We start from the raw sequence: 144,179 nt of genomic DNA on the forward strand, positions 1-144,179 counted from the left end.
GATCATATTAAAATTATGCACTTTGCAAGTTCAAGCCTGCCGTGTTGAAGAGACTGAAGGTTAACGGTCAGAGCCGACGGCATTACTCTTTAATTTAATTAATACATTTTAATCAACCACTTTAACATGACCTTTAGCTGTCAATGCACTGAGCATTGAAGGCATCCAAGCGTTGCAATTCAAGAATATAATCTCATAGTCTAGTCTCATAGAATGTGTACTTTTACTTGCATTAGTAATGGTCAATAACAAATACGTCTATACTTTTAAGTAGACATTTCTATTCAAATTGTACTTTTACATATTCTATCAGGCAGTTTAAGTTATACATTCAAAGTCAGAATCAGTATTGCGTGGCTGCAATGTGAGGTGAAGACATTAAACCTACAATATCTGATCTATGAAATTACTATTATGTTCATTTATGAAGTAATTTCACAATGGAGCCAACTGGCAAGTTCTATGAACAATAACAAAGAGGTTTATGGCTGTTTAATTATAATTTATTGATTCTCCCTCTAGCATGGGTGTTTAATTAACTTGATTCAGTGTTTATACAACCAACAAAAAGACTGCAGCACTTCCATTTGTGTTGCATAAATTACACTAAGATGGATACACTAATGGATCCCTTACAACACCGTTATAGGTGTACAGGTGACATCATCATAATGGATCACACCGTTATAGGTGTACAGGTGACATCATCATAATGGATCCCTTACACCGTTATAGGTGTACAGGTGACATCATCATAATGGATCCCTTACACCGTTATAGGTGTACAGGTGACATCATCATAATGGATCCCTTACACCGTTATAGGTGTACAGGTGACATCATCATAATGGATCCCTTACACCGTTATAGGTGTACAGGTGACATCATCATAATGGATCCCTTACACCGTTATAGGTGTACAGGTGACATCATCATAATGGATCCCTTACACCGTTATAGGTGTACAGGTGACATCATCATAATGGATCCCTTACACCGTTATAGGTGTACATGTGACATCATCATTAAAGCATTCAGTTCTCAGAATGCTAATGTCATGTGTGAGCTGAGCCCTTCATACCCCTCAAGGGCTATTGAGCAGGATCTCAGAGTCAGAACCACAGCTATTTGCAAGAATAAAACATATTTTAATGTCACCATCATTAAGTAGAGCTACAAAACAAACCGCCTCGGCCAGTCCTTCATGCCAGTAGCCATCAGGCTCCACAGCCGTGGGCACGGACTGCTCCCAATTGCTGGAGTTCTAACTAACGGCTGGTGAACTTGAGAACTGCTAGAACTATCTCTTTTAAAGATTTTTATTTTTTGGCGTTTTATCGCTTTATTGCTACTGGGCAGTCCAGTAGAGAGAGACAGAGGAGGAATGGGAGACAGAGTGGGGGGAAGACATTCGGCAAATAACGACAGGTTCGGGAGTCGAACCCGGGTCGCGTGTTGTTTTTTAACAGCGCAGCAGTGCAAGAATGTGACAATTTGACCATGTGACCGCGGCAACGCGGGAGAGCGGCAGTGCGGAAATAGGCTGTCTCTAAGACAAACTCTAACCTTAACCAGCTCCTTAACAGCGCCTAAACTTAACCGTTCTAACCTTAACCAACTCCGAAACAATGCCTAACCTTAACCTTAACCTTAACCATGCCTAACCTTAACCATAGAAAGAATACACGTAAAAAAAAAAATCACGTTAAAAAAAAAAATAAAATTGATGGGATTCGAACTCGTCAACAACGGACCGCAGGACCGCTGCTCTGCCAGGTGAGCTGAAGCGCCGAATGAAAATCATGGCGGACATGACATAATTCCACTCGCGCTCTGCCGCTCCGCTCGCTCTGCCGCTCCGCTCTGTGGGGCATGGCGCAGCCAATCAGGGAAAACGCGGAAGCAAAAGCAGCACTGCTGCGCTGTTATTAAACAATAGGCACCCGGGTCGGCCGTGTCGCGGCTGAGCACGCTATGTGGTTCGCCACTGGGGCGCCCCTAGGACTATCTCTTAATAATAAACACTGCACGGACTCTGGTGCAGTGTGTTACTACGGTTTGGACCATGTGTATACCATCATCACCATCATTACTACTGTCTGATTGAATCCTGCCACCCGCTACTGTTCATTACTACTACTGTTATCAAGTTTTAGTTTTTTTATTTGTCATGTTTTTTTTAAATAAACGTTTTTTATTTATCACTACTATCATTACTACTTGCACTTTGTTCTATGTTCTATTATTATTACTACCTATCCTACCTGTACCCCCCCCCCCCCATGCTGCTATGACACTTGGATTTCCCAAAGGGGATTAATAAAGGAACACTTGACTTGACTTGATTTTCCACAATCAAGTACAACAGCACCACATGTAATCCACATTTGTCTTTAACACCAAGTCCACAGACTACTACATCTATCTTCAGGTAGCTACTGCGCTATGTTTCGATCACAGAGCAACACGAGACACAACAAGAATGCCTGGAAGTAATGCTGCCACTGGAGCGACCGATTCAAGTCTCCTCACGGTGGTCAGCAGCTCAACAATGCTCTTCATCTGACACACACTGGAGCCAAGGGGCAGCTGGAGGACATGGCGGTGCCACATTGGGTAATTGTTCTATCCGCTGCTACGTGATTCCTGTTTACCGACTTGGAGGTGACATCAACGCTTTCCTCCCCGCACTGTCCAGTCTACCGCATCCTATTACCGTAAGTGATCGGCTACAATCAATACCGAATCAACAACCTGACGACGCAGGGATTTTCAGTGAAAATTACGGTCTGCTTTGGATGCTGCTCGGCCAATAAAATGTCATTTGTACCGGAGTCAAGGGGGGCGTCAAGACGAGGCTGCATACTCAAATGCTCCAGTGTTATTGTGGAACAGTTGTGTGTGTGTGTGTGTGTGTGTGTGTGTGTGTGTGTGTGTGTGTGTGTGTGTGTGCGTGCGTGCATGTGTGTGTGTGTGTGTGTGTGTGTGTGTGTGCGTGCGTGCGTGCGTGCGCACGTGTATGTGTCCTACTCACTTCATGGAAAGCGGTGGAACGTTTGCATGTGCAGAGGAGTTATGTAGTGCCCAGATCCCAAGTCCAAAGTACCAACAGAGCTCACAGCAGAGGGTGAAACTCCATCAATCACAGGATGGCAGCCGAAACACTGTGGTTTTATAACCAAGTAATAATACGTTTGACTCAGTTTCTCTGAGATACATACAAGTGGGATACTTAACACACAACAGAGGCTGTATCCATTATAAGAATGATCATAAAACTGTTTAACAAGGACAGTGACTTCACTACATCAGCAAATCCAGCCACGGATGACGTCAATTATTTCAGATTCTGAATATGAATCATTCATCCTATTACCTACGGTATGTATAATCTGAAGAAAAAAACTGTCTAATGTTGTCTAATCTAAAAAAAAGAAAAACATTAAAATGTCACAAAGCAGACAATTGGAAGGTGTTCTCAAATCAGCTAGGTTGCCTTCTGTTACAATGTTTCTTTGTTCCAGTATTATCCTCTCGAAGCATTGACAAAGCAGAGACAATGAAACATAGTCAGGATAACCTTAACCAAGGAACTTAAATTGAACCAAAGGACAACATTCAGTACTTACAGCACTACAACATGACAAAATACATGGTAATGAATGACAAAGATAGCCATGTTGACTCGAACACACACCATCTCGTTATAAATATCTCTCTGTGTGACTGAGGTCCATACGGAGACACAACCATGCGCTGAATCACATAGGTAAACATTAGCTGTACTTTATAACCACACAGACTACCCTCACAGGTACCACCACCACCCCGAACACTTCCTGCCCAAATACCAGCATATTTCATATCTACAGTACTACCTACCAAGACCATTTGCACTTAATTATTTACCTAAGCAGCAGACGTTGCCTGTGAGTCTTCCTGGTGATGTTCAAGGTGTTGTGTCTGAGATGGTGAGTGAGAGTGTGAGTGACTAACTGCATGGGAAGCCCTTGCTGTCTGTCTTGCCTTACATGGCTGGGGGTGAGGCTCCACCCGGCAGCCCCACCCCGCTGACGCCAGACGGCACCACCCCAAGCTCCTTCCCATGGAAGCATGACTAAATGACTAGCCTCCCCTGCAGAGGGAGACATGTCACTGCAGAGCCACTTACACAACACAGCAGAGGACCTCACAGAGGTTCCACTTTGTTACGCAGAGTCATGTGCAAACAGCTGTTAAAGGGGCACTATAGCTCGTTCATCTTTGCACGTGATCTCACACACATCCAAAAAGAAAACTCTAAACAGTTTTGCACACGTTAATTTTGTTTTGACAGTTCTTGAGAGTAAATTAGCTTGAATATGGTCACCAGTGATCGGGGACGTTGGATCCTTGTCTTGTGTTAATTACGGCTCAATGAAACGATAAGGTAGCAGTCCCTGTAAGACAAGGTGTTGCTAATTGTCCTTCATTTCATGCAGCATTTCATGGTGCTGTAATTAACACAATAATTCAATGTCCCTGACATCCCTGGTGGCCATATTCAAATCCATTTACTCTCAATAACTGTCGGACTAAATTAATGTGTGCAAAATGGTTTGGGGTTTTTGGATATGTGTGAGATTATGTGCAAAATAAATCTGCATTGTTTTTTGGTGAAGTGCCCCTTTAATGTTGAATCCAAATGGCAAGATATTTTTAAACATAGACCCGGTGTAGCCTGTGTGTTGTTGTCTCTGTTGCTCATAGTACGTAGCTGAGATTGTTAAAACCCTGTTATCTTCCAGCACTATAGATAATATGAGGCAATCAGATGATAGATTGGAATTTGTTCCTAATTATTTTCTCAACACTTACTCAATCTTGCGACTCAGTGCATGTGTGTGTGTGTGTTCCTGTGGGTAGCTCATCGCATGTGTGTGTGTGTGTTAATCTGATGACAAATAAAGACTTATACTTGTACTTATACGTATACCGCATACTGTATAGTGCGAAATAAATCGTTCCAGCAAAGTCGGCTTTGTCAATACGGAACGACTTGACGACGCTTGTCAAGAACGAAATCTGTTCTTATATCGCTTCATGAATGAGGCCCAATGTTCCTCTTAAAATACTTGCTGTAACTCCAAATTGCATACTGACTGTAGTCCATCTTAACCCTTTGAAATCGACCAGACTTACATTACTATCTTTCCGATGTTGTAGCGGGCTCGGTTTTAAAGCTAGAGTGAATGAATGTAAACAAGGCCAGAGGACCGGACAACACCAATCCCAGGGTGCTCAAGGTATGTGCAGAGCAGCTGGCAGCACCGCTCCAGCATCTTTTCAACCTCTCCCTGAGGCTGGAGAGGGTGCCCCAGCTCTGGAAGACCTCCTGCATTGTCCCGGTGCCCAAGAAGGGACGTCCCAGCACCCCCAACGACTACAGGCCAGTCGCTCTGACGTCACACGTCATGAAGACGTTTGAGAGACTGGTCCTGCAACACCTCAAGCCCCTGGTGTGTGACTCCCTCGACCCCCTGCAGTTTGCATACCAGGCAAACATCGGGGTGGAGGATGCCATCATCTACATGCTCCACAGAGCGTACACGCACCTGGAGAAGCCGCGCAGCTCAGTGAGGATTATGTTCTTTGATTTCTCCAGCGCCTTCAACACCATCCAGCCGTCACTGCTAGCGGAGAAGCTCTCTGCGATGCAGCTGGAGCACGGCTTGGTGGCCTGGATCAAGGACTACCTCACTGAGAGGCCACAGTACGTCAGACTAAAGGACAGTCAGTCTGACGTACTGGTGAGCAACACCGGCGCCCCCCAGGGAACTGTGCTGTCACCCTTCCTCTTGACCCTCTACACCTCAGACTTCTGCCGCAACTCCAGCGGGTGCCACCTGCAGAAGTTCTCAGACGACTCCTCCATCGTAAGCTACATCACCGACGATGATGAGGAGGAGTACAGAGCCCTGGTGGAGAGCTTCGTGGGGTGGAGCGACAGCAACCACCTCCAACTCAACACCAGTAAGACCAAGGAGCTGGTGGTGGACTTCCGGAGGGGCAAGAAGAGGCCCCCCCCGATTCCCATCTCCATCCGAGGGGTGGATGTGGAGATGGTGGACTCATACAAGTTCCTTGGGGTACACCTGAACAATAAACTGGACTGGTCGGACAACACAGAGGCCCTCTACAGGAAGGGACAGAGCAGGCTGTTCTTCCTGAGGAGACTCAGGTCCTTCAATGTGTGCAACAAACTGCTGCAGTCTTTTTACCAGTCTGTTGTGGCCAGCATCCTCTTCTATGCTGTGGCATGCTGGGGAGGCTACATCAACTCAAGGGACACCAACAAGCTCAACAAGCTGGTGAGGAAGGCTAGCTCCGTGGTGGGAGTCGAGCTACCTAGACTTGAGGTGATGGTAGAGAGGGGGATGATAAGGAAGCTGGATGCCATCATGGAGAACCCCTACCACCCCCTCTACGACGAGCTAGTCAAGATGAGAAGCTCGTTCAGCCACAGACTCATTCCCCCCCGACACTCAACTAACCGCCTCGGACAGTCCTTCATACCAGCGGCCATCAGGCTCCACAACAGTGGGCAGCGACTAGCAGCCTCCAGGCCCCACAACAGGGGGCAGCGACAGCGACTGCTACCAGACATTGACCTGGGACTTATAGGAACCCAAGGGGGACAACGTAGACTACCCTGGTACTTTGATTAATGTATACTCAGTAGATAGTAAATTATAACACTACCTCATGCATACTGCACCTTATGTGACACTGTGAATAATGTGAATATTCCTCAGCTAGTCAGATAGTAAATTATATTGACCATATTGATCAATTTGTTTACACTGCCTGTGTTGTCTTTTACTACCTGTATACTGTGTTGTTTTACTACCTGTACCCCTCCCCCCCTCCCCCCATGCTGCTATGATGCCTGAATTTCCCCAAGGGGATCAATAAAGGAATATCTTATCTTATCTTATCTTAATATATTGGAACATGTGAAAGAGACCTTGCAGAATTTTGAAGTCACTTGACCTTTCAGGTATCCAAATGACAGTGGCCTCAATTGAACCACAATAATTATTTGCATGCAGTACATTTCTGCATACTGTGGTCTCTGAACTATCTTGGAATTACATAAATTGAGAGTCTTGTGGATCCAAAGAGCCCAACTTCAATCATGTGTGATGATGTGAGTACTCACAGTAGCTCTTTCAATGTGAGTACTCACAGTAGCTCTTTCAATGTGAGTACTCACACTTAGGCTTGGGTGGTATGACTTTTTTCATACCGTTATACCCTGATTACCTAATACCCCGGTATACGGTATATGACGGTATGACTTTCATTATCATCAGCGGGGGGGGGGGGGGGGTGGCAACCCGTGTTACCAAGTAAACAAATCACGGAGATGGCCAGTTCGCCCGCAGCATCTAGTGCTAACGTTAAGCTCTCAGAATGGTAGCAGTTCGCCCGCAGCATCTAGTGCTAACGTTAAGCTCTCAGAATGGTAGCAGTCCTCCCGCAGCATCTAGTGCTAACGTTAAGCTCTCAGAATGGTAGCAGTCCTCCCGCAGCATCTAGTGCTAACGTTAAGCTCTCAGAATGGTAGCAGTTAGCCCGCAGCATCTAGTGCTAACGTTAAGCTCTCAGAATGGTAGCAGTTAGCCCGCAGCATCTAGTGCTAACATTAAGCTCTCAGAATGGTAGCAGTTAGCCCGCAGCATCTAGTGCTAACGTTAAGCTCTCAGAATGGTAGCAGTTAGCCCGCAGCATCTAGTGCTAACGTTAAGCTCTCAGAATGGTAGCAGTTAGCCCACAGCATCTAGTGCTAACGTTAAGCTCTCAGAATGGTAGCAGTTAGCCCGCAGCATCTAGTGCTAACGTTAAGCTCTCAGAATGGTAGCAGTTAGCCCGCAGCACCAGCAACGGTAAGCGTGTCTCATTTAATTTCACTCACTGAAGCGGGGTTCCCCTCCTCCTCCTGTGTGTAGACAACCAGCTCTGCATGGCTCGCCCCACTAGTGAGGACTAGTCTCGCCCTCTGCTGGTGCGTGTGTGCACTACAACAAAACTCCGTTTAGACGGTATTGGTTTTCAATACCGTCGGTATTTCGAAATACCCCGGTATACCGTAATACCGTCATACCGCCCAAGCCTACTCACACTCACACAGTAGCTCTTTCAATGTGAGTGTTATTTTTTTTTATCTCACTGCATAAAATGACCTATTGTGCCCTCTAGGTTAATCACAGCACCATAGAACTTTACAAACATAAACTAGAGACCTGGGTCAATAAGAGTATATGGTTTGTCTAGATGCATTGTCGATAACGGTGGTTTTCTGAGGCATTTTCAAGAGTTATTGATACCAAATCACAGTATCAACATTTCACAAGCGTTATTCAAGGTCTTGAGGTCTTTATGTGGTCTTTTGGAGGGACAATCTATTACACATTAATGAGCTTAGGAATGGCCACCATATGTTTCCTTAAGCCTTTATAAGCCCTTAATCACACATTCAGAATTTGTATTGGTGCAAATCAAAACAGAATGTTTATTATATTATTTATGAATAGAAAACATTTATCTCTTCAGGGTCCCAGAATTCAGACGATGTGTAGACGGTGTATAATGTGGCATCTACTGTTGACCTTGGCTTGTACCCCCCCTCAACCCGCCACCACACACACAGTCCCTCCAATTTATTTTTTTATATGTAGGTCTCAGAGGGTTAAATATGTGGCAATGTCTATTAGGTATATGCAAATATAATACCAACAATATGCTACCAATAAATATAACCATGAATAATAAATATAACCAATATAAAGATTTGTTTTCACCTGCATGGTGACAGCAGCTGTCTGCTCGCACCGTGGTGCGGAATGTGCATGAAAGTTACATAACAGTGATTAATGAAGCGTCTTCATGTCAGAGCCTCTGGCGTGAGAGGTGTGCAATGTAAACACGACTGTGTGAAAACACTCAACCCAAATGTCACTCGCTCCAAATATGTGTGTGTGTGTTTTGTGAGCGTGGGAGGTTCTCTGTTGGACTGAATGATTTTATTTTATTTTATTTTATTTATGGAAAATTGCCAGACAAAAGAATCCAAAGGATGACATGAAAGGTGCGAACACTTAACTTAATTCCATCAGGTCCCAAAGATGTTTAAAAACAAACAGACAAACATATAACATGTAATCACTAAATAATCACTTACATTCGCTATGTGCCAATGACCTACACCTGGGTACCACCATTGGTCACCTATACCTCCCATGGCTAAGCGCTAATATTGTCTGTGAGCCATGAATGTTCAAACATGAACTGTCTCTGTCACTGAAACTGTCTCGAGTCTTAGTATTTATTCTATTGGCATTATTTCGACTGCAGGTATATGATATTTTCAAAGAACGGGCAAAGCGATTTCTGGTAGGACCTATAGGACCTCAAGTACCTTTGGCAATGGAAAAATGGCACAAGTCATACATGGAGCTGTGACAGTTTAGCTGACACTCCATCGTCCCCCCTGTTACAGACCTCCCCAGTACAGTCACTCTCTGTACACTGATGTTGTGCCTCTACTGTACTGCTGCCGGACCTGTGAGGAGGGTTGTCACCTACCTCTGGCGCTGCTCTGTAGTACTGGATGCAACAACCCAAAGGGACTCTCTGAAAACTACAGTATGATCCCTATGGGGGATTTTCTTGCAGGGCAGCCTGCTGTTCAATTGTACTGCTGCTATGCTAAGCTTAACCCTTTCACTGCCGCACCACCAAAACGGTTAACCCTTTCACTGCGACAATTCACAGAAGGTTAACCCTTTCACTGCCACACAACAGCCGGTTAAACCCCTCGCAGCAGGGAACACTCCGAAGAGTAAAGCCATATTGCCATTTATTCTGCTATTACAATAAATGGTTAAAATGATGTAAAATAATGGTGAGTGATTCCTGACAGAACTGATGCTATAAATAAACATTGTGTTTAGAAGAGAAGGTGCTCACTGTAGGAACCAATTTTTTTTCTCACAAAGAACTTCTCTATATCTCTATAAACACAGATCTTGATTAAATGTGTATTTTGATTCAAATTGACATGAATTTTTCTATGTAATAATCTATGTATTTTCTACAATTATAATCTTTAAAATTGTAAACTGAGCTCTATAAATTGTAAGATATAGAGTCAATGTAATGATTAGCATGCTGTGCAGGTACCGGTATGTACATAATGACCTGCGTTCTCTCCAGGTATGTTTTGTATGTTAAGTGCAGAGTGTGTGAGAAACACCTGGCTGTAATTACCCAACTGAGCTACTAACACCCTGGCCGGCGCCATTCTTCTAATTATTGTTTCTACATCATGTGATCTCACGCTGAGTGTGAGAATATATTTGTCAAACATAAATAAATATGGCCTTGCCAAGATCAAACAAAGCTTTGTAATCCATAGAAGCCGGTTTGAGAGAAGAGTAATTCACGTTGTAGCCCTGAGGATGTGTCAAGGAACAGGGTTTGCAGAACCGCACGCCACCCACAGGAGTCACATTTAATGTTTACTGTCAAATCCCAAGAGTTGCTGTCAACAAAGAATCACTGACTGCACTGTCCATGACCTCTGTAAGAAGAAAGTTCTGGTAAACACTTTCACAGTACTAACAGGGCTGTGGTCTTTAAGTCCCTGAATGTGGTGTTAACATGTGTCTATAGTTACTGACTCAAATGTACCCAAAAGTATAGGCTTTACCTATGCTATGTGTTATAATACCATGAGCCATCCTACCCAGAGGGTATGACATGTAAACCTTCCTCGAGAGGGTGTCTGAGATCACAAACAACAACAAGAACTGACCTCAGAGTAGCATTTAACCACTTAACACTTTCTGTGCCAAAAACGTAAAAAGACGTGTTTGGCGGACAACGGTTGAGTTGCATCGTTTGATCTTTTTACTTTGATCCCCGCTCTACAGACTTGCCCAGAGCGATCTGCATCATTTTCGACCATCCCCACACATTATAACTGCAATGCCGATCGACTATCACCAGGTGGCGGTATCGTCCGTGTCTGAACTGCGATGGCTTGGGTTGAATCACACTCTAACTTTCATTTCTGCTTGGCCAGTGGCCACTCGTCCTGCTGGGACATAGATTCACATTGATCGCCTAGAAAATTCCGTCACCTAAGCGTATTTGACCATCGAAACTATAGACATATACACTGGTAATCGCGATGGCGATGTGATCACTTGGAATAATTCTTCTTGGAATATTTTCGGGCTAAGGTAAGGTACATTCTATGTCTATTTTTACTGAATCTGAAACGTGTTTTTCTAACGATCACAGTTCTGTGTTTCACCGGATGAAAAACATGATCATAGTTTTGAGTTAAAACGACCCCCCCTTGATGATTTTGTGATGATACATATATACATGTCATATACCTTTGATTTGGGAGTATTCAGGGTTTCAGGGGATCAGCCAGAACGGTTTGGGCTTATTGCACATAACGCATTTTATCTCGCGATCTATGAAAAAAGACTGTATTATCTTGGAAATGCGCGATGTTTAGCGTGTAATAAACTACAAACTACAGCATGTGGAAACAAACTATTATTCCCATGCTGGACTACAAGTAATGTCTGTCAAAATGAGCCACACCGTGTGTCTACAGCTATAATACAGAACACACACACAGCTTCGCAAACATAGTGCAACGACCACGGAAACGACTAGAAGGCTGGCATTCTAAGGGTAATGATAACCGAATAGCGTGGCAGTCAAAGTGTTAAGCATTGGGCAAAAATGGGGCTATTTATTTATTTATTTTTGACGATTGCATACCCAAAGTAATTAGCTATTTATTTATTTTTTGATGCACTTTTTCTCCTTATTTTCTATTTTTCTTCCATCCCAATTTCGTGTTTCCAATTCTCCCCTCCCCTGTCTTGAACGTTGCTCGCATATGCGTCCCACTGATTGGTTGTAGGGAGGATAGAAGCCTTGCATCACATGTCCCCTCCGGTACACGAGGAGGCAGCCTGTCACATCTTTTCACCTGCCAGCGCGGACTCTCATTGGCGAGGTGTAACGTGTGGGAGGCTCACACTACCCCCGCCATTTCCTGTCTCTGCTGTGCAGGCGTCTCCCAACCGACCTGTAGGAGTCGCTGTCCACAACGTCCAGATTACCACCCATCGACTTCCACCCACTAACTCTGCCAATGAGTTAGTATGACGGCCGGTGTTCTGCAAAATTCTACTCTTCCTCGAATTCTGCTGCCAGCGCTCCTGCGCTTGCGCACGCATGCGCATGACCCACAATCGTTCACTCACAATATTCTGCCACCTTGCTGACTAACGTCTTGTTGAGTCTTGTAAACATATGTTTTTCATTGTACCTTTTGAACTGTATAAGCATGTAAATATTTGCATGTAATTGGCTTTGCAGCTGAATGTATTTGTAGATGATTGATAACATGTCGGTACACCTGTTGGAGTTCGGAGTGAACTATAGGGTGACGTCACCCAGCTGTCAAAAGATATAGGCGATTCGTGCTACGGCAGCAGTTTTCGAGGAGGTAGTAGAATTCGGCAGAACACCGGCCCAAGCCGGAGGCAATGCTGACACCCGGATTCGAGACCGGAGTCTCTTGCATTGGTGACGAGCGCAATCTCCGCTGCGCCACCCAGCCGCCAAGTAATTTGCTATTTATTATACTTTATACTCATAGCTCATGCATGAGTCTGGTCTCTTTTGAAAGGTAACATTCTGAAGTGTCTTACACAATAAACATCACTTTGAGTGCTAATGAAATAGAGTAACAGAGGTTTGAACACACAGAAGTAAACGTTTTGTGTATACTCACATTTCTTTTTTTACTGGTTGCCAGATGCCTGTTTTTAAAGCAGAGTTTTATCTAAATCGTTATTATATGCCACTTGACAGGCATAGCCACCTGCCACCAAAGCTAGTAGAGGGTGCCAGGAAAACACACACAACAGGTCTGTGTAAGCTTGGGCCTGGCGAGGGTTCCTCGAGGCCTCGCCAGGAACTCTCTATGAACAATTTATTTGTTCATTCATGCCATGATGCTGATCATCGTGGCGTCTTGTAACGCAGCACTAAATTACTGTTGTCTTTTTTATTCAAGGACTCAAACCCTTATGTTTTGACAACGAGTTACCTCACAAGCACCTAACCATTTAATGTCACTTCACAGCCTCAATACAGTACAGTCACCACCAGGCACAAGTACATGTAAAACAGTGGGTGGTTTGTACACATTTAATAAAGGGGTAGCAGAGGGGTACATTCTCTCTTCTCATTTCCCCTCTAAATGATATCAACAAAGGGAATGCATTTGTTTGTGCTGACAAGGGGGGGGGCGCTGTATTGCCTGATCCATTTCACTTCACTATTCAGTCTCAAGGTGCTTCCACAGTGTGGCCAAAAGCAGGTGTTATTATTCTGGTCAACAGAGCTGCTAGGTATAAGTAGACTCTGTCTAGTAATGGACCAACCAGAAGGTCCAAACAGAGACAGCAGCAGTGTTGTAGTGTTCTTTTTTGGAAGCGCACCTGCTATCTGACTGTGATTATAGTGTAGACAGTGGGCAATGAATGGTCATTTGTGATTATAGAGTGTAGACAGCGAACGTTGAATGACATTTTGCACAAATTGGGGAGGCACCCCCCCCCCCCCCCCCATTATATCGCTGGAAAGCATCAATCAGGGCAGCAATATCAGATCCTGAATCACCTTATTTTTTTCCATCCACAAAATAAGTCGGGACAAGCAGTTGATTCGGGGGCTGAATCCAGACATGTTGCTGTCCTCTTTCATGCAATAACTCCCTGGAAATATGACTGGACACACTGGGAGAGGCCTTGTTTATAAAAAAAAACTGTACCAGCATACTACTCTATATGATTAGTGTGGAATTCTACATGGTTGTTTATCAGATATATGATATGGGTCACATTAAGGAAAACAACCTTGGCTAATACTGAACAAATTATATCAGTATTTGTATAGATATATGCACACTTTTCTTTTTCTTCATTAAGGACATATTGTCCTTGAACCAGCTAACATAACTGGTTGTTTCACATTATTCTTCAGTCTTCGGCAATGAAACATGTTGTAAATTCAGAGAGGACAGTTTCATGATCTCCAGAGGCACTGGTTCTGCTCTTGAGAAATGCAACCTTTTAATAGGCACTAAACTATTCCTGAAATGTCCAGTTTGCCAGACCTTAGCTTAGACTCAGAGGATCTGCATTTCTGTAGTGATCGGCATGCATCGTGATCTATAAGCAATAAGCATGCATGATAAGTCAACATCATCTGATATTAGTTACCGTTAGTTGTTGGATTACATAACTGTATCTGAGGCTGTGAGAGGGAGAGCTCCAGTGAAAGTGGCCAGTTATACATTGACATAAGATAGTCATCCCCCTGTTTGACAGCAAGTTAGTGATAAACAAGCCGGTAAGCAACATTCTTTCTTATGTAATGTAAGAAGCGAAGACCATATAAGGTTTCATCCAATGCTATACTACATAGCCTCGTCATTATTGAACTGGCCCTTGAACTCAGCTTGATGAATCAGATTGTATCGTGTAATCCTACCTATAATAGTCAAGTCAAGTCAAGAGTTTTAATTGTCACGGCATACAAGTATACAATGAAATGCGGGTGGTCTTGCCCGCAACGATGTGCAATACAGTGGTACAACATATAATAGAATCCAATAAAAAACAACATTGTGCAATAAACAGGTAACAGGTAACATGGTGTGACATCTCGGTATCTGTACATAGTTATTTAGTTATTTTAGTTATTAATAATGTAATATTCAGATAATGCACAAATAGCCAGTATTCATTAGGCACCATTTGCTCACCATGCACATAGCTGTTAATACCTGTAAATAGAGATGAAAAATGTAAATGTATTGTGTTACAAATTACAAATACTCCTACAAATGTATCAAAATTAACTATACAATAGCCTACTGGTGGGGATCGAGGAGTGTACTATTACATTTTAATACTGACAATACTTATTTGTATACAACCAGAAAGTTGTGTTAACTATTGAACGTCTCATACTTTACCCCTTTCAATCATTTATATGGGATATGCTGTTTCACTTCATTTTGATTCCAGGTTTTAACTATACTGTAAATATTGCACTGGTCTTACCTGACCAGTGAATAACTACATATTCCACTGAGTTGAGAGCAACCTTGTGATATAGGCTACACTCCTAAGAGTGTGATCAGTTTGTTTTCTACCAGTATTCATTGTCATTAGCCTATACAGTAATATGACAACATCCAGCTGCCCCAGTGGCTTGAACATTTAGTTTTTTTATTTAGTTTTCTTACCTGTCTTTGAGAAGAGGTATTTTGGACATTTCTAAATACAAAAATAGTGTCCTCAGAACCCTGTTACAAATGACATGATGATTTTGTGATGACTGCAAAATACAAATACAGAATACATAAAAGTTATTAAATACGTACTGTAATACGTGTAATGGAAATACTGCCGTCTATCTCTATACGTATTATTTATTAGGGGGATTAACTGTTCTGTTTATTCTGTATGCTATGACTGTTGAGCTGACGCGCGTAGCGTACTGTACCCATTCTGCAATCTGTTAATAAAGTTTTCAATCAATCAATCACTCAATCAATCAAAGCCATTCGTGTCTGTTCTGGCAACGACACAATTGTGACAATTACCCTCCGGGTATGAATAAAGTTCCTAACTTATCTTACTCCAGATGCAACAGTATAGTTTTGTCCCTCCCATAAATGCAAGCCTCCGAAATGAATTAATTAAATGCATCACTCACATTGCTCCTGGCGTCCTGGTCCATGTTCTCGTTTTCGAATGCGCGCACGGTCTGCGTTATTATCACCACCACTTATCTTCTGGAGTGTGACGCAGAGAAGAGGAAGAAAGCAGATATCCAAACGATGGAGCAGCTCGCTTTCTATTATCTATCTACATCTAGGCTGGCAACATCTAAACGTACATATGTCCAAGTTTCCTCAAACTGAAACTTAACTCGCGCTAGCCAGCCAGCCAACTTCACTTCCCGTCCTGCTCTCTCACCCCCTCGAGTCAGCAAATGCCCACGACCTTTAGCTCTTTTACCTGTGCACCTGACTCATAACTTACATGGAATTTGAAAACCATAAACTATGGTGCACTTAAGGAACAGATGCAACCGAGGGACATTGATTTACACCTCTGGTCTGTGTAAAATACTATCCAGTTACCAGTAAACATTTTGAATAGTAGATGGGTTTATAATAATAAGACTAAGAATAGGAATAGGAATAAGAATAAGAATAATATTTACATCCATTAAAGTTGCACTTATGAATCTAAGAATACAACAGCCATATACCCCAATAGCGTCTGTAAACCCATTAGATAAATTCCCAATTCTCAACTTCACAGGAAGATTGAGATTCTTACAGAATCTGTTGGGATCCATGATTTATTTACTAAAAAAAAAACGAATTTGGCTGAAATTAAAGGTCTGACCTCATAGAAGTTGACGGCCCCATCTGGCAGACGTTTCATGTGAGGATTTATCCAGGCCAGTTTCTTGTTGCTCATCTGATCTTCTTCCACACTGGTTCCATATTGATTGATTGATTGATTGATTGATTGATTGATTGATTGATTGATTGATTGATTGATTGATTGATTGATTGATTGATTGATTGACAATTGTATTAACTGATTGCAGTATGGGTACAATACAGTACCCCCATTTTCAATTCATCATGTATATACCCCTCCTCTCTGTCTTTCTTCAAATAGCTGTTTATCTCTGAATTAATGAATGAATGAATGAATGAATGAATGAATGAATGAATGAATGAAAACTTTATTTAACAGATTGCAGAATGGGTACAATACAGTACGGCTCAATACACACATCAGGGTCCCCCATTTTCAATTCATAGTGACATTTATGACATACACAACATACATGACATCATGATATTTATGACATAGGGACATACATGACATACAGGTATATATACTGTTACATTTGTGACATATACGATATGCAAATATACAGTACTGTTACCCAGAGATCCTAACAGAAAATAATATACATATGATGGGGAGGAGACTGTACATTAGGAGGGGGTGGGTGGGTGGGAGAAAATATATACATACGGTGGGGAGGAGACTGTCTATTAGGAGGGGGTGGGGTGGGGGGGGGGGGTTTGGACATTTACAGTGGCCAGTTTCGAATTGCAGCCTCCCGTAGGTGCTCTTTTAGAGCGGTTTTGAATGTGGGTAGGGATTCACGTTTTTTTACGGCTGTGGGTATAGGGCGTTCCACATTGTTGTGGCATAATTGCGAAATGTGTTTAGTCCCTTGTTTGTGTCGAATCTGGGTTGCACATGATTTGTGGAACTCCCTCTGGTGTTGTGGGCGTGGTATTCACTGACCTTTGGGAAGTATTTCGACATGTACATGGGTACCTGAGTGGTGCAGTGTATCTTGAAGACCAGGCCCATTGCAAGTTGCTGTACTCTGTCGCCTACTCTAAGCCATCCTAGGTAGTCAAAGTGGGCAGGGGTGAGGTGGGTTCTGGGGGTAAGGTCAAGTACTAGTCTCTCACCCATTTCCCACCCAAACATGATAAGAAATAGGCTTAGAAACAGCATCAGCAACTCTGCCTTCATCCACACTATACGCTGTATCTAATTCTCAGCCAGAGCAGAAAATGCTCATTTGACAACAGTTTAGCAGGAAGACCCTGCTGCAAATGACAAGTAGCCTGCTGGTCTGGTTGAACTTGTTACATGTTGGTGGCATCATATAGGACAATATTTCTTCCCTCAGGCACTGAAGTCCAGATACTAATTTGACTGTATATATATAGAGATTGACACAATCAAGGATTTTGACAGGTGTGACACATTTTAAAAGTTGAAATTTCATAAAACAAGCATATCATAAGAATAACGACTTTGGAAAGAGCACATTTGTAAACGTTAAAGTTAAATCTCAAAGCACAAGTGACGTGTAGTAATATGACAACAACATAATTTCCCTTAAATGTGCTCCAATATAAACACAATATGTTTATCCAGGGAGGTGTAACGTTAGGTTATAACTATAACCAAGTTCTGTTAGTAATGGTGACACTCGGCGTCACTCACGCACTGTACCTCGCTTGTGCACGCGCACTGAATAAAATTCCACAATGTACCTTTATCCCAATATTCGTCTGACCACACCCCTCATCAGCTTACCTTCATAAGCAGGTGTGTGGCCACCTACTCGCCTCCTTCCCAAGCTTTCACCACAAGGTGAGATCAAGGGCTGCAGCGGCGTCGGACGCCGAGCGTCACCATTACTAACAGAACTTGGTTATAGTTATAACCTAACGTTCTGTATCGTAACGGCTCTCGCTCGGCGTCACTCACGCACAAGGGAGGCCGAGCGAGAGCCATCGACCAACAAATACACCCCGCTGAGGCCCCCCACAACCATCAGATCAGGGAGGACCGAGCCCCCCCGGCCCCCCCTAATGGAGGGCACCCCCCCTATTGGGGGATCACGGGAGGGCGACGGACCCGACCGTGCGAAGAGGCACTCAAGCAACTCAACGCACAGGGTGAGCAGACCGTGGCCTGACCCCACGACTACCCACACGCACAACCCGCATGCCACCCGGGAACGAACGGAAGGAACGACCTCGTTACTGCCCCCAGAAATCACGGGGTCAAGAGCAAACCCAACCCTGTGGCAAGGCCGTAGCAGCGGAGCGCGAAGGAAGACCCAGACCCACCAAAGGGACTGGACCCCCTGGAAAACGGGGGCCCGGAGAAGTCCATGATGCCAGCATCAAGACCCCACCAGGTGGTCACCAAGTGACCCCGCCCCCCACATCGCCAGCGTATTCGGACAAAGGCCCCTCACAAGAGCGGGCCCTGTCCCCCCAATAGCACACCGCCTGGCACACTGACCCTGCAGGACAGGCAGCCAGCATGGCCGTAAGAACCAAAGGCTCTCACCGGGGAAAACCAGGCAACAGGCTGTAACCCGAGCCTGGAGTACTGCGGACGAGACAGGCGCCAGAGGGGTCAGCTGAAACAGCCGCCCCGGCGGAAGGGGCGTATACTGGCGTTGTTGACCACCATGACAAAGCCTCCCTCAATGAGGCAGCGAAGGCTGATACGATCGGCAGACGTCATGAACGTGCAGGGGCACACTCAACCGGGCAACCCGGGAGTTGACACTGCACCAACACACCAGAGAACCAACCACCCAGACGTTACCCTATGCGGTGGTTGGTCCCATAACCCCTCAAGAAAAAACTCCAAAACGTACCTGCGGGCACTACCGCAGTACAAGTGTTTTAGTTTCCAACAGGGTTATCCCAGGCCTACGGGTCGACGAAACATTACTTCGGACCGGGCCCGGCGATACGGGGAGCACAGGGTCCCCCGAGGAGGTCAAAGACCATCCCAACAGGCCCCTCTTCGCCATGCTTAAGAGAAGAGCGAAAAGAATGGAGAACCAGCCCCAAGCACCCCATACTTGGTATTCCCAGGAGGTCTCCCAACCAAGTACTAACCAAGACCAACCTGCGTAGCGGCCGAGATCTGACGAGATCGGGCGTGTACAGGTTGGCACGGCCGTAAGCCATTACGACAGTGCAGAGTACTATGTACCCACAAGGGTCTCCATAGCGCCTAACCCTGTGACACCCGGACCGACCTGGCATTTCTCCCCCTGGAAAAAGCCCAAGTCCCTCAGGGTACCAGAACAGCAGATCTGCATCCCCGGCGGACAACGGGTTTAACTGATCCGGACCAGCGTGACCAGAACCAGTCCCGTGCCCTAACCACGCCGACATGCCAACTCCAGGAGAAGGGGCAGATATGCGTGTTGATCTCAAACATGAAAAGAAGGCGCCACCCAGACGTTCGGTGCGAACCGCGCCTGGTGGCCCACCCCCAGGGCATGAGACCCTTCTACGTATGTTCAGATCCATTCCGGCATCATCCCCCGATATGAACGAGAATCCGTCGACAACCAACATAGGTCGTCGGAAGAGGAAAACCCCCCATCCCAGTTGCTTTATAAAAACGCTGTTTTAACCCCAAGCAACCAAGGCGCGCCAGTCAGTTGCTTGATGTTCAACAGAACACCCCGAGCTAGCACTATGTGTGCGTCGGGCATATCCACATCAATAAACAGGCTATTTAGACCTTTCATTGAATCCCCAAGGCGCCCAGGGGAACGACAAGAGGGGTGTGATGCTTCCTAACCCCAAGTCTTTTTAATAACAAAGAAAGAAGCATCAACAACATAAAACCCAAGCTGCACAGCCGGGAGTAAAAACTGTTTACATTTTTACATCCAGTCACCCCTTACTTAGAGGGTTTAGACCGAAATTCCCCAGAAAGCCTTCCCACACGAGTCGTAGTATGAAAAAGACATGTCAACGTGACCAACTGACTCAAGTTTACACATAAAATCGAGCGTAGCAGACCCGTAAGCCCTACGCTCTAACCCGACACTTTAACACCACAGACCTTACGTAAAGATCTAACTCACGGAAGCCGTCGTCATAGCAACGTATATGCTATGATGGGGGGAAACCCCGCACACGACTCCTGTTTGTAATAGGAGCCGTGTCAGGACAACCCTCCCCCCCCCCCCCCCCCCTCCCCCGCCAAGTCGTTGGAACGGCTCGGCCCTGACTGGCTCAACAGGAAATGAGAAAAAATCCCCTTGACCAATCAAGTGGGAAGGAGGGGTTTATTCGGCACCCCCTCACAAAAAAACCTTTTTCCCTACACACAATAACAACTGTAGCATTTTGAGACCTTTGGTAGAACGCTAATGTATAGTGTAAGCTAATACAATGCCCGCTACCCACAGACTGTGAACAGGATTTATAACAAAACCAAGTCGTGTGTGTGTGAATCCTACACCCGCTTTCTATGTTGTACATAGAAAAAACACTGACAGAGAGTATAACGGCTAGGCCGTGGAACGTGTGTATATGAGTATTACTGCAACTAACACAACAGTGTTGTGGATCAACATTACTTTGCTTAAGCAACAGATCATACAACCAGCTTCTACCTGCATGTGGAGCGTCAGGCTAAGATAGAACCTTTCTATGACTGAGTGTATGCTTGCAGACCTTGCTTAATCTCATAACACGAACGTGCCTCATCCCTCAATGTAACAATGCAGATTCACATTTCGCAACCTCATCATAATGTATTGTTGAAGAAACACACAGTTTGTTTGGCCAAATAATATAGTCCCCCTTTAAGGGGACTTTTTATTTATTTAGGCACAAAATTATCATGAGGGCCGGGGAGGGTATAGAGGGGACCACAGGGGGGAAAAGTCACTCAGCGGCGTCTGCTGCCTCGAGCCGCTCGGGTTTTGCCATCCCGAGAAGCCCCGGAGGGACGGTAGTTAATCGGCTGCTGGTCTCGTCGTTCCCTACCGTCTCCTCCGGTCGTGGATGGGCCGGCGGCAGCAGAATCACCGTCTCTCCTCCTGGCCTTCTTGGACGGGCCAGCAGTGGCGGCGGAGGCAGTGGTAGGCACGGCGGAGGGAGCTCGACGTTGTGGAAGCCTTCTGACTCCACCGGCAAGGACGGGAGGCGGAAAATGGGGTTGGAGAACGGATCTCTCCTTTGCCATCTCTCTGCACGTTGAGGTCATCAGCTGCAGGGCCTTCCCGAATAGTCCAGCATCGGAGAGGTTGGCCGTCAGAAGAGGGGCTCTCTTCTTCTCTGGCACTCGAGCCTGCTCCAGCCAAAGGTGGCGCTGGTTCAGGGTAGCCAGGGCGCGCACTTTCCCAGAGGCTATGGCCTGCACCTGGGTAAGATGCAGTACAGCTCCTGCCGCCTGGGTGATATGATCGCGTTGCACCTCGGTCAGATCTGTGCCGCCCATCATTATCCCCGATACAAATCTAACCAGCTGCGCGATGTTAGAAGCAGCAGCCAGCGACTGTGTACCAGCGATAAATGACTGGTCACCCCAATATGCCAATCGCCTAGCCGATTTTCCTTGGAGAACCGGCTTGCATAACGGCTCCCACACCACATCCGGACAGAGGAGAGCGGCCATCGGCCTATCAAGCCGTGGCACGCCCTCTCTCATACCTTTGACCAACCCCGCCACCCGCGTAACTGGTACGTAGGCGGGGGTAAGTCCCATGATGTGAGACACCACCTGGCCCCGACGAACATAGGCCCCCATTGAGGGGAAAAAATGGGTAGACAACGTCCACCCCTCTCACCGGGCGACGCTGCCAGAGATGACCTATGAGATCATCGGGGGCAGGAGCAGGCAATGGCTGCGGCAGCGGCACGCCGTTTGCAGCGGCAGCTACCGCCATGAGCTCGGGGAACAAAGCCCGCAGTTCCCCCTGCTGACCTTCCTCCACCGAACCCGCATCCCTCACATGCAGCAGGCTTCGACCGGTTGAGGAGCCACAGTCTGATGTGGCTGATAGCAGGGCATCCTGCCGATGAGGCCGAGGTGGTTCCCCGACATCCTCGAACAAGGCGCCCCAAGGAGACATTTCTCCCCCCTCCAGTGTTACCTGGACAGGAGGGATACTCGTCTCCACAGGGCCTTCAAACAAGAATCCGTCCGACTCTTCCATGTAATCCTCAGTTTCCATCGGGCATGCAGAGACCGACGCATCCTCGCTGGTCTCCAGCAATTCCCCAAACCCAGGCCGTTCGCGCCTGCAGGACACCATCTTGCGACGTGAACGGGCAGACGCGAAAAGTTTGCGTCGCAAATCCTCCGGAACCAAAGGAACCGGCCGCTCACGAATGGACGATTCCCCGGAACCAGAGGAACCAGAGTCGGGATCAGGCCACCGCCGGGGCGGCGGCACCGATGCACCGGCTCCTCGGAGAGGCAAACTACCCATCGGCTGTCTCCGGGGCTGGGCTGGCAACCACGAAAGTGGCAGCAGCCCCGCACCAGCGCGCACGACAGAGGCGGGAATGGAGAACCGCTGGTGAAGAGTGGGTCTACTCTCCGAGGTAGACATTATGACTTAGATTTTCCTTTTTGAATAGTTATGAGAGAAGAAAAAAAATTAAAAATAAGCACAATGTAAACACGTCTCAACTTTCTTCAACTAGCAACACGTCAAGTGGGGATCTCCGAAGGCACTTCCTTGTGGTGAAAGCGAAGAAGGAGGCGAGTAGGTGGCCACACACCTGCTTATGAAGGTAAGCTGATGAGGGGTGTATCCCAGACGAATATTGGGATAAAGGTACATTGTGGAATTTTATTCAGTGCGCGTGCACAAGCGAGGTACAGTGCGTGAGTGACGCAGAGCGAGAGCCGTTACGATACAGAACTGCTTTATGTGAACTATAGATTATAATCTGAGGAAGAGCATGATTTAATTCCAAAATTAGGTTAACCCCTGAGTTAACTAGGTTAACTACAGTAGGTTAACCCCTGGGACTGATTTTATCTGGCATGTAAACCAACCTCCATACTTAAATAAAATATTCTGAGGTTGTTGATGTCATTTGATTTGTACCTTGGCTATTAGCCATAATTGTATTCAATATATTGAGCTAATTTCAGCTAATTATTATATATTATTATAGTTACAAATGCTTGCATTTAGCTTCTAATAAAACATTTAAAAACAATTTAAACAAAGTAAACTAAGATTGAGTTTAGAAGATGTTTCTTTATATGATAAAGATGGTGGAAGGTATAGGAACACCACAGGCAAGCAGATAATTTCTCGTTTCAAAAAGCGCTCGGGATCCAGGTTTTCTCTTGTGACATACAATACTAAAGATATATTCTACTTTATTTTGACTTTTTAGAGGTACATTTTCTTTTCTTTTTCCTTTTTGTTACTTGTCCTTTTGGCTCAATGAAATTATACGGTAGCAGTCCATAAGACAAGGTATTGCTATTTTTTACAACTACATCATTTTATAGAGCTGTAATAAATTAACACAACACAGATTCAATGTCCCCAATGACATCACTGGTGACCATATTCAAACTAAGTTACTCTCAATAACTGTCAAACTAAATTAATGTGTGCACATCTGTTTAGAGCTTTTAGATGTGTGTGAGATTATGGGCAAAATAAATAAGCATGTTTTTTTTGGTGAAGTGCCCCTTTAAGTACAGTACCTACTGTGTGTGTGTGTGTGTGTGTGTGTGTGTGTGTGTGTGTGTGTGTGTGTGTGTGTGTGTGTGTGTGTGTCACTGTGTGTGTCACCTCATTAATTACTTCGGTGGTAAAGAATAGCCAATTCAAACGGCAATTCACTGTTAAAAAGCCCAACCTAAGATAAACCATTGGATTTGTCCTGTACATATATCCTGTTCCTGTCTGTTGGAACAACGGTAACCCACTGTCAACCTGTGGGTCACAACTTCGCAGCCACCTGCGGATATAGACTGTTACTGATTTATTTCAAGCATGAACTCTCCAGTATGAGGGGTTGAAAGGCATGAACAGCCTCAGGTTTACAGTATAGGTTTCACTTATAGCTAACAGGCATCACTGTCAACCACTAATCCCATTTATTTGTCTGTTGTATCGGCTGTATCCTGATGCATTATGTAGAAGCTAATCCTAGTTTTCATGCTGGCTATAAATGATGCTCTTGACTTCCTCATGTTGTAACTAGGGATACTGTGTGTGAACATGAGCTACTCTTAGAAAACATTACATCATTGCCATATAAACATAATAACACACCCGGTTCTTTGGAAAACCACTAATGGTGAGGATCGTCAAAGTTGGACTGTCAACAGATGTCACTGACTTTCTCACACGTCTTACATTTGTTGTGACACCAAAAGTTATTTGAGTGCACAACAACAGGTTGTGGGACCACCACAGTCAAGTAGCTACTACAGTAGTATGCATATACCTGTATATAGAGTTAGTTAATTAGCTAGCTTTAAGTTAGTTACTGCCCTTATGAAAAAGCATCATGATAGCTTGAAGGTAATTTCAGCTTTACCTGCATGGTTGGTACCACGCCATTCGTATAAAGTAATCTACCACGGTGCTATGGTAAATGTCATGGATCGCTATGGTACCACTTCTGTATTTAAATAACACCATAGTATAATCCAAAAACAGTCATACAGTCCGTTTTGAGCCGTGCCTTTCGGACTCCTAACAGCATCTACAGTAGCACTGAAAATCTCAGAGCATGTCAACCTCATTCCTTCCTTGGCCATTTGCAGTTGAGACACAACACAATGTTGGTACAAACAACACCCAGTGGTAGAAGAATCATAACAATGGTGGGTATTCATCTTTCATCTTTCAATTTTCATCCTTCTGTACAAAAAGGCGTGTCTGGAACATTAGATCACTTTGACGTACAGTACTAGGATATAAAGATGTGGTCCTCTAACATACAATACACTGGGTATAAACACATAAGATGAGAAAAAACACTAAACAAATGTACAGAAGATTTACAATTATTTGAAGATCAATGTTTTTTTAAAAGGAGCAGGGAGACTATTCCAGGTAATAGTATCCATATCAGAGCACCTTTCTCCACAGAGGTCCTGAAAATGTAGAGATGAACATGGGAAGGTATATCGTCTTTTGAGGTAAACTGTCAGATCCAATAAAATGCAATTACCAGTATGTTTTTTAATCCAACATATATCAAAATTGGACATTGCAGTAATAAAATAAAGAATGATCTATATAAATATGAAAGAACAAATGGTAAATGGCTACAGTAGGATGCATTACATAGTCTGCAATAGAGCATTGTGAATGAAAGCCACACCATGATAATTGTTACGCACCCCAGTAAGGGGACGCAACACAAGGCCACAGACAGGGTAGGTGTGGGTGCAGCAAAATAATAGTATTTATTTCACAAAATCCAAAACACAGCAACACCGAGAGCAAGGAGGACTTCCTAGTGGCACCAAACAAAAGGAAATGAAAACCCACCCTCCCCTTTACAGGCGCTGAACGCCCAAAAGTACAGGTGGTGGTGCTCACTCTAAAGCTGGTGTCTTTAACATCAGGTCACCTACGTGATGCAAAATGTAGACCCAGGGTATCTTCCTGTCCTCAATGTCCCTGTGTGCGAAACAAAAGATTAATACACAAGAAAAGTAGTCACCATAGGCTGGGTGAACAAGGGAACCAATATACAGGGTTAATACAGAAATGTACACAAACTATAATGACCAGAGCTTTTACCAGCTTTACCAAATGTACCATGAACCGCTAAAGATATTTCCTATACTAACAAGAACCAGAGCTTTTACCAGCTCTACCAAATGTACCTCAAGAACCAGAGCTTTTACCTCTGAAGAGCCACTGCTCTATATCCCCAAGAACCAGAGCTTTTACCTCTGAAGAGCCACTGCTCTATATCCCCAAGAACCAGAGCTTTTACCTCTGAAGAGCCACTGCTCTATATCCATCTAAAGAGCCACGGCTCTATACCAAACGACACAAAGATAATTATCACCAAAGACACAGAGAGACACCCACTACCACAATGAGCCAAAAGAGCTAACTAACACTGCCCACAATGGGATATATAAAGGGACAGTGGATGTTGATTGCAGATCAGCTTCAGCTGCCGTTGCACTGGGGTGAGTTGCTGATTGACCAGCTGGCTGCTGGAAGCTGGAACTGAGAGACACCGGAGAAATAGATATGTAGGCACAAGAGGGAGACAAAAGACAACAACAACCCAAAACATGCCTATATACACAACAGATAACATACATAACTCCCTATATATATATACATAAGGACACCGTCCGTAACAATAATTCTGTTACAAAAACAGTGTTACAGAGTAATTTGTACCAGAAAAAAAGATACCATCTAAATGAGACAAATACCGCGATATGATATTTTCTACATATCGTCCACCCCTATATACCAGTACTTTCTTGGTGTCAGTTGTGGATGTCATAGAAAACAAAATGGGTAACATGTCAAGATGCATCGTTTTATTTCAGAAAGATTTGAGATCGAAAAGGGAAGGAGAGAGGTTGAGGTAAGAGCAGAACAAAATATTATCTATGGGCGTAAACAAGGAGAGGAGAAGAGAGGAGAAGGAGGAGGAGATAGAGACATGATAATGTCTCCAGTAATTACAGCCAGTGGGGGATTAAGGAGAGCAGAACTCAGACAGAGCTAAAATAGCACACAGCACACATACTCTCTTCCACTGGCCCTCACAGACAAACTACAACTCGTACACCTTACTGTAAATTGTACCTAAATTGTACCTCATCCCATTTCTGCTTTGCACTATATAGTATTGTATATTAGTACATTGCATAGTATATTGTATGGTAACTCAGTTACTTCTATTCTGCATCGAACATTGTACATATGTCTATACTGAACACTGTGACCTCTATTTTTACTTCTATTTTACATGCTATACTATTTTATTTCATACTTATCTTGTCTAGCACAGTCTCTGGAGCGTAACAGTAAGAAGCATTTTGTATAAAAGTATTCTGTACTTCTGTATGACAACTATTAAAGAAACTTGAACTTGAAACAAACAGCAAGGATAGAAAATGGGGGTTTTATATAATCTGATCAACATACCTCTCAGTCTTAACGTCAAGTCCTTTTTGGAGTTGTGGCAGAAATCAGGTTCATTAGATAGTTTCTTTCCATTTATAGTCACTGGACATGCAATAGCTTAAACCGTAACCCCAAAGCAGGGACGTGCACAGGACGTTAGAGGGGCAGGTGCTCAAAGGCTGAAAAGGGGCCCTTTTTGGGCGGGGGGCCCCCTTTTTATGCTTTTTGGGGGGTTTTGGTGATCAAATATTGAATATTGAACTATAATAATCAGTGCAGGAGCTCACTTATCCTTGAAAGACACTTTTATCACTGACTTAAAAGGCCCATACATCTCCATAAATGTTCAAGGGGGAGGGAATAAGTGCTTACCCTACAGACCCCAAGAAGTGCTGTATATTCTGTATTGTTTAATATAAATGCCTTTTTTTATTCCAATCCCGATTTGTATTTGAGATTCCCAAATCCCATCGGACTTGACTTCTTCGTGTCCCTCAGTGAGTGTAATACCAGCAGTATGGGCCACATCGTCTTTATTGCAGGAAAGAACATATTGAATATTTACAGTTATAGGTATTGTACATTTTCCATATTTTTTCTTTTTTTCCCCCACATTTCCCCTTCCTCATTCCCACCCCATCCCCCCCACACAGAGGTTATTGACAAACACATTTTGCAGCCCTAGATGCGATCGAAGGGGTATTCGGGATACCGAAAAAGGCAGTGAGTGGATCAGGGTCTAACGTCACACCCAGGACCCTACCCCTAGTGTATCAAATATTGCAGTCCAAAACTCTGTGAGTTTGGGGCACGTCCAAAACATGTGCATATAATCGGCTGGAGATTGTTTACATCTATTACACGCATCCGTTCTATCCGGGTATATCTTTGCTAACCTCGCATTGGTGTAATGAACCCTATAGGATCCTACACTGCAGCAAACTGTGTCTTGCACATATAGAGGAGGTGTGTACAAGGTCTAATATATGATCCCATTGTTCATCTGTAATGATAATTCCCAGATCTTCGTCCCATTTGGCTTTTAGGGAGTCTAAGCAAGTTGGGTTCATCCAAAATATTTTATCATATATAATTGAGACGAGTTCTGAACAAAATGTCTGATCTGAAAAATACGGAAAAGGTGAGAATTTGGGAGACCACCCAGCCTCTGCTGATACAGTGGGACTCTGCACAACAGTGCAACGCCTCAATACCGCCGCCTGGTGGATGATCGGGCGAGTTACAACCGGAAGTGCATCTGGTGATCTCGGTGCATCTGGGAAATCCGTCCGGCAGTCACATATCGTTGCGGGACTATAGACACACACTGGCGTGCAATGGATCGCTGCCATAACGCTAATCGATATGATTTGGTCGTTTATTGCGCCATACAAACCGGAAATGGATCTAGTCGATCGACGTCAAATAAGTGGGATCTTTTTCCTCCAGTCTCATCGGCGAACGGTAAGAGGACAGTAACGTTACTTTCAGCTTGATTGTTTATTCTTTTCAATGCAAACCGCTCTGATCAATATATCACCCATACTACATAAAGCATTTACTGACGATCACGGAATTATAAACGACCCCCCCCCCTTTCATCCGCGCATGATGAATCATAACGTATACGATCATGTACTGTTGAATTTTTTAATATAGCGTGTATCGGCAATAAACGGCAGTTGATAATCTATATATGCGTTTATGCCTATAACTCACGTTCTATGAATTACTGCAGAAAACGATAAAAACATACTTATATTCTAGAAGCTATTTTTGGAAGAATCTATGAATGAAAAAGTATAACGTTCCTACATCCTGAACGATAGATAATCGATGTTGAATGGGCCATAGTAATGTCAATTTAGCAATACAATTTAAAAAAAGTTATAGCCCTGCAAAGAAGGTGAACATCTCCATAGGCTTAGACTGGTGGCAGTGATCATACATTGATGGATAGAAGCGTGGCAGTCAATGTGTTAAGGGCACTTTTTTATGAGGCTCAAAAGGGCAGGTGCTCGAGCACCCCTTGGGCTCTATGTGTGCACGTGCCTGCCCCAAAGGCCCAAGTGACACAAGCCAAAACAGGGGATGATCAGAACTCCATCTTTCCATGTCTTGACTTAATATATATCCTTGGCTCCGATGTACATTCCAACTGGTTTTATAAGGACTGTTTCCACACAGGTAGGCAGCACAGGTCCAAACAGAGATGATGCATTTTAATGGGTGTCGGGGCAAGTAATGTACTAAGGGTTTGGGCTTGCTACAGTAGCTGGCACTCCTCTCAAGGAGAGGCAGGCATGATGAGATACCACGCTGAATGGCCTAGGCCCTAGGGCATGAGGTGCTGCATAAGGGGAGTGGAAAGGAATCCCAACCTGAGCATGAGATGAGAGCAAAATGGCCACCGTGTGAATATGGTCAATACCATATTCTGCACCATATACTGCACTTTTCTTTCTTTCTTTTATTCTTATTTAGTTTTTATTTCTATCTGAACCCCTGCACTTATTTGTATTTGCACTTTTATATTTAGTATGTTTTGTGTATGTATTTTCTTCTTTGCTCTATGTTTTATCTGTGAAGCACTTTGGTACTGATACAGTCACAACTGTTGTAAATGTGCTTGTTGGTAACATAGGTTGTTACGGTTACACCATTCACAAAGGAGTCACGTGGTGTCATAGTAGGAGTAAAAGTCAGCTGTTCACCGGCGGGTTTCAGGTATGAAAATGATGAGGGACCACTCCTATACGCCATCTTCACAAACGACTTACCATCAGTTATATTTCGTATGGCTATCGCGTCCCGCTCAAGCCTATTGAGATACCCCTTATCTCCTTGTACCTAGTGTACACCACCACGAAACAACTTATGCACCCACACCTGACCGGGTCCCGCCTCTATGGAGGCGTACATTTACATTTACATTTAGTCATTTAGCTGACGCTTTTATCCAAAGCGACTTACAAGTTCTGTACGACAAGCCATCAGGAAGAGCACAACTCTATCAGCTGAGTAACAATGTTCATCAAAGTGTTGAGTGCTACAGTGTAGGTTAGTTTATTAGGACAAGTGCATGACAGTATGGTTAGTTAGGGTTAGATTTTTTTTTTTTTTTTTTTTATTCAGATAATGGTTGAAGAAGTGAGTCTTTAGTCGACGGCGAAAGATTGGACGTGTTTCGGCTGTCCTAACTGGGGTGGGTAGTTCATTCCACCATTGTGGGGCAAGGACTGAGAATAGGCGACTTCTCTTTGATGACCCTCCCGGAGCTTGGATAGGAGTAGGTCTGAGGCGGCCAGAAGATGCAGAGCGTAGGGGTCTTGAGGGTGTGTAGTTAGAGACCATTGACCGGAGGTAGGCGGGAGCAGTTCCCTTTGCCGCACGGTATGCTAGGTCAAGGGCCTTGAAGCGGATTCGTGCAGCAATGGGGAGCCAGTGCAGGTCCCTAAGAAGTGGGGTGACATGGGCCGACTTCGGTAGGTTTGAGATCAGGCGGGCCGCTGCGTTCTGAATGAGTTGAAGAGGCTTAGTGGCAGTGGCCGGGAGGCCAGCGAGCAGTGCGTTGCAGTAGTCGAGGCGGGGGATGACTGTTGATTGGACGAGGAGTTGGGTGGCTTCTTTTGTCAGGAAGGGGCGTATCCTTCTGACGTTGCTCAGGAGGAATCGGCAGGTTCTGGTTGTCGCTGCGATGTGAGCAGAGAAGTTCAACTGGTCGTCGAGGACAACACCAAGGTTCTTGGCGGTCGGGGACGCGGTCACAGCTGCATTCTCGACTGTGATGGAAAGGTCGGTCAGGGGGGAGGATTTGGCCGGCAGGTGGAGCAATTCTGTTTTGCTTAGGTTCAGTTTGAGGTGGTTGGTCGTCATCCAGGCGGAGATGTCGGACAGACAGGCCGAGATCCGCTCAGAGACGTGGATATCTGAGGGAGGGAAGGAGAGGAAGAGTTGAGTATCGTCGGCATAACAGTGGTAGGAGAAGCCATGAGACGTGATAATGTTACCCAGTGATTTAGTGTAGAGGGAGAAGAGAAGGGGTCCTAAAACCGAGCCCTGGGGGACACCCGTCCGCAGGGGGCGGGTGGCCGACAGGGTCCCTCTCCATGACACTTGGTAGGAGCGGTCATTGAGGTATGATGACAACCATGTCAGCGCAGAGCCAGCCACTCCCATTCCTGCGAGGGCCGCGAGGAGGATCTGGTGGTTGACTGTGTCGAAGGCTGCAGATAGATCTAGGAGAATCAGGACAGAGGAGAGGCCTTTCGCTTTTGCTAAGTGAAGTGCCTCTGTGACCGCAATGAGGGCTGTCTCTGTGGAGTGACCAGTCCTGAAGCCTGACTGATTAGGGTCTAGGAGGTCATTCTGTAAGAGATAAGCAGTAAGTTGGTTGGATACAGCACGTTCAAGTGTTTTAGAAAGGAAGGAGAGAAGAGAGACAGGACGGTAGTTGCCTATGACGGTAGGGTTCAGGGATGGTTTTTTTATGAGGGGCGTGACTCTGGCTTGTTTTAGGGAGGTGGGGACCACCCCCGAGTTGAGTGAGGAGTTGATGGTTGCAGTTAGGAATGGGAGGATGTCTGGTGCTATGGACTGGAGGAGTGGGGAAGGTAGCCGGTCCAGCTGGCATGTAGTCGGACGGTTCGACGTTACCAGTGTCAGGGTCTCGGCTTCTGTAATGGGAGAGAAAGATGACAGAGTGAAGGATGAGGTTCTCGATTCAGCATTTGGAATGGGTGGGGGTTGGGAGAAGGAGCTGCGGATGTTCTCCACTTTTTCCTCAAAGAAGATCGCAAAGTCTTCGGCAGAGAAAGATGAGGGAGGGGGGGGTGGGGGGGGAGTGAGGAGGGAGGACATGGTAGCATGCAGTTTGCGAAGATTCTTGGCAGAGGCCTCGATCCTATGGTGAAAGAAAGAAGCTTTGGCATTAGTAATGGTTTTGGAGAATGTTAACAAGAGGTTGTGATATGTGTCGATGTCAGCAGTGAGGCGTGACTTTCTATACTTCCTTTCAGCTGCTCTCAGGACCTGTCTTTGTTCTCTCACTGGATCTGTCAGCCATGGACTGGGTGGGGAACGGCGGGCAGGTTTCTCAACGAGGGGACAGAGCTTGTCGAAGGAGGTTGCAAGGGCTGAGAGGAGGGTGGAGGTAGCCTATAAGACCATGGTACTGGTCACCAAACACCCTTCCTCTATTTTCGTTCGATCATATTGGATGCTGTGCACCGTATGTAACTAGTAGTATGAAAAGATTAGAGAAGGTTCGTAATGTTGAAAGCTTACCGGAGGTTTGCTTTTCCCTGGCATCTTCGGAGCATGTTTCAGCGACACATTGGGCCGGTGCTGATGTTTCCTCGGCTGACGACGGCAGACCCGAGGGGCAGCGTACAAGGTTTGACTATCAAGCCGGCTTGTACAAAGGTAAGGCCTGTGTCATTAGGCATCAATGTCAGTATTGGTAATGCTGTGGAGTATGTTTCGGCGCCAGTGGACGGTTTCCTGGCAATCCTGGAGCACGCTGCTAACGTTAATGCTACTACTGCTACTTCTGCTAATGCTAACGTTGACGCTGAAATGGGTCGTTGTTCTAATAATCCCTGCCGCGGGATACCGCTTTTCAGGGTTCGAATTATCATCTGAGAGCTATGGGGGCCCCCTGAATTATTTTTTTTTACTATTATTTTCCTGAAATTGTGGCTGTTTTCGAAGTCATATTTAGAGGAATATCTCATTAGAATTTGTCTAATACTAAGTAATAATGACATCACACAACAGTCTAATCATTAGACTATTGTGTGATGTCATTATTCAGTCTCATTCTTAACCATCAATATTTGTTCATTTTCTTACTCATCTCGGATATATAATGCCATATTTACTTATTTGCATTTTGCATCTGATAAAATACAACAATTTAATTTGAAAAATGAGACAAAATGTATGTATGTAACTTGAATTAACATTTATTTGTCTCTGCACTTATAAATCAAAAATTAACAAAATAATCGAATGGAAAAAAACAGCAGCATTCATCAGGATACAGTAAGTAACATTATCATCTGATAATAAAATGAACATAAAAGCTGCCCTCTAGTGGCCGGCGATAAACTCTTCATACTTGTATAAATCAAAATAAATAATGTTATAAACAAATGTGCACAGGTAATCAAGCAACTCTGCATCTGTGCCCTGATCAAGTTCAACAAGGTCAAGAAAAACATTGTCCACATCTCCATCCCCAGTGACATCACATCTGACATAAATTATCATGTAAGCTTTTCCATGAATTGTGCTTTCATCCAGTGTTATACTGATACGTGAATCCTGCGATTTGACATGAGAAACAATTTTTTTTTTCATCTCTGTGGCAATGTGCTCTATGATCTGTGCACAAGAATGATCAGATCGGTGAGCTGGCCCGACTGTCGCACTGTTCAACTCATTAAGTGTCATAAGGGGGTTCAATTTGGTATAAGGCAACCTTTCTTTAGCGACAGTATATGCTGCCCTGAATGAACTTGGCTGTCTCCTTGAGCAAAGCAGATGTGATTTCGCTCACTTTTCTTGGAAGCACTTCCTTCTGGTTTTGACTTTCTATTTCTATAGCTTGCTTATGAGCAACGCTATCGCAGTGCAAGTATATTTTCTTCCTCAACTTCTTGCTTTGAGAGCTAGTCACAGTCCCATTCATCCACTGCTCTGCCAAATGGGCTCCAAATGATTTATTTAACAATATCTTGGCGTTTTTACATGGAAGGCAGCCAATGCATCCCTCCTTGGCAAATAACCAGCTATATTTATTTTTCCAAAAGTTCCACTGACTCGGACCCCAGCATTGTGGTGGTTGAGTAGCAGCGCAGTCCAGGTCTAGTGGTGGAGACTCGGGTCTGGCAGTGGCAAACGGCGCGGTAACAATAACAGGTGCACTGCGCACAGGAGCAGCAGAGCTAACACTAATACTAGCACTAGCAGTGTCAACTTCAGTGACAGTAGTTCTGCTAGCTGCTGCACTAACAGCGTCAGTCTTTGGCCTTTTTATAAAACCAAAGCTGTCCAGCTTTGTACAGCCTTGCGGCGGGTTGAGCCTTTTTTTTGGCGGCATGTGGCGTACTGTTTAGTGTTTATGTTTTCAGTTGCAGCCTGCAGGACACAGACGGACCGGCAGCCTTCTGTTTACATCAGCTGCTTCTTCTTCACTAGGTTGGAGTAGCGTTAAACTTATGGGGCGACGCTCATGGGCGACACATAGCGGCTTGGAGGTGAAATGCAGCCTATTCCACAACATTAATTACTCTGTTCTTTTAAAAACTGAAAAGAAACATATGATCTATTAACAATTTATTTAGGTAGCATAAATAATACTAATTCGTACATAAAAAAAAATAAAAAATTATATAATTTTTTGAGAGACCCGGGGTCTTGACTATGGGGGCTCAGACTATAGCTATGGGGGCTGAGCCCCCATTGGTCCCCTCATAATTCGAACACTGCCGCTTTTCCCTCCTCTTACCAGCTTCATTGATGAAGGTCAGTCGGTGGTTGATGTGGGGGGTTTCGCTGAGTCCTATTTACCTTTTTTACAGGTGAACGGGCTAACAACAGGGTGCAGGCCGGGTGTACCGTGGCTAAGCAGCCAGGTAGCTTTGTTCCTGTGCCCCGGCGGGGATGAACGACCTCCCGCCCGGCCGATGCTTGATAGCGAATCGGCTCGGAGGGTGGCAGTATGGACGGATGAGTTGTATACTGCTACAGGATGGTATTTGGCGGCGGCCAGTGTTATGGCTCAGCTGGCTAGTTTCCTATCCATATTGGCGTCGGGTAGTAGGACTTTGGGTCCAGCCGACATTGTAAACATGTTGCATGTTTGTGGTGTTATAGAGATCTTGACTCAGTCGCAAGCTATAACTACGGGGAGGATTAGGATGCTATCAACGTTTGTTGTTAGGCATGTTTGGTTGGAGCAATCTCCTCTTGGGGAAGAGGATAGGCTTTCTCTCCTCACGACTCCTTTTTCCACAGATAGTCTTTTTGGGCATTCTGTGGAGGCGCAGGCGGTTGTTGATCTGGGTCCTACACCGCCTCACGCTGTGCAGCCAGAGGTGGGAGCACAGTCTTGTCAACGACTGTGGCGAGATCCTCGACAGGCGGCCATGTTTCCCCCGCCAGTGGTGCCCTGGGTGGAGAGTCAACAGGGTACCACAAGGCCGACAGCCTTGGCGGCCGAGGGATCGGCCATTTTGGGTGAATTCGAGTTTGGTAAAACAAGCCGTCGTCACTTTGCCGCGAGCAGCCCGCTCCCCGTTCAATCCTCTCTCTGTTACCCACGGAAGCGGGGCTCTGATCGTTCTCCTTTGGCTGCGGGCCGCGAACCTTCATTGAAGCGTATGCGGCCCCATTCTTCACTTCTCATGGGGACAGGGGCTGACACCCAGTTGATGGCTGAGCCTGGGTCTGTCCGTGAGAATGTTCCGTCACGTGGTTCCTGCACCACACGTTGTGTGTTGGATGAGCCTGGTGTTATAGCTGCCACTAGCTACAGTGGTCAGCTGGGGGACTCGAGGCCTCTTCTGTTGAATGCACAGCAGGGGTTACCCCGGCTTCGCCTTCGCCAGGCGGGGTATCGCGCTGGTGCCTCCCACTCCCGTCACAGCGGCAGTGGTCTGCAAAGGAGAGGTGAGCGTGATTTGGGTGGTAGCAATATCACTGCAGGGCTTCGGCGTGTAGGAGCCCATGGGGTCCTCATGCCTTGCGTGTCTAGCTGCGGAACAACTCCTCAGCATGCGCTAGAGGGGTATTCAGGGGGGGGTGTGTGTCAACCAGTTTGATGACAGCTTCTCCCGTATCAAACCGGCCCTTTCTGTCGGGGTCCCCCCTTGGGTGCGTCGCACAGCGGGAGGGACCGGGCCAACTATCTACTGTTCCTTGCGGCCCAGCGTCAGTTGACGGCGGGTGCGCTGTGGGATTATTTTCACATATAGCGACAAGAATGCCGTTTGGAGGGGTGGATAGAGAGAACGTTGAGGGGGGGGGCTTGTTTTGCAGTTCGCACAACCCCACCCTCCGTTCTCAGGTTTGGTGCCGACCCTATTGTCAGGGTCAGAAGCAGTGACAGCCCTGGCCGACGAGATCCAATCTCTGTTGGCGAAGCAGGCCGTCGTCGTGGTTCCGAGAGAGGACGCAATGTCAGGCGTCTACTCCCGTTATTTTCTGGTACCCAAGAAAACAGGGGGGGTCAGACCTATACTGGATCTGTCCGCGTTCAATCGGTTGATTGTAGCGAGACCGTTCAGAATGTTGACCGTCAAACTCCTTCTGCTTGCTGTCAGGAGGGGAGACTGGTTCACCTCCATAGACCTGAAGGATGCGTATTTTCACATCCCCATTTACCCTCCTCACAGGAAATTCCTACGGTTCCTGTTTCAGGGCGTAGCGTACGAGTACCAGAGGATGCCGTTCGGTTATTCTCTGGCTCCCCGCACATTCACCAGGTGTGTGGCGACTGCACTGGAGCCCTTACGTCGTCGGGGGTTACGAGTTCTATTCTATCTCGACGACATTCTACTCCTCAGTCGTTCGGAGGAGGTTGCCAGGTCTCATACCAGGCTGGTGGTGGAATTCCTCACCAACCTGGGTTTTGCTGTGAATTGGAAGAAGAGTACCCCTCTTCCCAGTCAACAGGTGGAGTACTTGGGCTTGACGTTGAGGTCAAGGCCCATGATTGCAACCCTCTCGGAGCAGCGTCGGGTGGTTCTCCGTCACGCGCTCGGGGTTTCCGTCTGGGAGGGATGGTCACGGCGCTGCAAGTGATGCGTCTGCTAGGCATTATGGCATCTGCTCACACGGTGGTTCCTCTTGGCCTCCTCTTCATGAGGAGGATACAGAGGTGGTTTCTCTCTATGAGAATAGATCCGGTGAGGGACAAAAGGAAACGGTTGACGGTTCCTTTGTCGATATGGGGAGATCTCGCCCACTGGAGGAGGCTGGGTATCCTCACCATTGGGGTCCCCATAGGCAGCAGGAGCTCACACGTCACGGTCTTCACCGACGCCTCTCTCACGGGTTGGGGAGGGACGTGTCGGACCCACGCAGTGGGGGGCAGCTGGACGGGTCATGCTGGCCCAGCTGCCCCGCATATCAATGTGTTGGAGTTGGAGGCGGTCCTCCTGGTCCTCAAACGGTTCGACCACCTGGTGGTAGGCGAACACGTTTTGGTCAGGACGGACAGTATGCCGGCAGCGGCGTATATCAACAGGCAGGGTGGGACTCGTTCCATCCGCCTGCTCCGCGCGGCGGTCGAACTTTGGCTATGGGCATCTCGCAGGCTGCGCAGTCTGAGGGCGCTCCACATTCCTGGTACAGAGAATATGGGGGCGGATATGATGTCTCGGGGCGGTCCTCATTACGACAAGTGGGAACTCCGCCCCGACAGTCAGACAGATCTGGGATCGGTTCGGGGAGGCCTCGGTAGATCTGTTTGCGTGCCGACGCTCTCACAAGTGCCCCTTGTGGTTCTCGCTCAGTCGAGCAGATCATCCCCCCTTGGGGGTGGATGCCTTCTCGACATTTCCATGGCCGCCCGGTCTTCTGTACGCCTTTCCTCCTGTACAGCTGTTGAGTCAGCTGTTGGAGCGGATACGGAGGGAGCGCAGGACGGTGATCCTGGTCGCGCCGGACCGGGGCAAGTCAGTATGGTTCCCGGTCTTGATCCAGCTTCTGGTCGCTCCTCCTTGGGTCATTCCTTGGTCGGCGACGGCCCTCTCACAGCACGACGGGTCACTGTTCCAGTTTCCGATGTTGGGCCAACGGCTGTTGGTGTGGCTGGTGGGAGGGTGAGTCTGGAGAGAATGGACCCTTTGGTGGTTGATACCATCCGGTGTGCGCATAGTTTCAAGTTTCAAGTTTCTTTAATAGTTGTCATACAGAAGTACAGAATACTTTTATACAAAATGCTTCTTACTGTTACGCTCCAGAGACTGTGCAAGACAAGATAAGTATGAAATAAAATAACATAGTATAGCATGTAAATTAGAAGTAAAAAAAAATGAGGTCACAGTGTTCAGTATAGACATATGTACAATGTTCGATGCAGAATAGACGTAACTGAGTTACCATATAATATACAATACTGTGCAGTGTACTAATACAATACTATATAGTGCAAGGCAGAAATGGGATGAGGTGCAATTTAGGTACAATTTACAGTGGGTGTACAAGTTGTAGTGCAAATCCTTTATCAATAAATATAAAGTGTGTTTGTGTGGTTTAAGTGAGTGTGTGCGTGTGGGTGTGTGTGCTGTGTGCATTTGATGGTTGTTGCATAGTGTTTATTGTTCGTTTAGCAGCCTGATGGCCTGGGGATAGAAGCTTCTTCTGAGTCTTTCTGTGCTCGCCTTAAGACTCCGGTATCGCTTGCCTGACCGCAGCAGTTCAAAGAGGCAGTTGTTCGGGTGGCTCGAGTCCTTAATAATTCTCTTAGCCTTCCCCCTGCACCGCTTGTTGTAAATGTTCTGGAGGGTGGGAAGCCCCCCTCCAATTGTGCGTTCGGCTGAACGTGTCACTCTTTGTAGTCTGCTACGGTCTTGTGCAGTGCTATTCCCAAACCAGGAGGTGATGTTGCCAGTCAGGATGCTCTCTATTGTACATGAGTAGAAGTTCCTAAGGATCTTCTGACTGACTTGGAACTTCCTTAGGCGCCTGAGGAAGTAGAGGCGTTGTTGTGCCTTCTTCACAACACTGTCAATGTGTGTGGTCCATGTCAAATCCTCGGATATGTGGGCTCCGAGGTACTTGAAACTGTTCACTCTCTCAACCGGTGCCCCGTCGATGCTGAGGGGGCTGTAGTCCTTGACCCCCGACCTCCTGAAGTCCACAATCATCTCTTTTGTTTTGCTGACGTTCAGGGAGAGGCAGTTCTCCTGACACCACTGTGACAGATTCTCTACCTCTTCCAGGTAGGCCCTCTCGTCGTTGGCAGAGATCAGGCCCACCACTACTGTGTCATCAGCAAATTTGATGATTGTGTTGTTGTTCCGCTGTGCCACGCAGTCATGTGTGTACAGGGAGTAGAGGAGGGGGCTCAGAACACAGCCCTGGGGGGCCCCTATGTTGAGCGTGATGGATGAGGTGCAGTTGCCTGCTCTTACCACCTGGGGTCTGCCCGTCAGGAAGTCCAGGACCCACTGGCAGAGGTCAGTTCAAGCCCAGGTCCCTGAGCTTGGCTATGAGTTTGGAGGGGACTGTGGTATTGAATGCTGAGCTGTAGTCGATGAACAGCATTCTCACATAGTTCCCCTGCCTCTTGTCCAGGTGTGATGCTGCTGTGTGCAGCACATGGGCTATGGCGTCCTCCGTGGACCTGTTGGGGCGATATGCAAATTGCAGGGGGTCCAGGTTGATGGGGAGGGAGGAACAGATGTAGCCCTTCACTAGCTTGTCAAAGCACTTCATGGCTATGGAGGTGAGGGCTACAGGTCGGTAGTCGTTGAGGCAAGCGGGCGTAGATTTTTTGGGTACAGGGATGATGGTGGACTTCTTCAGACAGGTGGGCATGACAGCCTGTTCCAAGGACAGGTTGAAGATGTCAGTGAATACCGGGGCCAGTTGGTCGGCACAGACTTTTAGGACGCGGCCGGGGATGCCGTCCGGTCCTGCTGCCTTCCTGATATTCACTTTTTTAAAGATCCGTCTCACCTCATGCTCTGTTACCCTGAACACTGAGTCTCCATCAGCAGACCCCCCCCCCCCCCCATTGCCGTGGTTTGTAGGCTGGTGTTATTCACAGCCTCAAACCTCCACTGTCGCGGTTTACGCAGGCAGATGGCGTGCGTTCCAAGAGTGGTGTAAGGCGGGGGGCTGGGACCCAGTCTCCTGCCCCCTGGATGCTGTCCTGTGTTATCTCCAGTCTCTTCTTGGTAGACTGTCGGCTTCGACGGTGAGGGTATATGCGGTGGCTATATCCTCCTATCATGAGGGAATTGAGGGGACTGTTTTGTTCAGCCACCCTCTTGTGAAGCGTTTCCTGCTTGGCGCTCGACGCGTTAAGCCGGTGCAACGCTCCTTGGCTCCGACTTGGGATCTTCAATTGGTCCTCGGTCGGTTGTCCTTGGCCCTGTTTGAGCCGCTCGAGCAGGCGCCGTTGGAACGGCTGTCTTTCAAGACCGTGGACCTGTTACGGTGGTTATCGTGCCGGTAAGGCACTGTCGAAACAGCGCCTGTCCCATTGGTTGTGCGAGGGCATTGCCCTCTGCTACACATTGGCTGGGCAGGATCCCCCTGGGGGCATCAGGGCGCACTCCACTCGTGGGGTGGCTGCCTCTGCCGCTCTCCTGGGTGGGGCCTCGGTGGAGAACATCTGTGCTGCAGCTTCATGGTCCTCCCCGGGCCCCTTTGTAAGGTTTTACCTCATGGACATGACCGGGGGTTCTGTCTCCCAGGCGGTTCTGGGGTCTGTGGCCTTTCCTGCTTCCCGTCCTTTGGTAGGGTAGCAGGAGTGTGTGGGTATGGGCCAGTGTGTTAGGTCACACGTGGTTCCGCCTGTGCTGTGTGTTCAAGGGGTTCTAGTTCCCTCTTGTTCATTTCATGACAAGCAGCGGGTCTGGCAGGTATAATTATTTCCCCGGTTTAGTCTCTCGGTGACTACGTAAATGTTTGGACAGTCGCCATACAGTGCTATATAAATAAAAATGTATTGATTGATAGATAATGGGAAGCCATTTTCAATATGAATCTATAGCTAAATCATTTTCTATATCTCTATGGTTTATTGTTTATGCATTAATGTTCTGGGCCAATCCAAAATGCACACACATGTTCCATTGTGTGGTGCAATGCAAATAGTTAAGGTGTGTAATTCAATTCCTATGCATATGAAACAAATGTATTCAGAAAATACGAGACAAGATTACTTTATTCCTCATACACAGGGTGCAAAATGTATTCGAAATATCAGTGTCGAAAATGCTGCTAAAGCTCACAATGCTTTGCACCACATGTCAAATGTTAACAAACTTCATAAACACATTTTCAACTTCAACACAGTATCATCAAATAGTAGCTCATAGTTGCCCAAAAATATTTTTTCTTTAAAAGTGACATGTTTAAAGGTAATCAGTAGAGGTCGTTACGTAACATTCACAAAAAGCAGGCGCAACGACGAAGAAATGTCCAACACTTCCAGTCTAAGCTAACGATTCTTCCAAATAGGAATGTGGATTCAAGCACTGGCAAGAACACGAAATACTATTAACAGTCATTACAGCAGCGTATGACAACAACATCACCAAAAGTGACTAGATCATCAGCTGAAAACACAAACTATTCAAATTGTAAGGCATTTAGTGAAAAACGTGCATATGGACTAATACAAAAAGATATACGCGACCATATGGTAGAAATATTATAGACAGGGGTATTAATCTCTGAGGATACACGGTGCTAACGTATATCTGATTGTCTTCAGTGTCAGACGTACGGCCACATAGCCGCAGCTGTAAATGCCCAGTCACTGCGGTCACTGTCAAAAAAAGAAAATTCAGATACAAAAGGAAACCAACACCAAAGTTAACGGTTGAACTGCTAAAAACAGTATCATAATGCAACTTGTCCTACCCAGGTTAAACACAAGCACATTTAACAGAAAACGGCAATGCCTTGGAACATTTGCAGTGACAAATCGTGCAAGCATCTTTAAGAATTCGGTTTAAGAGCTAGTATGGGTATGCAAGTGGGAAACCGTGCTTTAATGAATCAAAACTGGCAAAATATTGAAACATGTTACAGCAGAACCCATGCCGCATTAAAAACCCTTTCAGTGTATAGAATTACAATTTTGAGAACCGAACATCCTAATGATGTTATAGAACATCATTATAGCACACCTGAAAGGGTTAATGTCCCACGGTATTAATGAGTATACAACAAAACATTTCTTGAGCGAATATAAGTTGAAGCACATGGAGCAATACCCTGTACTTTCCAAGTGTACCGTGCATGTAATGACTCCTCACTTCAACCTGGCCAAGATAAAGACCTCGTTTGATATTTTTGACAGACAGCAGATGACAACAATGGTGTAAACAGTGATGCAATTACAGCCATGCCAAGATATGAATCAAATGTATGGTATCAACCTGTCTCACTTGGAGCTATATTACTCCATAACTGCTTAAAAAGAAAAAAGGAACAACTACAAGGCAATTTTGTAGTGCTTGGCAAGTTAGTTCTTCATGCAACTCGTTTTTCAAGCCCTGAGTACCGTACTTTCTCTGACAATTTCCGTTAAAAAAATCAGCAATGCCTGCAGTATACCTCCTATAAACACATACTCTCTTTTCCTTCATATCTTTTCTCCTCCTCTTTATGCATCTCTCCATTTTGTCCCTCCCTCCCTCAGTCTCTAGCAGTTGGTGGTCTGCAGGTGGCTCTCTGTGAGTATAGAGGTGATGCTGTTGGCGTCGTAGAAGCCGTCCTCGTCCTCCGAGCTCAGGTTGGCGGAGGAACCCGGAGCCGAACGCCGCGACTGCTGCACCCTCCGCCTGAGAGTCAAAACACGCACGTCACGCACAACGTAGAACCATAACCGCTTCATGGAGGTACATCTACTGTGAGAGGGTGGCACAGAGGATATGGCCTCTCCCATAGTGATCCAGTGGTTGATCGCAAAGATGGAAATATCACCAGTATACATTTTCAGAATAGTAGTATTGTGTTTTATTTCCTCAAAAATACCCTATTTTCAATTAACTTGCATCAGTCTGATACTATAATTATATATACTTGCAAATCGGGTTGAGGATAGATTCTGTATATGAAAAAAATTATATATTTTATTCATATTTTATCAACCTTTATTCTCGTATATCTTTATTGTCATTTATATCACCCAGCCTGTACCTCCCCTCTCCTCCCCCATGCTGCTATGACGGGCTGAATTTCCCCAAGGGGATTAATAAAGGAACATCTCTCCTCTCTAAGCTATATCATGAATTCCAAGATTTATATTGGCTTTATATTGGGTAAACTACTAGTCTGTATCTCATGAATAAATAAGGTGGGCATAGTGAGTTCAGGTGAGTCTTCCCTCCACTACACCCCCCGTGGATGTCTACACACTTCTATGCGCATGACATGACTGTTCTAGTGATGTCTCTTCCGAGCTACAGTACATACAGTATGTGATTGTAAGGTGCCACCTGGTGGAAAGTAGAGGTTTGACATGGTGGAAATGGAGACAGTCTGGGAAGATATCGATGCATATCTACCATCAGTAGCAAAAACCAGTGGTTTTTAGACTTTTGACAAACACTCACTTACTGGATTATGCCGGGATGTAGAAAGACGCCCCCCCAAAAAAACGAATTGTGGAGAAACTGAGGTCTGAAATTTGCTATTTTCACAGCTAACTAACGTGAATTATTCTAATGATGTCTTACAAATGGACCTATCTGCACACAACAGGCCATCTTACACCATGTCTATAAGGTATGTAATTTCACATTGTGACAACCCCATCCCTCTCCTACAGGTTAACTCAGGGATATACCTGGAATATACCTGTACTAACCTGTCTGTCATTCACAGCATGGCACTTTGGCAATCAGACACACCTACTCAGGTGTGTCAGGAGGAGGAGGCACACCGGTGCAAAAGGACTGGCTTCTCCAGTGTGGCTGGTCATGGCATTTTGGTTCCGTTCGTTTGGTTCGTTTCTCATCTTATCCCTTACACGCACCACACACTGACTCATCCATGCACTCACTACATTACTGATAATATACTGATCCACTCATTCTTTAATTCTTTTTGTAAATAGTTTAGTAGCATAATTAAATTACTTTTCTTTAAAAACCTTAAGTACTTGTGTGGTCTCCCTTGTTTTTGTCTGTACCTTGAGTTTGGTTCATGACAACATACTGTATAGTTTAAACACAATGTTGTGTAAATAACGTGAAGTCTTACTTTAGCTCGGCCTCCAGCGCTGAGACTTTGGCCTGCTGCACCTCCTGTAGCTCCTGCTGCTCCTCCAGGTCCCGGAGGACCTTCCTGCGGACGCCCTCCAGGCGCTCCACCTCTCCTTCGCTCTCATCCACCTGCCTCTTCAGGGCCTTGACGCGCAGAGACAGCTGGGGACAGAGAGGGACATGCAGGGGGTCAGAGGGGAACAGAGGGGGTCGGTGCAGAGGAGCAGACGGAGTTGAGGGGAGACGAATCGAGGACCGAGAGATAGAGAGGCATGGGGGTTGGAAGAAGGGACAAGGGTTTATCGGGGTACACTGGGATATGTGGGGGAGCAATCACAAGGGCTGAATATCTTTAACAGAAGGTTGGGGCAGCAGTGAGATGATTGATTGATATCACTCAATCAATCAATCAATCAAATGTATTTGTATAGCACGTTTAAACATGACGCTTGTCAACCAAAGTGCTTCACATAGCTAAGCTAAGTACAAATAAAAGTATCAAATAAACAGAAAAATAAAATAAAATCAACGGATAGACAAAGGAAAAACAGAACAACACGTCAACAAGTACGGCAAGAGTCAAAGTGAGTCAGGGAAGGCCAGGCGGCGTGAATATTAAAGGCAACCAACTTGTGTTCAGCTTTTCGTTCAGCGTTTCTCTGATTGGCCACACGGCCAATCAATCAATCCACTAGCACACGCCCTTGCGGCGCGGCAGAAGCGCTGGTCGAACCGGCGGTGTTCTGTTGTGTGACTGTACTACAGCGGTGTTCTGTTGTGTGACTGTACTAAACTCTTCCACCACATGACCGACATTTGACATACAGTACACCTCCTATCTATGTTGGGATTATGTTTGGTCATGACAAAACAATAAAAATCGCTACTGTTAGTAATGCTGCCACCACCCACTTCAATGACAGAGCTCTCATATTTGCGAATGCATAAACTATATCTTAAATTATGGCGATGTGTCTAATATGGCTGTCGCGAAGTCATTGATAAGCGACAGCCATATTAGACACATAGCCATAATTTAAGATATAGTTTATGCATTCGCAAAATATGAGAGCGCGCCGCTGTCATTGAAGGGTTTCCTACAACAGAGCACCGCCGCTGCTGCTGCCGAAGCTGTATCAAGCCGGCGGCGGCGCACGAAAGCCGGGGATAAACCACCGCGTCGCCCCGCTGGCGCTTCAGGCTCAGCAGCCTCCACGGGCGAAATAACATATAACGTTACTGTTACAAAGGATCAGATTAAACCGAATATATATATTTATTGATTGATATATATTGCCTAGTATTTGTATATCGTTTGATATCCCTTGTATATTCCTTGTACATATACACGGAATATCCCTTTAGCCTAGCCCAGACCATAATATTTCATTCTCCTATTGGACAGCGGTCCACAGGCGCCAGAGCCATGCCTCCGGAGTCAGGTTCAAAGTCACCGTCAAGACATGTCTGTACAAGCCCGGCCTTGCCCAGGGATACGAGACAGAAATGAGGTTGGCACTAGTTTGTTCGCCGTGCATATAAATATGGCGCAGGTGAATACAGAAGCACTTAGTCTTAGTCAAAGAGTTACCCAATAAGTTGAAGCCTCACCCACGATACTCCGTGCGGTGAAGTATGGCCTGTTTGGCCCCAAATAGAGCATTGAGACCGCGTGCGAATTAATAACTGAATTGTCAGAGTTTGGCGCTATACCGTCGAGTGCGACATATTTCTATTAAGTCAGTAATAGTCTATTTGTGTATAGTGTATCGTGCGGCTAAAGTTCTACAGTGACCAGCATCACCAACGCTTCCTCGTACCAGCTAGAGTGCTTATCCAGGCTGGGCTGCTTTCATGGCGCTTTCACCCGAGGAGACCTAGACGAGAACCGTGTGGACATGTACACTGGATTAATCTACCCGACGACTACATAGCCCTTTGCGGCTGGATTATATTTGTTTTGGTCCTGTGATTTATGGAGCGGAGAATCGCCGACGCCTACACGTGTGGGATTTACCCTGTGAGGAGACCAGTCGAGTCTGCGCCTCAGAGAGCCTGAGGCCGGCTAGCTTTCTTCACTGTGGAGCTACAGTCTACGGAGAACAGCTGTATTCGTCTGTGGATCAAGAGGCTATTGCACCGTCTCCTGTACTTGGAGTCTCCTTAGTCATCGTTGACCAGACTCTCTACTACCGACAGATCCTCTACCCCTGCTGGCTTACAACCGGGGGGACCCTTCCAGTATCTCCCGCTATATATTACTAGTGTACCATAGATATAATTCCCTAAGATTCAGGTTGTATAATTACCTCCTGCGTAACCAGAGAATGGACATTCATTATTGATTTGCCTACGCACATTCCTTTGCCTTATAAGCGCATCCAAAGTATAATAGAGAAGTATATTATGTACCTTTTGCTGCAATAAATACTTGATTATACCTTTGTGTGGAACCGATTCAATGTGGGAAGTGTTCATCATATTTATATATCATGTACTGTATGGCCAGTAATTAAAGTACATAAAGCGGTAGTGGTTTAATGATACCATACTTATCAATACAGTCAGGGAATTGTACCCCTCAGTTACAGTTACAGTTCCACACTGATGTACAGTGAGTGTCTAATATGGCTGTCGCGAAGTCATTGATAAGCGACAGCCATATTAGACACATAGCCATAATTTAAGATATAGTTTATGCATTCGCAAAATATGAGAGCGCGCCGCTGTCATTGAAGGGCTTCCTACAACAGAGCACCGCCGCTGCTGCTGCTGAAGCTGTATCAAGCCGGCGGCGGCGCACGAAAGCCGGGGATAAACCACCGCGTCGCCCCGCTGGCGCTTCAGGCTCAGCAGCCTCCACGGGCAAAATAACATATAACGTTACAGTTCCACACTGATGTACAGTGAGTGTCTAATATGGCTGTCGCGAAGTCATGCCTCTCCCTCTGACAATATCATAATGATGTGTTTTCTATATTATATCCACAATCATTCATCTAAAAAATTGTATGGGCTTTGATTAAACATGTAACCTACACCTACTGTAACTTACTGTACCTCCGCTTCCTACAGCACAGCAGGTAATGGCGTTAATCAATGGAACGCGAAACATAATAACGTTACGCTTTCTAGTTCAGCGCATTTCATAACTGTATGGGCTTTGTTTATACACAAGTGAATCTGGTAGTTGGTTGTTAAAAACGCGAAACATAATAACGTTACGCTTTCTAGTTCAGCGCATTTCATAGCGCTCCACTGCTACCGCAGCCCAACACAAGTGCGTTGGAACAGCAGCCACAAGTTGGTTGCCCGCGCTGCCGCTCGCGCGCGCTCCTTGGATTTCATTTGGGACGTGGGACGACTGCGCTTACCTGCGCGTGGGGGCGCGGCCAATCAGAGAAAAGCCGAACACAAGTTGGTTGCCTTTAATATTCACGCGGCCAGGCGATATAGGTGGGTTTTGAGTTTTGATTTAAAAGACTCGATGGAGGGGGCAGATTTGATGGACATGGGGATGCTGTTCCAGAGGTCAGGGGCTGTGACCGCAAAAGCACGTCCCCCCCTAGATATGATAGGATAGATTACGGCAGCAGTGAGATGATAGGGGATAGATTATGGCAGCAGTGAGATGATAGGGGATAGTTTAAGGCAACAGTGAGATGATAGGGGATAGTTTAAGGCAGCAGTGAGATGATGGGGGATAGGTTAGGGCAGCAGTGAGATGATGGGGGATAGATTACGGCAGCAGTGAGATGATGGGGGATAGGTTAGGGCAGCAGTGGGATGATGGGGGATAGATTACGGCAGCAGTGAGATGATGGGGGATAGGTTAGGGCAGCAGTGAGATGATAGGGGTTAGATTACGGCAGCAGTGAGATGATATGTTAGGGGAAGTTCTAGTGATCAAGTAAGGTTGGGTTTGAGCAGGGAGGGGTTTACAGTAAATATCAGTCTGATGACAGTGATTCTATTCTATCTGTAATGGATGGATAAGTATATTACTAACATTTCTCATCTTCACCATTGTCTGACTTTGTGAATCAACCAGCCCTGGGTCAAATAATATTTGCAGATTATATCTATATCGGTTTGTTTTAATCTGCATTCAGTACCACAAGCAATGAGTTTACTACATGAGGACAACTCACAGAAAAGTATATGAAATTGGCTTTCAAATAAGTTCCTGCGATTGTATAAACTTTGTGGCACTGTCCTACGCCAAACACCACGATCTGGCACTCCAAGTGTTAAAACAAACGCTTGCAATAATTAAAATTAAAATCCAACCTTGATATCTCCAGTGGGTTTACCTGATCTCTCTGCTCAGCATGCTGGCTTCTCTCCTGGTCCAAGGTGGCATTCACATCCTTCAGCTTCCTCTCCACGCGCCTCTGAGAGGCCAGGATACTGGTCTTCTCTCTGGGTGCAGTAATTCACATGTCACACAACATGTTGTGGCTGAAATACTGAAATTGAACTGATTCCCAATCAGGTCTTTGACATCAAGGCCACCTAATCATCCCTTCCCCTCGATTGGCTGATATCAATTCCTGTCTCCTGAGCCGGCTGAGAGGGAGACAGCGTAGGGGAGACACAGTAGATAAGGTTCTTTATTGAGACAGTAGGAAGGCTGAGAGGGAGACAGCGTAGGGGAGACACAGGAGATAAGGTTCTTTATTGAGACAGTAGGAAGGCTGAGAGGGAGACAGCGTAGGGGAGACACAGTAGATAAGGTTCTTTATTGAGACAGTAGAAAGGCTGAGAGGGAGACAGCGTAGGGGAGACAGGAGTTACGGTTCTTTATTGAGACAGTAGGAAGGCTGAGAGGGAGACAGCGTAGGGGAGACACAGGAGATAAGGTTCTTTATTGAGACAGTAGGAAGGCTGAGAGGGAGACAGTGTAGGGGAGACACAGGAGATAAGGTTCTTTATTGAGACAGTAGGAAGGCTGAGAGGGAGACAGCGTAGGGGAGACACAGGAGATAAGGTTCTTTATTGAGACAGTAGGAAGGCTGAGAGGGAGATAGCGTAGGGGAGACAGGAGTTACGGTTCTTTATTGAGACAGTAGGAAGGCTGAGAGGGAGACAGAGTAGGGGAGACACAGGAGATAAGGTTCTTTATTGAGACAGTAGGAAGGCTGAGAGAGGGACAGCGTAGGGGAGACAGGAGTTACGGTTCTTTATTGAGACAGTAGGAAGGCTGAGAGGGGGATAGAGTAGGGGAGACACATTAGAGAAGGTTCTGGCTAGATTTGATCCTAGGGCAGAAGGGGTACATATGGGTACATATGGCTCAGAAGTAGGGATCTTAACCATTACACCATATCTAAGCGTGAGAGTATAATAATAATTAATTACATTTATATAGCGCTTTTCTAGACACTCAAAGTGCTACCCACAATGTAGGGTGGAAATTGCCTCCTTCACCATCACTGGTATCACCCAACCTTGGGCTACGCAGGCTCAATGGCTTCCATACACTGGCACCAGGCTCACATCACACTACACAATGGCTGAACGGCTATGCATATCAGCCAATTAAGGGGGAGGGATGATTAGGTGGCCTTGATGTCAGAGACCTGATTGGGAATTTGGCCAGGAACATCGGGGGAACCCCCTACTCTTTGCGATAGACGTCCTGGGTTCTTTAGCGACCGAATTCAGTCAGGACCTCGGTTTAGCGTCTCATCCGAAGGATGGCACTCGCAGATGTACGGTGTCCCTATCACAGTAACAGGGGTATTGTTACTGACAAGTCCAGAGGACAGAGTGCTCCCTGCTGGACAACAACACCACTTTCCGACAGCGGCCTTGACCGGGGCTCGAACCGGTGATCTTCCGATCATGAGTCCGGAGCTCTACTCATGTAGTCACACTGCCGGACATGTAATGTCTCCTGGGGTGTTGAGTTGTGTGTAGTTGACCATAGGGATGTGGATTGGACAGATCAGAATTGGAGCAAATCATGGCATATTTTTTTTTTATCCACTTTTTCTCCCATTTTCTATTTTTCTCCCATCCCAATTTTCGTATCATGCAATTCAACCCTCCCCTGTCTTTAAACGCCGTTTCATGCCTCCCACAAGCCGGCTGCAATGTGGACTAAGTCATACATAGCACGAGTCCCCTCCGATACTCGAGGTAACAGCAGTCGAATCTTTCCACCTGCGCGGCTCGATCTTTCAGCGTCAGGGGTCTGGGCTTTGGAGGGGCCCCGCCCCCGTTGCTTCCTGATTCTACTGCGCAGGCGCACCAACCGACCTGTAGGAGTCGCCGTCCACAACGCCCGATCCCCACCCATCAGTTTCTCTCCCCCTAATACTGCCAATGTGTATTAGTGCGGACGACCAGCTAAACTGAAAGCAATGTAGAGCGCTGGGCTCGAACAGGGAGGCGTACCTGTTCGAGCCCAGTCTCCAGTATTTGTGGTGAGCGCCTTGCCCACTGCACCACGTAGCCGCCCCAATCATGGCATATTTTAATTGATCAGTATTGATCGGTATATCGGCTATATTAAGCCCGATCAAATAGTACTGAAAAGATAAATGAAAACCATTAAGGGAAAGCTGTGATGTGTAGACTATATTTTATTGTTCTTTAAGCAGAGCTATTCAATTACCAAGGATATCTTACCTACATTTAATTGTTTTTTACTAACTATAATGTACTTGGAAGTGTGTACTGTGCTGCTATATTATCTAGGAAAATATCAGATTGGGACTGTGTCAGCAGATACTACATATCAAATTACTCGGATTGGGGGATCGGGGGGCAAAAAAACAACTTGATCGGGACAACCCTGGTTGACCCCTAGTTGACCCTACCTCTCTTCACTGTGTAGCCTCTCCTCCAGCTCCTGTATTTTGTTTTCCAGCAGGGCGAGTCCAGCCGAGGGCCTGCTCTGTCCCTCCATATCTGCCACACGAGACTTCAATTCCTTCACCTGAGAGGGAATGAGGGGTTAGGACCAATGAAAAAGGTGCCTTAGCAATACGTGCACCTGTATGTATCGTTGTGTGAACTGTGCACGGATTTAGTGATTAGAGTTCATCATCGTGGGAGACCGTCTTTGTTTTATTTTTGATAAAATGAGCTTTATTCTATAGTACGGTCCTCAGTTCTGAACCTGTACCAGTATACTCAGAACATCACCCTGGATACTCTCAGTGTAACCTTTACAATCTTCCTCAATTCATGTCTATGGATCAGCTACAGATTTTTATACCTGGTGACATCACATATTTGAGTTTTAGCAGTCTAGTTCTTGGATTTGGGTGAGAGACGTTTGTTTTTACTAATATTTTTGGACCGTCTTAGACCAGAGGAATAACATGTATGAATTCTTAAATTGGGTGTAGTTCCTCTTTAATTGTAAATGTAATATGACTTGTCGACTTGGCCAGTACCATGAAGAGGTGATCTTCCTGCACTCATCACTGTCATTGTAGTGCTAGGTCAGTGCAAGGAAACTATAAAAGAAGGAAGGGTCATCACGTCAGAATACCACTGTTGTATGCTCTGCTTGGTGCCAGGCTTTGGTGCCAGTTCCATTGAAGCCTATATTCAAATTCTAAATATACCAGCTATCTGGGGAAATATACATCAACCAATATATATCAAACGTTAGCTAGTTAACAATGCAAATTGCAGATGATTCTGACATCCGAGGTAATAACCTGTTTAAATGACGAGGATATGGATGATCCCATTCAACTCAATGTTGAGCGAACAGGTTTCCACACTTGGCACCATATGTGCGTTCACACGCTACACAGTTACGTGATGACCCTTCCTTCTTTTATAGTTCCCTTGGGTCAGTGTGGTGGGGGCTAGGTCAGTGTGGTGGGGGCTATATCAGTGTGGTGGGGGCTAGGTCAGTGTGGTGGGGGCTAGGTCAGTGTGGTGGGGGCTAGGTCAGTGTGGTGGGGGCTATGTCAGTGTGGTGGGGGCTAGGTCAGTGTGGTGGGGGCTATATCAGTGTGGTGGGGGCTATATCAGTGTGGTGGGGGCTAGGTCAGTGTGGTGGGGGCTAGGTCAGTGTGGTGGGGCTAGGTCAGTGTGGTGGGGGCTATATCAGTGTGGTGGGGGCTAGGTCAGTGTGGTGGGGGCTAGGTCAGTGTGGTGGGGGCTATATCAGTGTGGTGGGGGCTAGGTCAGTGTGGTGGGGGCTAGGGCAGTGTGGTGGGGGCTAGTTAAGTGTGGTGGGGCTATATCAGTGTGGTGGGGGCTATATCAGTGTGGTGGGGGCTATATCAGTGTGGTGGGGGCTAGGTCAGTGTGGTGGGGCTAGGTCAGTGTGGTGGGGGCTATATCAGTGTGGTGGGGGCTAGGTCAGTGTGGTGGGGGCTAGGTCAGTGTGGTGGGGGCTAGATCAGTATAGTGGGGGCTAGATCAGTGTGGTGGGGGCTAGATCAGTGTGGTGGGGGCTAGATCAGTGTGGTGGGGGCTAGGTCAGTGTGGTGGGGGCTAGATCAGTATAGTGGGGGCTAGATCAGTGTGGTGGGGGCTAGATCAGTATAGTGGGGGCTAGGTCAGTGTGGTGGGGGCTAGGTCAGTATAGTGGGGGCTAGGTCTGTATAGTGGGGGCTAGGTCAGTGTGGTGGGGGCTAGGTCTGTATAGTGGGGGCTAGATCAGTGTGGTGGGGGCTAGGTCAGTATAGTGGGGGCTAGGTCAGTGTGGTGGGGGCTAGATCAGTATAGTGGGGGCTAGATCAGTGTGGTGGGGGCTAGGTCAGTATAGTGGGGGCTAGGTCAGTGTGGTGGGGGCTAGGTCAGTATAGTGGGGGCTAGGTCAGTATAGTGGGGGCTAGGTCAGTGTGGTGGGGGCTAGGTCAGTATAGTGGGGGCTAGGTCAGTGTGGTGGGGGCTAGGTCAGTGTGGTGGGGGCTAGGTCAGTATAGTGGGGGCTAGGTCAGTGTGGTGGGGGCTAGGTCAGTGTGGTGGGGGCTAGGTCAGTATAGTGGGGGCTAGGTCAGTATAGTGGGGGCTAGGTCAGTGTGGTGGGGGCTAGGTCAGTGTGGTGGGGGCTAGGTCAGTGTGGTGGGGGCTAGGTCAGTATAGTGGGGGCTAGATCAGTATAGTGGGGGCTAGGTCAGTGTGGTGGGGGCTAGGTCAGTGTGGTGGGGGCTAGGTCAGTGTGGTGGGGGCTAGGTCAGTATAGTGGGGGCTAGGTCAGTGTGGTGGGGGCTAGGTCAGTGTGGTGGGGGCTAGGTCAGTATAGTGGGGGCTAGATCAGTATAGTGGGGGCTAGGTCAGTATAGTGGGGGCTAGGTCTGTATAGTGGGGGCTAGGTCAGTATAGTGGGGGCTAGGTCAGTGTGGTGGGGGCTAGGTCAGTGTGGTGGGGGCTAGGTCAGTGTGGTGGGGGCTAGATCAGTGTGGTGGGGGCTAGATCAGTGTGGTGGGGGCTAGATCAGTGTGGTGGGGGCTAGGTCAGTATAGTGGGGGCTAGGTCAGTATAGTGGGGGCTAGGTCAGTGTGGTGGGGGCTAGATCAGTGTGGTGGGGGCTAGGTCAGTATAGTGGGGGCTAGGTCAGTATAGTGGGGGCTAGATATCAGTGTGGTGGGGGCTAGGTCAGTATAGTGGGGGCTATATCAGTGTGGTGGGGGCTATATCAGTGTGGTGGGGGCTAGGTCAGTGTGGTGGGGGCTAGGTCAGTGTGGTGGGGCTAGGTCAGTGTGGTGGGGGCTATATCAGTGTGGTGGGGGCTAGGTCAGTGTGGTGGGGGCTAGGTCAGTGTGGTGGGGGCTATATCAGTGTGGTGGGGGCTAGGTCAGTGTGGTGGGGGCTAGGGCAGTGTGGTGGGGGCTAGTTAAGTGTGGTGGGGCTATATCAGTGTGGTGGGGGCTATATCAGTGTGGTGGGGGCTATATCAGTGTGGTGGGGGCTAGGTCAGTGTGGTGGGGCTAGGTCAGTGTGGTGGGGGCTATATCAGTGTGGTGGGGGCTAGGTCAGTGTGGTGGGGGCTAGGTCAGTGTGGTGGGGGCTAGATCAGTATAGTGGGGGCTAGATCAGTGTGGTGGGGGCTAGATCAGTGTGGTGGGGGCTAGATCAGTGTGGTGGGGGCTAGGTCAGTGTGGTGGGGGCTAGATCAGTATAGTGGGGGCTAGATCAGTGTGGTGGGGGCTAGATCAGTATAGTGGGGGCTAGGTCAGTGTGGTGGGGGCTAGGTCAGTATAGTGGGGGCTAGGTCTGTATAGTGGGGGCTAGGTCAGTGTGGTGGGGGCTAGGTCTGTATAGTGGGGGCTAGATCAGTGTGGTGGGGGCTAGGTCAGTATAGTGGGGGCTAGGTCAGTGTGGTGGGGGCTAGATCAGTATAGTGGGGGCTAGATCAGTGTGGTGGGGGCTAGGTCAGTATAGTGGGGGCTAGGTCAGTGTGGTGGGGGCTAGGTCAGTATAGTGGGGGCTAGGTCAGTATAGTGGGGGCTAGGTCAGTGTGGTGGGGGCTAGGTCAGTATAGTGGGGGCTAGGTCAGTGTGGTGGGGGCTAGGTCAGTGTGGTGGGGGCTAGGTCAGTATAGTGGGGGCTAGGTCAGTGTGGTGGGGGCTAGGTCAGTGTGGTGGGGGCTAGGTCAGTATAGTGGGGGCTAGGTCAGTATAGTGGGGGCTAGGTCAGTGTGGTGGGGGCTAGGTCAGTGTGGTGGGGGCTAGGTCAGTGTGGTGGGGGCTAGGTCAGTATAGTGGGGGCTAGGTCAGTGTGGTGGGGGCTAGGTCAGTATAGTGGGGGCTAGGTCAGTATAGTGGGGGCTAGGTCAGTGTGGTGGGGGCTAGGTCAGTGTGGTGGGGGCTAGGTCAGTGTGGTGGGGGCTAGGTCAGTGTGGTGGGGGCTAGGTCAGTATAGTGGGGGCTAGATCAGTGTGGTGGGGGCTAGGTCAGTGTGGTGGGGGCTAGGTCAGTGTGGTGGGGGCTAGGTCAGTATAGTGGGGGCTAGGTCAGTGTGGTGGGGGCTAGGTCAGTGTGGTGGGGGCTAGGTCAGTATAGTGGGGGCTAGATCAGTATAGTGGGGGCTAGGTCAGTATAGTGGGGGCTAGGTCTGTATAGTGGGGGCTAGGTCAGTATAGTGGGGGCTAGGTCAGTGTGGTGGGGGCTAGGTCAGTGTGGTGGGGGCTAGGTCAGTGTGGTGGGGGCTAGATCAGTGTGGTGGGGGCTAGATCAGTGTGGTGGGGGCTAGGTCAGTATAGTGGGGGCTAGGTCAGTATAGTGGGGGCTAGGTCAGTGTGGTGGGGGCTAGATCAGTGTGGTGGGGGCTAGGTCAGTATAGTGGGGGCTAGGTCAGTATAGTGGGGGCTAGGTCAGTATAGTGGGGGCTAGATATCAGTGTGGTGGGGGCTAGGTCAGTATAGTGGGGGCTAGATATCAGTGTGGTGGGGGCTAGGTCAGTATAGTGGGGGCTAGATCAGTATAGTGGGGGCTAGGTCTGTATAGTGGGGGCTAGGTCAGTATAGTGGGGGCTAGGTCAGTGTGGTGGGGGCTAGGTCAGTATAGTGGGGGCTAGGTCAGTATAGTGGGGGCTAGGTCAGTATAGTGGGGGCTAGGTTAGTATAGTGGGGGCTAGGTCAGTATAGTGGGGGCTAGGTCAGTGTGGTGGGGGCTAGGTCAGTATAGTGGGGGCTAGGTCAGTGTGGTGGGGGCTAGGTCAGTGTGGTGGGGGCTAGATCAGTGTGGTGGGGGCTAGATCAGTGTGGTGGGGGCTAGATCAGTGTGGTGGGGGCTAGGTCAGTGTGGTGGGGGCTAGATCAGTGTGGTGGGGGCTAGATCAGTGTGGTGGGGGCTAGGTCAGTGTGGTGGGGGCTAGATCAGTGTGGTGGGGGCTAGGTCAGTGTGGTGGGGGCTAGGTCAGTGTAATGGGGGCTAGGTCAGTGTGGTGGGGGCTAGGTCAGTGTGGTGGGGGCTAGGTCAGTGTAATGGGGGCTAGGTCAGTGTGGTGGGGGCTAGGTCAGTGTGGTGGGGGCTAGGTCAGTGTGGTGGGGGCTAGGTCAACTCGGGGGTGGTCCCCACCTCCCTAAAACAAGCCAGAGTCACGCCCCTCATAAAAAAACCATCCCTGAACCCTACCGTCATAGGCAACTACCGTCCTGTCTCTCTTCTCTCCTTCCTTTCTAAAACACTTGAACGTGCTGTATCCAACCAACTTACTGCTTATCTCTTACAGAATGACCTCCTAGACCCTAATCAGTCAGGCTTCAGGACTGGTCACTCCACAGAGACAGCCCTCATTGCGGTCACAGAGGCACTTCACTTAGCAAAAGCGAAAGGCCTCTCCTCTGTCCTGATTCTCCTAGATCTATCTGCAGCCTTCGACACAGTCAACCACCAGATCCTCCTCGCGGCCCTCGCAGGAATGGGAGTGGCTGGCTCTGCGCTGACATGGTTGTCATCATACCTCAATGACCGCTCCTACCAAGTGTCATGGAGAGGGACCCTGTCGGCCACCCGCCCCCTGCGGACGGGTGTCCCCCAGGGCTCGGTTTTAGGACCCCTTCTCTTCTCCCTCTACACTAAATCACTGGGTAACATTATCACGTCTCATGGCTTCTCCTACCACTGTTATGCCGACGATACTCAACTCTTCCTCTCCTTCCCTCCCTCAGATATCCACGTCTCTGAGCGGATCTCGGCCTGTCTGTCCGACATCTCCGCCTGGATGACGACCAACCACCTCAAACTGAACCTAAGCAAAACAGAATTGCTCCACCTGCCGGCCAAATCCTCCCCCCTGACCGACCTTTCCATCACAGTCGAGAATGCAGCTGTGACCGCGTCCCCGACCGCCAAGAACCTTGGTGTTGTCCTCGACGACCAGTTGAACTTCTCTGCTCACATCGCAGCAACAACCAGAACCTGCCGATTCCTCCTGAGCAACGTCAGAAGGATACGCCCCTTCCTGACAAAAGAAGCCACCCAACTCCTCGTCCAATCAACAGTCATCTCCCGCCTCGACTACTGCAACGCACTGCTCGCTGGCCTCCCGGCCACTGCCACTAAGCCTCTTCAACTAATTCAGAACGCAGCGGCCCGCCTGATCTCAAACCTACCGAAGTCGGCCCATGTCACCCCACTTCTTAGGGACCTGCACTGGCTCCCCATTGCTGCACGAATCCGCTTCAAGGCCCTCGACCTAGCATACCGTGCGGCAAAGGGAACTGCTCCCGCCTACCTCCGGTCAATGGTCTCTAACTACACACCCTCAAGACCCCTACGCTCTGCATCTTCTGGCCGCCTCAGACCTACTCCTATCCAAGCTCCGGGAGGGTCATCAAAGAGAAGTCGCCTATTCTCAGTCCTTGCCCCACAATGGTGGAATGAACTACCCACCCCAGTTAGGACAGCCGAAACACGTCCAATCTTTCGCCGTCGACTAAAGACGCACTTCTTCAACCATTATCTGAATTAAAAAGAAAAAAAAAAAATCTAACCCTAACTAACCATACTGTCATGCACTTGTCCTAATAAACTAACCTACACTGTAGCACTCAACACTTTGATGAACATTGTTACTCAGCTGATAGAGTTGTGCTCTTCCTGATGGCTTGTCGTACAGAACTTGTAAGTCGCTTTGGATAAAAGCGTCAGCTAAATGACTAAATGTAAATGTAAATGTAGGTCAGTGTAATGGGGGCGAGCAGGCTACCTGTCTCTCCAGTAAACTCTTATCCATCTCTAAGTCGTGTCTTGCCGAGCGCTCCTGCATCAGTTCAGACCGCAGCTGGTCAATCTGACGGAGGAAGAGAGAGAGAGAGAGAGAGAGAGAGAGAGAGAGAGAGAGAGAGAGAGAAGAGTCAGGGGTAAAGCCGCCACGGGGCTGTTCTGACACCTGGTTTCACATGGAAATATCTCCCGTTTGTTTGCCTGCACGTGCGTACGTATTCAAATGTGTGCACGTGCGTTTCCAATACCTGCTCCCTGCTGCGAGAGATTCGTTCGTTCAGAAGCTCCACACTGCTCTTCTCCTCATCCAGCTCGATTTCCATCGTCTTCATCTTATCCTGAAAGACATGCACACACACACACATTATAGTATATGATTATAATATCTTCCTCAACTTGCTATTTGGTGACCAACTATATCCAATACACCTTGCAGTATCAGGAGCATACATTCTACAATCTACTGTATTGACGGCACCAGTAGACCCCCCCCCCCCCACGTCCACTTCAAGAAAACTTGACCTTTGAACCGTACTTGCCGACACGTCACCACACATCCCTAATTTGCTCCGCCCCTTGTGCCCTTTGACCCCATGTTTCCTTGCGGTGACGCCCTCACCTCCAGGCCCCTGACCTCCCTGCTGCGGTCGGTGTGGGAGCTCCTCTCGGTGTCCAGCTCGCTCTCCAGGTGTTTGAGGCGACTGCTGAGGAGGTCTCTCTCCAGCTGGGCGCCGTCTCTCTCCTCGCCACTCGTCAGCAGGTCCTTCTTCAGACGAGACACCTGAGAGCAGGGAGCAGGTTGACGCTTTGTTAATTACAAGTGCTCTCATTTGAGTACTTACTGTATAACTCGTTACAGATCATGGACTGGTAGTGACTGAAATACTGAAGTATTTAAATTGAAAATGCTATAACCTTTAAATAATTTCTCTCTTTTTTACAAAAAGCCTTTTTTGCTACCATACATTGATAATACAGTAATGATAATATAACCACAATATGAATAATATAACTAAATTATATTCTACCTTCCTGATACTGTAGCTAAGAGAATGTGTCTGTGTTTTCAAAATGGTGGGCATCTTACTTTGGAATGAAGGCCTGGCATTTTAACTCCTATATTTAATTGAGTTAATTTATTCTTTATTTATGACTCGGATGAGGACTCGTTTTTGATGGTGCAGAGAATTCAAACAAATAAACAAAACAAACGGTCCAAAAGAAAATTAAGCTGCAATTTATTCCAAGTCTGAGAAGCACAGAAGCTAAGAGAATGAACCCTGGGAACATTGTGGGAGTGGGCTTGATAAACTCCCCATCCATACTAATACAGATCAATATCTTCCTAGTTAGTTGCTTCCGTCATCCCCACTTTCTGTTCTTGCCTTCATTCTTCTTTCATTTCCTGTTTTTAATATGCAAAACATCTGTATGATTGGCAATGTCACTCACTCACACAGTGTGGCAGCTCACAGGCAATGCGCTTTGTCTAAGACTTGTTGTGGCTTCGCACCTATGACACCGTGGGCAGGATCCACAAAGGGTTTGCACGGCTTTTTCCGACAGAAAGCCGGTGCATATCGCTCTGAAACTCTGTTTGGTATCCACAGAGGACACGCAACGGGTGAAATGAGGTGGCGCATGCATTCCGTCAGCATTGCATCCAGGTAATATGGGCGTAACATGTCCCCTTTATATGCAAATGAGCCTCGTTAATATCTGCTCGGTATCCACAACGGCTCACACCAATTGCACAGAGCAATTAATGCTACACCTACGCACATACCATCTTCACAGACATGGTGGTAAATAAGCGCAGATCCCTAAGCGCTATAAAGAGGCATCATGCCAGCGTCACTGCCAGCGTCACAGATGATCATGGCAGCAGTAATTGTTGCCAGACGCAGGCATCGTAATGTCAGGCGTGCCTGTGAAAGAATATTTCGAAGGAGAATATCACCTTTTTTATTTAATTGAGACCAAAATCATCCGGAGACACAGGTTGCCAGCTCAATCAATCCTTGATCTACTGGATGAAATAAAGGATGACATTGAGCCATGCAGCCACCCAGAGATCCCATGCAATCGTATTTATTATTATTTAAAAATTGTTATTTAACGTTGGCTTTCCCAATGTTGTCGGCGTTATTGATTGATTGATTTTTAAACGAGATTTTGATTTTGCATCATGCTGCAATTTTTATTTGTGTTATGCATTGTTCTTGCTGCATGTTTTATTATGTATTCATTATATATAAAGCACTTTGAACTGCAATCAGTGTATGAAAGGTGCTATATAAATACAGTTTATTATTATTATTATTATTATTATTATTATTATTATTATTATTATTATTGACTGCACTGATGTTCCAATTGTACCACTGCACCAGAATAAACGTTTAGGAGTATAGACGCTGGAAGCAGGCCAATGAAACATTTATTCTGGAGGATAATGCTGAGGTTCTATTATAACTAAACATTAAATACAAGTTGCTCACTCAAAATATTCATCAATTATAAAATATCTTCACTGGCACAGTGCCTTAATTGTCAAGAGGGGTGTGATGTTGCGGGAATTACAGTATAGTACAGTTGTATAAGGACACTCCCTTACATTTCGTCCGGTACAGCCAGAATCTATGGACGGATTTTGTTGATTGAGGTTTCGTTGGAACAGCAGAAATTAGATCTTATAAACAGTATATAATTAGGTCGAGAAATATGCAGCCCCAGGCGAAGATAGCCTTCGCAAAATAATGTGATTTGCTCCAAGTCTGGCAGTGAACACTAATATAAATAAGGCTAAGCACTAAACCAGGTCATTTCAAATGCTTGGTTCTGAGATTATCATACAGTAAACATTTATTTCTGATAGGCGTGCTGATCAGCAGTAATGCAACTTCATGATTATTATTATTTATTTATTTGTATCCACTTTTTCTCCTTATTTTCTATTTTTCTCCCATCCCAATTTCGCCTCGCCAATTCTCCCTTCAATTCTCCCCTCCCCGGGCGGCTAGGTGGTGCAGTGGGCAAGGCGCTCACCTCCAATGCTGGAGACGCTGGGTTCGAGCCCAGCTCTCCACATTGCTTTCAGTTTGGCTGGTCGTTCATACTAATACATTTGGCAGTATTAGGGGGTGGGAAACTGATGGGTGGGGATCGGACGTTGTGGACAGCGACTCCTACAGGTCGGTTGGTGCGCCTGCGCAGTAGAATCAGGAAGCGACGTGTCCCTCCAAAAAGCGCAGACCCCTGACGCTGAAAGATCGCGCTGTGCAGGTGAAAAGATGCGACGGCTGCTACCTCGAGTACCGGAGGGGACACGTGCTATGTATGGCTTACACGTCCACATTACAGCCGGCTTGTGGGAGGCAAGAAACAGCGTTCGAGATGGGGGAGAGTTGAATTGGACGATACGAAATTGGGATGAGAGAAAAATAGAAAAATGGGAGAAAAAGTGTATAAAAAAAAAAAAAAAAACTCCCCTCCCCCGTCTCGAACGCTGCTAGACTATGCCTCCCACTGGTCGGCTGCAGTGAGGACCAAGCCTTGCATCACGTGTCCCCTCCGGTACACGAGGAGGCAGCTGTCCCATCTTTTCACCTGCACAGCGTGATCTCAGTGGCGAGGAGTAACGCGTGGGAGGCTCACGCTGCCCCCGATACTTCCCGATTCTGCTGTACAGGCGCACCAGCCGACCTGTAGGAGTCGCTGTCCACAACGTCCAATCCCCACCCACCGGCTTTCCCACCCTCTAACACTGCCAATTGTATTAGTATGAACGACCAGCCAAGCCGGTAGCAACGCCGAGAGCTGGACTCGATACCAGCATATCCTGCGTTAGTGGTGAGCGCCTTGCCCACTGCGCCACTTAGCCGCCCATGATTATTATTATTATGAAGTTGTTATTATTATTAAATGAAAAATAACTCCTCTCCTTCACTCCTTTGGGTGCTGCAGGGTTAGGTTATAATCACAATAAAGAGGTGGTGTAATATACAATGAAATATGAACTAAGTTAAGCACAATAGAATAGAATATAATTATGAAATCAAATATAGGCCAGGGCTTTACAACTTAATAAAGAGATTGAATACAATTAAATGAGATATAAACTAAATATACTATATAGCACAATAGAATATAGTACAATTATATGTGACAAATGTAATTGGAATAGGACATTACAAAACATATGCAATGACGAAAGATAGTGACAAAAACACAGGACGCAGTGTGTCATGAAAATACAAATTAAGCAAGCTCTATACATTACGAAGTAAACGAAATACAATACGAAATGAACGGAATACTAATGGTGAAAATAGTTTGTGTCTATACTAGTCCAACGCACACGGCGGGCGATTTTTGCCAGGCGACCGACTTTTTAAGTGAGGCGACCGACAGAATTGTATCGCTTCCATCGTTATGAATGAAACAACCCGCTTATCTCTCTCTCTCCGTCTCTCACACACACACACACACTTACAGACGTCGCTCGCCTGCCGTGTGCATTGGACTTATGCCTCATTTCTGGCTTATTTTTCCACTTCCTGATATCTGCCAACAGTGCTGTCTGGAGTGCAGACTGCTGCGTGAGCCACACATAATTGCCGTGTCTGCGCTGGTATCTCATCCGCGCAATGTCCTTAGTGGATAGCTCGCAAAGACGGAGCAGAATCTGCGTGCAAACCCTGCGCAGTTAAGGGTGCAATTCCCACCGCGCAATCCATTCTTAGTGGATCCCGCCCCATGTGTCCTTGCTCCCCCGTCCCTTATGAACCTCCTCTTTGAGGTTTCTGAGCACCCTGCCCCCCCCCCCCCCCCCACACACACACCTCTTCCTGCTGAGTCTTGAGGGTGCCCTGCCCCCCCCCCCACACACACACACACCTCTTCCTGCTGAGTCTTGAGGGTGCCCTGGGCCCTCTGCAGCTCGGCCAGGCGGTCCTTGCTGTTGCGCTGGGCGTCCAGCAGGTCCTTCCTGGAGCGCTCCCGGTAGTCATCCAGCTGGACCTGCAGGTCCGCCACTGACTGGCGGGAGTCGCCCATCATCAGCTCCATCTGTGAGTGAGTGAGAGAATGAGAGAGAGAGAGACTACGTTTACCATTAACCACCGCTTACTTCTCGTCAGTCAGATATCTGGGACTTTGAAGTGCCACACTGTATGCGTTAAGAGTTTTGCTCTGATTAACACGTAGTGCAGGGCCAGTCTGTGGTTCCTGATGTTAGTTAACTTGTGTAACACCATGCTGCGAGACTGGGTGTTGTTTTATTATGTTACAGGTATATGAACTGAGGACTATAAATGCATCCATCCATCCATCCATCAGTATCCGGCCACTCGTTTTTCCTCTTTCTACAAGGGCTCATCTGTACTGGAATCCTACTTACTATATAAAACAGAACTAGACAGACAGTCAACAGCCGCCACCCCATACACACACACCTCCTTGTTGATCTTCTCCAGGGAACGGTCCAGTAGTCTCTTCTGCTCCTCCAGGTCACTCTTGCTCCTCCGCAGCGCCTCCCTCTCCAGGTCCCTCTCCTCCAGCCGCCGGGCGAACTCGTCCCTCTCCTTGCCCAGTCGGGTGACTCCTCTCTTGGCCTCTTCCAGCTGGGACTTCAGGGTGCGGTTCTCATCCTCCAGGGCCTCCTCAGTCTCGGAGCTCAGGGGCACACTGGAGTGGAGCCTCGTCTGGGCAACCAGAAAGCAACCAATGGTTACAGTACGTATATTATGCGTATGTTATGTTATGTTACTAGTACAAGCAATACTCAAAACACTTTACAACGCAATGACTGCATAATTTTTCAGTATGGGTAGCACCATTGGGAATTGAACCCCCCAACTGTCAGTGTCTTGCTCAAAGCGCCAAACCAGGACCACAGGTTAGAGGTTTGAATCCCACCCCCTAGTAAAAATATATGCTCTCCTAGAACTAGAAGGCTCATTTGGATAAAAGTGTCCAATGGCAATATGTAATGTGGCTATATGCATAAAATGAAGTATGCAAGTCAAGTGTAAACGTAAGTCTCCTCCTGTGAGGTATTTTTTACGAGCCTACTGAGGTTTTTATTCGTGTCCAGTTCATTACCTTCAGCAGAATTCAGTTTAATTCCCTTGGCTTTGAATGTCTTTGAGTGTGCGTACTGCGTAGGCGTCTTTGTGTGGGAGGGCAGTTTCCATGCACTAGTGGTCTATATATTGTTGTGTGTGTGCAGCCAGAGTGATATTCACTGTATGCGAGTAGGTGTTTTATCTGCGCTATACCATGCGGGTCAGTCTTTCTCGAAGGCGGGTGTTGGCTTCTTGAAGCTCCTGGTTTGAGAGCTCGTCCGTCTGGGTCTTCGCCGGTGAGGATCCAACTAATGACTAGAGAGAAGGAGAAAGGGAGTGGAAGAAATGAGTATGAGAGCAAGACAGAGAGAGAGAGAGAGAGAGAGAGAGAGAGAGAGAAGGGTATAAGTTAAACCTCTTCTCACACATTTGAATACACTATTCTGTAAAGGCTGCTGCCATCTATTATTTATTTCACCATCTCTCTGCGAGGCCCACTTGTCATTGGGCAATATGTTATGTGCTAGGCTAACCGGCACTGTCCGCTTCCATTCATGGTGCTAAGCTAGGCTAACGTGCAGTGCCTTTCATATGGTGGAGCTGCACCTTTGCCACCAGGACACATTCTGCTATGTTCATTGTATTTGATGAACAAAGTGTATCTCATCGTTCCGACGCTTTCTGGGGTTGCTTCACCTCCTTTGCCTTCTCCACCGCCCTTTCCAGCTCCTCCCTGTCCATCCGCGACTGGTCCTTCAACCTGCCAATCTCGGACACGAGCTCCGCCTCCCTCTCCTCGCCGGCTTTCCTCAGGGTTCGAAGCTCCTCGCCGCTCTCGTCCAACTCTGCCTTTTGTCTGTCCAGCTCGGAGCGAGCCTGCTTCAGATCGTCATGGCAACGCTGAAGGTCCTTGGGATAAGCAATCAAAGATGAATACGGCGCACAAGGAGAGGAATGTGCGAGAGCGCACGACAGAGAGAGAGGGAAAGGGGTGGGGGGGTGGGGGGGGTGGCAGCGGCATGAGTATGAATAACAAGTGTGTATAGTTGTGAATATTATGATCCACTAAAACACAATAAATAGAATCATAAAACAGAATAGAGGATGTCATGCACTTAACCCACATAACCAGGGAGGGTTACTGTAATATTTCTATTTCAGGGTACTGAATATTTTTACTCTACAACTGCAGCTCAATGTGAATATCTTACTTATTGCTCCACCATATTTATCTAGAACACACGCAAGTGATATATACTTTTAATAAAAAGGGAATTGCATACAAGACGCACAATCAATTTGTTATAATTAAGTACTTTTTCACTTAGAGACATAAGTGGATCACAAAAACCTTTCACGTTAAGCTATTAGAGGTTAACGCATCTTCTTCATATGGAAACACTAGGGACATGATATTGAATAAGTACTTGAATTTGAATATATGTGATATCAAGTTTGTTAATACTTTTACTCGAATTCTGAACAGAAGACAGAGTCTACAAGAGTCTGACCATTTCTGCTTTTGCTTAAAAGAACATGCCAAACTTTTGTGAAATTAGCGTACCGTCTTCTCCAGAGAGAGACAAGAGAGACCCATGTACATGTCAAAATACTTCCCAAAGGTCAGTGAATACCACGATCACAACACCAGAGGGAGCTCCACAAATCATGTTAAACCCAGATTCGACTCAAACAAGGGACTAAACACGTTTCGCAATTATGCCACATCAATGTTGAACACCCTACGCAAAGCTGTAAAAGAATGTGAATCACTACCCACTCTCAAAGAACACCTACAGGAGACTGCAATTTGAAACTGGCCCCCACAAATGTCCTAACCCAGTTGTACAGTAAATGACCAAATATGGCTTTGTCAGTATTCCAATGTACAGTGTACAGTGTCGCCCACCCACCCCCTACCCCCCCCCCCCCCAACCTCCAATGTCTATCTTCTTGTCTCTCTCTGGAGAAGAGGGTAAGCTAATTTCCCAAAAGTTTGGCGTGTTCCTTTAAGTGGGCACTTCCACCACTGCACACACTGGCCCTCAAACCCAGGCATTTGTTCCCTCACGACCGTCACTATCTGTACACCGCCATGTGCCTAAACTACCTCGGTATATGAATGTTCATCCTCAAACCCAGGCATTTGTTTCTTCATGGCCATCAGGGAATCCTGAAGATCTTTCAGCTCTCCCTCAAATTCCTCCTTCTCCAGTCTAGATTTCAGGAGCCTGCACAAAGAAAGGTAGTCAATATCACAAAGTCACACATACAAGCAAGCACACACAGGCTGCAAGAACACACACATATACAGTACACACTACACGCACACATCTAAAACTCACAGCAATTGGACCAGAGATGCCGAGATGTACGGAAGGCAACAAAATACTCAGTACTTCACAGACTGATCCAAGACTTCAAAAGAAACCAACAGCCAGGATTTGTCTTCCTTTTATGAAGAACGATTTTTGATTTGCTGAATGATTCATTATGACAGTGCTTTTTTATTTTTTATTATCTTTTTCCTCCTTTTTTCCATTTTTCTCCCATCCCAATGTTAGTCCTTATGCCAATTCCCAATCCCCCCTCCTGGTCGTTGCGCACTCTACCCCCTACCGTCGGTCCGGGAAGGCGGAGACTATCACATGCTTCCTCCGACACATGTGTACCCAGCCCACCACTTTTTTCACCTGGCAGTGCGGACTCTCACTGGGGGAGTGTAACGTGTGGAAGGATCACACTACCTCCCCCAGGTCTTTCCCTCGCTGTGCAGGTGCCCCGACCGAACTGTAGGAGTCGCTGTTTACAACGACCAGGACCCACCCTCGCCGGGTTTCCCACCCTCTAACACTGCCAATTGTGTTAGTTATGACAGTGCTTTTAACTAATACAAAAAAGGGCCACAAAAATACATATTTGAATAAAAATCTATGTTATTGATTGATTAGGATTTACAATGATATGGTTTAGGGTTTAATCAATTGTCTATGATACCTTGAATGAAACTAAATCAATTTCTCATTAATCCTGACTGATAATTTTGCTTAGTTGATTATAATCACTGGGTTTATCATCACTGGATTATAGTTAGTAAGAATCACCAATGTAGTAAAAAACAGAAGAATAGATGTCACTATGGACAAAATACAAGTTGAGATATGAGCACGTAGACTGAATTATTATTTATTTATTAGTTATTAGGGTTAGGCCGTCTAAACTATTGTACTCAAACCAAACACGTCAGCTTGTTTTTCTCCCTCACATTTGACTTCTCCTGCGCTGCCCGTTCCTGCCCAATGAAGAGTCGGGTGAAAGAGAACAGAATGCATGCATTAAAAAAAGGAGGCAAACAGGAGTCTGCCTCAACGTCATTGGACACGATGGAGATACAATCTAGTTCCTGTATTTCTACACGATTAGTAGAAAAGGCTTTCAAAGGGTTGAAGGTTGAAATATGAGGTATAGGTTTCTTGTAAAAGCATGAGCTCATGGGAATCCTCGCTAATGTACCGGTATCAGAATGCAAATACCTGGAGGCAAACATCTCACCCTTAGCAACAGAGTACATAGAGACTACGTTGCCAGATAACAGGCTGAGAACAGTCTCCGCATCTGGGGGCCAAAATGAGCCATGAGCCAGTAGAGTAGACGGTACAATAGAGAGTCATTTTAAAAACCAACAACGCTCTGGTCTGGGAGCTATGTTGTTGTTTCTAGCACTCTCGAGGGCTGGAATGTAACGTGGACAGTGGGCCAAATAATGTAACGTCACTGGTTTAGAAATCACGTAAATACGTTCCTTTAGGTCTAATATCAAGATAGAATGACATCGGAATAGATGAAAAGTAGAACATCCTGCTACTATAGGATCCTTTAGAGCAGTGCTTTTCCAACGTGAGTCCCCAGCAGGGGGGCTATAGGTGGGACGTAGGGTGACAGATGAAGGCAAAAATGTTTGTGAAAATAATACAGCGTTACATTCTGTTCACTTGGATAAGGATATTAGGCTATTTGCAACCGTTTGGCCCTCATCCCTCATGATCCACCTGACCCCCTGCAGGGGATCACAGTTTGAAAGTGTGGGAGAATCCTCCCGGATCAATGAAGGTAGACCGGCGTCAGGTAGACTTGGTTAAACAAAGGTTTATTCAGAGTAAACATAGCTGGATGACTCAACCGGGACAGTGGCCTCCTGTGTTATGGGAATGTTATCTAGGTCTATACATCTGTGTTACAATATGTATCCTATCTGTACAGTTTGACTAAGTAATGTGACCAACTAGCATAACGGCCCAGACACTAGGCCACAGTGTGTGTGTCTCTTTAAAGACTCCAAGGTTATGGGAGCTGTAGGCTGTTTTCCTCCTATGCTAAAGCCATAACAAAGCTATTGAGCCAGTCTGTTATTGATTTCCCTAACTGGGCCCATTTTGTTTACCTTTTTGTCATATCTGGACGTCATTTCATGTGTATTTACTTGTATGTTTGACCAGGGCTCTGTCTCATTTCCTGGTCAGACACCTGTGTACACTGTGGTTCTCTGATTTGGAGCTGAGCATTAATCCTTGTATGGCCATATGAGGGAATAAATCTATGATCATTTTTATTCAGCTTTGGACTCAGAAAATGTTTACTGCCGCTCACTTTCTGCTCTTATAATAATTTCCACAACACCTGTCCCCAGGTGAGCTCCAGAGTCCACTCAGGCGTGGCTCTTTATAGGGGAGAGAGAGGGGAATTCTGGGTAGAATGGCGGCTAGGTCCCGGATTAGGGTGAATTAGAGGGGAGAGGGGATCAGGAAGAGGAGGGGTGAGGTAAGGAAGGGGGGGGGGGGGTGAGTTAGGAGATGGAGAGGGGGGTGGTATCAGGTGAGGGGGTTGAAGGTGGGAGACAAAGGGTGATTGGTAATGGGATGGGGGGAAGGTTGCTGGGGGATTGTTTGAGGGGGGGTCTGGGGACTATTCCCTCACAAAAGCCACTGCTTTTAGAGGGCCAAGAAGCACACTGTGTAGGGCAGAATTTGGCCTACTGGCGCTAGTTTCAGAGGGCCAAGAAGCACACTGTGTAAAGGCAGCATTTGGCCCACTGGCGCTAGTTTCAGAGGGCCAAGAAGCACATTGTGTAGGGCAGAATTTGGCCCACTGGCGCTAGTTTGGACAGTCGTGATCTACACCAACTTCACAAAAACCAGTGGTACATGTAGGTGCCGGTGGTACTGGCTGTGAACATGTTCACCGTCTACAGACTTGCTTTTTAGTTGAGATCATGGTACAGATATATATACGACATAAGAGTCAGACACTCACTTCCGATATGAGAGCAGACGGGTAACACACGTGCGGTAGAGCTCCTGGTCAAATGAGCGAAAAAACGGATAAAAAAGGACCCGAAAAGCGATTAAAAATGAAAATGCACACAAGAAGTAAGGAAGAGACAACGATTGTGAAGGAAAGAGAAATGGAGAACACACGAGAAGAGGAGAATTTGAAGAAACAGAGTCCCGGAAGCGAAGCCGAGAAGAGACAGGCGGAAGAAGGGGGAGGTCCCGCTGTGGCAGACACGGGAATGCCAGGATGGGCCGTGGTCATGCAGGCCGGGATATTGGAGAACATAACAGCGGCGATAAGGAATGATATTGGGAAGTTACGGGAGGAATTAAGGAAGGAACAGGAGGACTTCAGAGGTGAAATGAATACAGAACTCAAAAGGGTGGATGAGAAGATGGCGGAACAGGACAGAAACATGACCGAGTTACAAACTAGAACGGCGCAAGCGGAGGAATGGAACACAGAGATACACGAGCAGTGTTGGGCAAGTTACTTTAAAAAAGTAACTAGTTACAGTTACTAGTTACTTCTTCCAAAAAGTTACTAAATTACTTACTCAGTTACAAATTATAAAAGTAACTAGTTACTTCAGAAAGTAACTATTGCGTTACTTTCAAGATTTTTTTTTTACATAAACAACATACACAAATCTAAACTATTTTAATGTTGCTGTGGGACAAAGTGAGACTAGCCTCCAATCAAATGCCATGTAGGCTATATAGATATTATAATTACTATGTTTATATAGTGGATCATACAAATACAAACAGAATAGATGTTTTGGAACTTTTGATATGTATTGCCCCTCAACAGGCCACAACTGGGCAACATTAAATTATGCTTGTTAAGCACTATACCAAAAATAAATAACAAATATATACTGATTGATTGAACATTTTAATTAACAGATTTCAGAATGGGTACAATACAGTACGGCTCAATACACACAATTGTTAAGGGGATGCAGACCAGAGAAAGAGTTTCGTCTTGTTTACATCAGGGTCCCCCATTTTCAATTCATGACATTTATGACGAAAGTCTTTCTCTGGTCTGCATCCCCTTAACAATTGTATGTATTGAGCTGTACTGTACTGTACCCATTCTGCAATCTGTTAATAAACTTTTCAATCAATGACATACACAACATACAGATATAAGAAGCTAATCGAATCATCTAAACTAATCTAATCATTACATTTAAGACATGCATGACATTTTTTTCTATCCCCAGGCCATCAGGCTGCTAAACGAACAATAATCACTATGCAACAACCATCAAATGCACACAGCACACACACCCACACGCACACACTCACTCACTCAAACAACACACTGCAGCACCCACTCTCCACACTTTAGATCACACAAACACACTTACACTTTATATTTATTGATAAAGGATTTGCACTACAACTCGTACACCTACTGTGAATTGTACCTAAATTGCACCTCGTCCCATTTCTCCATTTCTGCCTTGCACTATATAGTATTGTATATTAGTACACTGCACAGTATTGTATATTGTATGGTAACTACGTCTATTCTGCATCGAACATTGTACATATGTCTAAACTGAACACTGTGACCTCATTTTTTTTTTACTTCTAATTTTACTATGTTATTTTATTTCATACTTATCTTGTCTTGCACAGTCTCTGGAGCGTAACAGTAAGAAGCATTTTGTATAAAAGTATTCTGTACTTCTGTATGACAACTATTAAAGAAACTTGAACTTGAAACTACAGAGATATATCTCTGAGCAGCTGAAGCCTGTGCTATTAAACCAGGAAGTGCAGCACTGTTGATAAGGCTGTCAGCACTGCAGTAGAGCCACTCAGTGCCCTGCAAAGAGTGAACACAAAACGCTCATGGACCCGCGGTCTCATGTTGTTCGTTGGATTCGTTTTTGAGCTCAAAACGTACACTACACGGACCGCGGCCTCATGCTGACTGATCAGTGATCGCTTGTCTTGTCGCGCTGTGTGTCAGACTCTGGATGCTTTAGACACCCGCCCACCTCCTCCGATTGGCTTACCATGACATTGTATTCAACCTCAGCCAATCGTCAGCATGTATGCTTGGCTCGCGCACTGTCCACTAAACAAGGAAGAACATTATTGCCTCTCGGCGCAGAGATATGTCTGATGAAAGAAACAGGTTCATTCATAGTAACGCGCCGCATTTTTTTGTAGTAACGGTAACGACGTTATTAAGATTGGAAGAGTAATCCGTTAGATTACTCGTTACTGAAAAAACGAACGCCGTTAGTAACGAAGTTACTTATAGTGCCGTTATTCCCATCACTGTACACGAGGTATTAACATGTGCGATTCAAAAACAAGAACAGATGGAGGCAAAGATATCGGACATGGAGGGGAGGTCACGGAGAAATAACATCAGAATATGGGGATTGAAAGAAGGAGTCGAAGGGGAATCGGTGACCCAATATGTAGAAAAGCTTATCAAAGAGCAATTGAAGGAGACGGGACTGGAAAAAATGGAGATTCAGAGGGCCCACAGGGCGTTGGCTCCGAGACCGAAACCGGACAGACCTCCGAGAGCGGTGATTATTAACTTTCTGAGATTTGAGATTAAGGAATTGATACTCAGAACCGCGTGGACCAAGAAGATAGAAATCGAAGGGAAAAGACTATCGTTTGATCACGATTACTCGACAGTGGTAGCAATAACACGCAGGTCCTACGCGGGACTGAAGAGAATTCTGAAAGAAAACGGAATGAGATTCCAATCACCCATGACCTCGCTAAGGATTCACTGGAAGGAAGGGACGGTGACGTACGCGACGGCGCGGGAGGCGGCGCAGGAGATGAGACGACGGGGGATGCAGATGGCGGAGGATGGAGAAGGAAGGAGACAGGAGGACCAGACGCGGAGCCTGCAGCAGAGATTGGAGGGGGCACGCAGATGGACCAGAGTAGGAGACCGAAACCAGGGAGAGGAGGGAGGAGAGAGGAGAAGGCCGAGGTGAGACGTGACAGACCGAGGGCGGAGACGGACGAGGAGGCCAGAGACGGAGAAGGAGGGGAGAGGAGGCGGGAGGAGGTGAACGGATGAGTACACGCACAAGAGATTGAAAAAACTATCCAAATAGAGACAAAATATAGAAACTGAAATAACATATGCATAAACACACATTCCCAGGTAGAGGCAGGATATAGGAATGAACATAACGTATACATGGACACATAATACACATGCTGATGGAGGAAATAAATGGAAATATAACTAGGTATGATAGACGGGACACAGAACATACTGAAACAAATACATAGACACACGCTGCAAGTAACACAGTTGGAAGGGATTAAGGGGATAAATGGACATCACATAGAAAATAGAGGGGAGGAAAAGAAAGTAAAAAGGGGTACACAGAAGACACCACACACGGGTTTGGGAGGAAGGAGGGACATTGGAACATATGAGACACATTGAGAGGGACCTAGGAAATGAGGGTCTTTGGTCAGAATGAAGGACAGAGGTATAAAAATGATGTTGTTAAACGTTAATGGAATGAATAATGCGATAAAGAGGGGCAAAGTGATGTTGAAATGTAAAAAAAGTGAGATGGAAGTGATTTTTCTGCAGGAGACACATTTGGTAGCACAGGATCATGAGAAACTGAAGAGATTTGGATATGAAAATGCATACTATAGTTCCTTTAAACGGAACCCGAGGAGAGGAGTAATCACGTTAATCAAAAACAGTCAAATTTGAATTGATCAAGGAAGTAAGAGACAAGGAGGGAAGGTTTGTTCTGGTGAAGGGTAAAATGGAGGGCCAAATGGTTACGTTAGTGAATGTTTATGCACCCCCAGAGAGTGAGAGGGATTTATATGAGACCATTTTTGATATGATAGTGATGGAACTAGAAGGGATATTGATATGCGCGGGAGATTTTAATATAGTACTGAATCACGACCTAGACACCACGAGTACTAGAAAAGGACGAGCACCCATCAGTAGATATATGAATATTCAGATGATGGAAATGGGAATTACAGATGTTTGGAGGGGGATGCACGCCATGGACAGGGAATACACACATTACTCACACCCACACGTGACATATGCGAGAATAGACTATTTTTTGATGACGACGGGGGACAGTTACAGGGTACGGGAGAGCAGAATAGGAGTAGCGGACATATCGGATCACAGTGCCATATATCTGACAGTAGATCTAGAAGGGAGACGGAGGAACACGATCTGGAGACTAAATGTAGGAATACTAAATAACAAGGGGGTGGTGAGTCAGATCAAGGAGGAGATAGCCAGGTATAAGGAGGAAAATGACAACGGGACGGTAGACCCGAACATTCTATGGGACACACTGAAGGTGGTGATAAGGGGGAAATTGATGGAGAAGACAGCAATGCTGAAGAAAGCCAGAACGGAGACATATCACAATCTGATAGGGAAGCTGAAGGATCTAGAGGGGAGACACCAGATATCAAAAGAACAGGGAACGCTCGGAGAAATCAAAGAAGTAAAGGCCAGGATAAATAGGGAATTATTGACGGAAATAGAAAAGAAAGCGAGGTTCATGAAACAAACGTACTATGAAGGGGGACCAAAAGCGACCAGACTGTTGGCTAGGAGAATTAGGACGCAACAGAAGTTGAACACGATACACACAATAAGGGATACAAAGACTAATGAAATATTGAGAGACCCAGCGGAAATAGAGAGGACATTTAGAGAATACTATGAGAAACTATACACACAGCCAAAAGCAGCGGGAGAAGAGGAAATAGAAGCATATCTGGAGAAGCTAGAGCTACCATCGATAGGGAAAGAACAGAATGAAGAATTAAATAAAATAATTACGGAACGAGAACTGGAAGAGGCAATTAGTAGAGCTAAAAACAACAAGTCTCCGGGGAGCGACGGATTCTCATCGGAATTCTACAAGACATTTAGAACTGAATTAGCACCCATGTTAGGGGCGGCGTTCAGACACACGATGGAAGAGGGAAAAATGCCCCCCTCGTGGAAGGAAGCCATAATCACCACGATACCGAAGGAAGGAAAGGATAGAGAATTATGTAGTAGTTTCAGACCTGTGTCCATACTCAACGTGGATTACAAGATGTATACATCGATAATATCAAAGAGATTTGAGACGTTTATGCCAGACATTATAGATGAAGATCAAACTGGATTTATTAAAGGGAGACAGACACAGGACAACATGAGAAAGACATTACACATAGTAGAGGAGATACAAAAACAAGGAGGTAGCGCGGTACTGATTAGCCTAGATGCAGAAAAAGCATTAGACAGTGTGAGCTGGACATTTTTATATAAAACATTGATGAGGTTCGGACTGAACGGGAGGGCGATGAAGATGATCAAGGCGCTATATCAAGAACCGACAGCGAGGGTTAAGGTGAATGGCAGCTTGACAGATAGAATCAGATTAGAGAGGGCTACCAGACAGGGATGTTGTCTCTCACCGACGCTCTTCGCCGTTTTCATAGAACCACTGGCACAACTGATCAGACAGACAGAGGACATTAAGGGAGTAAGGATAAAGGGAACGGAATATAAACTAGGCCTATTTGCGGACAACGTGATAGTATACATGAGGCAACCAGACAAGAGCTTCCCGGCACTGATGGATCTACTGAAGGAATATGGCCACTACTCAGGTTACAAACTAAACGTGACAAAGACACAGACCTTAGCATGGAACTATACCCCAACGACGGAAATTAGGGAACAGTACGGGATAAGATGGGACACGGACAAGATTAAATACTTAGGGGTGAACATCACGAGAGGGGTGGAGAAACTATATGAGGCGAACTATACACAGATAAATCAGAACATCAAGAGAGACTTAGAGAGATGGACAGTAATGCCCTTGGACTTCAATTCAAGAATAGAGGTCATTAAAATGAACATACTATCAAGGTTACTGTACCTATTCCAGTCACTACCAATACAAATACCACAGAATCAATTCAGGGAGTGGGACTGTGACGGGGTCCTCTCCCGAACTCCTTTGATTCTCTCATAAACAGGCGTAGTCGAAAGATCTCGTTGGTGGGTGTTTATTTCCCGCCTCCCAAAAGTGCAGAGGTGATATAGTTTTACAAAAAATGTGAAAAGTGAAAGTAACGTAAACCAAAATACCCTATACTTACTATATCTAACAAAAGTGGAAAAAGAGAAAACAAATAAACAAAACAAAATATACTTAATACTTAACACTACACAAAGTCTAAATACACAATATACACTACTACTTCTACTACAAGCAATACCAACACGTTGTACTAGGGATCCTGGTTACCTTCACTGTAACTCAGTCCATTCAAGACTGACGTCCCTGGGCCAAAGCAGCTCTCTTGTATCCAATAGCCCCTCCCACTAGGCTTTAAACAGGATGTACATATTATTATTCTTTTTAACACATTAAACCAATTCCTACACACAAAATATATATCCTCCACTATATCACATAACTTCCAACTGTTTTAAATTACAGATAACCAAGTAAACAGTACAATACAATCATATCGCTCACGTGACGATTACCTTGCGTCAACCCCTCCCATTTAACCTGGCGGATATGTGTGCTTCTGCTTGGCCAACACGTCAACCTAGGAGTGCAGAGCGAAGCGAACGCATCATGACTGTGAGTAAATAAATGTGATGTGATGAATGAATGTCTTGCTGTATGAACGTCATTCTGCTATAACAACGGAAACGGAATGAAATGATTGTGCGCATTCGGACATCCTACGAAAGCTGACAAGAGGGAATGTTTGGTGTGTGTGTGTGTGTGTGCTCCGCGGCATATGGCGTGTGTGCGTTCCCATGTGCGCTGTCCACATGAAACGCACCACATTACATTATACGGTTATGGTATATGGAAAGACAGACAATGAGTGTGTGTGTATGTACAGTATGCGCACTGCCCGCAAAGTCAGTGACGGAGCCGCACCGTCACAGGGACAGACTGATATCGAGGTTCATATGGGCGGGGAGAAGACCACGGGTCAGATATAAAACACTACAACTACCAAAGGAAGAGGGAGGGATGGCAGTACCCAGCCTACAAGATTATTACTATGCAGCACAACTGAGAGCAGTGACGTGCTGGTGTAACGACAGATATGAGGCAAGATGGAAAGACATTGAAAAAGAAGGGGAGGGATACAAGGTACAAGCTCTGGTGGGAGATAGGGAACTATTTAAAGAAAAAGAGGGACTATTAGATCCAATCACCAAATACACCTTGACCATATGGAACAGAGTAATAAAAACACACAAATTGGAGAAGCAGTCAGGGGTCCTGAGATGGGTAGCACATGACAAGAGATTCAAACCAGGGAGGTTAGACCATGGATTCAGAAGGTGGGAGAGGGGGGGGGGGCAACAGCGATATGCAAAATGATAGAGAAGGGGGAAATGCAGACACTACAAAAATTTAAGGAGAAATTTGGACTAGAAAACAGGGACCACTTCAGATATCTACAGGTTAGAGACTACTACAACAAAGAAATAAGGGGGGCCAAAGACGAAGAACAGAATGGAATAATAAAGATGATAGTATGGGCATACGAAGGGGGGCAAGGAAGAGTAATATCAGCAATATACCGGGCTATAATGAACAGCAAGGGACACACGACCGATTACATAAGGGAGAAATGGGAGAGAGAGCTAGAGATAGAAATAACAGGGAAGGAATGGGGGAACATATGCGAGGTACAACATTCAACAACAGGATCGAGGATATGGAAAGAGTTTGGATGGAAAAACATAATCAGATTCTTTATAACCCCAGAACTGAAGGGAAAATATGCACCAACACAAAGAGCTTGCTGGAGGATGTGTGGGAAGGAGGGGGCAAATCACACACACATATTCTGGGGATGTCAGAAGCTGAAGGGGTATTGGGAGGAGATAGGGGAGGCAATGATCAGAATACTAGGATACGGATTACCACAAACAGGACTGGTGCTTTACTTAGGAGACCTAACACACGAGGGAATACAAGGGGGGGACAAATATTTAATAAAGATAATGTTGATAGCGGCCAGAAAAGCAATAACGAGACTGTGGTACAAGGAAGACCCACCGACAATAGCACAATGGGTAGGAATAGTGGAAGAGATACAGGATATGGAGAGGATAACACAAATGCTGAGGTTACAGGAAGAGAAATTTGGGGAAAGATGGGGAAAGTGGGGGGACTATAAGGGGAACGAAAACGACATCACAGAGGAAGAAACAAATGCAACACAAGAGGGAGAAGGGTAAAGGAGGAAAGAGGTTCAAGGAGGGTCTCTGAACCCATGTCACACATTTTTGCTTTAGTTAGTATTCTCTATCTCTATCATTTGGGTAGGACGATTGCTTTATGTTTTTTCAATTTATTATTTATGTCTGTGGAACTTTTGCTTAAGTCGGTATTTATTATTTCTGTTTTTGGGTATTACATTTTTTCTTTTTTTTCCCTTTCTTTATAATTTGTCCATTTAACGGTGTTGTACATTATGTCTATATAATATGTACCTGGAAGACCGACTGAGAGGATAATAATATTCAAATATGATGTTGTTTGTATGCTTGTAATACAAAAATGCAAATAAAATTGTTTAAAAAAAAAAAAAGAGTCAGACACTCACTCATGCTTGGTGGTGTGAAGCTCGTCTGTGGTGACGTCCAGCTGGACCTTCCACTGGTCACCCTGGTCTCTGGAGCCCTCCAGCTCCTCTTCTAGAGAGAGCATGGAGGCGTTCACCCTCTGCCTCTCCTCCTCGATCTCATCCTGGGACTGGTACACACACACACAAATGTATTACAGTATCTACACTAGCTAGCATCTTTATCACATGACAATGGCAGAAGTGGGCGAGGTGTATAATGTGAATAGGCGTTCATATAACAAAAGGGCAATGATTGCAGGCATTAGAAATGTATATGTTATATTGGCCTTCGTGGCTGCTTTATTAAACGATAAAGACTACGACTGATACCTTCGGAGAGGCGAAGCACCTGCTCTGGCTGTGTAAGCCGTGCCGTAGCTCACATGTCTATAATTGGACACTTGGTAGGCTACTCATACCACAGAAGAGGGCAAACATGGGAGGGCAAAAATGCTTCTATACTTCTAATACTACTACCATTATTTCTTTGTGGTAATATACCAATATTCAACACACTCTGGGATGGACAAAGGAGGAATATTCAAACCCATACATTGTAAATATCTTTAAACCCTTTCACTACCATACTACAGAAGGTTAACCTTTCACTACCAGCGTAGTATGGTAGTGAAAGGGTTAACCTTCTATAGTGTGGTAGTGAAAGGGTTAAAAGAGCAACTAAACCACCACAAACACACACATTGAGAGACTGCCATCTAAAGGTTAAATGCATGACATTGCTATTGCAATCTGCTATTGGCTGATCTTGGCGCCGCTAGGTGACGTCATCACAGCTACGTCGCCTGGCACCAAGACAGCAATAGGATGTGTTTAACCATTAGATGGCAGTCTCTCAAAGGATTTTATTTGTTGCGTTTTAGTTGCTCTTGAATAACATGGGAATTGGCGATGAAAGAAGTTGACTTCACCCGTGTCTGAAAACCCCATCGTCAGACCGTCCCTCCGGCTTGCCGTACCTGGGAGACCTGCTCCATGGCTGTCCTCAAGTTCTCCATGTCCTGGATGTAGTGATCCCTCAACGCCTCCATGTCCCTGTCGTGGCCCTCCACCTCGTCCTTCAGCGCCCCCTTCAGGGCCGTCAGCTCACGCTCCCTCTGCCGCAGCGTATCCTCCTGGCGCTGCCGCAACATGGCTGTCTCGGCCAGCTCCGCATGCAGAGTCATTACATCCTGCCGAGAGAGAGAGAGAGAGAGCAAAGAGGGGAGAGGCGAGAGCCAGAGGGAAGATGTAAAGAGAAAGGAGAGAGAGATGGGGGGGGGGGGGGGGGGGCGAGTAAAGGGGTATTTTCATTTAGAAAACATAAACCTTTTTTCAGGACTAGAGGGTGTTTGTTTGTGTATGTGTGCTGTGTGTGTCAGTGTTTTGTTTTTGTGCTGAACTGTGTAGGTACAGTAGGTGTATGTGTGTGGGGGTCCATACCGTCGGCAGCCGACTCAGCATGAGTGTACCATATGTGTGTGTGTGTGTGTGTGCTCAGTGTGTGTGTGCAGTGAGGCTATTGGGGATACATTTTGCAGGTGCATCCAGTCCACGCAGTCAGCAACCTGCGAGTGTATGTGAGGTATATAGTGTGTATAGTTTGTATGTATAGTGTGTATGTATGTATGCATGTATGTATAGTGTGTATAGTTTGTATGTATAGTGTGTGTGTATGTATGTATGTATGTATGTATGTATGTATGTATGTATGTATGTATGTATGTATGTATGTATGTATGTATAGTGTGTATAGTGTGTATCGTGTGTGTGTATGTGTGTGTATGTATAGTGTGTATAGTGTGTATGCATAATAATAATAATAATGACGACTTGGATTATATAGCGCTCTTCATGACACCCAGAGTATATAGTATGTATGTATAGTGTGTATGTGTGTGTATAGTGTATATGTGTATGTATAGTGTGTATGTATGTGTGTGTATGTGTGTATGTGTGCGAGTACCGTCTGCAGGGAGTCTGTATGAGGTACGTCCTCGGAGACCCTCCTCAACTCCTCCTGAAGCTCCGCCAGCTGGTCTTCCTGCTGACGCACACGTGACTCCGCCCCCTCCCTGGCCATCCGCAGCTCAGCCAGTCTGAACACACACACCACACACCATCAAAGGGTTGTCGATATTCAGTCAATATGTTCATTAACATCTGAATCAATCAGGCAGCAGTATCCTAAAGTGAATTGGTCCGTTAAAGAAACGGCCACTGGAGCAATAATTAGAAGCTTAGTGTAAGCTTTATCCACACACTGCACATACAGTACGGATGGACACACACACACACACACACATACACACAAACACCCTTACTCGTCATAGGTATCCTGTAGTTCTGTCTTGCTGTGGTTGAGTTGCTTCTGGAGCCGAATGTTGTCACTCAAACGCCCCTCAAGATCCTTCCTCAAGCTTGTCTCAGATCCTGCCTTCTAAACACACACACACACACACACAGACACACTTTAGATACTTCATTTGAATATACAGATCATAATCCCTTACAGCGAAGATAGAACAAAAACCAGTTTGGCCCGTTTAAAATCAGCAGGCCAGCGACCCTCAAACCACTAACGACAAGCTGATGAACGACCAAATATCAGCATCAGCATCATCAGCCTGCATTTATAAATCAAGATGGCCGACATGTCAGTTTGTCCAGGAAGGCCTGTTCCAACTACAGGGATAGACCAGGGTAGGGTAAGCTCTTCTCTCATGGTCTTCACTGACAAAAGCTATATCAAGAGTATTTGACATATTAAAGGGGAGAGTGGGGAGGAGGGAGAGGAGAGGAGGAAGAGGAGAGAGGGGGTGTGGGGGGTAGAGGGAGGGGAGAGGGGACTAAGAGAACAGAGAGGAGAGGGGAGGAGGGTAGAAGTCATCACAGACATCCAAGGGTAGCTTGAGCAGGAGAAACCTGGAGCTGAATAAGGAAACAATAGAATGATTGAAGTGCAATTTTTCAATTGTCTTCAGGATGGGAGAGAGGGCTTTTTTATTTTAAGGCATACTTTCTTGATTCTAATATTATTTCTCTAAATGTATATGTTGTATATCTCGTTTAAAAAATCAATAAACATACTATTGAGAAAAACAAAAGAGTATTTGATAAATACATCACAAGTAACATGAAATCATTCAGGCATCACTTGTTGCGTTTGTACTGAACAGTAACACCTTTCTGTAGCTGGAGCAACCAGAGCAACAACACAATCATGTCTGGCAGAATACGGGCCTTCGCTGGTACATGCAGATACAGCCATACAGATACAGAGCAACAGATTCTAGACGTGGATGTGAATAGCAGGGGGTGCAAGACACATTGTGTGAGACGGCTTTTGGGGAAACAGAGTCAGGTTGCACTTGGTTGGTAAAGCCTGCAGTCTAGCTTCACCAGCAAGGTGGAGAATGGCCTCACTTTTTGGCCCACTGTCCATGGCCTTGAGAGCAGTATCGTGATACAAGAGGACACATACGCGTGCACGTGAGGACCATTACATGCAGACCGTGACACACACACACACACACACACGTGAATACCACTGGCGACATCATTGCAAACTGTTCATCATGTTCATAATCTGAGTAACACATTGATATCCGTCAGGATTGGGGGGACACACACAAAAAGGGGAACCTCAGCTGGGAACTAGGCAAAATCTGCATATGGCTCGCCGATAACAAACTATCATTACACATGGGCAAAACAGAGTCCATTCTCTTCGGTTCAAATAACAAACTCGGCAAGACCGACGGCTTCTCAGTTACAGTGGGTGACAATATTGTCACAAGGAAAGATGCAATTACATACCTAGGTTCCATCCTAGAGGCAAATCTTTCCTGTGACAAAATGGCATCCAATGTAATAAAAAAAGTCAACCAACAAACTCGATTCTTGTACCGGATCTCCTCTCTGGTAAACAAGAACACCCTGAAGACTGGCAGGAGCACTCATTCAAGGGTACTACGACTATGCTTGCACCTCATGGTACCAAAGCACCTCAAAGGCGCTAAAAACAAAATTACAAACATCTCAAAACAAACTGGTCAGACTACTGCTTGGCCTGACTCCTAGAACCCACCTCACCCCTGCCCACTTTGACAACCTAGGATGGCTTAGAGTAGACGACAGAGTACAGCAACTTGCAATGGGCCTGGTCTACAAGATACACTACACGACCAAGGTACCCATGTACATGTCAAAATACTTCCCAAAAGGTCAGTGAATACCACGACCACAACACCAGAGGGAGCTCCACAAATCATGTTAAACCCAGATTCGGCTCAAACAAGGGACTAAACATGTTTCGCAATTATGCCACATCAATGTGGAACGCCCTACCCAAAGCTGTAAAGGAATGTGAATCACTACCCACGACGTTCAAAACCACTCTCAAAGAACACCTACGGGAGACTGCAATTCGAAACTGGCCCCTGTAAATGTCCTAACCCAACCCCCTCCAATGTACAGTAAATTACCTAACCCAAGAATACACAAGACCCTCCTCTTGGAACCAAGTATGGTTTCGTCAAATTATTCCAATGTACAGTTTTGCTTGTACAGTTGTACAGTTTCCCCCACCCCCCAACAACACTAGAGACAGAGAAAACACTAGAAGCATGAGCTTGGGACACTCCTCTACTATTGAGGGAAAATATGAAATGGACAAGCATCCGAACACAGTCAACCAAGCCTACTTAAAGATAACTGGTGTCTGGTGATTGACAGCTCACCAGAGAAAACCCAAAATTAGGGATGTCCGATATTATCGGCCGATATTGGCATTAAAATGCGATATCGGAAAATATCGGTATCGGTTTAAATATTTTTTTTTTAAACATTTCTATAACCTTTATTTACCCAGGCAAGCAAGTAAGAACAAATTCTGATTTTATTTATTGTCAAAAGTATGCATAATGTTATGTTAATTCCACAACAATACATATGTAATGTTAATTACCTGAAATTATTCAGTTTTTTGGGGGGGGGAAACCCTGCATATATCGGTATTGGTTGATATCGGTATCGGAAATTAAGAGTTGGACAATATCGGTATAGGTAAAAAAGCCAATATCGAGCATCCCTACCCAAAATACATCCAAAGCACACTAGAATAAACTAAAATAAAACCCACATAAACCGTGATCCATCACAGATATCAATGTTATCAAATGTCGACAGATGGGGACTACAGGCTAACAAAAAAAGGAGTAAAAAAAAATCAATGGAAATAAAGGACTCTACTTTGAACGTTTGGAGGGGATCTTCTCTACAAAGACAACGTGTGGTTCATTCATCGCCCACTCCGTTAGTCAAGGCGCCTCAATCCCTGAATAGTCTAAAGCACAGCCTGCCCACGAACTGAACCCTCCTCCTACACAGAGAAAGACACACACACGCACACACACGCACACACCACAATCACCATCATCATAGAGTTCTGCAAAGAGAAAGTGGAGAATCCGCCTCTGGGGAACTAATGTTCCCTTTCCTGTTGCAGTTATGAAAAAATAGATTAAAAAGATATTTTGTTCAATTTCGGTTCAGACTGTTTCAGGCCACTGGCAAATAATAATCCATCTCCTGGGACTCGTTCACGCTCACTCTGTTCCAACAAAGAGATCACGTACTTATGATAATATTATGGAGTGGATGGGGGAAACTAATTGGTTTGAAATGCTTGAAGTCACTTGCATCATTGTGTTACTCATGAGCAAAAAGGAAGTGTGTGTACTGTTACAGTAAGTACACTTTTGCACTGTTGAGTACAGTATGTACTGTTACAGTAAGTACACTTTTGCACTGTTGAGTACAGAGTGCCTGTTGGGTGAACTCCCAAGAGACAACAGGTGTTTTCTCAATGCACCCACCATCACACACATTAGTGGGTGGGCGGTATTTAGATTTCCAGTACAAATTATAATGAGATATCATTTTATGTCTTCATCATGTAATACATGTGTCCTGGTGCTATTTCATTCACTCTATTTTCATTGACTTTCTTTTAATACTGCTGTGCTGCAAGAAACTATTCTTTGATTAACTTATATTGTGGATGACTATAGTGAAAATCCATAGCCTTGCATGGATCCATGACAGTAAACCTTCATATTTCGGTACACCTCCCAGCCCTAACACACAAACGAACACAATAATAATAAATAAAATGTCTAATGTCTTTCAGGAAACCCAAGGTCGCTTCACAATGAAGAGGGCTAGGGAAAAGGGGGCAATAGGGGAAAAGGGGGGGGGTGAGGGCAGGTAAGGGATAATGAACCTAATCTAATCTAACTAATGGGGAAAATCCTTGGTGAAAAGGTGTATTTTGAGAGCAGTTTTGAATGTGTCCAGGGTTGGGGTGTTGGGGATTTCAGGGGGGAGAGCGTTCCAGAGGGTAGGGGATGCCACGCTGAAGGCTCTGTTACCGAAAGTCCGCAACCTGGTGCGAGGGATGGAGAGGAGACCCAGATCAGAGGATCATAGGTTCCGGGATGGAGTGTGCTGGTGGAGGAGATCAGACGGGTATCGGGGGGCGAGGGCATGGAGGGACTTGTAGGTGAGGAGCAGGAGTTTGAAGGATATCCGGAACTTGACTGGGAGCCAGTGGAGGTGGATGAGGGTGGGGGTGATGTGCTGCCAGGGCTTGGTGTGAGTGAGAACCCTGGCAGCTGAGTTCTGTACATACTGGAGCCTGTCCAGGGCTTAGCTGGGTACCCACTACCCCGAACAGGACTCCATTGCAGTAGTCCAACCGGGAAGTGATAAATGAGTGGATCAGGATCTCAGCCACAGAATCTGGGAGTGAGACGGAGACGGGAGATGTTTTTGAGGTGGTAGAAGGCAGACTTGGTAACGGATTTGATGTGGGAGTGAAATGAAAGTGTGGAGTCGAGGGTGACGCCCAGGTTACGGATTTCGAGAGACGGGGAGATGGAACAGCCATCAACGTGGAGGAGGAGATCTCCAACCTTCCGGAGCAGTGCCTTGGGGGCCACAACCATGAGCTCCTCTGTCTTTTTGCTGTTAAGTTTAAATAAGTTTGGTTGACATCCAGGTTTATGGCATGGAGGCAGTTGACTAAAGACACACACACAAACAAACACACGCAAAAGCTGTTTTGACCCACACAAAGCTCCACCTGCCATAGCCTCAGGTAACCCAAAACACCAGAATGGGTTCAGTCAGTAACCAGGAGGGGCAATGTTATACTGTGTGTGTGCATCAGTCCAAAAGCCTCTCAACACGTCTCCCACTGACAGAGCAGCCAAAAGAAACCTGAGGCACCTCGGAGAGATAGCAGAGGAACACCACACTCATACGTACACTACGATGCTTTGAAGAACAGTATGTACAAGAAGAAGCACCGTAACAACGTTGAACACAAACCACACAGCGAGGGCAAGTCCCTTGGTATGAACACACTTTCATCCGACTCTGCTTTTCATGTTGTGTTGCTATAAACAAGTGTGGTATTTTGGTTTAGGTCCTTAAACTGTGAAAGATAGCTTTGGGGGGAAAAACAAAGCCAGAAAACCTCCATCCGACTGCTAGCTTCAGTATTTCAGTACTTGTACTACCAGACTGAAATGACCACCCCTCGATGACCAAGCTACTAGTGAGCGGTGAGCAAAGACAGACAGGACCATGTACCATGCAGTGTTGTAGTACTCGACTCAGAGTCCTGGACTGATTTTCAGGACTCATGACTTGGACTCGAGCATCGACTGCATTCACACTCGGATGGTGCAGACGAGGACTTAAGACTTGTTAATTGATAAATATTTATTTTATAAAAAAAAAAAAAAATGTCATAAGATTTGGCATAAGATATTGATGGCTAGTGCATTTGTGTATGTCAGCTCTCTGATTGCCAGAGTGGAGTGGACTCAACCTTGATGACTTAGACTCGGGTAATGGGGACTCGACTCGGTCTCTTCTTTGGTGACTCGGACTCTAACACTGGGGACTCGAGACTCGACTCGGACTCGAGATTTAGTGACTCGACTACAGCACTGGTACCATGGATACCATGCAATACGCGGTATAACAAGACCCCACAGAGGAGCAGGCGTCCCAGCCAACCTGCCAGCCTCCAGCCGGTGCAGGGTTCCAGTCCAACTCAATTATTGATGGATCTCAATGACTGAGCCCTAAACACATAATCAGCCTTTCCTCTGCAGGTGCACTGTTGCCAAGAGACCAGGCAGCCGAATGCTTTACAGGCAGATATGGTCACTAATACAGAGCGTTATGCATAAGAGCCCCTGAAAACCCAAATCCACAATAACATTCTAACTATAAAATCTTATGATCTCATGTACACAATAGTAAGCATATAAAAAGGTATAAAATTAATTAGTTTCAATCCAAATTCGAAAGATTGTCATTAGGTTTTTGCTTTTTGTAAACATTCCTGATATTGGGTTTGAATTGGGCAGCTAAATTAGCTGTTTTTGAGCTGGGTGTTATAATACTTATACAATTTTTTTATTGAAATGTTGGTGGATGCTTAATATGACACTCAGGTTTGATATTATATTTATATATACATTTTACAATTTTTATGCCAGTTTTAGAGGCTTTTAAATGCAATGCCACTATTATGTGCATATATAATGAAGGGAGAGGACAGAAAGGAATAATAAAGCATTATATAGATCTATGCAAAATTATGCAGACTTTGCTAACTGTTTCGCAACATTTTGCTGTTCAAACTGAGGGCTGTGGTTTTCAATCATTTGACTCTTGAATGGATGAAATCTTATCTCTCAGAACAAGACCAGTTTGTTAGTGTTAATGAGACCAGTTTGTTGATGTTAATGAGACCCTATCAGAGAATCACTGTGGAGTACCCCAGGGTAGTTTGCTGGGACCCAATTACTGTAGAGTACCCCAGGGCAGTGTGCTGACGCCGCTTTTATGCCTTCTTTATATCAACAGCATTAGATTAGCATGCACCTGTCAGTTATCTTTAAGCAGATGATTCTGCATTGCTTGTTTCTCACTCAGACAAGGCAATTGTTGAAAACATTCTTAGTTCAGAACTCAAAAACATCAATGGCTGGTTGACAGACAACAAATTGTCCACACACCTGAGCAAAACAGAAACAATCAATTCTAATAAGAACTTCTCCCGGCTTTAATATCTCAGCCCAAGGGTCTATAATAACTGCTAAATAAACAGTAAACGACCTGGGCTGTAAGCTTGACAGTGTCATGTCTGGTGATGAAATGGCATGTTTTAGAAAGTGTTCAAAACCAGGTTTTTAGCCAGGAAATCAAACTAAATCAAACCTAGATATAGCTACCCTGAAGACACTGGCAGGGGCTCTGGTCCAAAGCATTTCAAGTTCAAGTTCATTGCATCTTTTTTTGGACTCTGCACCTAAATATTTCAGAGGGTATGGGTTGGTGACTCTCATGACCACAGGACCAGAGCCAGTGACACTAATGTGAACTAAATGTTTTTGATTTAGGACTAAATTGAAATGCTTTGCTTACACTGGAGCAGTAAACGTTGAATTTATTGTTGCCACCTCATATTATGTTCTTGGCTTGCCCGTCTTGCCGGTAGCCAAAGAGGACCACGTGTAAATAATTGTTGACTTTACTGTGTATTTATCCTCCATAGTTTATTGAATGTTATGCTGTGGCTTCTTCCTTGTGTCTGTGTGCCAGTTGGGGACTATACAGTACGTGTCTGTGTTTTAACTTCCCAAAAACCAAAAGGACTCAAAGGATGCAACGTGCAAAGTAACTCAATCTATTTTCATGAGGTGACAGTGCAGCACCGAGGAGCAGGGATGGAGCCAAAACAGACCACATGATGTAAAATACTCAGCATGGCACTTGATTTAATATTTGCATTTTTCTGGCCTGCCAGACGAGAACCCTTGGAGACAGAGGAACTTGATATAGCGTCTCCTATCCTCACAACCAGCTGTTCCTCTCATCACATGAACTGTGCTGTTAAGAAGAGACCCGTCCTCAGAGCTCCTGGCGATGTCAGAGGCCAGAGTGAGGGTGCTTCACTTTGGCAAAAAAGCAACAACAAAAAACTCCCAACCGGAATAATGGAGCCGTGTACAATATCTTCACATTTGTTAGCCGTGATAGCAATATGAACAATCGTTCAATGCCCAAGGTTACGTTGTAACAAGTAAAAGGCTACATTCACACACTGCAGGCGAAACGCCTAAATAGTTTTACTCATATATGACTCAGATCAGTGTGAACAACACAAATCACATGGAATCTTGTTTTAATTAGCTGGCCTCCACTGCATTCAACTTGTGAATTAAACCATAAACTTCAGTGTCCTCCATGTTTACGTCCATCATCATTATTGTTCATTTGTGTATGCAATTGTGTATTTGTGAGGCAGTTCAGGAGCGCAATCAGTTCACACTGGAATCTGATATTGGCTACATTAAAATAATGATATGAACAGCCAAACAAAAAAATCTGATTTCAGCAATAAATCAGAATTGAGAAATGCTGAGGTGGTAAAATTTGATGCTGATGATGTTGTAAAATTAGATCCGGTCATGCTGATGTTGTATATCAAAAAGCAGGGTAGCCGGACCAGCACTCACAGGTTCAATGTTTTTTAATGGCAGCCTGAATAAATAGCAGACATGTTTCGGACAATGTCCTTCTTCAGTGATATGGCTAGCCATAAAATGTTGTAAAATGACATCCAGCCATGCTGATGTTGTAAAATTACATCCAGCCATGCCGACATCCAGACATTTCTTCTTTCAAACATTTTTTTTTTACCGTGGATTCTCCATTGAGCCCAGCTATAATTATTTTGCAGCTTACAGTAGCTTGAGGAATGACTCAGTAAGATGTTTCAGCAGGTGTTGCTGATTGGCTCAAACACATCTATTCCCGTGGGCATTCATCTAATATTAGTTATTAGGTCTCTTTGACTATTTCAGTCATTACGATCTGAAAGACGGAAGTGATTTTGGATCAGCAGCTTACTGCTTCTCTGAGATGCTTGATACATATGGGCTTCATACCTTAACACTGCTGGTCATCTCATAGACAAGGTTGACCTTCCTTTTGATGGATGCATCACTCTCACTGTTCCTAATGAGGAAAGATGAACACAAATAATTGGCCTTTTGGGGTCATAGGAACATCCATTGCTTCAATACATGGATGTGTTGTGCTCATGTTTCAGTGTAGGTTAATTTACCCCTCTTTGAGGATGTTGTAGATTGCTTGTTTGGCTTGTGCTTCCTCTCCATTGATGACCTCTGCACTGTGACCTTGGTTCCTCAGCGGGGGAGGTATATCCTTCAATGAGAAAGAACATATGAGGTACAAAATATACACATGGACTAATTATTACCAAGAGATGATAGAAGACAAGCTTCCTTCTCGTAACTGTTATGATACCTACAGGCTTTTTTGCTATGGCTGGAGGAGTGTCCTTGGCAACAAACTTCCCTGGTGATTTAAAGCTCGGCTTAGGGGCAGAGAGTGCCATCGCCTTGGCAATGGAAGCGGTGCTACTTCCCAAGCTACTACTCGATGGGGCGGATGACGTGGAAGAAGTGGTGGAGGTGGAGAAGGGAGAAAGCGGAGCGGCGTAGGGGTTTAGAGTCGGAGAAGGAGGAGGGGGAGGGGAGTCTTCGGGCCAAGCGTCTTTTCGAGCATCCAGACTTCTGGACCGATTGCGTTCATCAAACTTGAGGCGCTGCCTCGCTCCAGAGCGACCTCTGGTCTGTGGGGTACTGCCTGGTGTGCTGATGTTGAACTTGCTGATGAGCTTGTTGATGGGTGCCAATGAGTTAGTGTCTATTGCCAGAACAGGCTCTTCCTCAATGGGGCATGGAGGAGGGGGTTCGGGGAAAGGCTCCGGGAAAGAGTTCAGGATGAGTTTTTTCCCGGCATATCTTCCCAGCGATGCACTGAAACCTCCACCAATTGGCTTCCGCACTTTGGACACAAACCCATTCACACTGACAGGCTTCAGGCCTTTGGATCCAACCCCATTCACACTGACAGGCTTCAGGCCTGCCTCATTAAACTCCCCCCCATTGGCCCACCCTCTCTCCTTTTTCTCCACACCATTGGCTGCTGCCACTTTGGGAGGGAGTTCAGCTTTCAACCTCTCCTCCTGCCCTTCTCTCCGGGTCCCACCCTCGCCCTCCCCTTGGCCCCCCGCTTGCCCGTCCCCAGGAGGTCTCTTAAAGGGGCTCCCAAAAGCCTCCCCGCCTTCATCCTCTGGTGTCAAAACAGGGGAGCTTGCCACGTTTCCAGCCGGGCCATAGGGGTTTGGGAGTGCCGTTGCTATCCTGCTTTTGGACAGGCTGTTGTAGGGCGAGGAAGTGGGGGTTGGAGGATGGGGATGGCTCTTCAGCTGGACACCGTATGAGTCGCCTTTCTCTCCGTCTTTCAGGACCACATAGGGCTGCCCGGAGATGCCCTGAACTCGTACCGCCACCCCGTACTTATTGGAAGGGGGAGTAGCATTGTTGCCTCCTCTGGTCTTCTCGGCATAACCTCCGCCCGTGTCATGGAGATCCTTGATGAAGCGGATCTGAACGCCGTAGTCCACAAGTGGCTTCTTGTCTGTGGAGAGAGAACTCATGTCTCCTTCCTGGAGTTGTCCACAGGAGACCTGCGTAGATGGGGCAGAGAGAAAGGCCAACATTTGAATTAGCCGAATCACTGAAACAAGTTATGAAGACAGTGCACACATGGAAACTGACAGTTAGTCGTCATCAGTGCTCAGCACCCTTTTCACACAGTTGGTCATCATCAGTGCTCAGCACCCTTCTCACACAATTGGTCATCATCAGTGCTCAGCACCCTTCTCACACAGTTGGTCATCATCAGTGCTCAGCACCCTTCTTATTCATTCAATAGCAAGCCACAATGCAGACTCAGAGAGTAGGAACTCGTCACTGACCCGGTATCTAGCCGTTGCTCTGATAAGATTTGCCTTCAACTGTTTTTCTCTCCTCACCGATGCTGCTGCCAGGCTTTGCATGTGACCTTCATTATCTACATTCCATTACTGACTAACTTAACATGTTGAATGTCCGCCCTCCTGTATTCCCTGTCTTCTTCAGTGTGTGCTCTTTTCAAACTATTCCCCAGGTGGAGTCAAAGTATAATTCACAGATAACATGATATACCTTGATCACACTCTTATCATCGTCATCATCATCAGCCCAACAGGCAAAGTGGCTTCTCTCTCAGGAGGTATTCATGTCAAGCTAAATATGCCAGTGGGGCAACAACCTCTTTGTGCAGGAGGTTTAGGCCTACATTTTGAGAGTGAGTGAGTGAGTGAGTGAGTGTGTGTGTGTGTGTGTGAGAGAGAGAGATGGTTCTGTACATGAGCTGGGCAGACGTGTTTGTACACATTACCATGTTGGTAATAGGTGTCATGTAGGCCTATGTTAGTGGGGTGGCACTGGCAACACATGCCCTACATTAACATGATCAAGACATGGCTCAAACCACTAGCTTTGACATAATTAAGCAATTCAGTTGCGTTATTTCGTGTGTTATTATTACGGCGACAACAATGAACACGTTTGTGCGCTGGAATAAATTGAACACAGTGAACCACATTCTGGGTCAGTGAGTGTAGCATACAATCTGAAAGTCTTCAACTTCTACCCCCCCCGTGAAAAAGGGCTTGACTTTGAGCACTGTGGAAAGGTGAATACTCCTCCTATTGTCCAGGCCCTCTGGAGCATGAAACACTAGGGGCTATGTTAGGAATGGGCCCCCACCAAAACTATCTCCATCGTCTCCCCAGACTTCAGAGTAAACTCACTCAGGCGGAGGGTGTTTACTTTGAGCTCTGCATGCACACACACTCATTTACTCCAGAGCGTGTGCTCATACGCACACACCTACCCTACACTACCCAACTGGTGAAATGGGGCTCGGCCCGCTCGGGTATCTGCATCTCGTTGGCTGATGATGCTTCATTGCTTCACTTCAAAGTTTATGTCTGTGAATGTCTACAACTGAGTGATTATTGAACACAGTGTAAACACTGTGTCTCTCCATGTCCCAAACAATAGAAGCCACTCGTGACAAGAAGAAGTAGCTGTAGGCCACAGGTAATTACTGTCTAATGTGTTATTATCATAACACAAAGTGCTTGTGTTATGCAGGGACTGTTGGTCACATTGTAAACACATGAGAGATTTACAACACAAAAAAGGCCACTCTCTTGCGTGCTGACCACATGCACACAAAACACACACACTATGATATGCTCATATTTCAGACCTCAGTCTTGCTAGTTTCGGGTTACAGAGGTCAAACGCATTCGCCCCCCCTCTCATTTGCTTGAGTTGTGCATACCTTCAGCAGTCAGAGAGGGTCTGGCTCCGATTAACTGATGAACCAAGAGGTCATTAAACAGTAACTAGGTCTCAATAACTCCTGGGTTACAGTGTAACAACAGGCAACACCTTGGCCCAGCCATTAGGTTAGAGTGACGAACCAGTCAAAGACAGCCATTGTTCTTCTACCTTAAAAAAAAAAAACATTCTCAGAATTCCAGACATACCTTTTACACTAAATGCTCTGTGTGGTTTGAATTGGTTTAAGAAGGAGGGGATTATGAAAACTGTACAATTGAGGAATACTGGGGCCAACAGCATCTAAATGAATGAATGGGAGGGATTGAGCTCTGAGGGGAGCTGGACCGTCTGCCCCTGTTGAATGTCGGTTAGTGGGACCAACTTTCTACACGAGAGGACACAAGCTTAATACTTCCATCCAAAGTAACTGCATTGCCCTCGTCTAAAACACAAGGTTCAAGATTTAGTTTATCGTCATTTCTTTGTGTTCTTCCATACATAATACAAAAAACGAAATGCTCTTACTCCCAAAGCAGTGCAATAATAAAGGTTAAAAAAGAAGCAAAAATGTATATATGCATATAAAATATTAATTCTAGAATATGTAAAAGCCCATTAGAAGGTGGTACGAAAAACATACAAGTCGACTTTTAAGACACTCGAGCAATGATAAAATAAAAACATACAAGTCGACATATAATACACTCAATCAATGATCAAATAAAAACATACAAGTCGACTTTTAAGACACTCAAGCAATGATGAAATAAAATCAGTTAGTGCTGATGCACTATACTGGAAAAAGCATGGCTGGCCGTGTGGTTTGTTGTACCGTGGCCATAAATCCAGTAAGGGTTCATTTAGGTCACATCTTCACTAGTTTCAGTCGACGGTAGCTGAGACGTACTCTGTGACAAGTAGCCCACTTAGCCTTGTTCTTCCTGACAAACCCTCTTGTCACAAGGAATGGCTGTGTCAACATGCAGAGAGGAATGTCACCGAACAAGACTATCTGCCATTACTCTTCCCTCACTCTCCACCCCTCTACTTCTCCTTTTTCTCTGCCCATTCATGATAGTCCTTTCTCTCCATCATTCCTCTTCCTCTCAGTCTTGCCCTTGAATTCTTAAAGGGCCACTTCACCAAATAACAATGCTTGTTTGGCACACAATCTCACTTCTATTACAGCTCCATGAAATGATAAGGTAGCAGTCCCTATAAGACATGATGGTATTGCTATTTTTTCATCCAAGTCATTTCATGGAGCTGTAATTAACAGGACACATGGATTCAATGCCCCTGATGACATCACTGGTGACCATATTCAAACTAGTTTACTCTCAATAACTGTCAAACTGAATGAATGTGTGCAAAAACATGTTTAAAGTTTTCGGATGTGTGAGAGATTATGTGCAAAATAAATCAGCATTGTTTTTGGTTAAGTGCCCCTTTAACTGAACGAAGCAAGTGCCTTTGATACTGAACCTAACTCATTGCATTGTTATTGGAATTCGATTTTGGGCAGGGTGTTTCACTAGCCATGGTGTGGGCCATTGACTCTTTTAGCCAGTATTGCTATCAGATATAAGAGGCTATACGAGTTAGGGTGTGTGTAGGATAGTGTACAGAGGAGGCTCTGTGTACAACAACAACAACAACAACAACATTGTGGCAGGTCATTGGGGGCCTTGTTTACTCATACACACAATACTAAAGCCTACAATATGTGTGCCCCAGGGCATTAGTTTTTAGGTCAGGCTTGTTTAAGTAGCTCAGTTTGTTCAGAGTATAAAATCCCAGATCAACAATCATAGCTCATATCAGCCGGAACCTAATTGTTGGTCAGGATATCATACGGGGCTTGGCTTATCTTGTTTTCATACCAAAGCCGACCTTGTGTAGTAGCCTACTACAACCCAGGGGCTGCTACAAAGATCTGTAAACCAGACGATGCAAAAATGCAACCATGGCACAGTTTACAGACTTCACAAATAGATTGCTTGATCCGTGCATGGACTTATACAAAACTTGGAAGTTTCTATCCAACATATCCATGAAATTCAAAAGGCTGATGTAGTGATGTGGCCGGTCAAAGTAATAATGACACACAGCAGACACTGGAAGAGTAGGCCAGGCACCTGTCTCTCCTCCTGAGTCCTGACTCCGTTGCGTCACACCCACCCAGCCGGTCAGCCAGTATCGGTGTGTTGTTGAGTCGAAACCGGACCAGGAGCGCAGCGGTGATAATGGTTAACCAGAACATTATATATATATGACAGACACTATACATGATAAGACACGGAGATTCTCGCGCATTATATATATATGTTAGCCTACATGCTATATAGTTGGACACTCATCCGTTTTACGCACAGTAGTCCGATCCAATTACAGGATGTATGGGCTCTCGGTCGGCTCTGAAGTAAACGGTGCATCAGAGTCATTAAAACGGGCCTATAATAAACAACAGGCGATTGGTTTGTCCGTCGGACGTTTAGGTTATTATTGTGAGCAGGAAAGGCTGAGTATAGGAAGACGGCTGCCAACGCACCACACAAAGCCACAGGTGTTCTCTCTGCTTATCCAAATATAAGAAACGCTCGCTCAGCAAAACGAAATGCAGAGAATACGCACAAACAATCCCGTGGTGCGTAAACCACCATCCACCTTATTACATCGACAGACGGTCATAAAGTAAACCAATAAGCAGTTGTCTCTAAAAAACTAACGCGTTATTCTACCATATCCTACCTGCAGGCTGGTGTAAATCAGATGGTTAGATATTTCACACCGTATGACTCAAGTCTGATAGTAGCGGCTCTCCACAGTGATAGAAGAATAAACAGATCTTTCTCAATGGACCGGGGACGTGAGATTTACCCTCCTCGCTATTAGAGCAACCTGTTGCCAGGACATGGGATAAGCGTTGTCCCGCCTCAGGACCCACTCCATTGGCGGGTGACATGATGAGAGGCGGTGCCTTCTGTGCGCTCCTTTTTTATCCCATTCTGAAGGGGGTTGATTATTTCTAAACTTCCCTATTAAATACCCGCTCATCTGCAGTCGATATTGAAATATTAACATACATACGTGCATCTGACATTTATAAGCCAATATTCCCAAAATTGTATCTTTTTGTTTGCTTTGTAAATCACTTGTAAGAAGTTTTAACTATATGTTGTTAAAACCAGCGTTGCGTTGTTATTATGGGCTGAGCCGCCACGCAGGATAATGACGTCGCGCGCACGTGCGCGTGCACACGCACGCGCGGCCCCGCGCGCATGCGCATATGTTCCCTCGCGCACAATAATACTTTGTTTGTATAGCCTTTCATACAGAAACTGCAGCTCAAAGTGCTTCACAACAGAATTAAGACAGGCATAAAATGAGCACATAAAGTGCAGACATATAAAATCAGTTTTTCACATTAGGATCTAACATCCCAACAGGCAACCTTGTTTATGGTTTGATTCAGTTTTAATATAAATAATAAAAATAAAGAGAAGATTAATTAATTATCTACTCAGTCCCGAAGTTTGTGATGTAGATATGGAATGTCCCGGGTTGCTGCTGTTTGCAGAGTGTGTTGTTGTCCGGGGGTGAGTGGTGGTGGGTGGGGGGTTGAATCAAAACAGTTGTCAATTCGGAATTGACGGCTGTTTTGATTTGGCCCTTCGTTCGCCGTCGTTCACCTTTGGACGGCGGTGCACTCTGTGGGCAGCGGCAACTTGGGACGTTCCATATTTACATCACAAAGAGTCCCAGACTGGTTGAAGACACCAGCCTATAGCGGCTATTGTTATGATAATGCGAGGTAGCGCCGCAGGTAAACACAACGATCCGAGCCGAGCGCAGCGCGTTCTCGCGAGCGCGTGCATGTGCGTGCACGCGCTTCTGCTCAAATCTTTAATACTCAGTGAGGTACCACTGAGTGGTACCCCGTGCCATGAACAACGCATGCCTGGTTAAAACAAGTGGCTTAACTTTTGGTGGTTTTTATTTATTTGGCTCTGTACTCCAGGCAGCACATTGGATTTGAAATGAAACAATGACTATTTAAGTTTTAATTTGAGGATGTTTACACCCATATATGGGGAACCACGTATAGGAATTATAGCCAGTTTACACAGTCTCTCCATTTTAGTGAAACACATTTAATAGTTAAATTCACATGAAGTTAAGTTACTTAAGTCATCATATATTTAATATTTGGTTGCAAATCCTTAGCGTTCAATGACTTCCTGGAGTCTGCTGGCCTTAAAGGGGGATGTAAAAGGAGAAATAGATTGATGAAAACGTACCCTCAAGTAAATCATCTTAAAGGAACACAGCGACATTACAGTCTTCTCCAGTCAGACAAGAAGATATAAACCAATTCCTCTCTGTGGGTTCAGTAGAAAGCTATCCAACGATTATCTTAACTGTTAGCCAAAAACACCTCTCCCTGAGTGCTAAACTAAGCAAGCTTGCGGCTGGACAGCTTTCTACTGAAGCAGAGAGGAAATTGGTATCTATATTCTTGTCTGACTCTGGAGAAGATTTCCCATAATGTTGGCGTGTTCCTTTAAAGCATAGTGGCAGAACAGCGATGGTCCTCTTGATAGATTTACTTAATCCAAATACAAGATGTAAATCCAGGCTAATCTGATCCATGGGGGGAGGGTTGACAGAATATTTTAAAGGAATAATGTACCATGTGTCTCATTGTCAACACAAGTTATACATGAAGGGTACGCACAATTGTGACATCTATTTTTGAATAAAAGTTGCCTCATTATGTCATATCTATAGGAGAGACATACTAAGATTTCTAAGTACAGGATGATTTGGGGGTGACAGTAGCTCAGGAGGTAGAGCAGTCACCTGGTAATCCGGAGGTTCCCAGTTCAATTCCCGCTCCTCCTGGGTAGCGTGTCGAAGTGTCCTTGAGCAAGACACTTAACCCCTAATTGTTCCCGATGCACAGGTTGGCACCATTCATGGTCGCCTCTGCCGTCGGTGTGTGAATGGGTAAAATGTGAGTAACAAATTGTAAAGTGCTATATCAATTTTCACCATTTTATGATCTTATATCCATCTTTTATGTTAGGGATGCATGACATAATTTGTCGACGATATCAGTATAGGCCGATGATAGCGACTTATTTATTGGCATTGGTGTGATGAGCAATATTTGGGTGAACATATCAGTATTAGATGATAGTATTTTTATCAGCAGCATCAGTCTAATGAGCATAACTGGGCAGATGTGAACAACCTATGATTATTTCTCTGTAGCTATTTTGGCCACATTGCTTTTGTTTGGGTACATGCACACGCACAACAGCACTGAAATACAGCAGAAACAAAAATAACACTTTTAAAGTGTTTTCATGTCTTTCAGTATTGGATTGCTGTAGGGACTTTTGTATAGAGACCCAAATAATATTGATAAATATCAGTTATCTGCCGGAACAAAAAAAACGATTGGCAGTATCAACCAAAATGTTCATATTGGTGCATCCCGTCACAGTAAGCAATCCAAGCCTACGTATGTACTAGTCGACATAACCTAGCAATAGGATTACAAAATCAGCTTAAAAACGTACCTCTTGACCTAGCCTTTTACACCCTGCTGCTTGGACTCATTGCATCATGACTGGGATTGTTGTACTGCAGATGAGTTATTTTTATTGCACTGCACTATTTTACTGACTATTTATGTAACTGATTACTATTTTATTGCACTACTTTTATTCCGTCTACTTTTTTTACACTCCTCTTATTGTCTATTTGATGAATTGTCCCTGATGAATTGAAAATGGAGGACCCTGATGTAAACAAGACGAAAGTCTTTCTCTGGTCTGCATCCCCTTAATATTTGTGTATTGAGCTGTACTGCATTGTACCCATTCTGCAATCTGTTAATAAAGTTTTCAATCAATCAATCATATTTTATACACATTTTGCATTGCTTTTATTTGGTCAGAAACCTAAGTCGTTTATATATTTTTACGTCAGAGATATATCATAACCAATAAGTCAGAAACCTGCCAGTTGTCTTTTATAGATTGTAATGTCATCAACCTATAAGTGTTTTAAATAGAAATTATGCAAATGTTACCCATGTCTATTTTATGTCTAAATCACTGCTGTGAAGCACTTTGGGCTGCAATTCTAGGTGCTATACAAATACATTGTATTATTATTATTATGACGACTGCAAGGGCGATGATGCTAAGGTGTATTCTTGTTGCACTGTGACTCAAACAAGTTATGTCGGAGTACCTGCATATCACGATAGTGAGCCAACAATGTTGTCATTTAGGTCAATAAATCACTAGCGTAACAAGGCAGTTCGATTACGGTAGCGCCTAATCTCAATTGCAACCACTATCAAGAAGAGTATGACGACGATAACGGTTGATGGGAGTAACTAACCAAAACAAAGAAACTACATTAGTGTGGCCATTTCAGCGGGTTTACCAAACTCCATTTTTAATACAACAGTTACCAACAAAAAAACCAAACAGACAAGGACAAGTACAAAAAAACAAACTTCTCTTTACTTCAGAGTTCAGTACCTTCCCCTTTCCCAAGCCTGTGTGGGGCTCGCTGGTTCCTGTAGTCCAGCAGTAGGCGCCAGAGCGTAGCACATTGAACAGCACAGACACCAGTAGAAAAAAAAAAGAAAAAAAGGGAACGGCTGAGAATAAAAGGCAACTTGGGACATAAGAGAAAAAGAAAAAGGAAAAACGTTATAAACACCTTCCGCGCTAACAGAAATGTGAAAATGGATATTATTAATTTTTTTTCGCTCTTTAGTTATTTGGTCTACTTCAAGGCCTCTAGCACAGAGACAAAAAAAATACAGAAACAGATCAGACAAAGTTACTGCATTGGTTCACATGCACCCCCTAAAAAAAGAAAAGAAAAAGAAAAGTCTACGCATAACTGATATGACATGATGTCACTACTTGCTATGCCAACACCATCCAACAGCACTGATGTCACAACTCATGTGTAAAGTGAAGATAAAAAAAAATGGTTGATTCAATCAATGTATAAAAACAAACATGTCCCACTGACTAGAACCAAGACACTTAAAAGTTCAACTCGTTTTCTTTTTTTTGTCACCGTCATCGTTCATTGGTCGACTCTCCAGCATTTCCCTCAAGGGACGGAGGCGAGTTCTGCGTAAATGTTCAGCCTTAATATTTACACACACATTTCTGTAGCGCATTTCCCCTGTCGAGGTCGGGTGTAGTCTGTGTTGTACATCAAAGAACGGGCCTGGATTTCCTTTGGATTCATCAGCAGACTAAAATGATAGTGTAGGAAAGTGTGTGCGTGTAATGGTGGCAATTGTCAGAGTACTCCCGATGATATGTTGATAGACTGAAGTGAGATTTTGACACTGCGATACATCACAATCTATAATTCCATTCCTCTTTCACTCAACTGCAGTTAAAGGCAGAAGTAAATATCCCTTTGTTCAGAATTTCTTTTAAAAAATTCAGCGCGTCTTACGACTTTTGAGCACTCCCTCAGTGACTGTTTTCCACGGAGAGCACCACTCCATACGACATTATCTGATTTCATTTATAGCCTTAAGCATTCATAAAAGTATCCAAGGTTTGCGTCAGTGTACCGATACAGTGTTGTGGAGGGAAGTGACGGCGCATTAAGATTGTATGAATTTCCCCCGACGCATGTTAAGAAACGCCGTCACATGCTCATCTGGGGGCGAGTGGAGTCGCAGTTGGATCGTGTCAGTGCGGAGCGTCAGTGCCAGTCAGTCACAAAGTGTGTGAGGTAGTGTGTTGGCGTCAGTGCTTGGCTGGTCGGCAGGCCGGATGTCGTGCACGTCGGGAACAAAAAAAAAAGGGTGGGGGGTTAACATTCATCATGTGATTGGGGGGGGGGGGGGGGGGGGATCAATTGATTAAAGTCACTGAAAGTGCCATTATATAAGCATGAATGTGGATGCGTGTGTTTTCTGTATCATCAGGCAAGTAAAGGGCTCATCAAGAGAGAAGTGGGCAGATAGCTGACGGGACACAAGTCATTCAGTTCAATCAGAGCGGTCAATGTCTCTCCGCCTCTCATTCCTACACCGTTGTTGCTCGTTTAACCCTCGTTAGCAGCCACCAGCTGGCCCAGGCCCTGCCGGACGTACACGGCCTGGATCTCCTTGGTCTTGAGGCAGAAGTCACAGGCCCAGACGGCGGCGCTCTCACGGGTCAGCAGCCCGTAGGCCGGTTCCGTGAGGCCCGTGCAGTCGCGGTGAAACCAGCGTTGGCACGAGGCCTCGCACAGGATAGCGTCCTGGTCGTCGTGCACCTCCGCCATGCAAAAGCCACAGGGGAAGACCATACCGGGGCCACCCAGCTTGCCGGGGCCGGAGCCCGGGCCGGTGGAGGGGGCGGCGGGGCCGGGAGGCAGCGGGGAGTGAGTGTTGGGGGTGGGGGTGGAGTTAGAGGGTGGGTTGGGGTTGCTGCCAGGGGTGTTGCCTCCGTTGTTGTTGGTCATGTTGTTCTGTGCCGAATTGGGAGGAGCATTGGGCATGGGACCACCAGTGCCGGGAGTGTTGTTCTGCTGGTTGTAAGGGGTGGGGCCAGGGACAGAGTTAGGTGGAGTGGGCTGCTGTTGCTGCTGGGATGGATTGTTTGAGTTGGGGGCATTGTTGGGTGGCTGGAGCTGATTGGGTGGCGGGTGCTGGGGTTGGCCTGATCCATTCAGGGGACCAGTGGGTGAAGAGTTAGGATTGGGCTGGGGCGGTACAGAGGAAGGCTGGCCAGGTGTGTTGGGGTTGGGCTGCTGGACATCAGGATGGCCGGGGAAGCCTGTCCCAGGCTGAGGAGGGCCAGAGTTGGGAGGAGGGGCACTGTTATTAGGAGGGGGGCCATTGGGATTTAGGTTGGGCTGCTGCTGCTGTTGTTGAGGAGGCCCGGGCTGGGGCCCCCCTGCACCAAAGTTCTTCCCCTCCTCACTCCCTGGTCCTGGGGGACTGGGACCAGGGTAGGGACCATCTTGTGAAGGGGGAAACTGTCCTTGAGGAGGCATACCTGGCAGCCCTCCCCCCATGTTTCCTCCAGGGCCTCCTCCCATGCCACCCATCATGTTCATCCCAGGAGGCATTCCCCCCATGGGATTCATGGGGCCATGTGGGGGACCCCTGGGGCCTCCACCACCAGGTAATGGAGGGCTGTTGAAGGGGTGTCCACCCTGTCCATGCTGCTGCTGCTGCATGCCAAAACGAGGGTGGGGAGGCCCCCCTCCCCCTCCCATACCTCCGGGAGACAGCATGGGGTTGAACCCTGGCCCAGGGTGCATGGGTGGGCTGAAATTGGGAGGCATGTTAAATTGCGAGGGACCCCCAGGGGGGAACCCACCACCTCCCCCGCCTCCACCACCCCCACCTGGAAAACCTGGCATCCCCCCAAAGCCTAGTTGGTGGTGCGGTCCAGTGTTGGATGGAGGGCCAAAAGGTGGCCTTCGTACAGGCTGGCCACCGCCCGGTCCTCCAGGTCCTCCCATGAAGCCCATGCCTCCGCCCATCCTGCTTCCACCTCCATAACCACCGCCTCCTCCGCCGCCGCCGCCGCCCCCCGGGCTGGGCATGAACGGGGATCCTCCCGGACCGACGGGCCCAGTGGGTCGAGACGGAGGCGCGAAGTCATCGTCGAATGGGTTGGAGGCCACCAGGTGGTCTACCATAGGAGTGGGAGGAGGCGCAAACTCAGACAGGTGGGAGAACCCCGCCGCCGCCTGAAACAAAAGAACAGGATATTTCCATGTGAAGTTAACCCTTTCATTGCCACACTACAGAAGGTGCTATCACACTGCAGACGGTTAACCCTTTCACTGCCGCACTACCAAACGGTTAACCCTTTCACTGCGACAATACGGAAGGTTAACCCTTTCACTGCCACACGACAAAGCGGTTAAGACGTGGCATCAGCGCAGAGACTGGAGGATAGCGACCACAGCTATTCTTACAGTCTGTATGGTCTCAGGTCAAACAAGGAGAGCATGTTTACATTATGGAGGAATGTGTTCTCGCTCCCCAGGGCGACAATTACCTGAGTGTTGGATTTCCTCTTCTTCTTCTCTGGGCTCTTCATCTGTGAAGCTGAATTGATGGAATACAGAAGCGGGACCACAAAAAAAAAAGAGGAAAAGATGATGGATATAATGTTAGTCACGGCAACATTTTACACACATCTGTCTAGTGTAACATAACATTTGGATTGGCCAATACCCCTTAGTGACAGAGTGGAGCAGCTTTAAGACCTAGGGCCTCTCTTTTAAAGTCCAACAGTTGGGATGGATTCAATGATGGGACATAGACTGGCATCATGGCATGGAGGACAAGATGTTGAACATCCAGGCATTTACCATGACCAAGGTTATGAAGCCTTGACTCGGGCAGAACCAATGACCCAGGCAGACCAAATGACCCAGACGAGAGAGATACCGTAAACAGAGGCAGAAGGAGGTAGGGTCAATGGGGGAGACAAGGAAAAGACGAGACATGAGAACGAGGGAAACGGAGCTGAAGGTACATTGATAGCAAGAAAGACATGAACCCCGTTCACACAGTACCACTCTGTGAGGAAACAGCCACCACCGGAGACAGTCGTGAGGTTTACACATGGGGAAGGCGAGAAGGGTTTTGCTAACAGCACCAGTGCAGCCCATTGCAGCGCAGTAATGGATGGTTCCGATCTGATTGGGGGGAGATGGATGAACTTTATTCCTACCTTTGCCTCGTTTTCCTTGACCTTGTCCGGCCAGTAGTCTCCCCGATTCGGCAGCCATTAGCTAATATGACTGTCGGTGTGGTGGTGTCATGTCACCGTTCATATGCAAGGGGGGAAAAAAGTGTAAAAATGACGAGGTCTTGAAGTCACTGGGAGCCGAGCCGGTGGGAGTCAGCCTTCAGGTCGACAGAGTGGCAATCATCACAACATTATAACTAACAACAACGTGTTTTCACTAGTCATGTCACCAGCCCAGGTCTGCAAACTCTCCTTTACAGCTGCAGTCTTTAGCCACGCTGTCTGTCTGTCACGCCGGGTTTGGTCAACAAATTCACGTTATTGATGTTAGTTTTGACAGGATAGCTAGCTACCGTTAGCAAGCTGTGTGATCGGATCGGGTTATTGAGCAGCCTGGGTGCAAGTCAGCTTCTTCTAGCGGAATGAAACGGATTGCTTGCTACCTGGCTTGTTTGCCAGCAAGTCGTCCACTCCCCCTCCTCCCTGAGATGATCACTAACAGATGTGTTACGTTAGCTGTAGCTACTAGCTAGAGAGTCACTAGCTTTAGCTGACTAGCTAGCCACGTTACCCAAATGTGGCTAGCTAGCTAGAGAGCCTTGACATCGTTATAGGGAGTAACGTTAGCATTTGAATAGTTATTCGAAACCATGAGCTACCTATAGCTACATTCAATGTGGCCATTTGAAACAATTTTTTATTATTAAGTCCAAGCTGCACAAGACACACAATAACCGGTCTCTCTGAACTCGGTGTTTACTACTATGCTACCGTTAGCTTGTTAGCTCACGTTAGCATGATGCTACTGAAGAGAGCTATTAGCCCAGCTTGCAGACTCTCTTGGAAGCAAACTGTACCCTTTCTCTCCGTCGCTTTGCTCTGCTGTCCGTTAAATTGAAACTCTCTGGCGAGTCATTGCCGGTAAACCAGTCCACACACGGTGTCTACTTGCCGTTTCGATCCACCGTACAACTAATAATCATACAAAAACGCAAATGGTGCCATATTAGTCATGGCCTGCTGTCGCCACCGGACAAAGAGGGACAAGCAGGGGGATCGCGCACGATGGACGAGTACAACTCGGGGCAAAAACAGGGGGGGTCGTAAAAACACCAGTCACACATTATTAAGATAATTCGGATGTATTGCCACCAAAAGTAAGATTTCTTCTACGTCGTTTATTTATTTATATATACTATATTTATCGGTTTGATGAAAACGGCGGATATTTGTCGTTCTTTGTGTGTTCTTTTGTCTGGCACACCTTTCATTGGCATAATGCGGAGTAGCCAAGGACCGACTACTTTCAAACGCTGCGGCCGCAAATTGCAATCAGAGCAGATATTGGACATCAATTAGCAGCAATCCAATTAACACGAAAAAGAGTGCGGTAAAATTTTGCTAAAATAGCCAGTCAAACGCCAAATGATGTCATAATCCGTTTTTCTGTATTTTCAAGGAATAATCAGCCCACAATGCCATACAGCTTTTTACATACATTTACATTTAGTCATTTAGCTGACGCTTTTATCCAAAGCGACTTACAAGTTCTGTACGACAAGTCATCAGGAAGCCTTGCTACATATAGCCTATGTATTGACGGGGAATTGATTGATTGATTGATTGAAAACTTTATTAACAGATTGCAGAATGGGTACAATACAAGGATGCAGATCAGAGAAAGACTTTCGTCTTGTTTACAGATGGAGCTATTATAATTGGTCCAGGCCTATTTATTGTCATGTCTGATGGTCCGAGGTTCGGGGTTGGCTATAACAATATTACAATCACATAAAAGCCTAATGAGACAAAGTCCCACCCCTTATGTTTTGGTTTCTATCCTACCCCACACACCAGCCCCCACCCTCGCAGCAGTCAGGAGCGACATTGCGGCAGCGGACGGTTGTAAATTGCTACTCTGGGAATGGGACCACTAATCAGGAGTAGGACCAAGAAAAACGTTCGTTTCTTTCGAGTTTTCCCACTCCAAAGACATCTCTTTATCCAAAGGGAATAACTTTTCTTCTAAATGGAAGAAGGAACACTACAAATGGGATAAAGTTGGGATATACTTTTCTTTCTTGCATTCACAGCCAATAATGTCATGCCAGCCAAAGTATTTTTTCTAAAGATTTTTGCTTCTTCTATTCTATTTTAACAAGACAAATAGACATAACCCTAGGCCTAATTGAACAATATTGATTAAACTATAGGCAGTATTGATATGGTTTCATTTGCCAGTGCATTTATGACATGCTTCTAACGGAAAACAGACGATCCTTTAGCCTACATAGATTACAAAGGGATCTGAGAGAGTAGCCTAGAATAAAGCAGCGGAAGTCTTTTGTTAGAAAGCCCACTGTGATTTCTAAAGTTGCGTCTCTTGGGCCGTGCGCATGGTGTATGGCGCTAAAAGGTATTGGATCAGAGAGGTTATTGGCTTTCTACCTTAGTCACAATGGCAAAGTGGTTTAAAGAGTTCCCCATCAATCTGAAGAACGGTACCGACAGGATCCGCTCAGCCTCGGAATCAGGGTCCCAATCTAGAACCAAACCCGGACTGGCAACTGGCACTGGCACCAAAGCAGCAGCAGGCACCAAAGGCACCAAAAATGCCCAAATTGACAGTGGAGGAGGAGGAGGAGGAGGTGGGGTTGTTGGCTCTCTTCTGTCTGGAAGGAATCGAAAGAATTCTGCGATCGAATTGGGCAGAAATGGCACAGGCTCACTAAAGGACAGTAAAGTGTGGGACAGCCTTCTACCTGGGAAAAGTCGTAAAAATTCTAAAGCAGAGACTGTATTCGAGGAACAGCACCGGCCACTAAAAAGTCCCACTTCGGCGAACGCGTACATCAGTCGGCTGATCAGAGTGGACAAACAGGACAAGAGCCCCGGCTTCAACAGCGGTACCGTCACCAGTCAGGTGCTACCTGAGATAGAAAAAGTACACGCGCAGTGCAAAACAGAAACGGTAAGTTGGGCCTACTAATCATTGATATACTAATAATAATAACACACACACACACCAGCCGAAGTAGCATGTGTTGCACCTGGGCCTTTATTTTATTTTACATTTACAAAAAAAAAACGTATTCATTGACTAATTTAGACAGAGGTGTAGTTGAGGGAAATCTGATGATGACATCGCTGTTGGCCTATAATGTTTTGACATCTTCCACAGGATGAATGGAGTAATGGCCGAATTAATGTAGATATAATAGGCCTAAATCCGTTATCCAACAACGTGTTATCAGTAGCTCACTGTTGACAATGATGATGGCAAGGAATCGGTTCAAGCTATGAAAGTTGATATTATTCTGATCCCTCCCCTTTGTCCCTGATTCCCATTATATCCATTTCTCCCAGTCTGTCTCCATCTACCCCCCCCCCCCCCCCACACTCCTACCTCACCCTTGAACACAAAGCTATGGGTCAGACGGCCTCTCCTGTATGTTCTCTGGCCGCCTTTCACCCTCCACCTCATTCCTGCCTTTTCATTCCATTCAGCCCCCCTGGTGAAGGCTATCATGTTATAAAAAGCATTGTGTCATCTGACACGCGGGCGCTAAACCAAGTCCCCTCCGGCTTGGCTTTGAAAGAGAGGGGGAAAAACAACAGAGAAATAAAAAAAAAAAGAGAGATAAGTCGGAGAGAGAGAGAGAGACGACGTGTAAAGAGACGGTGTGAAAACAGTCAGATAAAAGAGGGAGGGGGCGGAGAGGTGAGTGGTTTATGTTTCAGAGAGAGAGAGAGAGTAATCCCCTTCTGCTCTATACTTTCTGGAGTCCTGCTCGCCACTGGGATTGGTAGTTGGTTCTCTGTCTGGTCTGGTTGGACCCATGTCTCGTTCTTTTCTGATCCCGAAGGAGCTAAGACTTAAAAAGCACTTTGTGTAAAGGTGTGACACAGGTCCTGCCACTACACTTCACTGATGGTGTGTGTGTGGTGTGTGGTGTGTGTGTGTGTGTGTGTGTGTGTGTGTGTGTGTGTGTGATGCCAAGTCTATCAAGCCTTGATAAGCAGACATCAACAAACAACCCAAAGTAATAGAGACAAGCCCCTGGTCAGAGGGCCACTATACAGGCAATTACTGGCCCACCGCTATCTCTGCACCATTGACCTCTGATAAGACGTCAAGGTGTGACTAGTGAAACAGAGGTAGAGTGGTTGCTTGGTAATTGGAAGGTTCCCGGTTCGATTCCGGCTCCTCCCGGCAGTGTGTCGAAGTGTCCTTGAGAATGGGTGAATGTGAGGCATAAAATGTTTGGATAAAAGCGCTATATAAAATATTATAAATGCAGTCCATTTACCAGAGGGCTGTATGGCAATGCATGGGTCCTGATAGTCGTAGTCGTATCTACAACCGTGGCACCATAGTGGATATAGTTCTGGCTTATGACCACCTCTCACAGCTTGCTGTCTCTCGATCATAGAAAGCATGGATATCTTTCATCTAAAAACATTTTGTATATGCCTAAACCTTCATGTGATTTTCACATCACTTTCTCTCACTTTAAACCAGGATTTCACACCTTTGAGGATGGGATCCCATGTGGGGCCCCCTGAAATGCAGTCCATTTGATATGCAGATGGTGTCTCTCGAAAACGTCCTAATCTAACCAAAATAACGCCAATAAATTGTTGTCGCTATTTTGAAACAGATACCTATCGATAACAACGGCTTGTGGACAGCACAGATGCTGCTGTGAAAAAGCAATTTTTTCCCAAAGTTGATATTGAAAGCAAAATGTTGAATGAAATGGAATGGACTGAATTTATATAGCGCTTTTATCCAAAGCGCTTTACAATTTTGTTCCTCACATTTGACCCATTCACACCGACAGCAGAGGCAAACATGCAAGGTGCCAAGTGCCAACCTGCTCATCGGGATCAGTTAGGGGTTAAGTGTCTTGCTCAAGGACACTTCGACACGCCGCCCGGGAGGAGTGGGAATCGAACCGGAAACCTCCGAATGACCAGACGACTGCTCTACTTCCCGAGCCACTGTCGCCCCCTTTACACTGTTGCATTTAATAGCCATTGATGTAATGGTATTCCTTGATGCAGGTGATAATCCTTGAGGACTATGCAGACCCCTTTGATGCCCAGAAGACCAGAGAGCAGAGGGAGGCGGAAAGAGTGGGGGAGAATGACGGTTACATGGAACCATACGATGCGCAGCAGATGATCACCGGTAAGAGACAGCATACAGCTGGATTCCTAGTTCATTGATTTGAAATAAAGCCATTTTGGTTCAACTTGATGCTGTTCGGGTTTACATCAGACATTTTGGTCTGGTGTGTTGGTATCAGTGTATGTATTATGTGTTACTAACATCGACCGGCTGAGTTTCATCACATAGGCTACATGACGTTCTTGTGTGAATGATGGGACTGGCATTTTCAAGTCTAACCATACGGTGCAATTAGAACGCAAACTCACTCCCCAAGTGCTGGCTGTACCCCATGGGGTTGCCACGGCAACTGTGTTGTGCTAGGACAATGGGCGCAGTTTCCCGTTTCTGCTTCCTTTTTCCTGTCTCTGTTTCCTGGTACTATTCTCCCAAACGGAAGCTGGCCCTCAGTCCCCCCCCCCCCCCCCCCACACACCTCCCCTCAGTCACAGCCCCACATGGCCCCTATATGGGTCTGTCCATCCATTTCTCCCAACTTCCCAGCATCCACGAAGACTCCATTAAATCGTCCAATCACGCGCTCTCCTGACCTTTGATACCGTCACTCCATTGTTCTAACCCAAACGGGCCACACAATAGCCTGCTGTGACTCTGAACATGGTTTATAGCACAGCACTCTTAGTGGACCTGACTTCATCAATGCGTGTACTACCTCCAGGTTTCCTTGGGAAAGCCCGCTTGGGAAGTGATAATGTGACTATTCACGCAATGTATCACATTGAAAGTATATCGTACTGGAAGTAAGGCAGAATGGCCCACATGTCAGAGTGACTCATTTAAGTAATGTTATCATCGTACAGGGAGGAGGTTGCTTAGCTTATTATCTCATGACACTTCCTATGAAGCAACTGGCACCAGTCGCCAGTCTCATGCACCATACAGGTTCCTGGTTGTGTATGTAAGCAAGCTGCTAGCAAAGCGGTACAGCCGGGAACCAGCAGCATACAGGTGTACTTCATGCAAGGCAAATGCCATTATTACAGAGTATATTTTTCAACCTAATATATATTATTTTCTGTTTCCAATTTTTAAGATTAAACGGCCATCATTACAACAAAGCTGTGAGGCTCAGGAATTGGGTTGAAAAAGCTCATGAAAAGCTCTCCACTTGTATATATATGGGAATTGAAGCTGAATAATGCCATTGAAGCTGAATAATGCCATTGAAGCTGTTGGCCGATGTGTCATGTCACTTCAGTTCTTCTCACTCATCAAGGAATGTACGGAAATATAACTTTTCAGGAATCAAGAGAAGCCAGCCTATATTTACATTGATGACCGTGTATTATTGAAGTTCTACATTGGGTTTTAAATGGGTTTCCTGGGTTCAGGAAACACCCGTCTTAACCCATTAAAGGCCACGTAAACCTTCCATTCAAAACATGATACTTGTCAAACACCACAGCGGTGAGTTTCTCTTGCGTGGGTTATATATTCTGTTGTGGATTATTCTGAATTAATGCCCGATTTCCATATCCAAAGGAATCACAGCGGAGCGATGAACACCCTCTCCATCTCCCATGTTCTGTCCGTAGAGATCAGACGGAGGGGGTCCAAGGACCTGCTGAAGGTGTGTGTTGTGGTGGTGGAGGGCGGCGAGGGGACTGCGGAGGAGGGTCGGCCCGCGCCCCTTCAGATCTACGACGTCCCGTACGAAGGGGCAGGTGAGAGCGAGACCGCGAAGACCCCAGTGACCCGGCCCGAGCAGGACCCGCGACCCACCGTCGAGTACGAGCTGCCTTGGGAGTGGAAGAAGGAGCACATTGTCAAAACCCTCTCAGGTACCATGGGGCTGGGGGTGTAGTGTTATCACATCTTCCCCACTCACATTTACATTTAGTAATTTAGTTGACGCCTTTATCCAAACGCGACTTACGAATTGTGTACAACAAGTCAGCAGGATGGGTACACCTCTGGTGGCTAAGGGTAAGTGCAATTGTAAATGGTAAATGGTGCATTTATATAGCGCTTTTATCCAAACAAGCTTTACAATTTGTTCCTCACATTTTGACCCATTCACTCACACATTCACACGCCTCCCGAACCACCGCTCAATCTCGCTCTGACTGACAACATTTAGTAAAAACCCTCTGGTGTCTCTTCATCCCTCTCTGTTATCTCCAGCACAGTTTGACAGCCCCGAGCGCCCCTGCCCCACCAAAGATGACCCTCCTCACCTCACGCTCACCCGACAGCCCCAGCAGCCACCGGCCCAACAGCAGCAGCAGCAGCCACCGGCCCAGCAGCAGCAGCAGCACCAGCAGCAGCCACATATGAGGCAGAAAAGCTGGAGTCAGAAGATCCTGAAGTCTTCACCCACCCTGTCTTCCCCCATCACCCCTGGCAATAACTCTGAGACAGTGGACCCCACCCTGCCCCTGGAGAAGCAAAGGTGAGGAGCGGGAGAGAGAGAGAGAGAGTGACAGAGAGCGAGAGAGATTTCTTTTTTTAAACACAACTTTATTTGCTCATTCAGCAATCAACAATACATCAGAATGTATAACGCAAACACAGAACAGCAAATCAAATCAAGAAAAAGAAACGACAAACTTCACATCAGAACAGAGCCAAAAACCAACTCCAACCCCTCCACAGTACACAACACCCACCTGTAACACCACATCATCTCAAACTCTGCTACATTGCTGGTCAACTGGTAAACATTTAAATCTGTTCGCAACCTTGCCTGTACCATACATCTAAACAAGATAGTGGTATCTACCACCACCGAATCCTCAATCTTTTTCCTCCTGCTTAGATAAATGGCCATTTTTGCCTGACCCAGCAGGAAGTTGAAGAGCTGACACTTTAACCTCCTCTTCCTCCTGTACCTGTACCCCAAAATAAACATCTCTGGAGTAAGATGCTCATCAAACATCACAAACATGCGGTCTAGGAACTGAAAAAAGGCAAGAGCCTGTCACACTGTTTAAAAAACAGTGAAAAACTGTTGTGGTCCCCATATGGCTCAATGTGCCCTGTGTAGCTCAATGGATAACGGTCCTGTGTAGCTCAATGGATAATGATCCTGTGTAGCTCAATGGATAATGGTCCTGTGTAGCTCAATGGATAATGGTCCTGTGTAGCTCAATGGATAATGGTCCTGTGTAGCTCAATGGATAATGGTCCTGTGTAGCTCAATGGATAACGGTCCTGTGTAGCTCAATGGATAATGATCCTGTGTATCTCAATGGATAATGATCCTGTGTAGCTCAATGGATAATGGTCCTGTGTAGCTCAATGGATAACGGTCCTGTGTAGCTCAATGGATAATGATCCTGTGTAGCTCAATGGATAATGGTCCTGTGTAGCTCAATGGATAATGGTCCTGTGTAGCTCAATGGATAATGGTCCTGTGTAGCTCAATGGATAACGGTCCTGTGTAGCTCAATGGATAATGATCCTGTGTAGCTCAATGGATAATGGTCCTGTGTAGCTCAATGGATAATGATCCTGTGTAGCTCAATGGATAATGGTCCTGTGTAGCTCAATGGATAATGGTCCTGTGTAGCTCAATGGACAATGATCCTATAGCCAGGGTTAGCCTAACCCCCCAATCTCAAAGTGTAATGCATATTCTGTAATGCGCTTGTTGGGACATGCAGCTAGAAGCATGTCATTTAAGTACTAGACTGTATAGATCTTTCTATTAGACTAGCTCTTTGTATTAGACTGTATAGATATTTGTATTAGACTGTATATATATTTGTATTAGACTATATATATTTGTATTGGACTGTATAGATATTTGTATTAGACTATATCTTTGTATTAGACTGTATAGATCTTTGTATTAGACTATATCTTTGTATTAGACTGTATAGATCTTTGTATTAGACTATATCTTTGTATTATTAGACTATATATATTTGTATTGGACTGTATATATATTTGTATTAGACTGTATATATCTTTGTATTAGACTATATATATTTGTATTGGACTGTATATATATTTGTATTGGACTGTATAGATCTTTGTATTAGACTATATATATTTGTATTGGACTGTATAGATATTTGTATTAGACTATATATATGTGTATTGGACTGTATAGATCTTTGTATTAGACTGTATAGATAGATCATGTCAAAATGTGTGTGCAATGTGCATGGATGTGTCCGATTAGTTTCAACTAAGCTTTGGTCTGGAAATGAAATAGGTTTCTGAACATTTCATTCTCTGAAACAACTGAATTTTCCAAGGGGTTTGGATAAAAAGAAAATCTTTATGTATCAAAGCCAGATGAAAAGTGTTCTCTTTAACCTTTAACCTCCCCCTGTCTCAGCTGGTACCATGGCTGTGTGAGTCGCCAGGAGGCGGAGTTTCAGCTGCAGTCCTGCAAAGAGGCGAGCTTCCTGGTCAGGAACAGTGAGTCAGGAACCAGCAAGTACTCTATCGCCCTCAAGTGAGTGCCGTTTGCACTTGCCTCTGTTTTGTCTGTAGTCTAGTCATCTCTAGTAATGTGTGCAATCTTTTTTATTTTTTTACTATTGTTCCTCTGATCTCCTTCCCCTTAGTTTTCCCCCTCCACTGTTAAGCGCCTTGGGTCTCATAAAAGGCGCTATATAAATCTAAGAAATTATTATTATTATTATTATAAAAAACACAAAACCAATACATTGGCCAATGGCTAGTAGGATGTGTTAAGATGAGAACGTTGTTTATCATACAATGTTATGTCCAGTGATGCCACAGATTACTTGTAAAAAATAATCTGATTACTGATTACTCCTTTAAAAAGTAATCTAGTTACTTTACTGATTACTTGCTTATCAAAGTAACTTAGTTACTTTGAAAGTAACTAGGTTACGAAGTCGTCGTCATCCCCCTGCTGCTGCCACAAGAATGATTTTTTTATAATGCTTTATTGAAAGTGCATAATGTCATAAATCATGATTGGCTGCTCAGACAGGTCATCATGAGATGTCATCAGCCATCAGGCCATACTTCGGTCTAGCTGACTGTACCCCTGGCTCTCTTATCATCAGCATTATGAGATAGTAACTAAATAGTAACTCACAGCCACTTGGAAAAGTAACTGTAATCAGATTACTGGCTTGTAAAAAGTAACAAGTTAGATGACTATTTACTGAAAAAAAAGTAATCAGATTACAGTAACTAGTTACTTACTAACTGGCATCACTGGTTATGTCTAAATGATTTTCTGTTTGATTTAACACTTTTTACTTTTAGCTGGAACGTGGATTATTTAGACATGTAAAAGGTAGGTATTGGCTTCTAGGGTCTTATGTCATTGTGGTGTTCGTTAATATGCTGTGTGTTATCGTTACTAAGCGCGTTATCTCCAAATTAACTCTTCAAAAAAGAATGAAAATGGATCAAATGAAACCAAAAGTAGACGATCTTGACCCTTGAACGTCCTGTTGGGTCGTAGCAGGCCATGGTCCTTGATGAGCAGCCCTGTACAGAAGCTCTGTGACTAATTTCCTCCTCAATCTGATTACATGTTGAAATGAGACCGTACTAGACTAGGTATCGGTGACTAATCCCTTTCTCCCTTCCCTACTCTCCTCTCCCCCTCCCTTGGTCCCTTCCCCGCGAGTCAGGACGAGTCATGGCTGTGTTCACATCATCGTGGCCCAGACCAAGGAGAGCGGCTACACTCTGGACCAGAGCAGCTGCGTGTTCCCCAGCATCCCAGAGGTGGTGCACCACTATGGGGCTCAGCGGCTGCCTTTCAACGGCGCGGAGCACATGACCCTGATGCACCCGGTGCCCCGCATTCACTGACTCCGCCCCTCCGCCCTGCCCCCACTCGGGTGTACACAAAAAACGAACACACACCTCTGGGCCCACCCACCCACCTCTGGGCCCACCCACCCACCTGTCAGACCTCACCGTGGATAATGTTCGATGTGCACACACTATACTACTTAATCATCTCCTCCTCAGCACTCCTGTTGATTCATTGTTATTTGATTCATATCAGCCCCCTTATTGTTCTATTGTTATTATTTCTATTTAACCACCAGGAACGGTCGTTCTCAACCGTTTTTTTTTTTAAATTGTAATTGAAATGATTTTGAGTTAACAGAGGGGCGCCTATCCCGCAGGATCAACCCCAATAATGGCGAGGATAGAGAGAATGTTGACCGTCGACGATAAATAATGATTTTTATTTACTCTTTTCAGGGTATTTAACTTGCTATAGATTTCAAGTATTCATTATTTCACAAGAATAAAAAAAGCATCTATACCAAAGATTATGATAATGTATTTGTTTGTCTTTCCCCCAACCCCCCCCCCCCCCAATCATCCCATGACCCCTTGGGAGTTCATGGCCCTCAGGAGCTCAGCGTTGTGTGTGCTGTGTAGCTGTTCCTTGCCTGTCGTGTGCAGCTGATGCAAAACACCCAGACTACTGCTTTGAATGTGAACACCAGAGACACTCTTCCACTGCATAAATGTGACAGCGAATCCTGGTTTGATCGGGACAGGTGGACTCATATTCATACATGAGCTTTTACATCCCCCCCCCTTTCTCCATCTCTGTTGGAAAGATACAGAGGACTATTCATTATCAAACTTTTATCATGAAGTTTTCTTGGGGACAAATTTGTGATTCTCTTTCCCCCTCTGGTGGTCGTGCTGGTACACTGCACCAGTTGAACCCTCAAGCCTATGGGAGTCTCATCTTACTATGAAACTGATGGTGGGAAAACCCCTGCACAGTTATTGTGGCTTCCCACTCATTGAGACATGGGAAATGGTCTTAACCACTTCATGTTTATGCTCACGACAGATTAAGTTATGCTTTCATTCAGATTAGTTCCTTCTCATTCTAGCCCTCGAAGAACTATCTACTTCTCTGTCTAACTGTGAATGAGGGAATTGTGTTTACCATCTGCACTGTGAACCACTGAGTGATTCACCCTGATGCAATGTACCATGGCTTTAGGCTAGCTTTTCCATGTTGAAAACTGGCCACTGCATCATCTGAGCATTTCTCAGTTGTGGGTTTTCAATTAAGTAACCATGTTTATTCTGTTTTTTATAGATATTTAGACAGGACACCCGTCATTCATTTGATTGATTGGGTTGTCAATGTCATGATCTACAGTAGGGGAAAGGATTTGAATGTTGGGAATTTATAGTTTTTAAAGAAGGGTGTTTGTTTGTGTGTGTGTGTTTTCTTGAGTTACAATTATTATTATTATAATTTTTTTTACAGTTGTCTGCCAGTAACCAAGTGCCACATTTGTTGGGACTTTAATAGAATGATAATTTACAGAAACAATAGTAGGAAAGTATTCACAAAAGGAGAAAGAGCAAAAACTAAACTAAAGTTTTCAATTGCAGCACAAAGCAACTCTTGTGATCTCTCCTCTTGTAATATTATGCCCCCTGGTGCTGAAAGAGAGAACTGACAAATGAGATGTGCCAATGCTAGTCTATTGCCTAAATATTTTGTTTTGTTTCTTTCTTTCTAGATTTGAAATGTAACTCAAAGTGATTATATGTTGTATGTACTCTTAGAAGCATCCTGATGCCACTGTTTTTGGTATGCTGATTGAAGAAGGAGTTGTATAACTGGTTTTAATAAAAGGTCCTGAACATCAATGCCCCTGTGATGTTTTCTTTAATCATTGTAAATCAGATATAAGTAGATACACTTTAGTTGTTTTATTGTGGATCCCCATTCGTCTACACCAAAGTGAGACTGCTCTTCCTGGGGTCCAAACATAAAAAATACAAACACACACAAAAAAAGTTAAAGAAAAATATATATAAAACCACAAACATTGAAGTACAAGAAAACATCACAACAAACAAAACAGTGAATCAAAGCTCACTCAATATTCATAAGTCAGATATCACAATTCTCCAATCATAAAATAGAAATTACATAGTCAGTCCATAAGAACAAAACAGATCAAAATCATTTATATGATTTTAACTCATAATATAGCATAACTTTTCTCAAGTCACCGATCACCTTTATATTTCCATACTAATTTCCATAATAAGTCAATGACCAAAATGTAACTCATTCATGAGCGCCATTTTAAACTTTTTTAAACATAAATTTGTTCCTTACCATAGTTATATTTCTCTGTATATTATTCCAATAAGCAACTGCTCTATACATTACCATCTTTTTCAGAGCATGTGTTTTTGGTAGGGATGTCCGATATTATCGGCCTTAAAATGTGATATCGGAAAATATCGGTATCGGTTTTCAATTTTTTTTGTCTTTTTTTCTTTACATTTCTATAACCTTTATTTACCCAGGCAAGCAAGTAAGAACAAATTCTGATTTTATTTATTGTCAAAAGTATGCATAATGTTGTGTTAATTCCACAACAAGAGATATGTAATGTTAATTACCTGAAATTATTCCATTTTTTGGGGGGGGAAACCCTGCATATATCGGTATATCGGTTGATATCGGTATCGGAAATTAAGAGTTTGACAATATCGGTATATCGGTATCGGTAAAAAAGCCAATATCGAGCATCCCTAGTTTTTGGTAGAGGTAAAGTAAAGCATGAATCTAATGCTTGCCTTGTGTTATATGTCTCATATTAGTTGGGTACAGTTGTGAGTGCAAACCCTCCGGTTTCCCAGTATTACAGATATTAAACAAAAAAGTTACCAAGCTACATGCCATCACTTGGTGTTTGTAATGTTTGCTCATGGAAGAGCAAATCAGGAATGATCTCTGAACAAATGTGTCAGTTTTATTTATCTCTGATAGTAGGTGGCTTCACAAATTTGGAAATTAACTAAGGGAGAATATCCATTTTAATACCCTTAAGTGTTGGCCCCCACCAAACCCCCTTCCCCTCTCCTATAATGAAGCCGTCTGTAAATCATCCTTACTGTTCATCTCTAACTAAAGAGTCCATGATGATGAAAGATTGATGTTGTTGCTGGTGTCAGGTGATTCAGTAAAATCCTACTGGCTCATTTTGCTAAACGAGGGTAGATTATAATGCCAGCATTAGAGTTGAGAGGTCAGGGAAAGGATCCTGTAAGTGATTGGGTTCAGCTCGGAGGGAGGATCGTGTTTAGGGTTGGGCACGGGACAAGTGACTGGGGTAAGTGGAAGAAGCTGCCAGACAGCTTTCATCCAGACCGAAGGTAAACGCAGTGCTCAAAATGGGTGATGTGTAAGAGTCGTATCATTACACCGGCTCCAGTTCTAATGCCCTCTCTCCCTCCCCCTAGTCTCCCCTCTTGTGTTTCTGCCCAGGTCCTGCAGATGTCCTCTCCCATGTGCGTTCCTGTCTCCCGGTCCTACACCAGCTGTTCGTCACCTGTCATCACACCCAGCTCTTAGTCTATTAGTCACCACTCCCCTGTGTATTTATGTTCTACCATTTTCACCAAGCTCGACCTTCGCAAAGCTAGTGCACATCTGAAAATTCCAAAAATGGCGTTCAACACCGCTAGTGGTCACTACAAGTACCTGGTCATGCCGTTTGGACTCACAAACCTGCAGTGTTCCTGGCCCTTGTCGATGATGTACTCTGTGACATGCTGAGGACTTCCATGTCCCAGCAAGAGCATAAGTGTGAGTTCCACGTGTCCACTGGATTTGTAGTTCCCAACGGTCACATGCACATGGACCCAGCCGAGGTCATAGCGATGGTAAGTTGGCCCATCCCTTCATCTCTGAGGTTCACTCATTTCTGCCTGCGCTTCATCTGCAACTACAGCCCCGTAGCGACCCTTTGACTGCCCTCACCTCCCATTCTCCTTCTTTCATCTGGGCCCCTGACGCTGAGAAGGCTTTTCTCAAGCTTAAACGTTGGTTCACCTCTGCCCCCATTCGGATTCACCTCGACTCATCTCTCCCCACCATTGTGGAAGTCGACTCGTCAGATGTGGGGGCCATCCTGTCTCAGTGCTCACCCAAAGATCAGAAGACCCACCTTTGCACCTTTTTTCAAAATAGTTGTTTCACTCTTTCATATCACCCTGATTCCTAAAATGCCAAGCCTGACGCACTCTCTCGCCAGTTTCAAGCTGATAATATGATACCGTGTGGTTGGCGGTAATGGACCTGCCGGTCGCCTGTTTGTGCCTGTTTGTTCCCAAGTCCTTTAGTGCTGCCACTCATCCAACCTCACCTGTCACCCCGGTATCAACCGCACACCCTGTCAATTCTATGCCAGTGGTTCTGGTGGCCCACTATGTAGAAGGATACATGGTCCTTCATTGCATTCTGCTCTGTTTGGACCCAGAACAGCACCCCTATTCATGCCCCCTCTGGTCTCCTTCAGGCAGGCAGGCTTCCCACCTCCCTAAAACAAGCCAGAATCACACCCCTCATAAAAAACTGTCATAGACAACTATCGTCCTGTCTCTCTTCTCTCCTTCCTCTATATATCACTTGAACGTGCTGTATCCAACCAACTTACTGAATATCTCTTACAGAATGACCCCCTAGATCCTAATCAGTCAGGCTTCAGGACTGGTAACTCCACGAAGACGGCCCTCATAGTGGTCACAGAGGCTCTTCACTTAGCAAAATTGAAGGGCCTCTCCTCTGATCTGATTCTCCTGGACCTGTCGGCAGCCTTCGACACGGTCAACCATCAGATCCTCCTCGCATCCCTCGCAGGAATGGGAGTGGCTGGCTCTGTGCTGGTATGGCTGACATCCTACCTCAACGACTGCTCCTACCAAGTATCATGGAGATGGTCCCTGTCGGCCCCTTCGGACAGGTGTCCCCCAGGGCTCGGTCCTTGGACCCCTCCTCTTCTCCCTCTACACCAAATCTCTGGGTAACATTATCACGTCCCATGCCTTCTCGTATCATTGCTATGCCGATGATACTCAACTCTTCCTCTCCTTTCCTCCCTCAGATATCCATGTCTCTGAGCGGATCTCAGCCTGTCTGTCCGACATCTCCGTCTGGATGATGACCAACCACCTCAAACTGAACCTAAGCAAAACGGAACTGTTCCACCTGCCAGCCAAATCCTCCCTGTTGACCGACCTTTCCATCACAGTGGAACATTTTGCCGTAGCCTCGCCCCCGACCGCCAAGAACCTTGGTGTAGTCCGGCTGAACTTCTCTCCATCGCCGCACGAATGCGCTTCAAGGTCCTCGACCTGGCATATCGCGCGGCGAAGGGAACGGCTCCCACCTACCTCCGGTCAATGGTCTCTAACTACACACCCTCAAGACCCCTCCACTCTACATCCTCTGGCCGCCTCAGACACACTCCTATCTGAGCTCCGGGAGGGTCATCAAAGAGAAGCCACCTATTCTCGGTCCTCACTCGACAATGGTGGAATGAACTTCCCATCACAGTTAAGACAGCCGAAACCCGATCAATCTTTCGCCGTCGACTAAAAACACACTTCTTCAATCATTATTTGAAATGAAAAAAATAAATCAGCTAAATGACAAATGTAAATGTAAATGTGTTCCTGCCCCTCAGAGTAGAGTCCTGTAAACTGTTCCCAATCGGCCCCTTCCCTATATGAACAGGATCATCAATGGCTCTGCAGTCCGTCTGGCTCCCCTGCTCTCTCCGTGTTCATCCAACCTTCCATGTCTCCAGGATCAAGCCAGTCTCCTCCAGCCCCTTGGTCCCTGCTCCCCGACCTCCACCGCCTTCCCATGCCATTGAGGGTTCTGACGCCGTTAGGAGGCTGCTGGACGTTCGCTGCCATGGCAGGGGCCTCCAGTAGCTTGACTGGTTGACTGGGAGACATACAGTCCAGAAGTGCGTTGCTGGGGCGGTCAGGTGGCGTAGCGGAGATTGTGCTCGTCACCAATGCAAGAGGCTGCGGTCTCGACTCCCGGAGAGTCAGCATTGCCTTGGCTTGGGCTGATCGCTATACTAACTCGTTTGGCTGAGTTAGGGGGAGGGAAGCCGTGGGTGGGTCCTGGGCGTTGTGGACAGTGACCCCTACAGTTTGGTCGGGGCGCCTGCACAGCGAGGGTAGGATCTGGAGAGAGGTAGTGTGACCTTCCACACGTTACACTCTCCCGGTGAGAATCTGCGCTGCCAGGCTGGCTGCCGGCTGGCTGCACGTGTGTCGGAGGAAAACATGTGACAGCCTCCGGCCTCCCGGACCAACAGTAGGGGGGGGGGGTGCGCAACAACCAGGAAGGGGGTTGGGAATTGGCATAACGACTAACAGTGGGATGGGAGAAAAATAGGAAAAAGGAGGGGGGAAAAGATAATAATAAAAAAAAAAATTGCGTTGCTGGGTTCCTGCCAGGGACTCTGCACTCATCACAAACCTCCACCAAAATGATCCTGATCGGCCTGGTGGGACGTCAGGAGCTGTCCCTAAAGAGGGGGGGGGGGTTCTAACTCTGTCTCCTCCCTCTCCCTAGTCTCTCCTCTTGTGTTTCCACCCAGGTCCTGCAGATGTCCTCATGTGTCTCTCCCACGTGTGTTCCTGTCTCCTAGTCTCCCACCAACTGTTCGTCACCTGTCATCACACGCTGTCGTCTAGTAGTCATTACTCCCCTATGTATTTATGTTGCATTGCCCCAGTCAGTCAGTTAGTCAGTGCTCATATGTCTGTTTAATGTAATCTGCCTGTTCTAGCCGCTACAGTTCTGTCATTTGTCTGTCTTGTATCCTGATCATGAGCATTAAATATCCAGTGTTGGGTTTTACTCGTCATCTGCCTCCTGCCTCCTGTCTGCACATGGGTCCACATCTCTACACCTCGTTGTCACACTGTTTCTCACTGTCTCATGTCCCTCTCTCTTACCTTCCACCATCCATCCTTGTTATCTGAAGCTAATGTCTGTCTGACTTCTGAGTTCACCTTGACTTTAAGGACACTGACTACATGCACTGTCTGGCTTGGATATTGTGACTCTTCTTGCAATGCGTACCTTATGCAGTGGTGTATAAAGTACTTGAAAGCCTTACTTGAGTAAAAGTAAAGATATCTTACTTGAAAGCAGTGATGCCAGTAACTAGTTACTAAGTAACTAGTAAGTAACTAGTTACTCTAATCTGATAACTTTTTCAGTAAATAGTAATCTAACTTACTTACTTTTTACAAGCCAGTAATCTGATTACAGTTACTTTTCCAAGTGGCCGAGTTACTATTTAGTTACTATCTCATAATGCTGATGATAAGAGAGCCAGGGGTACAGTCAGCTAGACCGGAGATGGGATGTGCGCTCGCGCACGCACGCACAAAGCCACACACACATGTTTACGTTTATAGCTGATTTTAGAATGGCTTCAGCATGAAGTTAAATCAACTATCCAGTTCGTTTTATAGTGTAATTTGGAGAGAGAGAGAGAGAGAGAGAGAGAGAGAGAGAGAGAGTGAGAGAGTGAGAGTGAGAGTGAGAGAGAGAGATTCATGTTACGCGCGACTTGCGGAGTACGCACTGTCTGAGTCCGTTGTCTCAGAATGGATTTGGTAGAGAGAGAGAGAGAGAGAAAAAAAACTTGTCATTCTTATGTTGTGGCAGCAGCAGGGGGGACGACGACGACTTTGTAACCTAGTTACTTTCAAAGTAATTAAGTTACTTTGATAATCAAGTAATCAGTAAAGTAACTAGATTACTTTTTAAAGGAGTAATCAGTAATCAGATTATTTTTTACAAGTAATCTGTGGCATCACTGCTTGAAAGTGACTCTGGTAAAAGTTAGTCACCCATTAGAAAAGTACTTGAGTAAAAGCTCACATTAAATGTACTCAAACAGACTGGAATTGTTTTTCTCTATCCAAACTTTATTAAATGTATTTCTCCCTCCATCCATCAACTCCCTTTTCCTCTTGCATACTGGAATGTAATTTGTTTAGGTAATATAAAAATGCTAAACATAAAATCTGAGCCACATTTTTGTCAAACAAAGTAGCTGAAATGGTCCAACATTCTTTATGGGACGAATTTTACGTTCTAATCAAGATGTCAGCCCCCAGTAAACAGACAGACTCTCCATTGACATTTTGAGAAGTTGGACCATTTTAACAACTTCAAGGTAAGTTTTAAGTGGCCCGGATTTTATGTTTAGGTCATATAAAATGCTTCTGAGTAAGTAAAAGGAAATTACATGATGTACCGTCAACCGGGAGATCAACAGTTAATTTCAGTCTATGTTCATTTGCCCGGCTGTGATATGAAGTGAACAAAGCGTAGCGTACAGTACATACACCGCTGGGAACCAGCAAGTGGGAGATATGCCTCAACTTGTCTTGACGAGAGCGGCAGTTGTTCACGCGCAAATGATCTTCTTTTACAACATTGACTGTCCCCATAATGTACACCCCCCCTAGACGCTTTGATTTATACAGTTCGGATAATCAAATGTCATGATTTTCATCAATTTATTTTGTAGCAAGTAGCGAGGTGTCCAATGTTAATCATTAAATCATTCAATCTTAAATCAAAGTACTTCATTCTAAATCTAGAGATCAGTTTCAACGTTCTATTTACTTTGTATGCAGTCTATCCATTCAATTGCTAAATTAAGGACACCTGCTTCCTAATTGTGGCCCCCACCAATGGAGAAAAAGGAGGATATCTTAAAAAAAATTAACAATGAAAAAACTGAGATGAGTGGATAATCAAGCACTACTGTACCAAAACGTGTGGCGGCAAGGGGGCTGAATCTACAGTTTTTTACCTTGTAAAAAACATATACCTTGTATTGTATAGTTTGTATAGATCGTTGTGTATTGTGTTTACAAATCTACTACGGTTGAGGAGCCGGGAAAAACAAGCATCTCACGTTTTTCTGAATGTGTATTTAAAAAAGCTGTGACAATAAAATAATCTGAATCTGAGGGGGGCCCCCCCAACTCAATTATCGCTTGGGGCCTCCAAAACGCAAGGGATTCCTCTGCTTGTATTGATTATTTCATATATCATTTGGTTGTTTCATGAGATACCTCTATCTGCTAAACCGCTGTGAAGAGCTAATTCATCATGGAGAGCAGTGGGGGGGGGGGGGGGGGGGGGGGGCAGGACCTTGTGATCCTTCTTGTTCGCGGCTGTCCGGGCACAACCTGCTGTGGCCATGACGATTGCTTTAGGTCTATCAAGATGGATTACATGAACCTGAGGAATGCGGGCCTTCTCAATTTCTAGTACAGCGAGCGGTCCAACAGTTATCGAATGATTTGGGACAGGGGCGCTTCGGCCGCCGTTGAGTGAATGAGAAATATCCATTTTGTCCTTGTCAAAGGTACACCACCACCGCTTCACTCTATCATGCAATCACCGCCTCCCCTCAGGCTTCGTGTGACAGCCGGCGCTTCCCTGGCTGTATCTGACGGACAAGGCAGTTTGACATCTTGACATCTTGGTGTCGCTTGACCCGGTCCGTCGGTAACCAAAGTGTGCCTGTCATCCTTATCAGCCTCCACCGTCTGTGTGCCAGTGACATGGCCCGGCGTTGTGTTCCTCATCCCTTACCTCACGCCGGCAGGCTCCAGCCATGGGTGGCCCATTAACATAGACCCTGGCTGTTTGGCTTGAAGAGGTCGGGCCGGCAAGGTCAAGTGTGTTTACAGTGGGGGACGAGAAGGCGCTGGATCCGCCGTTGTTTCCACTGGGATGAAGAAAGCGACGGGACTGGGATATAACGTCAGACTGAGGCGACTTTTTATATTTTTATATATATAAATATTTTATATTTATATTTATATATTTAGCATTTTAGCATTTAGCATTTTTTGATTATATATTAGATTATATTTAGACTATTGGATTATTAGATTATATATTGCATATATTTAGCATTTAGCATTTTAGCATTTCGTTTTTCTTTTTAGATTATATATTAGATTAGATTTAGATTATTAGATTATATATATATATATTTTTTTTTTTTGTGATCAAATCTTTTTATTTAATTTTTTCCACCATGAAACAAAACATATCACAATACAATAATAATAATAATAATAATAATAATAATAATAATAATAATAATAATAATAATAATAATACATAAAAAGACATCCCAGGACAATAACAACACAACATGACAAGACAATAATTGAGACAGACTGTACCGTGATCATCCCAAGCCCCCTCCATCACCATACACAGCAGCCACGATCCCCAACCCTCGAGGACCCCGAGTCCGGCGCCCCAGCGAGTCAAAGCATCAGCCTCTTTAACACCACGACCCGCCGAGGCCCCGAACCAGGCCCCCCCCCCCCACCCCGAGCCCGCAACCATCCGACCCAAAGCCAAAGGGGCCCAGAACATACACATGATCAATTATACAAAAAACACCAAAAATGCCCCCCCCCACCCCCCCCCGCTCACCCCAAGACCTCAACGTGAGTCACACACACAATACATTATTCAGTAATCAAAATTTCCAAATTTATATGCGTTCTTTTAACTTTGCCACAGCAGCCAACCAAATCGCGATATTAGATCATTAACCCCTATAACACGTGCAGTGGATATCTCCAGATAGATCACATCAAGATAGGTGAGAATTCATATCTTCGGGCAGAGTTTGTCTGGGTGAATCCAACGTGAGGCAATAAATTTTTTTGCGGCTGTGAGGCCGGCCAAAATGAGTCTTTTCACATGTGTAGAGGTCATTCAATAACAATACAGAAGGAGATACAGGTATGGTCAGAGAGAAAATATCTATATAAAATATAGATTATATATTGTTGTAACTATATTTATTGTAGGGCAAAATAACTGAGAGGGCATACATACCCTCATCTCGCACCTTGTTGTCCATATAGGATAAGATAAGATAAGATAAGATAAGATAAGATAAGATAAGATAAGATAAGATAAGATAAGATAATATATTCCTTTATTGATCCCCTTGGGGAAATTCAGGCATCATAGCAGCATGGGGGAGGGGGGAGGTACAGGTAGTATAAGACATGGTACAGGTGACATAATTATAGTACAGTGGAGAAGTAAAAATTAAATAGAATAAAAAAGCACTGTAAACAATATAACAAATCAATATAATTAACTCTGGACATGTGCATATGGGCACCAAGGTGCGAGATGAGGGTATGTATGCCCTCTCAGTTATATTTGCCCTACAATAAATAGTTACAATATATAATCTAATAATCCAATAATCTAAATCTAATCTAATATATAATACAAAAAATACTAAATGCTAAAATGCTAATGCTAAATATATGCAATTATAATCTAATAATCCAATAATCTAAATCTAATCTAATATATAATAAAACAAATGCTAAAATGTTAATGCTAAATATATGATCTAATATAATTGTTACGAAGGGTCAGATTAAACCGAATATATATATTTATTACTTGAGATATATTGTATAGTATTTGTATATCGTCTGATATCCCTTGTATATTCTTTGTACATATACACGGAATATCCCTTTACCTAGTACAGACCATAATATTCGTTCTCCTATTGGAAGCGATCCCCTAGGCGCCACGGCCATACCCCCCAATGTCTAGTTCAAAGTCACCGCTAAGATATGCCTGGACATGCCCGGTTCTGCGCAAGAATACGAGACAGAAATAAGGCTGGTACTAGATTGTTCACCTTACGTATAAATACGTCGCAGGTGGATACAGCAGTATGTTACCCAATAAGTTGAAGCCTCACACCACGATACAACGTGCTGTGAAGTGGGCCCGTTTTTGCCCCGAAATAGAGCCTTGAGACCGCGTGCGAATTGATAGCTGAAGTGTCAGAGTTTAACGCGGTATCGTCGAGTTCGACCTATTCTATTATTAAGTAATAGTCTATTATGTATAGTGTATCGTGCGGCTACCGTTCTACAGTGACCAGCATTACCAACGTTTCATCGTACCGAGCTAGTGTGCTTATCCAGGCTGGGCGGCTTAACCTGGTGCCGTCATCCGAGGAGCCCTAGACGAGAACCGTGTGGATATGTACACTGGATAACCTACCCGACGACTACAGAGCCCTTTTCGGCTGGATTATATTTGCTTTGGTCCTGTAGCTGTTGGAGCGGAGAATCGTCTACACCCACTGTTGTGTGGGATTTACCCTGTGAGGAGCACCGTCGAGCCCGCCTCTAGTACTCTGAGGCTGGCTAGCTTTCTTCCATGCGGCACTGCATACCGGAGAATAGCTGTTGTTCGTCTGCGGATCAAGGGATTATTGCACTGTCTCCTGTACCTGGAGTCTCCTTATTCCTCGTTGACCCAGACTTTCGCTACCGACAAATCCTCTCCCCTGCTGGCCTACAACCGGAGGGACCCTATTAGTATCTCCAGCTGCCCTACTAGTGTACCATATATAATTCTTATGATACAGGTGGTATTAATTATCTCCTGCGTAATATTCTCATGGACTTACGCTCTTGACCTATTCATGCACATTCTTCGCCTTACAAGCGCAACTCTCAATCTTGATAAGTAAAGTAATGTAAGATAATCTTCGTGCTGCTAATAAATATTCTTCTAAACGATATTTGTTGTGAAGCCGTGTTATTGTGGAAGTGTTCATCTCATATACCTGTGTACTGTATGGCCAGTAGTAATGTACATAACGCAGTAGTGGTTTAATGATACCATACTTATTTAATACAGTCAGGGAATTGTACCCCTCAGTTACAATTGGTCCTTCGAGCCGGAGGGTAATTAGCGTAATATTAATATAATATTAATATTAACATGGCCAATGATGAACACTCCACAAACGGTTCTCCTAAGCTAGATCGCCCGGAGCGCAGACGGCAGCCACCTCGTTACCTAGAGGACTACGCTGCCAGTCTACTACCTAGCTTTATACAGACGTTAAACGCGGAAAAAGCGGATAGTAAAAGTATGTCAAACCCTACCGACCAGGCGACCCCGCCAGTAGAGACCCTAGTGGGTTCTAACGTAACTGACCAAGCTCACGGGGGGGACCAGGAAGGACATGACATGACTTTACCCCCCGACAACGCCAACGGGACAGTCCCCGGAGAGCTCCAGGATAAAGAAAGCGCTCCAGGGACGGAACCCGACCCACTACCAGAAGAGACGCACACCCAGGAGATGGACCTCCTCGGAGCGCGACAGGAGAACGGATCTCCAACGAGCACTGCCAGAAGCCGATCACCTCCGCCTGTGTCTTCCCCCAGCGAAGCGGACAAGATGCTGGCGCAGGCATTCATCGCCACCCTGGCAGCCTCCACCGAACGCGACCGACTTCAAGCGCAACAGACGAGCGAGCGCGAACAAGCTGCAGACCAACGAGAGCGCCTTCACGCGCAACTCCAAGCGCAAGCCCTCAGTGAACGCGAACATTCTGCAACCGAGCGAGAACGCTTCCAGGCGCAACAAAGGAGTGAAGACGACCGCATAAGACTGGAGACCAGATGCCTTCAGACGGAAGAGAACATTGAAAGAAGCCGCGCCGATGCGCAGCACGCCGCCGCCAATGCACAGCACGCCGCCGCCAATGCACAGCGCGACGCCGCCAATGCACAGCTCCACGCCGCCCATGCCAGCGCCAATGCACAGCGCGACGCCGCCAATGCCCAGCGCGAAGCAGTGCGTGACGCCGCCCATGCCCAGCGCGAGGCAGAGCGCGACCGGCTGCAGGCGCAGATGATGGACAAATTGATTGCCATGGCGACACCCCCTCTCTCCCGGAGATCATCACGACAAGGGTCTAGGGCACATTCCCCTACCCGACCAAGCGACCCGGGACCCCGCCAACAGGAGGATCCTGTCCACGTCTCCGAACCCCCTCCCCGGCCGGTCCATACGAGACCCAGCAACCGGGAAGAACCGGCCTACGTCGCCGAGAGACTGAACAGAAGACTCCAGGACCTAGCAGAGGAAAAGGAAGAGGAAGAGGAGGAATGTCAAGCCGACCAGCAGCAACGTACTCTGGACCAGGAGGCCCAGTACAGCCCCGACCAGCAGCAACGTACTCTGGACCAGGAGGCCCAGTACAGCCCAGACATCAGCCCCGAGGCACTGCGCTACAAACCCCGACTCAACTCACGGGTGAGTTTGACGCACCGCCAGCCCCGAGGAACAGCACCTGGGTACCCGGGCTTCGGTACCCACCAAGTACCAGCCCACGACGACACGTACGGGGAGACTCGCCCAGGAGGCCTCTCCCCCAACGCTCACCGATGTGCCAGCCATCCATGGCATCGTACCTTGGCACACCGACATTCCCGGATTTTACACGCGAGGACAGAGCACAGTACACGGAGCTACGGATGTGCTTAGAGACTATGCTGTCCGACGTCCCAGACGAGACGTACAAATATGCTATCCTCCTCAAGCACCTGAAGGTGCCCAGAGCGCATAATATAGTGCTGGCATATTCCAACTCAAGTACCCCATACACCGCGGCTCTAGTAGCCCTCGACCAACGTTATGGACGCATATGGGACTACGTGATACAAGAGATAAGAGACATCGACCGTCTCCCCCCAGCCAGAGACAACAGAGCATTAGATGACCTCTCTATCAAGGTACAGTCCCTGGTAGGGATGCTGGGGTCCCAGAAGGAAAAAGGGATATACGAACTGTACGCTAACTCTAATGTAGAAAGGATATTAGAGAAGCTCCCTCCCGCCCGACAAGAGCGTTTTTGGCGGCAGAGAGACCACCGCGACCCCAACGGCCCAGAGGCATCCCTCCTAGACCTATCTGACTTCCTCGCGAGAGAAGTCAGCAGCCTACGACTGGACACGTTCGTGTGGAGTGGACCAAGCCCAAGACCAGGACCTCGGGGATCAAATGATAACCGCCGGTCGGTGACCGTTATGCACCAAGCCGAATCAGTACCGCAGCACAAGAACCACAACACCCCCTCGACGAAAGAGGAGTGGAAGATTGAATGCCAGTACTGTGAAGGGGAACATCGGCTGTATCAATGCGACAAGTTCAAGAAGCTGACCACGGACGAGGTGAGTCAGTGGATAAAAGACCACCGCCGCTGCTTCCGCTGCGCGCGCAGCCATATGGCAGCTGAGTGCCGTTTGAAGAAGAAGTGCGGCAGGTGCGGCGGCGCCCACTTGGAGGTCCTGCATGACATCAACAGGCGTCCGCCAGGACAACAAAGTGGGCCCGTCACGGTAATGTACCAGGCCGAGGCGGTGGCACCAGTACCAAAGATCCACCAGACCGCCCCCTGGTGTCCCGACTGCTACAGCAGACACTGGGAGTCACGGTGCTACTCGGACGACCGCGAGTCGGCACCACTCCAGAAGATCCAAAGCAACCGACTAACAGGAGTGCTCCACATTGACCAGCATAGCGGCACCCCCTGAGTGCTCATCAAAGTGGTCAGAGTGCTCCTGAGCTACGAGGACAAGGTCCTGGACACTTACGCCGTCCTGGAAGATGGGTCTGAAAAGACTCTCCTCCTCGCTTCCGCCGCAGCCCAGTTGGGCCTGCGGGGTGCCAAAGGTACAATGACAATACGTACCATCAGAAGAGACCAGAAGACCATAAAGGGTGAAAAGGTCTCCTTCAAGATAGCAGCGGTGGACCAGCCCGAGAAGCAGTATAGTATTACCAACGTCTTCACCAGCCACGACATAGGCCTATCACAGTACACCTACCCCATCCCACAGTTGATGGCAAAGTATGTGCACCTACGTCAACTACCTATACCGCTTATCGACGGCGCCACACCGACCCTGCTCATCGGCTCCGACCACGCGGACCTCATTCTCCCAATTGAGGCGGCCCACATCGGACCCAAAGGATGCCCAGTCGCGGTTCAGACCCGACTGGGGTGGACGCTCCAGGGCCCCCTCTACGGACTTGACAGTCAACCCACGTCTACACGCTGCCTACACACAAAGGCGAGCGACACCAGCCACTCCCTCGTACAGCCCGTTGAGAGGCTATTGACATTAAGCGAGAGGCCTATGAGAGAACCGGGGGCACAAGAGGGAGTTCGGAACTCCACCCCCCTCAGCTGCGCTCCAGACGTAGCTGACCTCGAACCCAGCACCCCAAGCGACTCCTTGATGGTGCGGCCGGAACCGGCCCCTCCTCAGACGGGGTACAGAGCAAACAAGAAAAACAGACGGAGGAGGTGGAGGCGCAGCCAAGCACAGATCAAAGCAGTCTCAGGCCTGCTTCCTCCTAACCCCCCTACCATCCCTTCCAGCCCGTCAGAAGCGGGTCAAGGACGGGGACAACTTAAAAGTGGACACAGTCGTCGTGATCATAGACCAGTCACTACCCCGAGCTGCGTGGCCGGCCGGCCGCGTAAGCAAAGTGATCACTGGTGCCGACGGAAAGGTCAGAGCGGCAGAAGTGCTCGTCCAGGGGCGGACATACACCCAACCCGTGGCGAGGCTGATAGAGTTGCCAAGGCTCCCCGACTCGCTTAATGACGACCATGACCCACTGACTTTGTGAATTGCCCTACTCCTCACAACGGACATTGAGTAGTGGACAGTGCGGTTAATCTGTCTCTGCTTATCTAATTAGGTGCGGACTAATTAGGAGACGGCTGTTACGAAGGGTCAGATTAAACCGAATATATATATTTATTACTTGAGATATATTGTATAGTATTTGTATATCGTCTGATATCCCTTGTATATTCTTTGTACATATACACGGAATATCCCTTTACCTAGTACAGACCATAATATTCGTTCTCCTATTGGAAGCGATCCCCTAGGCGCCACGGCCATACCCCCCAATGTCTAGTTCAAAGTCACCGCTAAGATATGCCTGGACATGCCCGGTTCTGCGCAAGAATACGAGACAGAAATAAGGCTGGTACTAGATTGTTCACCTTACGTATAAATACGTCGCAAGTGGATACAGCAGTATGTTACCCAATAAGTTGAAGCCTCACACCACGATACAACGTGCTGTGAAGTGGGCCCGTTTTTGCCCCGAAATAGAGCCTTGAGACCGTGTGCGAATTGATAGCTGAAGTGTCAGAGTTTAACGCGGTATCGTCGAGTTCGACCTATTCTATTATTAAGTAATAGTCTATTATGTATAGTGTATCGTGCGGCTACCGTTCTACAGTGACCAGCATTACCAACGTTTCATCGTACCGAGCTAGTGTGCTTATCCAGGCTGGGCGGCTTAACCTGGTGCCGTCATCCGAGGAGCCCTAGACGAGAACCGTGTGGATATGTACACTGGATAACCTACCCGACGACTACAGAGCCCTTTTCGGCTGGATTATATTTGCTTTGGTCCTGTAGCTGTTGGAGCGGAGAATTGTCTACACCCACTGTTGTGTGGGATTGTGTGTCTCCTGTACCTGGAGTCTCCTTATTCCTCGTTGACCCAGACTTTCGCTACCGACAAATCCTCTCCCCTGCTGGCCTACAACCGGAGGGACCCTATTAGTATCTCCAGCTGCCCTACTAGTGTACCATATATAATTCTTATGATACAGGTGGTATTAATTATCTCCTGCGTAATATTCTCATGGACTTACGCTCTTGACCTATTCATGCACATTCTTCGCCTTACAAGCGCAACTCTCAATCTTGATAAGTAAAGTAATGTAAGATAATCTTCGTGCTGCTAATAAATATTCTTCTAAACGATATTTGTTGTGAAGCCGTGTTATTGTGGAAGTGTTCATCTCATATACCTGTGTACTGTATGGCCAGTAGTAATGTACATAACGCAGTAGTGGTTTAATGATACCATACTTATTTAATACAGTCAGGGAATTGTACCCCTCAGTTACAATAATAATAATAATAATAATAATAATAATAATAATAATAATAATAATAATAATTCTTCTTCTTTCGTGTAACGTCAGAGGTCCAACTCGTATCTTGTAGCCATGCCCTTAACTCTGGTCCCACATCAAAGAGGCTGGCTTCCGAGGGTGGTTTGTATAGGGGGCAGATGGTCAGGATGTGGTCAACAGTCTGCTCAGGGTCTCCACACTCACATGCAGCGCTGTCTGCCAGGCCCCACTTCTTTAATGATGCTTTAAAGCGACCAACCCCAGATCTTAAACGGTTCAGCAGAACCCATTGCCGGCGTGGAAGATCGTCTCCTGTGGCGCCATCTCCTGGATCCCAGATGTGGTGGTGGATACGGGTTGGCCCAGCACTCTCCCACTCTCTCTTCCAGGCTGCCGCCAGCCATCCATTTCTGGATAGGTCCTCAGTGGTGGAACGGAGCATCTCTTGTGCCACCTTGTTGTAGGGGTGGCGGGACTTGAGTCTGCTCATAGGTGCTGTTGTTGTTGTGGTGTTGTGTAGGATGTGCCAGTCATGCTTCACTGCCTTCCTTGCTAGGGCGAGAGTGGCAGCCTCTCGTCGTAGGCCAGCTGGTGCGATTCCTGCAAGGACTGGCAGCAGGAAGACGGGTGTAGCCTTCAGGCATCCAGTGATGATCTGGAGGGCGTTGTTAGTAGCCGCATCAACTATTTTATGCTATCCTCCTCAAGCACCTGAAGGTGCCCAGAGCGCATAATATAGTGCTGGCATATTCCAACTCAAGTACCCCATACACCGCGGCTCTAGTAGCCCTCGACCAACGTTATGGACGCATATGGGACTACGTGATACAAGAGATAAGAGACATCGACCGTCTCCCCCCAGCCAGAGACAACAGAGCATTAGATGACCTCTCTATCAAGGTACAGTCCCTGGTAGGGATGCTGGGGTCCCAGAAGGAAAAAGGGATATACGAACTGTACGCTAACTCTAATGTAGAAAGGATATTAGAGAAGCTCCCTCCCGCCCGACAAGAGCGTTTTTGGCGGCAGAGAGACCACCGCGACCCCAACGGCCCAGAGGCATCCCTCCTAGACCTATCTGACTTCCTCGCGAGAGAAGTCAGCAGCCTACGACTGGACACGTTCGTGTGGAGTGGACCAAGCCCAAGACCAGGACCTCGGGGATCAAATGATAACCGCCGGTCGGTGACCGTTATGCACCAAGCCGAATCAGTACCGCAGCACAAGAACCACAACACCCCCTCGACGAAAGAGGAGTGGAAGATTGAATGCCAGTACTGTGAAGGGGAACATCGGCTGTATCAATGCGACAAGTTCAAGAAGCTGACCACGGACGAGGTGAGTCAGTGGATAAAAGACCACCGCCGCTGCTTCCGCTGCGCGCGCAGCCATATGGCAGCTGAGTGCCGTTTGAAGAAGAAGTGCGGCAGGTGCGGCGGCGCCCACTTGGAGGTCCTGCATGACATCAACAGGCGTCCGCCAGGACAACAAAGTGGGCCCGTCACGGTAATGTACCAGGCCGAGGCGGTGGCACCAGTACCAAAGATCCACCAGACCGCCCCCTGGTGTCCCGACTGCTACAGCAGACACTGGGAGTCACGGTGCTACTCGGACGACCGCGAGTCGGCACCACTCCAGAAGATCCAAAGCAACCGACTAACAGGAGTGCTCCACATTGACCAGCATAGCGGCACCCCCCGAGTGCTCATCAAAGTGGTCAGAGTGCTCCTGAGCTACGAGGACAAGGTCCTGGACACTTACGCCGTCCTGGAAGATGGGTCTGAAAAGACTCTCCTCCTCGCTTCCGCCGCAGCCCAGTTGGGCCTGCGGGGTGCCAAAGGTACAATGACAATACGTACCATCAGAAGAGACCAGAAGACCATAAAGGGTGAAAAGGTCTCCTTCAAGATAGCAGCGGTGGACCAGCCCGAGAAGCAGTATAGTATTACCAACGTCTTCACCAGCCACGACATAGGCCTATCACAGTACACCTACCCCATCCCACAGTTGATGGCAAAGTATGTGCACCTACGTCAACTACCTATACCGCTTATCGACGGCGCCACACCGACCCTGCTCATCGGCTCCGACCACGCGGACCTCATTCTCCCAATTGAGGCGGCCCACATCGGACCCAAAGGATGCCCAGTCGCGGTTCAGACCCGACTGGGGTGGACGCTCCAGGGCCCCCTCTACGGACTTGACAGTCAACCCACGTCTACACGCTGCCTACACACAAAGGCGAGCGACACCAGCCACTCCCTCGTACAGCCCGTTGAGAGGCTATTGACATTAAGCGAGAGGCCTATGAGAGAACCGGGGGCACAAGAGGGAGTTCGGAACTCCACCCCCCTCAGCTGCGCTCCAGACGTAGCTGACCTCGAACCCAGCACCCCAAGCGACTCCTTGATGGTGCGGCCGGAACCGGCCCCTCCTCAGACGGGGTACAGAGCAAACAAGAAAAACAGACGGAGGAGGTGGAGGCGCAGCCAAGCACAGATCAAAGCAGTCTCAGGCCCGCTTCCTCCTAACCCCCCTACCATCCCTTCCAGCCCGTCAGAAGCGGGTCAAGGACGGGGACAACTTAAAAGTGGACACAGTCGTCGTGATCATAGACCAGTCACTACCCCGAGCTGCGTGGCCGGCCGGCCGCGTAAGCAAAGTGATCACTGGTGCCGACGGAAAGGTCAGAGCGGCAGAAGTGCTCGTCCAGGGGCGGACATACACCCAACCCGTGGCGAGGCTGATAGAGTTGCCAAGGCTCCCCGACTCGCTTAATGACGACCATGACCCACTGACTTTGTGAATTGCCCTACTCCTCACAACGGACATTGAGTAGTGGACAGTGCGGTTAATCTGTCTCTGCTTATCTAATTAGGTGAGGACTAATTAGGAGACGGCTGTTACGAAGGGTCAGATTAAACCGAATATATATATTTATTACTTGAGATATATTGTATAGTATTTGTATATCGTCTGATATCCCTTGTATATTCTTTGTACATATACACGGAATATCCCTTTACCTAGTACAGACCATAATATTCGTTCTCCTATTGGAAGCGATCCCCTAGGCGCCACGGCCATACCCCCCAATGTCTAGTTCAAAGTCACCGCTAAGATATGCCTGGACATGCCCGGTTCTGCGCAAGAATACGAGACAGAAATAAGGCTGGTACTAGATTGTTCACCTTACGTATAAATACGTCGCAGGTGGATACAGCAGTATGTTACCCAATAAGTTGAAGCCTCACACCACGATACAACGTGCTGTGAAGTGGGCCCGTTTTTGCCCCGAAATAGAGCCTTGAGACCGTGTGCGAATTGATAGCTGAAGTGTCAGAGTTTAACGCGGTATCGTCGAGTTCGACCTATTCTATTATTAAGTAATAGTCTATTATGTATAGTGTATCGTGCGGCTACCGTTCTACAGTGACCAGCATTACCAACGTTTCATCGTACCGAGCTAGTGTGCTTATCCAGGCTGGGCGGCTTAACCTGGTGCCGTCATCCGAGGAGCCCTAGACGAGAACCGTGTGGATATGTACACTGGATAACCTACCCGACGACTACAGAGCCCTTTTCGGCTGGATTATATTTGCTTTGGTCCTGTAGCTGTTGGAGCGGAGAATTGTCTACACCCACTGTTGTGTGGGATTGTGTGTCTCCTGTACCTGGAGTCTCCTTATTCCTCGTTGACCCAGACTTTCGCTACCGACAAATCCTCTCCCCTGCTGGCCTACAACCGGAGGGACCCTATTAGTATCTCCAGCTGCCCTACTAGTGTACCATATATAATTCTTATGATACAGGTGGTATTAATTATCTCCTGCGTAATATTCTCATGGACTTACGCTCTTGACCTATTCATGCACATTCTTCGCCTTACAAGCGCAACTCTCAATCTTGATAAGTAAAGTAATGTAAGATAATCTTCGTGCTGCTAATAAATATTCTTCTAAACGATATTTGTTGTGAAGCCGTGTTATTGTGGAAGTGTTCATCTCATATACCTGTGTACTGTATGGCCAGTAGTAATGTACATAACGCAGTAGTGGTTTAATGATACCATACTTATTTAATACAGTCAGGGAATTGTACCCCTCAGTTACAATAATAATAATAATAATAATAATAATAATAATAATAATAATAATAATAATAATAATAATAATAATAATAATAATAATAATTCTTCTTCTTTCGTGTAACGTCAGAGGTCCAACTCCGTATCTTGTAGCCATGCCCTTAACTCTGGTCCCACATCAAAGAGGCTGGCTTCCGAGGGTGGTTTGTATAGGGGGCAGATGGTCAGGATGTGGTCAACAGTCTGCTCAGGGTCTCCACACTCACATGCAGCGCTGTCTGCCAGGCCCCACTTCTTTAATGATGCTTTAAAGCGACCAACCCCAGATCTTAAACGGTTCAGCAGAACCCATTGCCGGCGTGGAAGATCGTCTCCTGTGGCGCCATCTCCTGGATCCCAGATGTGGTGGTGGATACGGGTTGGCCCAGCACTCTCCCACTCTCTCTTCCAGGCTGCCGCCAGCCATCCATTTCTGGATAGGTCCTCAGTGGTGGAACGGAGCATCTCTTGTGCCACCTTGTTGTAGGGGTGGCGGGACTTGAGTCTGCTCATAGGTGCTGTTGTTGTTGTGGTGTTGTGTAGGATGTGCCAGTCATGCTTCACTGCCTTCCTTGCTAGGGCGAGAGTGGCAGCCTCTCGTCGTAGGCCAGCTGGTGCGATTCCTGCAAGGACTGGCAGCAGGAAGACGGGTGTAGCCTTCAGGCATCCAGTGATGATCCGGAGGGCGTTGTTAGTAGCCGCATCAACTTTTTTAACGTGCAGGCTTCTGCTCCAGACTGGGGCACAGTACTCTGCTGCCGAGAAGACCAGGGCTTGGGTGGATATCCGAAGGGTCTTGGCAGTGGCTCCCCAGGTTGTACCTGCAAGGCGTCGGATCAGCGCAACCCTTGATGTTGTCTTTGCCCTGACATCTTCGAGGTGTTGTTTGAAGGACAGTGTCCGATCCAGACGCACGCCAAGGTATTTAGGGGCTTGCTGGGACTCCAGACGCTTGTGGTCAGCATATACCTCCAGTTCCCTCTTGGCATCTCTGTTGCAGAGATGGTATGCTGCTGAAACGGTCTTGCTGGTGCTGAGCTGTAGGCGCCACTTTTGTAGATAGGCTACTAGGATGTCCATGTCTTGGTTAATAATAATAATAATATATGCGCATGTCCACATTTAATTATATTGTATATTGTTTACACTGCCTTTTTATTCTATTTCAATTTTTTACTTCTCCACTGTACTATAATTCTGTGACCTGTATGTCTTTTACTACCTGTACCTCCCCTCCCACCCTCCCCCATGCTGCTATGATGCCTGAATTTCCCCAAGGGAATCAATAAAGGAATATCTTATCTTATATTATCTTATCTTATCTTTTACGTGAAGGAAACATGTCTATTTACCATGTCTATTCTAGTTATCTTATTATTATTACTACTATTACTATTGTTTTATTGCACAATCGTAGCGGGCATGGCCAACCGCATTTCACTGTATGCCCTGTATGTGATGAATAAACTCTTGAATCTTGAATCTTAAAGGATAAGGATTTTAACATTCAGAGAAAGTCTGCCTCAGCGCGGTATAGACTCAGCATGGTATAGACTCAGCAGCATGGTATAGACTCAGCAGCACGGTATAGACTCAGCAGCATGGTATAGACTCAGCAGCATGGTATAGACTCAGCAGCATGGTATAGACTCAGCAGCACGGTATAGACTCAGCAGCATGGTATAGACTCAGCAGCATGGTATAGACTCAGCAGCATGGTATAGACTCAGCATGGTATAGACTCAGCAGCATGGTATAGACTCAGCAGCATGGTATAGACTCAGCAGCACGGTATAGACTCAGCAGCATGGTATAGACTCAGCAGCACGGTATAGACTCAGCAGCATGGTATAGACTCAGCAGCACGGTATAGACTCAGCAGCATGGTATAGACTCAGCAGCATGGTATAGACTCAGCAGCATGGTATAGACTCAGCAGCATGGTATAGACTCAGCATGGTATAGACTCAGCAGCATGGTATAGACTCAGCAGCATGGTATAGACTCAGCAGCATGGTATAGACTCAGCAGCATGGTATAGACTCAGCATGGTATAGACTCAGCAGCATGGTATAGACTCAGCAGCACGGTATAGACTCAGCAGCATGGTATAGACTCAGCAGCACGGTATAGACTCAGCAGCATGGTATAGACTCAGCAGCACGGTATAGACTCAGCAGCATGGTATAGACTCAGCAGCATGGTATAGACTCAGCAGCATGGTATAGACTCAGCATGGTATAGACTCAGCAGCATGGTATAGACTCAGCAGCATGGTATAGACTCAGCAGCATGGTATAGACTCAGCATGGTATAGACTCAGCAGCATGGTATAGACTCAGCAGCACGGTATAGACTCAGCAGCATGGTATAGACTCAGCAGCACGGTATAGACTCAGCAGCATGCTATAGACTCAGCAGCATGGTATAGACTCAGCAGCACGGTATAGACTCAGCATGGTATAGACTCAGAAGCACGGTATAGACTCAGCAGCATGCTATAGACTCAGCAGCATGGTATAGACTCAGCAGCACGGTATAGACTCAGCATGGTATAGACTCAGCAGCACGGTATAGACTCAGCAGCATGCTATAGACTCAGCAGCATGGTATAGACTCAGCAGCACGGTATAGACTCAGCACAGTATAGACTCAGCAGCACGGTATAGACTCAGCAGCACGGTATAGACTCAGCATGGTATAGACTCAGCAGCACAGTATAGACTCAGCATGGTATAGACTCAGCAGCACGGTATAGACTCAGCAGCACGGTATAGACTCAGCAGCATGGTATAGACTCAGCAGCATGGTATAGACTCAGCATGGTATAGACTCAGCATGGTATAGACTCAGCAGCATGGTATAGACTCAGCATGGTATAGACTCAGCATGGTATAGACTCAGCATGGTATAGAATCAGCACGGTATAGACTCAGCATGGTATAGAATCAGCACGGTATAGACTCAGCAGCACGGTATAGACTCAGCAGCATGGTATAGACTCAGCATGGTATAGACTCAGCATGGTATAGACTCAGCATGGTATAGACTCAGCATGGTATAGAATCAGCACGGTATAGACTCAGCAGCACGGTATAGACTCAGCAGCATGGTATAGACTCAGCAGCATGGTATAGACTCAGCAGCATGGTATAGACTCAGCAGCAGGGTATAGACTCAGCAGCATGGTATAGACTCAGCAGCATGGTATAGACTCAGCAGCATGGTATAGACTCAGCATGGTATAGACTCAGCAGCATGGTATAGACTCAGCAGCATGGTATAGACTCAGCAGCATGGTATAGACTCAGCAGTACGGTATAGACTCAGCAGCACGGTATAGACTCAGCAGCACGGTATAGACTCAGCAGCATGGTATAGACTCAGCAGCATGTTATAGACTCAGCAGCACGGTATAGACTCAGCAGCATGGTATAGACTCAGCAGCATGGTATAGACTCAGCAGCACGGTATAGACTCAGCAGCATGGTATAGACTCAGCATGGTATAGACTCAGCAGCACGGTATAGACTCAGCAGCACGGTATAGACTCAGCAGCATGGTATAGACTCAGCATGGTATAGACTCAGCAGCACCGTATAGACTCAGCAGCACGGTATAGACTCAGCATCGTATAGACTCAGCAGCATGGTATAGACTCAGCAGCACGGTATAGACTCAGCAGCATGGTATAGACTCACTATGGTATAGACTCAGCAGCACGGTATAGACTCAGCAGCACGGTATAGACTCAGCAGCATGGTATAGACTCAGCATGGTATAGACTCAGCAGCACCGTATAGACTCAGCAGCACGGTATAGACTCAGCATGGTATAGACTCAGCAGCATGGTATAGACTCAGCATGGTATAGACTCAGCATGGTATAGACTCAGCAGCATGGTATAGACTCAGCAGCACGGTATAGACTCAGCAGCATGGTATAGACTCAGCAGCACGGTATAGACTCAGCAGCATGGTATAGACTCAGCAGCACGGTATAGACTCAGCAGCATGGTATAGACTCAGCAGCATGGTATAGACTCAGCAGCATGGTATAGACTCAGCATGGTATAGACTCAGCAGCATGGTATAGACTCAGCAGCATGGTATAGACTCAGCAGCATGGTATAGACTCAGCATGGTATAGACTCAGCAGCATGGTATAGACTCAGCAGCACGGTATAGACTCAGCAGCATGGTATAGACTCAGCAGCACGGTATAGACTCAGCAGCATGCTATAGACTCAGCAGCATGGTATAGACTCAGCAGCACGGTATAGACTCAGCATGGTATAGACTCAGAAGCACGGTATAGACTCAGCAGCATGCTATAGACTCAGCAGCATGGTATAGACTCAGCAGCACGGTATAGACTCAGCATGGTATAGACTCAGCAGCACGGTATAGACTCAGCAGCATGCTATAGACTCAGCAGCATGGTATAGACTCAGCAGCACGGTATAGACTCAGCACGGTATAGACTCAGCAGCACGGTATAGACTCAGCAGCACGGTATAGACTCAGCATGGTATAGACTCAGCAGCACAGTATAGACTCAGCATGGTATAGACTCAGCAGCACGGTATAGACTCAGCAGCATGGTATAGACTCAGCAGCATGGTATAGACTCAGCATGGTATAGACTCAGCATGGTATAGACTCAGCAGCATGGTATAGACTCAGCATGGTATAGACTCAGCATGGTATAGAATCAGCACGGTATAGACTCAGCATGGTATAGAATCAGCACGGTATAGACTCAGCAGCACGGTATAGACTCAGCAGCATGGTATAGACTCAGCATGGTATAGACTCAGCATGGTATAGACTCAGCATGGTATAGACTCAGCATGGTATAGAATCAGCACGGTATAGACTCAGCAGCACGGTATAGACTCAGCAGCATGGTATAGACTCAGCAGCATGGTATAGACTCAGCAGCATGGTATAGACTCAGCAGCAGGGTATAGACTCAGCAGCATGGTATAGACTCAGCAGCATGGTATAGACTCAGCAGCATGGTATAGACTCAGCATGGTATAGACTCAGCAGCATGGTATAGACTCAGCAGCATGGTATAGACTCAGCAGCACGGTATAGACTCAGCAGCACGGTATAGACTCAGCAGCACGGTATAGACTCAGCAGCATGGTATAGACTCAGCAGCATGTTATAGACTCAGCAGCACGGTATAGACTCAGCAGCATGGTATAGACTCAGCAGCATGGTATAGACTCAGCAGCATGGTATAGACTCAGCAGCACGGTATAGACTCAGCAGCATGGTATAGACTCAGCATGGTATAGACTCAGCAGCACGGTATAGACTCAGCAGCACGGTATAGACTCAGCAGCATGGTATAGACTCAGCATGGTATAGACTCAGCAGCACCGTATAGACTCAGCAGCACGGTATAGACTCAGCATCGTATAGACTCAGCAGCATGGTATAGACTCAGCAGCACGGTATAGACTCAGCAGCATGGTATAGACTCACTATGGTATAGACTCAGCAGCACGGTATAGACTCAGCAGCACGGTATAGACTCAGCAGCATGGTATAGACTCAGCATGGTATAGACTCAGCAGCACCGTATAGACTCAGCAGCACGGTATAGACTCAGCATGGTATAGACTCAGCAGCATGGTATAGACTCAGCAGCACGGTATAGACTCAGCAGCATGGTATAGACTCAGCATGGTATAGACTCAGCAGCACGGTATAGACTCAGCAGCACGGTATAGACTCAGCAGCACGGTATAGACTCAGCAGCATGGTATTTAAATTTCATCACACCTGTGCTATGTACTAAGCAAGCATTACAGGATTAAAACTCAAGATAAGATTTTAAACCAAAATATAACTGTAACAACAATTGTATTGGAGGCTGGTGAGAGGATGCAGCACAGTTTCTCAATATGAAAGCGATCAGTGAAATTAGTATGCAACATCATGCCAGACGTTGTATAAATAGGACCTGTGTTTAAAAAGAAAAAGAAAAAAGGTGAACCTGTCCTTTATCAAAGTCATAACATAAGCAGTAACATTATTAATCCTTTTGTTATGATGGGGCCACTGAACGGGTTATTAATCTTAAACTGCGACAGCCCATATGTGGGACGTTTTTCGGACTTTTTGCAATTGGCACTTTGGCGACCCCTAGTGGCTCGGGTGTGCATTAGGGCTGCACGATTTTGGGAAATAATCTAATTGCGATTTTTCTGACAGATATTGCGATTGCGATTACATTTGCGATTATAATTTTTTTTAAGCAGCCCCACAGAGGTTTATTGTAAAATGCGGCTTGCATCTGGCCTACGCGGTGGGTCTGTTCGGGACACAGAGTCTGAACATTTTTCTTTTTACCTGTGAATCGATACCGGTACGGTACCCAACGGTACCTTTTTTCTGTACTTTACTCTCCCTCTCTGAAGTAAACTTCACAACACACAATCTAAAACCCCTTACCTCCCTCTCCCAAACTGTTCCTACAACAATTTTTTTTATGTTGCATGATCATGAGAGATCATAGTGGATTTTAGAAGATCAAGGCCTGACCACTCCCCTCTGCTCATCAACAACGAGGTAGTGGAGAGGGTCACTGAGTTCAAGTTCCTGGGTCTCAGTGCAAGACCCTGTCTTGGAGCACCAACACCGCCTCAGTGATCGGGAAAGCCCAGCAACGCCTATACTATCTAAGGAAGCTGAAGCAGGCTGGCCTGCCACGAAATCTCCTTGTCAACTTTTACCATTGTGCGGTTGAGAGTGTGCTGACCTACGGTGTGTCTGTGTGGTTCTCCAGCTGCACAAAGGCAGAGCAAGAGGCTCTACAGAGGGTGGTGAAGGCGGCAGGCAGGATCATCGGGACTCCTCTACCAAACATCACCTCCGTCTTCACCTCCCGCTGCCTCCACCGCTCCAAATGTATCATCAAGGACCAGTCTCACCCAGCACATCACCTCTTCCAGCTCCTTCCCTCAGGGAGGAGATACCGGTCCATACATGCCAAGAGTACAAGATTTAAGAACAGCTTTTTTCCCCAAGCAGTCAGACTGTTAAATACTCATTGACTGTCCCCTCACGTGCACCATGCACTTACCACTGCACTTGATAATCTCTGATTACCACCCATTATGCACTTTATTATTTAAAATATTCTGTTATGTACAGTGTTATATGTGTTATGTGTTCAAGTATGTATATATGTACTACGGTCTGTGCGAGCTCCCCTGAAATTTCGTTGTATACTGTGCAATGACAATTAAAAGTCTATTCTATTCTATTCTATTCTATGTAGATTTATTTTGTATTATAATTTTTTGTGTGTTTAAATATCAACATTATCTGGCAATCCTCAGTAAATACTATCAAACTCCTCTGATGTCAGACCAGATATGAGACGCGTGCACACACACACACACACACACACACACACACACACACACACACACACACACACACACACACACACACCGAAAAGGAGAATGGCTTAAATGATTTTAGAATACTTCAGCTAATGAAGTTAAATGTTTATTATCATCAACTATCCAGTTCGTTTTTATAGTGCAATGTTTTTCTACTTTTCTACATTAATTGAACCAGTAGAGAGAGAGATGCCCCCCCCCCCCCCCCCCGAGCCCCGCTCCCCCCCACCATTTCCTTACTCAGCTCAGATGTTTTCTCTGTCTTGAGCAGGGTTAGCTAGGAACAGCTTTCTCAAGCTTCGCACCTTGGGCATGGAATGAGCTACAGGACCATTATCCACTTAGACACCCCGGTCTCTCTTGGTG

At 46.1% G+C, this 144,179-nt stretch overlaps 4 protein-coding genes across 11 annotated transcripts in view; 1 reads left to right on the top strand and 3 right to left on the bottom strand.

Moving 5' to 3' along the window:
• The window catches only part of tuft1b (tuftelin 1b), a 56,452-nt gene extending 40,403 nt beyond the window's left edge, over nt 1-16,049 (bottom strand). For 3 of the 6 annotated variants that reach the window (XM_084313127.1, XM_084313128.1, XM_084313130.1), the window contains exon 1: nt 3,910-4,048. Coding sequence is in view for 3 of the 6 variants with exons in the window: in XM_084313126.1 (XP_084169252.1) it covers nt 15,871-15,894 (24 nt within the window). In the remaining 3 variants the exon portion in view is untranslated. Of the gene's footprint in view, nt 1-3,909; nt 4,049-15,870 lie in introns of those variants that run through there. The other 3 variants (XM_084313126.1, XM_084313124.1, XM_084313125.1) reach the window with 3 other exon arrangements.
• Nucleotides 16,050-41,533: 25,484 nt separating this feature from the next.
• On the bottom strand, nt 41,534-95,571 carry cgnb (cingulin b). Of its 2 annotated transcripts, XM_084313112.1 has the most exons (21): nt 95,438-95,571; nt 89,752-90,975; nt 89,545-89,645; nt 89,366-89,435; nt 80,654-80,769; nt 80,296-80,428; nt 79,310-79,522; nt 78,312-78,460; nt 66,431-66,551; nt 65,017-65,229; nt 64,534-64,635; nt 63,709-63,957; nt 63,152-63,322; nt 58,872-59,033; nt 58,501-58,590; nt 58,236-58,319; nt 51,431-51,549; nt 48,917-49,025; nt 44,602-44,765; nt 43,424-43,444; nt 41,534-43,178 (listed from the first exon to the last, which is right to left on the bottom strand). In XM_084313112.1, the coding sequence occupies exons 2-21, from the start codon at nt 90,943-90,945 to the stop codon at nt 43,040-43,042; spliced, it is 3,720 nt and encodes a 1,239-aa protein (XP_084169238.1). In that variant the 5' UTR covers nt 90,946-90,975; nt 95,438-95,571; the 3' UTR covers nt 41,534-43,039. The 2 variants fall into 2 exon arrangements, with proteins under 2 accessions (XP_084169238.1, XP_084169239.1); XM_084313113.1 differs by lacking the exon at nt 43,424-43,444.
• A 3,575-nt stretch (nt 95,572-99,146) lies between these two features.
• Nucleotides 99,147-104,457, bottom strand: pygo2 (pygopus homolog 2). Of its 2 annotated transcripts, XM_084311692.1 has the most exons (4): nt 104,307-104,457; nt 103,432-103,501; nt 102,751-102,800; nt 99,147-102,436 (listed from the first exon to the last, which is right to left on the bottom strand). In XM_084311692.1, exons 2-4 carry the CDS (start codon nt 103,487-103,489, stop codon nt 100,796-100,798), a joined length of 1,749 nt encoding a protein of 582 aa, XP_084167818.1. In that variant the 5' UTR covers nt 103,490-103,501; nt 104,307-104,457; the 3' UTR covers nt 99,147-100,795. The 2 variants fall into 2 exon arrangements, with proteins under 2 accessions (XP_084167818.1, XP_084167817.1); XM_084311691.1 differs by having other exon boundaries at nt 103,432-104,457.
• Nucleotides 104,458-105,360: 903 nt separating this feature from the next.
• Nucleotides 105,361-114,627, top strand: LOC311227859 (SH2 domain-containing adapter protein E-like). The gene is made up of 6 exons (XM_084313703.1): nt 105,361-106,420; nt 108,517-108,643; nt 110,179-110,424; nt 110,768-111,035; nt 112,932-113,051; nt 114,214-114,627. The coding sequence occupies exons 1-6, from the start codon at nt 105,908-105,910 to the stop codon at nt 114,395-114,397; spliced, it is 1,458 nt and encodes a 485-aa protein (XP_084169829.1). The 5' UTR covers nt 105,361-105,907; the 3' UTR covers nt 114,398-114,627.
• Nucleotides 114,628-144,179: the final 29,552 nt, after the last annotated feature.

Source organism: Notolepis coatsorum (genome assembly GCF_963971535.1).
Source record: "Notolepis coatsorum genome assembly, chromosome: 4".
Lineage (NCBI taxonomy): Eukaryota > Metazoa > Chordata > Actinopteri > Aulopiformes > Paralepididae > Notolepis > Notolepis coatsorum.

What these genes read in the sequence shown, in the direction of transcription:
- LOC311227859 (XM_084313703.1), top strand. Translation starts at nt 105,908, where the DNA reads ATGGCAAAGTGGTTTAAAGAGTTCCCCATCAATCTGAAGAACGGTACC. An exon ending in CGCAGTGCAAAACAGAAACG is followed by an intron (nt 106,421 to 108,516) that starts GTAAGTTGGGCC and finishes TCCTTGATGCAG; the next exon opens with GTGATAATCCTTGAGGACTA. An exon ending in AAGTACTCTATCGCCCTCAA is followed by an intron (nt 113,052 to 114,213) that starts GTGAGTGCCGTT and finishes CCCGCGAGTCAG; the next exon opens with GACGAGTCATGGCTGTGTTC.
- cgnb (XM_084313112.1), bottom strand. Translation starts at nt 90,945, where the DNA reads ATGAGTTCTCTCTCCACAGACAAGAAGCCACTTGTGGACTACGGCGTT. An exon ending in TACAACATCCTCAAAGAGGG is followed by an intron (nt 89,436 to 89,544) that starts GTAAATTAACCT and finishes TTTCCTCATTAG; the next exon opens with GAACAGTGAGAGTGATGCAT. An exon ending in GCGCTGGAGGCCGAGCTAAA is followed by an intron (nt 43,445 to 44,601) that starts GTAAGACTTCAC and finishes TTTCATATACAG; the next exon opens with AATCTATCCTCAACCCGATT.
- pygo2 (XM_084311692.1), bottom strand. Translation starts at nt 103,489, where the DNA reads ATGGCTGCCGAATCGGGGAGACTACTGGCCGGACAAGGTCAAGGAAAA. An exon ending in TCAAGGAAAACGAGGCAAAG is followed by an intron (nt 102,801 to 103,431) that starts GTAGGAATAAAG and finishes CCATCAATTCAG; the next exon opens with CTTCACAGATGAAGAGCCCA. An exon ending in AGAGGAAATCCAACACTCAG is followed by an intron (nt 102,437 to 102,750) that starts GTAATTGTCGCC and finishes CTTTTGTTTCAG; the next exon opens with GCGGCGGCGGGGTTCTCCCA.